The following is a 144,179-nucleotide window of genomic DNA, read 5'->3' as shown; positions in this document are numbered from 1 at the left end:
GTCCAAGAGTTGAAGAGGAATTGAAGGCTGGCTCTCCTGTTTAGGGCATAGTGATGGAACTCCTGGACCCTTCTCAGGGGTGGCAGGTTGAAGGGAAAGAGGTTTCCATTTAAATGGAAGCACTGAAAGAAGATCAATATTATGGCAAAACACCAAAGACAATCTCTACTTTCTCATGCCTAGAAGATACTAGAACAATTTAGTGCTTTCAGAGACTGATCTAGTCCACTACTTTTATGTTAAAAATGGGAAAAATAAGTTGTAGCAAAGGGAGGGGATTTTCCTAAGGTCATGCTGAAGTAGTGGAAGAGCTGGGAGTTCTGTGACTTCTGAGGAATACTGTATAAATCTTTGTTAACTCAGCAGCATCAGAAATAGATTATTAGAATTTCCAACCAAAATTCAAGAAGACCGTCCCTCATTGCAAGCAACAGTGGTGGTGGCAGTGGAATGAAGGGATGGGTGGTGGGGCTGTGACACTTTAGAGAGTCTTGGAAGCTTGAATGACTAGGGTAGGACCTTAGAGTTGAAAGAACCTTAGGGAATGGCTGGGCTCTATTTGTGTAAGTGAAGAATGTCACAGAACATTATAAAAAGAATCATGTAGAATGTTAGGGCTAGGATAAGCCTGGGAACTCACTAAGTCCAACTCCCTTCCATTTCAAGTGGGAAAACTGAGGCCCAGAGAGAGGATGGGACTTGACCTGAGTTATATAGTAAGTCAGGAGCAGGAGTAGAGCTGCAACCATGTCTATCACACAAGAAGAAATACTACCTTCCTATGTCTCACTCCTTGTATCTGGGTTGGATGGTCAAACCTTTTAACCAAAAATAAGAGAAGGGGGAGGAGAGTATAGTTTCATGACCTGCCTAGTATTTAATAATAGTATTTAATGATAAAACAATATAGAATGACAGTGATGAAATGGTTTAGTATGTCTTTTTTGGTAGCAAAGCCCTATATCTGAATCTGTCCTCAGCCTCCAGCACAGGATGCCCTGCACGAATGAGTCCACAGAGGGGTGCCTGGGTGGCTCAGTTGGTTAAGCATCCACTTCGGCTCAGGTCATGATCTTGCAGTCTGTGGGTTCGCGTCCAGCTCTGTGCTGACAGCTCAGAGCCTGGAGCCTGCTTCTGATTCTGTGTCTCCTCTTTCTTCCCCTCCCATTCATAGGCCCAGTCTCTCAAAAATAAATAAGTGTTTAAAAAATAATTTAGAAAAAGAATGAGTCCACGGACAGTCCCAAATTTAGTGATACCACAAGACTGAGCCTACAAATTCTCTAGACATTCAGGGTCTCTCCTGAATAGAGAGCACTCCCCAGTACTTATTATCCTTTTCTTGATTTGGGTTCTTCCACACTAAGGCCATACTGGGTCATCTACCCAGGCATGAATTTCTCTACTCTGAGGAGGGCAGGGGGTACACATGGACGCTGGAAAACACTTTAATTTGAGAAGTTCTTGCCATATTTAAGAACAATTCTTTTCCTCACATGTGAAAATTCTCAGCCATGGAACTAACTCATTCTCACACACACCCTCACAGCACAGCCATACTGTACTCTCAAAACTTCATCCACATCTCCCCAAGTATACCTACTTTACCCATGACAGATACCCCACTGACCATGCTCTCTGCAGACCTGGAAATCCTCTTGTTATTAGTGGCTGGTAAGGAAGGTGTACTCTCCCAGAACATACTCCTCTCTGTATCCCTCTTATTAAGAAGTGGCCAGGAGGTTTGTAGGCCAACCCTAGTTTTTGTATCTGACCATATCTCATGAAGCACCCAGTTGTCTTCTGCTTTCCACTCCTGCCTCAGCAAATCAAGCCTAGTTGGTCCTGCAGTTTCAGGTCAGATCTATAGAGGGCAGCCACTGCTAATTTATGAGAAATTCTGGACATGGCCTCCTACCCTCTTCACTTAATTTTCAGTGCTTGTAACATGTTAGAACTACAGGCTATTAGAATCAGAGGATGTGTGTAAATATTTGAACTCCCTCATGATACAAATGGGGAAATTGAAGCCCAGAGAATTTATAAGACCAGTCTAAACTGAGAAAATAATTCACTCTATGACAATTAGAGCTAGAACTCAGATTTCCTGAATCTCAGAATTCTTGAAATCCAAATACTTCATTTTATAGTTGCCAAAACTGAGGCCCAGTGAAGAACTTGTCTGAGGTCATGCAGTTATTGTGACAAAGCTAGTATTTGAATCCAGGTAGTCTAAATCCTAGTCCAGGACTCTTGAAAGATAATTTTACACATCTAAATCATTCTGTATATTACAAACAGGAAAGGCTCATAGAGGGAATGCAATTTGACTGAAATCACAGAGTAAATTAGTTACAGTCAAAGCTAGAGCCCATAGCTGGCTATAAAACTGAGACTGAACAGAAATTGGGGATTCTGACTTCTAGTCCCTCAGAAACCCCAGTGGCTTGAGGACTTGGTATCTCAGAATTAAATACGAGAGTAGGGAATGCTGCCCTTGCTTAAGCTGACTAGTGCCTAGGAAGCTAGAATCTGGACAGTGTATATTTGGGGTCTCTGTTCACCCCTGTTCTGGTGCCCCTTCACAGAAAAATCACATAACAAAAGGTTCAACTGATTTCTCCCCTTTCAAGGTCCCCAGTTTTGAGAGTAAGAAGATGACTCATAGTTGCTGCTGAGAACATAATTGCTAGCTGGGACATCACTATAACACCCAACCATCACATTTGCAGAGCACTGTTTTGTTTTTGTCAAAGCTCTTTCTTATCTTTTCTTTTTAAAAAATTACTACTGCTCCAAGCCCCAGGGGGCCAGATGAGAAAGATACTATTAATCCTTTTATAAAGAAGAAACTGATTTATGGGAGTTGGTAAAGGGGGAGTTTTGACTGGGCAATCAGTGTCTTGACCCATTGATTTTCAAGTTTCTAGAGTGTTCTATGTATATATCCAGAGCCCCAGAGGAGTCAGCAGTGTCCCTCAAGTGTCCTGATGTCAGCTCCCTCCCTCATTTATTTATCACTGACTTTGGGACAGACACTGTATTAGGCTTTCATTGGAGACAAAAGAGACCTGGACCCTCTCCTCAAATGTTCACAATCTGGATATCTATTGAGTCTCCACCAACCTATTACTATACTCAACATTCTTTCTCTTAGAAAAATACTCTGAAAAGTGTCTTTAAACTGATGGTGTTGAATCACTCTTATAATTTTGTTTTTCCAGAGCACTTGGTTAGGAATCAGGATACCAACATTCTGTTTCCAGGTCTTGTATTACTTCACTGTGGAGTAGTGGCCCATTCCTTTCATGTCTGTGGTCCTCAGTTTTCACCTTTGTAAAATTATGGGGCACAGGAGATGGAAGAGGGAGTATATGGTTGTTAAAAACCTCTGGCTCAGACCATCTAGGAGATGAAGATCCTTTGTGATCTGTGAGCAATGCTCTGTCTTTGGGTGAAAGGCTAGAGGGTAAAAGCCAGCTGGCCCTGCTATGAGATGTTTCATCCTGCTGCCTTCCTCCTTAGCTCTGTGAGCCCTTCCCTAGGGACTGCGTGGGGGATTTGATCTTCCTGAGGCCTTCATAGGGACCTCATTTTTTACTTCTACTCACCAGCAGCACTCATGAAGCATCAAAGCTATTTTGAGTTGGGAGCTATTCAGCCAGATTCACTTCCTGGGGATGGGGGTGGGGCAGAGAGAGTGAAAGAATCAGAGACAGAGAGATGCAGAAAAAAAGAGAAACAAAGAGGGAGGAAGAGAGAATGCCAGAGAGGGAGAAGATGGGGAGAAAACAGAAAGAGGGACAAAGAGAGAAACAAAAATATAAAACATATATATATATATATATATATATATAGAGAGAGAGAGAGAGAGAGAGAGAGAGAGAGAGAGAGAGAGACAAGAAGAGACAGAGAAGCCATAGAAAGAGGGTGAGACAGAAGAAAGAAGGAAATGGAAGAGATGAGAGAGAGAATGAGAATGATAGTGGACCTACCTAGTCTCTGAAGCCCTCATGAGAGAAGCTGCATAAAATCATGCATCTTGTAGTAATAGAACATAAATGGAAGGATACTTCAAAAGTTAAGAACAGAGAGGGATTGAGAATTTCTCATAGTCACACAGCAAGTTAGTGGCAGTGCCAGGATTCAAACCCTTGACTAAAGTAGGATAGCTCAAAAGAGAGTCCAGAGGCTTGGGCTTTGTCAGTCTGTCTTTACATAATTGTAGGCAATACAGTAGCACAAGTAGAGTGCCACCACATTGTCTGCCCCAAAAGAAGCACTAGAATCAGGGAATTCTATATTTTTCTTCCACCGGCTCTTCTCTGAGGACCTAGACACACATACCTGTGAACGATGAATGGGGTTGTTTCATTTTAAACTACAATGCTTTTGGGAGATTGCAAGAAGACTTCATGTAGGAGATAACTTTAGGGTGGGGACATGAAGGATGAAAATATTAAAAAAAATAATGGAAAAGATGTAGTCAATCTTCTAAAAATTTCAAAGAACCCAGAAAATTTTAATGTGGGTAAGACTTTTTTTAATGTTTATTTCTTTATTTTGAGAGAAAGAGAGAGAGAGAGCGAGAACAGGGGAGGGACAAAAAAGAGAGGGAGACAGAGAATCCTAAGCAGGTTCCACACAGTCAGCACAGAGCCCAATGTGGGGCTCAAAATCATAAACCATGAGCTCATGACCTGGGCCCAAACCAAGAGTTGGACGCTTAAGTGATTGAACCACCCAGGCGCCCTGGTAAGATTTTTTAAAAATAATTTTAGTTTAGTTCTCTGGACTCAGACCTAGTTTGCATCGACATGGTTAAGTGCACCAAGAAGGTCAGAATCATCAGTAAATACGGGACCTGTTATGATGCCTTCCTCAGAAAAATGGTGAAGATTGAAATAAGCCAGCATGCCAACTACACTTGCATCTTCTGGGGCAAAACCAAGATGAAACGATGAGCTGTGGGGACTAGCATTGTAGTTCCTGCATGAAAACCATAGCTGGTGGTACCTGGACCTACAACACCACTTCTGCTGTCATGGTCATTGGAAGAATGAAGAAGTTGAAAGACCAGTAGAAGCTTCACCATTTGAAACTTTGCCAGCCTATAATGAATGGGTTAAATAGTTTATTTTTTAATGTTTATTTTTTTCATTTTTTATATGAAATTTATTGTCAAATTGGTTTCCATACAACACCCAGTGCTCATCCCAAAAGCAGCCCTCCTCAATACCCATCAACCACCCTCCCCTCCCTCCCACACCCCATCAACCCTCAGTTTGTTCTCAGTTTTTAAGAGTCTCTTATGCTTTGGCTCTCTCCCTCTCTAACCCCTTTTTTTTTTCTTCCCCTCCCCCATGGACTTCTGTTAAGTTTCTCAGGATCCACATAGAGTGAAAACATATGGTAACTGTATTTGTATGACTTATTTCACTTAGCATAACACTCTTCAGTTCCATCCACGTTGCTTCTAAAGGCCATATTTCATTCTTTCTCATTGCCACGTAGTATTCCATTGTGTATATAAACCACAATTTCTTTATCCATTCGTCACTTGATGGACATTTAGGCTCTTTCCATAATTTGGCTATTGTTGAAAGTGCTGCTATAAACATTGGGGTACAAGTGCCCCTATGCATCAGCACTCCTGTATCCCTTGGGTAAGCTCCTAGCAGTGCTACTGCTGGGTCATAGGGTAGGTATATTTTTAATTTTTTGAGGAACCACCACACTGTTTTCCAGAGTGGCTGCACCAGTTTGCATTCCCACCAATAGTACAAGAGGGTTCCTGTTGCTCCACATCCTCTCCAGCATCTATAGTCTCCTGATTTGTTCATTTTAGCCATTCTGACCGGAGTGAGGTGGTATCTGAGTGTGGTTTTGATTTGTATTTCCCTGATGAGGAGGGATGTTGAGCATCTTTTCATGTGCCTGCTGGCCATCTGGATGTCTTCTGTAGAGAAGTGTCTATTCACGTCTTCTGCCCATGTCTTCACTGGATTATTTGTTTTTCGGGTGGGGAGATCGGTGAACTCTTTACAGATTTTGGATACTAGCTCTTTGTCCAATATGTCATTTGCAAATATCTTTTCCAATTCCGTTGATTGCCTTTTAGTTTTGTTGATTGTTTCCTTTGCAGTGCAGAAGCTTTTTATCTTTATGAGGTCCTAATACTTCATTTGCTTTGAATTCCCTTGCCTTTGGGGATGTTTCAAGTAAGAAATTGCAACGGCTGAGGTCAGAGAGGTCTTTTCCTGCTTTCTCCTCTAGGGTTTTGATGGTTTCCTGTCTCACATTCAGGTCCTTTATCCATTTTGAGTTTATTTTTGTGAATGGTGTGAGAAAGTGGTCTAGTTTCAATCTTCTGCATGTTGCTGTCCAGTTCTCCCAGCACCATTTGTTAAAGCGACTATCTTTTTTCCATTGGATATTCTTTCCTGCTTTGTCAAAGATGAGTTGGCCATACGTTTGTGGGTCTAGTTCTGGGGTTTCTAATCTATTCCATTGGTCTATGTGTCTGTTTGTGCCAATACCATGCTGTCTTGATGATTACAGGTTTGTAGTAGAGGCTAACCTCTGGGATTGTGATGCCTCCTGCTGTGGTCTTTCTCTTCAAAATTACTTTGGCTATTTGGGATCTTTTGTGGTTCCATACAAAATTTAGGATTGCTTCTTCTAGCTTTGAGAAGAATGCTGGTGCAATTTTGATTGGGATTGCATTGAATGTGTAGATAGCTATGGGTAATATTGACATTTGAACAATATTTATTCTTCCAATCCATGAGCACGGAATGTTTTTCCATTTCTTTATGTCTTCTTCAATTTCCTTCATAAGCTTTCTATAGTTTTTAGCATACAGATCTTTTACATCTTTGATTAGGTTTATTCCTAGGTATTTTATGCTTCTTGGTGCAATTGTGAATGGGATAAGTTTCTTTATTTGTCTTTCTGTTACTTCATTATTGGTGGGTAAGAATGCAACCGATTTCTGTACATTGACTTTCTGTTCTTTGCTGAATTCATGTATCAGTTCTAGTAAACATTTGGTGGAGTCTATTGGGTTTTTCATGTATAAATCATATCATCTGCAAAAAGTGAAAGCTTGACTTCATCTTTGGCAATTTTGATGCCTTGGATTTCCTTTTGTTGTCTGATTGCTGATGCTAGCACTTCCAACAGTATGTTAAAAAACAGCGGTGAGAATGGACATCCCTGTCGTGTTCTGGATCTCAGGGGGAAAGCTCTCAGTTTTTCCCCATTAAGGATGATGTTAGCTGTGGGCTTTTTGTAAATGGCTTTTATGATGTTTAAGTATGTTCCTTCTATCCCGACTTTCTCAAGGGTGTTTATTAAGAAAGGATGCTGAATTTTGTCAAATGTTTTTTCTGCATCGATTGGCAGGATCATATGGTTCTTATCTTTTCTTTTATTAATGTGATGTATCACATTGATTAATTTGTGAGTGTTGAACCAGCACTTCAGACCAGGAATGAATCCCACTTGGTCATAGTGAACAATTATTTTTATATGCTGTTGAATTAGATTTGCTAGTATCTTATTGAAAATTTTTGCATCCATATTCATCAGGGATATTGGCCTCTAGTTGTCTTTTTTTGCTGGGTCTCTGTCTGGTTTAGGAATCAAAGAATTTTTAGCAATCAGTATTCTATGCTCGCTTCATAGAATGGTCTGGAAGTTTTCCTTTCCTTTCTGTTTTTTGGAACAGCTTGAGAAGCATAGGTATTATCTCCGCTTTACATGTCTTGTAGAATTCCCCCAGGAAGCCATCTGGTCCTGGACTCTTACCTGTGGCAAGATTTTTGATAACTGATTCAATTTCTTTGCTGGTTATGGGTCTGTTCAAGCTATTTCTTCCTGTTTGAGTTTTGCAAGTGTGTGTGTGCTTAGGAATTTGTCCATTTCTTCCATGTTTTCCAGTTTCTTGGCATATAATTATTCATTCCCTGATAATTGCTTGTATTTCTGAGGGATTGGTTGTAATAATTCCATTTTCATTCATGACTTTATCTATTTGTATCCTTTCCCTTTTCTTTTTGGGAAGCATAGCTAGGGTTTTTCAATTTCGTTTATTTTTCCAAAAAAAAACAACTCTTGGTTTCATTGATATGCTCTACAGATTTTTTTTAGATTCTATACTGTTTATTTCTGCTCTGGTCTTTATTATTTCTCTTCTTCTGATGAGTTTGGGGTGTCTTTGCTGTTCTGCTTCTATTTCCTTTAGGTGTGCTGTTAGGTTTTGTATTTGGGATTGTTCATGTTTCTTGAGATAGGCCTGGATTGCAATTTATTTTCCTCTCAGGACTGCCTTTGCTGCATCCCAAAGCATTTGGATTGTTGTGTTTTCGTTTTCATTTGTTTGCTTATATTTTTTTAATTTCTTGTCTAATTGCCTGGTTGGCCCATTGATTCTTTAGTAGGGTGTTCTTTAACCTCCATGCTTTTGGAGGTTTTCCAGACTTTCCTGTGGTTGATTTCAAGATTCATACCATTGTGGTCTGGAAGTGTGCATTGTATGATCTCAATTCTTGTATACTTATGAAGGGCTGTTTTGTGACCCAGTATGTGATGTATCTTGGAGGATGTTCCATGTGCACTTGAGAAGAAAGTATAGTCTGTTGCTGTGGGATGCAGAGTTCTAAATATATCTGTCAAGTCCATCTGATCCAATGTATCATTCGGGGCCCTTGTTTCTTTACTTATCCTGTGTCTAGATGATCTATCCATTGTTGTAAGTGGGGTATTAAAGTCCCCTGCAAATACTGTATTCTTGTCAATAAGGTTGTTTATGTTTGTGATTGTTTCATGTATTTGGGGGCTCCTGTGTTTGGCACATAGACATATATAATTGTTAGCTCTTCCTGATGGATAGACCCTGTAATTATTATATAATGCCCTTCTTCATCTCTTGTTACAGCCTTTAATTTAAAATCTAGTTTCTCTGATATAAGTAAGGCTACTCCAGCTTTCTTTTGACTTCCATTACCAAGATAGATACTTCTCCATCCCCTCACTTTCAATCTGAAGGTGTCCTCAGGTGTAAAATGAGTCTCTTGTAGAGAGCAAATAGATGGGTCTTGTTTGTTTGTTTTTATCCATTCTGATACCCTATGTCTTTTTGTTGGAGCATTTCATTTATTTACATTCAGTGTTATTATTGAAAGATGGGTTTAGAGTCATTGTGATGTCTGTAGTTTTCATGCTTGTAGTGATGTCTCTGGTTCTTTGTGCTCCCTGCAACATTTCACTCACAGAGTCTCCCTTAGGGTCTCTTGTAGGGCTGGTTTAGTGGTGATAATTTCCTTCAGGTTTTGTTTGTTTGGTAAAACCTTTATCTCTCCTTCTATTCTGAATGACAGTCTTGCTGTATAAAGGATTCTCAGCTGCATATTTTTTCTATTCATCACATTGAAGATTTCCTGCCATTCCTTTCTGGCCTGCCAAGTTTCAGTAGATAGATCCATCACTAGTCTTATCGGTCTCCCTTTATATGTTAGAACATATTTATCTCTAGCTGCTTTCAGAATTTTCTCTTTATCCTTGCCTTTTGCCAGTCTCACTATGATATGTCGTGCAGAAGACTGATTTAAGTTACGTCCGAAGGGAGTTCTCTGTACCTCTTTCATTCCAATGCCTTTTTCCTTCCCCAGATCAGGGAATTTCTCAGCTATGATTTCTTCAAGTACACCTTCAGCCCCTTTCTCTCTTTCTCTTCCTCCTCTGGAATCCCAATTATGCATATATTACTATGTTTCATAGCATCACTTAGTTCTTTAATTCTCCCCTCACACTCCTGGATTTTTTTATCTGTCTTTTTCTCAGCTTCGTCTTTTTCCATAATTTTTTCTTCTAATTCACCTGTTCTCTCCTATGTGTTTTCAATCCATGCTATGGCCGTGTCCGTTTTATTTTGCACCTCATTTATAGCATTTTTGACCTCCTCCTGACTGTTTCTTAGTCCCTTGATCTTTGTAGCAATAGATTCTCTGCTGTCTTCTATGCTGTTTTCAAGCCCAGCGATTAATTTTATGACTATTATTGTAAATTCTTGTTCCGTTACATTGCTTAAATCGATTTTGATCAGTTTGTTAGCTGTTGCTACTTCCTGGAGTTTCTTTTGAGGAGAATTCTTCTGTTTCGTCATTTTGGGTAGTCCCTGCGGTGGCTCCTAACTGCAGGGCACTTCCCTTGTGCTGTCCAGAGTAACTTGTGTTGGTGGGCAGGGCCACAGTCAGACCAGATGTCTTCCCCAGCCCACCACTGGGGCCACAGTCAGAGTGGTGTGTACCTTATCTTCCCCTCTCCCAGGGGCAGGGCTCACTGTGGAGTGGTGTGGCCCTTATCTGGGATACTTGCACACTACCAGGCTTGTGGTGCTGCTTCATTGGGATCTGGCATATAAGGCAGGGTGGATCCACAAGGTGCACTGGGGAGGAAGGGGCAGGCTTAGCTTGCTTTGTCATTGGTGGTCCCCTGTGGGAGGGGCCCTGCAGCACTGGGAGGGAGGCCGACCTGTGGAGGGATGGATCCAAAGAAGCACAGCATTGGGTGTTTGCGGGGTGTAAGCAAGTTCGGTGACAGGAATTGGTTCTCTTTCAGATTTTTTCTGGGGGATGGGAGAGGGATATGGCGCTTGCCAGCACCTTTGTTCCCCACTGAGCTGAGCTCTGTGTTCTGGGGCTCAGCAACTCTCCCTCCTGGTGCCCTCTCACCCTCCCCACTCTCTGAGAACAGAGCTGTTGACTTTTAATTTTCTTTTTTTTTATTTTTTTAAAAAAATTTTTTTTTCCAATGTTTTTTATTTATTTTTGGGACAGAGAGAGACAGAGCATGAACGGGGGAGGGGCAGAGAGAGAGGGAGACACAGAATCGGAAACAGGCTCCAGGCTCTGAGCCATCAGCCCAGAGCCCGACGCGGGGCTCGAACTCACGGACCGCGAGATCGTGACCTGGCTGAAGTCGGAGGCTTAACCGACTGCGCCACCCAGGCGCCCCTGATTTTCTAGATGTTAAGTCCCCCTGGCTGTCAGAACTCATGCAGTCCGGCCCCTCTGCTTTTGAAAGCCAGACTCCGGGGCTCTGCTTCACCTGGAAGGCTGCCCCTCCACCACCCTGGCTCCCTCCTGAAAGTCCATGTAGCGTGCACCGCCTCTCTGCCCTTCCTACTTTCTTCTGTGGGCCTCTTGTCTACGCTTGGCTCTGAAGAGTCCATTCTGCTAGTCTTCTGGTGGTTTTCTGGGTTATTTAGACAGATGTGGGTGGAATCTAAGTTATCAGCAGGACAAGGTGAGCCCAGCATCCTCCTATGCTGCCATCTTTCTTAAAGTTCAAACTACAACAACTGTTCTCTTTTAGGTCTTCTAAGTACCACATCCTTCTCTCTCTCTCTCTTCCATAATCCCCAGGCTCCATGTCCACTCATTTCCTCTTCTCTAGACTCTAGTCAGTTCACCAATACATATAGTGCAAGCTTACCCACCATAAGAAAATCACCAAGGCACTCTTTTCCTGTGCTGGAGGAATCTGAGCACTGCCTGAGGTCATAGGTAGGGCGCCTCATCTTCTATATTTTGGAATAGTTTGAAAAGAATAGGTATTAACTGTTCTTTAAATGTTTGGTAGATTTCACCTGTGAAGCCATCTGGTCTTTTACTTCTGTTCTGTGGGAGTTTTCTGATTACTGCTTCAATTTTGTTGCTGGTAATTGGTCTGTTAAAATTTTCTATTTCTTCCTGATTCGATTTTGGGAGGTTATATGTTTCCAGGAATTTATTCACTTCTTTGAGTTTGTCCAATTTTTTGGCATGTAATTTTTTTATAACATTCTCTTACAATCCTCTGTTTTTCTGTGGTGTTGGTTGTTTTTTCTCTTTAAATTCTGATTTTGTTTACTTGAGTCCTCTCTGTTTTTTTTTTTTTTGATAAGCCTGGCTAAGGATTTATCAATTTGTTGATCATTTCAAAGAAACAGCTCTTGGTTTCAATGACGTGGTGTATTTTCTTTTATTTTCTATTTTATTTATTTCTTTTCTAATCTTTATTACTTACTTCCTTCTTCTGGTTTTGTGTTTTGTTTGTTCATCTTTTTCTAGCTCATTTAGGTGTAAGGTTAGGTTGTTTATTTGTTGTTTTTCTTGCAGAGTTAAGTCTCTGTTGTTATAAACCTCCTTCTTAGAACAGCTTTTGCTGCATCTGAAAGATCTTGGATTACTGTGTTTTCATTTTCATTTGTCTCCATGTATTTTTTTTGTTTCCTTTTTGATGTCTTTGTTTACCCATTCATTGTTTAGTAGCATGTTATTTAACCTCCATGCATTTGTGCTCTTTTCAGATTTTTTCTTGTGGTTGATTTCTAGTTTCAAAGCATTCTGGTCAGAAAAGCTTCATAGTATGACTTCAATATTTTTGAATTTGCTGAGACTTGTTTTGTGACCTAATATGTGATCTCTTCTGGAGAATGTTCCATGTGCACTTTAAAAAAAATGTGCTGTTTAGGGTGGAATGTTCTGAATATATCTGTCACATCCATCTGGCTAATGTGTGTAGGATTTTGATAGGTGAAGAAGGGGGCAGTTCTAGCTCAAAGTAATATCACAGAAGAGTTTAAAATAGGTGTAGATAGGGAGCTGGGAAGTTGCCTTGTGCTTTCTGAAGGGCAGAGGGTATGAACATGGGCAAGGAGCCCCAGGTTTTCATCACTCCATGAATGTCAGGCATCTGAGTTGGCTTGTACTGATGGTGGAAAGGAAAGGAATAATTTTTAGCAGAAATAAGGCAAAAACAGGGCTTCACTCTACAAAGATTCTCAGAGACAGACAGCCTCATGGAAAATGGGTTAGTGGAAATATGACATTAGGGAGCCATAATAGATCTTTGCTGTAGTCCAGGAGACAAACAGGTAGTAAAAGCCTGATGTGGTTGAGTGGGAGTGGGTATGGATGTGGTAGGGTAGGGATGATTTTCTAATGCTTTTCTAATGTAGAAAAAAGTACAATATTTTATTTGAGTTAGAATGGTTGTAGAGGGAGAAAAGAGAGAAAGATAAACAGTTGGTCACAAAATGGGCGCCCAGTACTCTCAGACAACTAGTTATCTTTTCCTAATTTCTGGTTGAATTGTGTGTGTCTTTGTGTGTGTGTCTTTGTGTGTGTGTGTGTGTGTGTGTGTGTGTGTGCTGCTCTGAGAGTGTGTGTATGTGCATTACCTTGTGTCTATGTGTGTTACTTTGTGTCTCCCAATGTGCCTCTGCAGCCTCCTACATCTGTGTAGGCTTTTGCATCCTCTAGGTTTCATCTAATCCATGCTGCAGTTAAATTGATTGACTAATGGAATGACTTGGCATTGCCTTGTTAATCTTTGGGTGAAGGAATAGGCATTCTTTTCCCTAAAGGTGTCTCTGAATTCCACTTGAAATCTAGGCTGTGATGAATTTGATTGGTTAAAACAGCTATTTCAATTGTCTGTGCTCCATGGCATAGCTAGGGATTGAAATCCAATTACTGCTGGATATAGGATTTACCATAAGTCATTTGGCTTCATTTTGGAGACAGTAATTTAGGACTTTGTCACATATCTATGCAAATCTATCCAGCTGAATTGGACTAGAACTGGTAAACTTTTTTGGAAACAATACTCTGGCCCAGTGAGAGTTCTCTGCTGCCTTATGAGGTGAGTGGGGAGGGAAATACAGCCCTAAAGGGCACTAAACCCCTGATTATGGTTTGATTCTGCCTAGAAACAGGGCTGTGGAGTCCACATAGGCTTTAGATCTCTTATGAAATTCAGACCATCTCTTTCATTCTCTTTTCATTCCAACCTTTGAAATGGCAAGTGTTTTCATCTTGTTTTTTTTTCTCATTTCCAGGAACTACCAGCTCTACCAAACACAGTAGGTTCTCAATAAATATTTGTTACCTTGAACTGAATTATAGTTAAGCCAAGGCCCAAAGAAAAAGAGGAATTTATCCAAGATCCCGAAGAGGAATTAGACCTTCTACCCTGGTTTCTGAATTTCTTGTCAAGAGCTCTTGCAGTTATATAGTCCTGTCTAAAGATAGCTTAGGTTCAGGCATCTGGCAGTGGATGGCTTATGCTGCACCAACAAACTTGTGACTGGGACCAGTTTTTTTTTTCCTTTCTTTGGGTCTCAGTGTTCTCATCTGCATTATGGGAAGATTAGACTACAAGGTTTGAAAGAGTCCATATAGTTTTGTTCCTAGGAATTTGTGACCAACATTGAGAGAATAAGCCTGTATGCCCTTGGGTAATATAGAAAGAGGAGGAAGCAGTTATGGCCTATTTTAGAGTCTGTGTGTCACAGCCTCCTCCCTCTCTTCTGAATCCAAATCTCCACTAAAAGAAGGAAAATAAGTTTTCTGGCTTGGGAAATCTTTCTCTGACCCATAAGCCACTGGGTCTCTGGGAAGTGGGAAGGCATGTCCAGCCCAGAGCCTCCAATGCCTTATAGGGCTAGAAAGGCCTATGTGACCAACTGGGAAGGTGGTGAATGGTTGGCCCAGAGAAGTTTTCTAGTTCCAGAGGATCTAACCCTAGTGAGAAAGGGGGGTGACTGCCACTCAGCCTTGGACAGGTAAGCGGGCTTAGCCAAGCCAGTGTATTCTGGAAAGGCCAGGAATGATGTCATGGGACACTTTGGGCTGCAACAACAGGAAACCACCAAGTGTTTACATTGGCTTACAGAGCACAAGCAGCCTGTTTTTTCTTCACTTCCTCAGTCTATCTGTTTCCTCTAATTCAAATACTATGAAGAAGGACTCACTGCCCAGGGCAGAGAAAGCGGAAGGGAGGCCCCCAAGAGAAATAACCCCCTCCTCAGCCCAAAGGGCTTTACTCTAGCTGGGGCCCTGCCAATAACTGACCTTAGGGTAGGGAAAGCAAGGTAGTTGGGACATACTCTGAGTGTTATACACCTCTATGGAAAGAAATTTCATAATTCTCCCTAAGATTCAATTCAGGTTCTAAACCATCTTGGACTTCTCCTAAGATCAAATCAGTCACCTAGTCTTGTAAACTTAATTTAATCAAATTCATATAATCAATAGTAATTTGTATGTGAAGTGTTGTATTATGCTGTATTTGTGTGTCTGTGTCAGTGTGCCTCACAGGCAGTGGTGGGATACAAAGATAAAACAACAACAACAACAACAACAACAGTTCATACCCTCAATGAATTGACAATAGACTTAATGGCAGTGGGATGTCTTTAATCTCTTCCATTCTCTTCATCTCCAAGTTTGTTGCCCCAGTTCAGGATCCCCATCATTTCCAACCTACATGTAACAGTTTCTTAATGGGTCTCCCCATTAAGTGGTTTAAGGTCTTGTGATTTAAGCAAAATGAGAGTCTACACCATGATAGTCACAGTCAAGAGGGACAGAAGTACATATTTGAGAGACCATTATCATCACCATTATCATAGATAGTTAACAGATATTAAATACTTACTATGTGCTAGGAAACTGATTTAAGTACTCTAGCTAGATTAATTCATTTGATCCTCACAATAATCTTATGAAATATTATCACACATTTTTCAGGTGAGGGCTCTGAGGCACAGAAAGTATAAGTAACTAGTAAGTTGCTGAGCTAGGATATAAGCCAGGGAAAGCTGACTTTAGAATCCAATCTTTTAACCACTACTATATACTTTACAGAAGGTAGCATTTCTGGGACTCAATGTTGGGTTAGATATGGGGACTCAGAGCAGTCAAAGATGACTTATGAGTTTCCTGGTCAGTGAACTCTGGTTATACATTAGGACATTCATGCAAGCAGGAAAAACTGGGGCAGAGGAACAGATGTACAGGGAGCAATATGAAGATTTCAGTTTGGTTCATGGCAGGGTTGTTGTTCCTGTGGGATATCCAGAAGATATCAGCTAGATGGTTGGCCATGTGGATTTGAAGTTCTCTTGCCACCTGATCCTTTTTTAGGCTCAGGCATCACTGGCTCTGGGAGACTCCCTTTTACCTCTGAGAATAGCAAATTATTTTTATGTTTCACTCTTATAGCACCCTCCTTTCTTCTTTCACAGAATTCACCCCAGGTTCAATTATTGGTGTAATTATTAGTTTAATGAATAGATTGTTAGCTACGTGAGGACAGGTGTTGTCTATATTAGAATTCTATCCCACATGTCTAACACCATTTCTGGAATATATTATTCACTTAGCTGCTCATTAATTCATTCATTCAAGAAATATTTATCAAGCACTTAATATTTTCCAGACACTGTTCTAGAAGCCTGTTTCAAAATTTACATAAAGCCCTTGCCCTTGTGGAGCTTACATTCCATTGAGGCACACAGTGAATGGCAGTGATTTTATTTGATATTTTTTGTGTCTGTGATCCTGAGTAGAGCTATATTAGTTTATTTATTGAATAAATCCCTATTAAGTATTTTATATGTACCAGTCACTTTTTAATCCTCCCATTTAATCCTCGAAACAATCCTGTAAAAGAGATACCATCATTAACCCCATTTATAGAATAGACCACCTGATGTCAGAGAGATTTAGCAACTCGCCTTAGATCACACTAGTAAGGAGTCAAGTGCAAGTAGTTTACTCACAATACCTTCCAGCTTACTCATTAGAGTACAACACACTGCTTTTGATATGTCCATTCTGTGCTTAAAATGATACATGGGAACCCCTGTAGGGCACCTGATCCAGAAGGAGACCTTGAGCAAATACAGTCATGCAGAAAACTCCCAGCTTAGACCAGGTCTCATAGGTATCTTCTTGCACTCTCCATTTCTCATAGTGATAGGATAGGCCTATCCTATGGTTAACTCCAGGAATTGGTAGAGCAGCAGTAGCTATAGAACAAATACTTAAAGCCTGGACTCCTGAGGAAGACCCCACCCCTATGCCATTATAGGAACCCTAACCCCCAACCCCTCCTTGGGCCAAGCATCTGGAAGACAAGAGGCAGTGGATATAGTTCCATGGTTCACCCTCTCCAACCATAAGGTAGATATATGGAAAAGGTTTGAAAACCAAAAGTGAGGCAAGGTTCAAGGACAGGTGGAAGGGGAAATAGACCCACCAGACTGTCCTATCCTGAGGTTCAGGGCAGAGCTCTGTCTGCATAACCACCTTCTGCTAAGTGACTCCAAATGCCACAGTGTGAGGAGAGCCAGGCAAAGAAAGGGTGGGGGAGGAGTTGGCGGTTCCTAGATGTGGCCTGGGCTGGGCCTGTATATTACTATGAAACTATGTATGGGGTCTATATGTGAGTGAAATGAGGATAGCATGGCATGAAGCCTGGGCAGGTCTAGGAGGGGAGGAGATACTGAAAAGAATGTCGCAGAGTGAGTAAAGAGTCTCTGTGCCTGGTTTTGTTGCCAAAACATAGTGTGACTGCATATTTCCGAAATAAGTATTTATACTTGCGTGGGAGACATGGCTTATCATATGCATGGCCTGTGCAGGCATATGTGTATGTGTGTAAAGTGTTGGGGAAGAATAGTTGTGACAGTGTCTTTGTAATGTCTGTATGTCTGGTTGTGCATGCCAGTTTCTGTGTGGTATTCAAGAACACTAGATATAGGAAGTATGTCTAAGGAAGATGTTGTATGTGAGGTGTGCAAGTGAAACATGGGCGAAGTGTGTGGTGTATGCTATGGATTGTGGGGAATACATTGAAGTGAGGTGTTGGCAGAGGGCATGGTGCTCTGGCTGTGTGGTGAATACATGAGCTGTGGAATGGTCAGGTGCATTGGACCCCCCCACTAACATTAGCCACATCTCTCTGAACCTCAGCTTTTCTGCTGAAAAAAATGTGGATAAGCTCTACCTCTACACAAGATTGTATGAAAATTCAGTGAGTTAATCCATGGGAAGTGTCCTACACACAATAGGTGCTCAAGGTATTATTTCTACCATTATTATGACTGTGAAGTAAAGTGGCTGACATCTGGGTCAGAGCAGCGGCTCATTAAAATGTTTGCCAAATTGAAGAATGAATGACTTGTTTGGTTTGTTTTTACCTGTTTGATACTCAGTTGATAACTAAGCTGGGTCTTGAATTGGCCCATTACTTTGTCTATGTTGAAAATCCTGGAGTGGGAGCCCTGAAATTTCATATTCCACAGGAAGTAAGGTGGGATGGGAGGGGATGGTGTAAAAGCCAACCAGCCAAGCGTGGACAAAAAGCAGGGGAAGGATAGTACCAGGAGCTCTCTAGGCACTCAAGGAACTGAGTTAAAGAGAGGTGAGGGCAGTGAGGTGCCAGAACCCAAGGAAATTTTGTGAAGGATAAGAAACATCTCAATTCTCCATGCCTGGACTGAGCTCTATTCCAAGGCAGCTCTACAACCTAGGTCTCCAGGGCCTGGCACAGGAAGGGACTCATCAAATGGTCATGAATAATATAAGTCACAGAGTTCCAGGGCCACAAAGTCTTGAGTATAAATTAGGTTTCCTGATTATTACTCATTTCTTTGTATATTGTCTGTCTACTCTGACTAGAGTGTTCTTTACAACCATTTCCCCAGTACCTAAAATAGTACCTGGCACAAAGTAGGTACTTCACAAATGGTTATACTAGAACACAGCAGTAAGAGTAGTATGTATAGCTGTTATTATCACGTTTTCTCTTTTTTATAGATTTTATTGCGATAAAATGTATATAACATAAAATTTGCCAATTTAACCATTTTTAAGTGTAAAACTCAGTGGCATTAATTACATTCAGTGTTGTGCAATCATCATCACCTATTTCTTAAACAATTCTGTCATCCCAAACAGAAAATATGCAGCCAGTAAGCAATAACTCTGCATTCTTCCACTCCCCCAACCACTGGTAACCCCTAATCTACTTTCTGTGTCAATGAATTTGCCTATTCTGGATATTTCATCTAAGTGGAAGCATACCATACTTGACCTTTAGTTTCTGGTTTATTTCACCGAGTATAATGTTTTCAGGTTCATCCATGTTATGCCACATATGAAAATGTCATTTCTTTATTTTTTTATGTATTTAAATTCATGTTAGTTAACATACAGTGTAGTCTTGGCAAGTAATTCATCTCTTACATATGACACCCAGTGATCATCCCAAAAAGTGTTCTCCTTAGTGCCCATCATCCATTTAACCCATTCCTCAACCACCCCCCTCCAGTAACCCTCAGTCTATTCTTTGTATTTAAGAATCTCTTATGATTTGCCTCCATCTCTGTTTTTATCTTATTTTTCCTTCCCTTAACATATGTTCATTGTTGAATTTCTCAAATTCCACATATGAGTGAAATAATGATATCTGTCATTCTCTGACTTATTTCGCTTAGCATAATACCCTCTAGTTCCATCCACATTGTTGCAAATGGCAAGATTTCATTCTTTTTCATCAATGAATAGTATTCCATTACATATATATACGACATCTACTTTATCCACTCATCAGTCAATGGATATTTGGGCTCTGTCCATAATTTGGCAATTGTGGATAGCACCACTATAAACATTAGTATGCACGTGCCCTTTTGAATCGGCATTTTTGTATCCTTTTGATAAATTCCTAGTAGTGCAATTGCTGGGTTGTAGGGTAGTTCAACTGTTCATTTTTAATGAATCTCCATAGTGTTTTCCAGAGTGACTACACTAGTTTGTATTCCCACCAACAGTGAAAAATGGTTCCCCTTTCTCTGCACCATTGCCAACATTTGTTGTTTCCTGAGTTGTTTATTTTAGTCATTCTGACAGATGTGAGGTGGTATCTCATTGTGGTTTTGATTTGTATTTCTCTGATGATGAGTAATGTTGAGCATCTTTTCATGTGTCAGCCATCTAGATGTCTTCTTTGCAAAAGTGTCTATTCATGTCTTCTTCCCATTTCTTCACTGAATTCTTTGTTTTTTGGGTGTTGAGTTTGATAAGTTCTTTATAGATTGTGGATACTAACCCTTTATCTGATGTCATTTGCAAATATCTTCTCCCATTCTGTCAGTTGCTCTTGAGTCTTATTGATGGTTTCCTTTGCTGTGCAGAAGCTTTTTTATCTTGTTGAGGTCCCAATAGTTCATTTTTGCTTATATTTACCTTGCCTCTGAAGACACGTCAAGAAAGAAGTTACTGTGAGCACAACAGGGATGTCCACTCTCACCACTGGTGTTCAATGGAGTACTGGATGCCCTAGCCTCAGCAATCAGAAAACAAAAAGAAATAAAAAGCATCCATATCAACGAGGAAGCATCCATATCAAGCATCCATTTACTCTTTGCAGATGACATGATACTCTACATGGAAAACCTGAAAGACTCCACCTAAATACTACTAGAGCTGATACAAGAATTCAACAATATCACAGGATATAAAATCAAAGTACAGAAATCAGTCGCATTTCTATACACCAATAATAAAGCAGCAGAAAGAGATATCAATAATCGATCCCATTTACAATTGCACCAAAACCCCTAAGACACCTGGGAATAAACCTAACCAAAGAGGTGAAAAATCTATACATGAAAACCATAGATAGCTTATGAAAGGAATTGAAGAATGCACAAAAAATTGAAAAATATTCCATTGCTCATGAAGTGGAAGAACAAATATTGTTAAAATGTCAATACTATCCAAAGCAATCTACAATTCAATGCAATCCCTATCAAAATAGCACCAGTATTCTTCACAGAGCTAGAAAAAAAATCCTAAAATTTGTATGGAACCACAAAAGACTTGAAATAGCCAAAGTAACATTAAAAAAGAAAACCAAAGCGGGAGGCATCACAATTCCAGGCTTCAAGGTGTATTACAAAGCTGTAATCATCAAGATGGATGGTACTGGCACAAAAACAGACACATGGATCAGTGGAATAGAATAGAACACCCAGAAATGGATTCACAAATATGTGACCAACTCATCTTTGGCAAAGCAGGGAAGAGTATCTAATGGACAAAAAGTCTCTTTAGCAAATGGTGCTGGGAGAAGTGGAGAGCGACATGCAGAAGAATGAAATTGGACCTCTTTCTTGCATCATACACATAAATAAATTCAAAATGGATCAAAGACCTAAATGTGAGACACAAAAATATCAAAATCCTACAGGAGAAAACAGGCAGCAACCTCTCTGAGAATGTCATTTCTTTTGGTGGCTGAATAATATTCCATTGTATGTATATATCCATTTTATTTATCCATTCATTTGTTTACAGACACCTGGGTTGCTTCCCCATTGTGGCCACTGTGCATAATGCTGCAATGAAATTGGGATATAAGTATCAGTTTGAGTCTGTATTTTCAATTATTTTGGGTATATATATATATGTGTGTGTGTGTGTGTGTGTGTGTGGAATTGCTTAGGTCATATATAATTCCATGTTTGGATTTTTGAGGAACTGTCAAATTGTTTTCCATAGTGACTGCACCATTCATTTAACATTTCCATCGGAAGTATATGAGGGTTTGAATTTCTCTATAACTTTGCCAACACTTTTCGTTTTTAAGCTTTTGATATTTATTTATTTATTATTTATTTAGAATTGTGATAAAATATATATAACATAAAATTTACCATCTTGGGGTGCCTGGGTTGCTCAGTTGGTTAAGCATCCGACTTCACCTCAGGTCATGATCTCACAGTTCATGAGTTCAAGCCACACATCAGGCTCTGTGCTGATAGCTCAGAGCCTGGGACCTGCTTCAGATTCTGTGTCTCCTTCTCTGCCCCTCTCCTGCTTGTTCTCTCTCTCAAAAATAAATAAACATTTAAAAAAATATTATATATATGTGTGTGTATATATATATATATATATATATATATATATATATATATATATAATTTATTGTCAAATTGGTTTCCATACAACACCCAGTGCTCATCCCAACAAGTGCCCTCCTCAGTGCCCATCACACACTTTTCCCTATCCCCCACCCCCCATCAACGCTCAGTTTGTTCTCATGGTTTGCCTCCTTCCCTCTCTGTAACTTTTTTTCCCCCTTCCCCTCCCCCCTGGTCCTCTATTAAGTTTCTCAAGATACACATAAGGGTGAAAACATATGGTATCTTTCTCTGCCTGACTTATTTCACTAAAAATTCATCATATTAATTATTTTAAAGTGCACAGTTCAGTAGTGTTAGCACATTCACATTGTAGTGCAAACAATATCCAGGACTCTTTTCATCTTATAAAACTGAAGCTCTATATCAATTACACAATTTCCTATTTGCCTTTTTCTTGGCAACTACCATTCTACCTTCTGTCTCAATTTTACTCTGGATGCCTCATATACATGGAGTCATACAGGATTTGCCTTTTTGTTACTGGTTTATTTCACTTAGCATAATGTCCTCAAGATTCACCCATGTTGTAGCCTGTGTCAGCATTTCCATTATTTAAAAGGTTAAATAATATTTCATCATGTGCACATACCACATTTTGCTTATCCATTCATCTGATGATGGGCCCTTGGGTTGCTTCCACATTTTGGCTATTGTTAACAATGCTGCTGTGAACATGGGTGTCAAGATTCTACTTCCTTTTTTTAAAACTATTTTTTTAATTCAAGTTAGATAACATATAGTGTAGTCTTGATTTCAGGAGTAGAACCCAGTTATTCATCTCTTACATATGACACCCAGTGCTAATCCCAAAAAGTCCCCTCCTTAATGTCCATCACCCATTTCACCCATAACCTCCCCAGCAACCCTCAGATTTTTCTATTTAAGAGTTTTATGGTTTGCCTACCTCTCTGCTTTTGTCTTATTTTTCCTTCTCTTCTCCTATCAAATTCTAAATATGAGTGAAATCATATGATATCTGTCTTTCTCTGACTGATATACCCAGAGGTGGAATTGCTGGATCATATAGTAATTTTATTTTCAATTTTTTGAGGAACTGTCATACTGTTTTCCATAGCAACTATACCTTTTTAAATTCCCATCAACAGGGCACAAGTGTTTTAATGTCCCCACATCCTCACCATACTCCATTCTTTTCGTATTATAGTTATCTTAATGGCTAAGTGATATCTTATTGTGGTTTTGGTGCACATTTCCCTAATGAATATGATGTTCAGCATATTTTCATGTGTTTATTTGACATTTTATATTTTCCTGGAGAAATGGCTATTCAAATATTTTGCCTATTTGTCCCAGTGCCTCAACATTTATTTATTTATTTAGGTATTTATGTATGCATGTATGTATTAATTTTAATTCCAGTGAATGAAAATACAGTGTTATATTAGATTCAGATGTACAATATAGTAATTCAACATTTCCATACATCACGCTTTGCTCATCACAAGTGCACTCCTTAATCTCCATCACCTATTTATCCCATCCCCCCAACCACATCCCCTTTGGTAACCATCAGTTTGATCTCTATACTTAAGAGTCTTTTTTCTTAATTTCAATCTCTCCTTCTTATTTTTTCCCTTTTCTTTTTTGTTTCTTAAATTCCACATAATGAGTGAAATCATGTCTTTCTCTGACTGACTTATTTTGCTTAGCATTATACTTTCTAGCTCCATACATGTCGTCACAAATTCTTTTGCCTATTTTTTTTTTAATTTTTTTGGTTTTTTGTTGGTGAGTTGTAAGAGTTCTTTATATATTCTGAATATTAAACTCTTATAACATATATGATTTGTAAATGTTTTCTGTCATTATGTAGGTTTTCTTTTCAGTTTCTTGATAATGTCCTTCAATACACAAAATATTTTAATTTTGATAAAGTCCAATTTATCTACTTTAAGTTTTGTTCCTTTGGTGTCATATCTAAGACTGCCAAATCCAAGACCATGAAGATTCACATCTATGTTTTTTATAAAGGTTTTATAGTTTTAGCTTTTTCTTAAATGTTTATTTATTTTTGAGAGAGAGAGAGCACAAGCGGGGTAGGGACAAAGAAAGAGTGGAACAGAGGATTTGAAGTGAGCTCTGAGCTGACAGCAGAGAGCATGATGTGGCGCCCAAACTCATGAACCATGAGATCATGACCTGAGCCTAAGTCGGACACTTAACTGAGTGAGCCACCAGGTGTCCCTATGGTTTTAGCTTTTATATTTAGGCCACTGATCCATTTTGACTTGATTTTTTAAAATATAATTTATTGTCAAATTGGTTTCCATACAACACCCAGTGCTCATCCAAACAAGTGCCCTCCTCAGTGCCAATCACCCACTTTCCCCTCTCTCTACCCCCCATCAACCCTCAGTTTGTTCTCAGTATTCAAGAGTCTCTTATAGTTTGCCTCCCTTCCTCTCTGTTTGTAACTTTTTTCCCCTTCCCTCCCCCATGGCCTTCTGTTAAGTTTCTCGAGATCCACATATGAGTGAAAACATATGGTATCAGTCTTTCTCTGACTGACATTTCACTTAGCATAATACCCTCCAGTTCCATCCACATTGCTGAAAATGGCCAGATTTCATTCTTTCTCATTGCTATTGACTTTATTTTTGTATATGGTATGAGGCCAGAGTCCAATTTCATTCTTTTTCATGTGGAAGTCCAATTGTCCCAGCATCATCCATTGAAAAAACTATTTTCTCCTCATTGAATAGTCTTGGTACCCTTGTCAAAAATCAATTGGAAATAGGTGTATGTATTTATTTCTGGACTTTCAATTCTATTCCATTGGTCTATATGTCTATACTTATGCCATCACCACACTTTTTTGATGACTGTATCTTTGCAGTAATTTTAAAATTGGGGAAAGATCCCTCCAGAATTCTGGCTTTCTACTTTTTTTCAAGAATGTTTTGGCTTACAACTCTATATGAATTTAAGGGTTGGCTTTTCCATTTTTCAAAAAAGACTTCTGGAATATGGTAGGGATTACATTGAATCTGTAGATTGCTGGGGTAGTAATATTGATACTTTAACAATAGTAAGTCTTCATACCACTAGCATAGGGTGTTTCATTTACTTAAATCTTATTAATTTTCTTCAGCATGTCTTATAGTTTCAGTGTACACTTATTTCACCTTGTTGGTTAAATTTATTCCTAGGTATTGAATTCTTTTACATGTGATTTTAAGTGTAATTGCTTTCTTAATTTCTTATTTCTTTTTGGATTGCTCATTTCTGGTGAATACAAATACAAATGATTTTGTATGCTGATATTACATTCTGAAACTTGGCTGAATTTGTTTATTAGCTCTACTACTAGATTTTTTTAGTGAATTCTTTGGGATTTTTCTACATATGGGATTATGTTATTTGTGAATAAAGATAATTTTACTTTTTTTCTTTACAATTGGGTGCTTTTTATTTCTTTCTTTGTGTGTCTTATTGCTCTAGCTAGAACTTCCAGTAAAATGTTTAATAGCAATGGTAAAAGTAGGCATTTTTGTCTTGATCCAGATTTTAAGAATAAAGCTTTCAAGTCTCTTACAACTGAGTATGATATTAGCTGGGTTTTTCATAAATGTAATTGTCCATGTTGAGGACATTCACTTTAATTCCTTGCTTTCTGACTTTTTTTTTTTATCATTAAAGGGTGTGCATTTTGTGAAATGCCTTTTCTGCCTGATTTGAAATGATTATGTGATTTTTACCTTCATTCTATTATTGTGATATGTTACATTGATAGATTTTCTTATTCTTTGATCAACTTAATTTTTAAGATTATGCTGTTTAGGGGAGCAGCTGCCACCAAGTCTGGACCCAACCTTGTGCACTGTCAATGCCTGTGCACCCACCCGACATGCACTCCCAATTCTTTTTGGTTCTAAGTCAAATACAGCAGCTCTCAAGGATCAGTTGATTCAGAATATTCTTAAGACTATACCCCCCAGAATAAGATTACAGTTGTTAGGGTTGCTGTTGTTAGCATCGCTTGTGGCCATCTGTATTTTAATGAAGGACTTGTCAAATGAACTTGCTCTTGTTGATGTCGTGGAAGACAAATTGAAATGAGAGATGACGAATCTCCAGCATAGAAGGCTTTTCCTTAGAACACCAAAATTTGTCTCTGGTAAAGACTATAATGTGACTACAAACTCCAAGCTGGTTATTTTCACAGAGAGAAAGCCTTCTTAATTTGGTCCAGCATAACGTGAACATTTTAAATTAATCATTCTTAATATCGTAAAATACAGCCTAAACTGCAAGTTGTTTGTTTCCAATCCAGTGGGTATCTTGACCTATGTGGCTTGGAAGATAAGTGGCTTTCCCAAAAACCGTGTTATTGGAAGTGGTTGTAATCTGGGTTCATCCTGGTTCCATTACTTAATTGGGGAAAGGCTGGGAGTTCACCCATTAAGCTGGCATAGGTGGGTCCCTGGGGAGCATGGAGATTCTAGTGTGCCTCTGTGCAGTGGAGTAAATGTTGCTGGCGTCTTCCTGAAGAATCTTCACTCTGACTTAGGCACTGATGCAGATAAGGAACAATGGAAAGAGGTTCACAAATAGGTGGTTGACAGTGCCTGTGACGTGATCAAACTGAAAAGGCTACACTTCCTGGGCCATTGGGCTATTTGTGGAATATTTGGAAGAAAGTATAATGAAGAATCATAGGCAGGTGCATCCAATTTCCATCATGACTAAGGGTCTCTATGGAATAAAAGATTCTGTTTACCTTAGTGTTCTTTGCATCTTGGGACAGAATGGAATCTCAGAAGTTGTGAAGGTGACTCTGACTCCTGAGGAAGAGGCCCATTTGAAGAATAGTGCAGATACACTTTGGGGGATCCAAAAAGAACTGTAGTTTTAAAGTTGTCTTATGCTGTTCCAGTTCACTGTCTAGACCATAACAGGATTTTAGCTGGAGGTTGTATATATCATCCTTATTATCTGATCTATTACTCAAGTAGTAATATTAAAATGGCCTAGGAAAAGCATCAGTTTCCTAAAGTTACAAATAAGAATGGTTCACAAAACCCTGCAGCTATATCCTGATGCTGGATGGTACTTGTGTAGTCCTAAATTGGTTAATGTAAAATAGTTCCACCACTTGAGAGGCACCACTGCCAATATTACATATGCTGAAGTTGCTCTCCAAACCAGATGTATATTTACCATGTGATATATAACATCTGGTTCCTTCACCCAACATGCCTAGTCCAACTTTTTTTCTCCAATCACATCCTGGAATTCAATGTATAAATGTAATATTGCATGTATTGTGCATAAAACTGTTCTAAAGGATCTTATTTTGTGTACTATATATGTTAGAATATAGTGTACATTGCCATATAATGCAAAAAGAAATATCTATATATAAACAAGGGTCATGCCAACCAATTAAAATACCAAATAAACTTTGAACAGTGAGGAAAAAAAAAAGATTATGCTGTTTCATTTCCACAAATTGTCAACATTTACATTTTTCTTTTGTTATTGATTTCTAGCTTCATTTCATTGTAGTTGGAAAAAACATTTTGTATGTTTCAATCTTTTTAATATTTATTGGGACTTGTTTTGTGACCTAACATATGGCCTCTTCTGGAGAAGAGTGCTCCATGTGCACTTGAGAAGAATGTGCATTCTGCTGTTGTTGGTTGGAGTAAATTATTAATTTATTAATTAATGTTTTTAATGTTTATTTTTGTCAGAGACAGAGAGAGACAGAGAGAGAGAAAGAGAGAGACAGCGCAAGTGGGGAAGGGCAGAGGGAGATGGGGACACAGAATCCAAAGCAGGCTCCAGGCTCTGGGCTGTCAGTGCAGAGTCTGATGCAGGCTTCAAAGCCGCAGACTCTGGGATCATGATCTGAGCTGAAGTCTGATGCTTAACTGACTGAACCACCCAGACACCCCATTGGGAGGAGTAATTTATATTTGTTAATTTTAGTTAGTTGCAGTGCTGTGAAAGTCTTCTATTATTTTTTTAATTTATCCTCTGTCTAAATGTTCTATTTATGATTGAAAGTGGGATATTAAGTTTCTCACTATTGTACAATTGTTTATTTCTCACTTTAATTTTGTCAATGTTTGCTTCATATTTAGGTGGCTCAATTGTTTGGTGCATATATGTTTATAATTATTATGTTTCTGATAAATTGACTATCAGAATATCATTCCCTTCAGTGTCCCTTGTAAAAGGTTTTAGCTTGAAGTCTATTTTATCTGATACTCATATCCAGCTGTCTTTTGGTTGCTATTTTCAAGAAAAATATTTTACCATCTTTTCAATTTCAACTTATCTGTGTCTTTGGATATAAAGTTAATCTTTTGGGGGAACCTGGGTGGCTCAGTTGGTTAAGATTCTGACTTTGGTTGGGGTCATGATCTCACAGTTCGTGTATAGAGTCCCATGTTGGGCTCTGTGCTGACAGCTCAGAGCCTGGAGCTTGTTTTGGACTCTGTGTCTCCCTCTCTCTGCCCCTCCCCTGCTCAAGCTCTGTTTCTTTCTCTGTCTCTGTCTCTATCTCTGTCTCTCTCTCTCTCTAAAATAAACATTAAAAATTAAAAAAAAATAAAGTGAATCTTTTGTGAACAGCATATAGTTGGGTCATGTTCAGAAACAATTTCATTAATCTCACCTTTTGATTGGGTAGTTTGATACATTTACGTTTAATATAATTATTGTATTTTTATTTGTCCCTCATTTTCTCTACTACTTGCTACTTGTATGTTCGGTGGTTTTTGAGAAGAATTGTCTTCAGTCTCTTCTTTTTTGCTTCTGTGTATATGCATTAGATGTTATTTTATGGTTGCCATGGGGATTAGATTTCACAACCCAACTTAAATTGTTACCAACTTAACTTCAATATTATTCAAAGACTCTGCTAAGATACAGCTCTGTCTCTTTATGTTACGGTTTTCACAAATCACAGCTTTATATGTTTTATGCTCAATAATATAGTTATAATTATTTTTATACGTTTGTCTTTAAATAATGTAAGAAATAAAAACTAGTTAAAAACTAAAAGCACAATAATATTGGCTTTTATGTTTGCCCATTTATGGACCTTTATCATAGAAGTTTATTTCTACACATGATTTATAGTTACTGCATATATCTTTTTATTTCAACCTAAAAGACTCCCTTTAACATTTCTTGTAGACCAGGTCTAGTGTTAACATATTCCCTAAGCTATTGTTTATCTGGAAATGTCCCAATTTTCCCATTTTTGAAGAAGAGTTTTGCCATATACAAAATTCTTCACTGGCAGTTATTTTTCCAGTACTCTAAATATAATGTTCCTTTTTTTTTTATCTTACTTTTTTTGTTGTTGGAAACTGGACATTTGAATATTATAATGTGGTAACTCTGGAAATAAGATTCTTTTACTCCCCCAAGATTTGCTGTTCTATTGATTGCTGAAGGTTATAGTATGTATGTTTAATGAGTATTCCAAACTATTTTTGGAAAAACTGAATTCCTTGTCATGTATGGTCTCTGAAGTATCCATTTCTTAAGCTCATGTTTGGCTAGTGTTTTGATGAATTTCTTTGAATGCCAGGAGCTGGAAACAAAAACAAACAATAACAAACAACAATAACAAAAGAAAAACATCCTCCATCAAGAAAAAATACAAAATACGAAGCATGTCTCCCAGTCTTTGCAGATAGGCTCTGTGATGGGCCAATCCAACACTTATCCAGGATTGCACTGAGCCTGAGGTGAAAATTTAGAGTGGTCTGAGTTGTAAGTGAGGTAAAATAGAGAGAAGTTATGCATTTGTCCTTCACGGAGCCCTCAGAGAACTTACAGCAGACATATACAAGGTGTGGACACTTGCAGGGGATGAGCTCTGCAGCTTCTTCCTCCTGGTGATCCACTGTAGTTCTTGAAAGAAGTTTGGTTATTGAGAGAAGATGGCAGTGGAGTATGAGGACCTTAGGCTTGCCTGGTCCCCCATGAACACAACTGGATAATGAAAAATTATCCTAAATACACCAGAAATCAATCTGAAGACTGACAGAACAAACTCCACAATTAAAGGGAGAGAAGAAGCTCCATCAAAGAAAGTAGGAAGTGTGTAGTTGGGGTTTAGGGGAGAAACAGATCATGGGTACTGTGGAGAGGAGGGAGCCATTGTCATGGAGAAGAGAGAGAGAAGTCATGGTGCGAGAGAGAGAAACACACAGATAAATGTACAAGGAGAATGTTTCCACAAAAGTATTGGCTTGGAAAATGAGAGGGGCAGAATTTTGTGAGTTCTTGCAACCAGTGGGGCTTAAAGCCTGGAGTTGTAAAGGTCAGTGGGTTCGGCTGGGTTAGAGTCTGGAAGACACTGTGCTGCTTGTGGAGAGAAGGCAGGAAAACAAGCCAGGAACAGACAGTATGGAAACAGCAATTTTAAGTTCCTGGATCACAGAGTGGAGAGATTATTTGCTCTCCTCAGAGCATGTCACTGAGAGGCAGCATTCATGGAGACACCTCTCTGGGAACAAAGGAGCTGGCTGGAAACATTTCCCTCCCATGACCTTCAGCATAAACACAGAACAACTTGTGGGAAGGATTGCAGCACTGACACTGCCTAACTTACACAATACCACATTCCCCAGTGCTCTGGCAGAACTGCTTCTCAGTTAAGCTTGCCTCAGTCCCAGTGCAGAAAGCCTACCCCCTAGGAGATCAACACAAACCCCTGGACACATCACATCTTTGAAACAGAGAGTTTTGCAGGTCCTCAGTTATGCTGGAGTTGGTGTCAGGTCTCATTTCACAAGCCTACCAGAGCACACCTAGTTAAAACTCACCACATTCAGGGGGGTCCTAGGTGGCTCAGTCAGTTAAGCATCTGACTTCAGCTTGGGTCATGATCTCACTGTTCATGAGATCGAGCCCCGCATTGGGCTCTGTGCTGACATCTCAGAGCCTGGATCCTGCTTTGGATTCTGTGTCTCCCTCTCTCACTGCTCCTCCCCCACTCGTGCTCTGTCTCTGTATCTCTCTCAAAAATAAATAAGCATTAAAAATTTAAAAAAAAACACCACATTCAGGCCTGGGACCAAACACTGCCCACAAAAGCCAAGGAGAGCCTCTGCGGGTGAGTGGTATGAAGGATAGAGCATCCAAAACACAATAGCAGATCATACACAGCACATACCAGAGACACACCATGAAATGTCAGGCCCTGGATACCACATGATCTCTTCTTTATAATGCCATTGATATATTTTTTTTTAATTTAAATTCAAGTTAGTTGACATAAAGTGTAGTCTTGGCTTCTGGAGTAGAAACCAGTGATCATTTCTTACATATGACACCCAGTGCTCGTCCCAAAAAATGCCCTCCTTAAATCCCTTCAAATATTTAAACCATCCCACACCCACACCTCCTCCAGCAACCCTTAGTTTATTCTTTGTATTCAAGAGTCTGATATGGTTTGCCTCTCTCTCTTTTATCTTATTTTTTCTTCCCTTCCCCTATGTTCATCTGTTTTGTTTCTTAAATTCTACATGTGAAAACATGATATTTACCTTTCTCTGACTTATTTCACTTAGGATAATACCCTCTAGTTCCATCCACATTGCTGCAAATGGCAAGATTATATTCCTTTATATGGCTGAGTGATATTCCACTGTATATATGTACCACATCTTCTTTACCCATTTCTCAGTCAATGGACATTTGGGCTCTTTCCATTATTTGGCAATTGTTGATGGCACTACTATAAACATTGAAGTGCATGTGCTCCTTTGAATCAGCACTTTTGTATCCTTTGGATAAATACCTAGCAGTGCAATTCCTGGATTGTAGGGTAGTTCTATTTTTTTTACTTTTTGAGGAATCTCCATATTGTTTTCAAGAGTGTTCGCACTAGTTTGCATTCTGACCGACAGTGCAAAAGGGTTCCCCTTTCTCTGTATCCTCACTAACGTCTGTTTTTTTCTGAGTTGTTAATTATAGCTATTCTGACAGGTGTGTGGTGATTTCTCATTGTGGTTTTGATCTGTATTTTCCTGATGAAGAGTGATATTGAGCATCTTTTCATGTGTCTCTTAGCATAAGGCCATTACTTTTAGAAGCAAGAGACATAACTGGCTTTTCCAATACAGAGAAAAAAGGTTGAGACTTAGACAAAATGTGAAGACGGAGGAATTTATCTGAAATGAAAGAACAAGATAAAGTCCAGGCCAAAGATCTAAGTGAAACAAATATAAGTAACACACTTGATGGAGAATATAAAGGAACAATCCTAACGATACTCAATGGGATTGAGAAAAGAATAGAAGACATCAGTGAGACCCTTACCACATAGATTAAAATATTAAAAAAAAAGAGAGAATCAATTACATATGAAGAGTGCAATAATCAAGATTAGAAACAGGCTGGAAGAAGGTAAGATGGTGGCTTAGGAGGACACTGGGCTCACCGCGCATCCTGCTGATCACTTAGATTCCACCTACACCTGCCTAACTAACCCAGAAAACCACCAGAAGACTAGCAGAATGGAGTCTCCGGAGCCAAGCACAGACGAGAGGCCCACAGAAGAGGGTAGGAAGGGCGGAGAGGGGGTGCGCGCTCAACAGAATGGCGGGAGGGAGCAGGGGCGGAGGGGCAGCCCGCTGGCCAAGCAGAGCCCCCGAGTCTGGCTTGCAAAAGCGGAAGGGCCTGACGGAGCGTGTTCCCACAGCAAGCGCGACTTAGGATCTGGGAGGTCATAAGTTAACAGCTCTGCTCAGAAAGCGGGAAGGCTCGAGGACAAAGGGAGGGAGAGTTGCTGAGCCCCGGGACAACAGAGCTCAGCTTGGCGGGGAACAAAGACCCTTGCAGCACCATCTCCATCGCCCATCCCCCAGCCAAAATCCCAAAGGGAACCAGTCCCTGCCAGGGAACTTGCTTGCTCCGCGCAAACACCCAATGCTGTGCTTCTGCGGAGCCAACCCTCCAGCAGCGGGTCTGACTCCCTCCCGCTGGCACAGGGCCCCTCCTGAAGTGGATCACCTAAGGAGAAATGAGCTAAGCCTGCCCCTCCTGCCCCCGTGCACCTTGCCTACCCACCCCAGCTAATACTCCAGATCCCCAGCACCACAAGCCTGGCAGTGTGCAAGTAGAGGGGAAGAGAAGGCACACACGAGTCTGACTGTGGCCCCAGCGGTGGGCTGGGGGCAGACGCCAGGTCTGACTGTGACTCCGCCCACCACCCAGTTATACGACACAGCACAGGGGAAGTGCCCTGCAGGGCTGCACCACTCCAGGGACTATCCAAAATGAACAAACAGAAGAATTCCCCTCAAAAGAATCTCCAGGAAATAACAACAGCCAATGAACTGATCAAAAAGGATTTAAATAATATAACAGAAAGTGAATTTAGAATAATAGTTATAAAATTAATTGCTGGGCTTGAAAACAGTATAGAGGACAGCAGAGAATCTCTTGCTACAGAGATCAAGGGACTAAGGAACAGTCAGGAGGAGCTGAAAAGCGCTTTAAACAAAATGCAAAATAAAATGGAAATGACGATGGCTCAGATTGAAGAGGCAGAGGAGAGAATAGGTGAACTAGAAGATAAAGTTATGGAAAAAGAGGAAGCTGAGAAAAAGAGAGATAAGAAAATCCAGGAGTATGAGGGGAAAATTAGAGAACTAAGTGATACACTAAAAAGAAATAATATACGCATAATTGGTATCCCAGAGGAGGAAGAGAGAGGGAAAGGTGCTGAAGGGGTACTTGAAGAAATCATAGCTAAGAACTTCCCTGAACTGGGGAAGGAAAAAGGCATTGAAATCCAAGAGGCACAGAGAACTCCCTTCAGACATAACTTGAATCGATCTTCTGCACGACATATCATAGTCAAACTGGCAAAATACAAGGATAAAGAGAAAATTCTGAAAGCAGCAAGGGACAAACGTGCCCTCACATATAAAGGGAGACCTATAAGACTCGTGACTGATCTCTCTTCTGAAACTTGGCAGGCCAGAAAGGATTGGCACGAGATCTTCAATGTATTGAACAGAAAAAAAATATGCAGCTGAGAATCCTATATCCAGCAAGTCTGTCATTTAGAATAGAAGGGGAGATAAAGGTCTTCCCAAACAAACAAAAACTGAAGGAATTTGTCACCACTAAACCAGCCCTACAAGAGATCCTAAGGGGGATCCTGTGAGACAAAGTACCAGAGACATCGCTACAAGCGTAAAACATACAGACATCACAATGACTCTAAACCCGTATCTTTCTATAATAACACTGAATGTAAATGGACTAAATGCGTCAACCAAAAGACATAGGGTATCAGAATGATAAAAAAACAAGACCCATCTATTTGCTGTCTACAAAAGACTCATTTTAGATTTGAGGACACCTTTAGATTGAGAGTGAGGGGATGGAGAACTATTTATCATGCTACTGGAAGCCAAAAGAAAGCTGGAGTAGCCATACTTATATCAGACAAACTAGACTTTAAATTAAAGGCTGTAACAAGAGATGAAGAAAGGAATTATATAATAATTACAGGGTCTATCCATCAGGAAGAGCTAACAATTATAAATGTCTATGCGCCGAATACCGGAGCCCCCAAATATATAAAACAATTACTCATAAACATAAGCAACCTTATTGACAAGAATGTGGTCATTGCAGGGGACTTTAACACTCCACTTACAGAAATGGATAGATCATCTAGACACACAGTCAATAAAGAAACAAGGGCCCTGCATGATACATTGGATCAGATGGACTTGACAGATCTACTTAGAACTCTGCATCCCAAAGCAACAGAATATACTTTCTTCTCGAGTGCACATGGAACATTCTCCAAGATAGATCACATACTGGGTCACAAAACAGCCCTTCATAAGTTTACAAGAATTGAAATTATACCATGCATACTTTCAGACCACAATGCTATGAAGCTTGAAATCAACCACAGGAAAAAGTCTGGAAAACCTCCAAAAGCATGGAGGTTAAAGAACACCCTACTAAATAATGAGTGGGTCAACCAGGTAATTAGAGAAGAAATTAAAAAATATATGGAAACAAACGAAAATGAAAATACAACAATCCAAACGCTTTGGGACGCAGCAAAGGCAGTCCTGAGAGGAAAATACATGCAATCCAGGCCTATCTCAAGAAACAAGAAAAATCCCAAATACAAAATCTAACAGCACACCTAAAGGAAATAGAAGCAGAACAGCAAAGGCAGCCTATACCCAGCAGAAGAAGAGAAATAATAAAGATCAGAGCAGAAATAAACAATATAGAATCTAAAAAAAAACGGTAGAGCATATCAACGAAACTAAGAGTTGGTTTTTTGAAAAAATAAACAAAATTGATAAACCTTTAGCCAGGCTTCTCAAAAAGAAAAGGGAGATGACCCAAATAGATAAAATCATGAATGAAAATGGAATTATTACGACCAATCCCTCAGAGATACAAACAATTTTCAGGGAATAGTATGAAAAATTATATGCCAACAAACTGGACGACCTGGAAGAAATGGACAAATTCCTAAACACCCACACTCTTCCAAAACTCAATCAGGGGGAAATAGAAAGCTTGAACAGACCCATAACCAGCGAAGAAATTGAATCAGTTATCAAAAATCTCCCAACAAGTAAGAGTCCAGGACCAGATGGTTTCCCAGGGGAGTTCTACCAGACGTTTAAAGCAGAGATAATACCTATCCTTCTCAAGCTATTCCAAGAAATAGAAAGGGAAGGAAAACTTCCAGACTCATTCTATGAAGCCAGTATTACTTTGATTCCTAAACCAGACAGAGACCCAGTAAAAAAAGAGAACTACAGGTCAATATCCCTGATGAAAATGGATGCAAAAATTCTCAATAAGATACTAGCAACTCGAATTAAACAGCATATAAAAAGAATGATTCACCATGATCAAGTGGGATTCATTCCTGGGATGTAGGGCTGGTTCAACATTCGCAAATCAATCAACGTGATATATCACATTAACAAAAAAAAAAAAGAGAAGAACCATATGATCCTGTCAATCGATGCAGAAAAGGCCTTTGACAAAATCCAGCACCCTTTCTTAATAAAAACCCTTGGGAAAGTCGGGATAGAAGGAACATACTTAAAGGTCATAAACGCCATTTATGAAAAGCCCACAGCTAACATCATCCTCAATGGGGACAAACTGAGAGCTTTTTCCCTGAGATCAGGAACACGACAGGGATGCCCACTCTCACCGCTGTTAGTTTAACATAGTGTTGTAAGTTCTAGCATCAGCAATCAGACAACAAAAGGAAATCAAAGGCATCAAAATTGGCAAAGATGAAGTCAAACTGTCGCTTTTTGCAGATGACATGATATTATACATGGAAAATCCGATAGACTCCACCAGAAGTCTGCTAGAACTGATACATGAATTCAGCAAAGTTGCAGGATACAAAATCAATGTACAGAAATCAGTTGCATTCCTATACACTAACAATGAAGCAACAGAAAGACAAATAAAGAAACTGATCCCATTCACAATTGCACGAAAAAGCATAAAATACCTCGGAATAAATCTAACCAAAGATGTAAAAGATCTGTATGCTGAAAACTATAGAAAGCTTATGAAGGTAATTGAAGAAGATATAAAGAAATGGAAAGACATTCCCTGCTCATGGATTGGAAGAATTAATATTGTCAAAATGTCAATACTACCCAAAGCTATCTACACATTCAATGCAATCCCGATCAAAATTGCACCAGCATTCTTCTCGAAACTAGAACAAGCAATCCTAAAATTCATATGGAACCACAAAAGGCCCCGGATAGCCAAAGTAATTTTGAAGAAGAAGACCAAAGCAGGAGGCATCACAATCCCAGACTTTAGCCTCTACTACAAAGCTGTCATCATCAAGACAGCATGGGATTGGCACAAAAACAGACACATAGACCAATGGAATAGGATAGAAACCCCAGAACTAGACCCACCAACGTATGGCCAACTCATCTTTGACAAAGCAGGAAAGAACATCCAATGGAAAAAAGAGAGTCTCTTTAACAAATGGTGCTGGGAGAACTGGACAGCAACATGCAGAAGGTTGAAACTAGACCACTTTCTCACACCATTCACAAAAATAAACTCAAAATGGATAAAGGACCTGAATGTGAGACAGGAAACCATCAAAACCCTAGAGGAGAAAGCAGGAAAAGACCTCTCTGACCTCAGCCGTAGCAATCTCTTACTCGACACATCCCCAAAGGCAAGGGAATTAAAAGCAAAAATGAATTACTGGGACCTTATGAAGATTAAAAGCTTCTGCACAGCAAAGGAACAACCAACAAAACTAAAAGGCAACGAACAGAATGGGAAAAGATATTTGCAAATGACATGTCAGACAAAGGGTTAGTCTCCAAAATCTTTAAAGAGCTCACCAAACTCCACACACGAAAAACAAATAACCCAGTGAAGAAATGGACAGAAAACATGAATAGACGCTTCTCTAAAGAAGATGTCCGGATGGCCAATAGGCACATGAAAAGATGTTCAACGTCGCTCCTCATCAGGGAAATACAAATCAAAACCACACTCAGATATCACCTCACACCAGTCAGAGTGGCCAAAATGAACAAATCAGGAGACTATAGATGCTGGCGAGGATGTGGAGAAACGGGAACCCTCTTGCACTGTTGGTGGGAATGCAAATTGGTGCAGCCATTCTGGAAAACAGTGTGTAGGTTCCTCAGAAAATTAAAAATAAGCCTACCCTATGACCCAGCAATAGCACTGCTAGGAATTTACCCAAGGGATACAGGAGTACTGATGCATAGGGGCACTTGTACCCCAATGTTTATAGCAGCACTCTCAACAATAGCCAAATTATGGAAAGAGCCTAAATGTCCATCCACTGATGAATGGATAAAGAAATTGTGGTTTTTATACACAATGGAGTACTACATGGCAATGAGAAAGAATGAAATATGGCCCTTTGTAGCAACGTGGATGGAACTGGAGAGTGTGATGCTAAGTGAAATAAGCCATACAGAGAAAGACAGATACCATATGTTTTAACTCTTATGTGGATCCTGAGAAACTGAACAGAAACCCATGGGGGAGGGGAAGGAAGAAAAAAAAAAGAGGTTAGAGTGGGAGAGAGCCAAAGCATAAGAGACTCTTAAAAACTGAGAACAAACTGAGGGTTGATGGGGGGTGGGAGGGAGGGGAGGGTGGGTTATGGGTATTGAGGAGGGCACCTTTTGGGATGAGCACTGTGTGTTGTATGGAAACCAATTTGACAATAAATTTCATGTATTGGAAAAAAAAGATTAGAAACAGGCTTAATGCAATGAACATCAAGTTGGAAGAAGCTAAGGGACAAATTAGTGGCTCAGAAGACAAAGTAATCGGAAAAAATGCAGCTGAATAAAAGAGAGAAAAAATAATTATGCACAGGAGAATATACTTAGGGAACTCAGTGGCCATCAATTGTAGTAACATTTGGATTATAGGAGTCTCAAGAAGAACAGAGAAAAGTGGGAAGAAAATTTGCTTGAGGAAATAGTAGCTGGAAACTTCCCAAATCTGGGGAAGGAGACAGACATCCAGATCCAGGAGGCACAGAGAACTCCCATCAAAATCAGCAAAGTCAGGCTAAGTCATATTCTAATTAAATTTCCAAGATATAGTGATAAAGAGAAAACCTTAAAGGCAGCAAGAAAAAGAGGTCCATAACTTATGAGGGAAGACTCAAAGGAGAAACTTGGCAAACCAGAAGGGAGTATCATAATATATACAAAGTGCTGAATGAGAAAAATCTGCAGCCAAGAATATTCTATACAGCATGGCTATCATTCAGAATAGAAGGAGAGATAAAGAGTTTCCCAGACAAACAAAAAGTAAAGAATCTTGTGACCACCAAACCAGCCCATCAAGACAAAATATGTCCCCCTTTAATATACAGGGGACTCTTTGAATGCAAAGGAGACACCCAAAGTGACAAAAACAAGAAAAGATCAGAGAAAATATCCAGAAACAATGGCAAAACAGGTAATAAAATTGCAATAAATACATATCTATCAATAATTACTTTGAATGTAAATGGACAAAATGCTCCAATCAAAAGACATAGGGTGTCAGAATGGATTAAAAAAAAAAAAAAAACAAGACCCATGTATATGCTGTCTATAAGAGACTCATTTGAGACCTAAATCCTAAAGTGATGGGATCGTGTAACATTCATCATGCAAATGGATGTCATAAGAAAGCCAGAGTAGCAATACTTATATCTGACAAAATAGACTTTAAAACGAAGACTAACAGAAGACAAAGAAGGACACTATATAATCATAAAAAGAACAATCCAACAAAAGATTAACAATTGTAACTATTTAATCACTCAACATGGTAGCACCCAAATACATAAAGCAATTAATAATAAATATAAAAGAACTAATTAATAATGTTAGAACTTTAAATCCCCACTTACATCAATAGATCATCTAAACAGAAATAATCAAGGAAATAATAGCTTTGAATGACACACTGGACCAAATTGACTTAACAAATACATTAAGAACATTCCATCCTTAAACAGCAAAATAAGCATTATTTTCAAGTGTACATGGCACAAAACGGGACTCAACAAATACAAGATTGAAATCATACCAGGCACCTTTTCTGACTAAAACACTATGAAGCTAGAAGTCAACCACAAGAAAAACTCTGGAAAGACCACAAATATATGAAGGGAAAACAACATGCTACTGAACAATAGGTCAATCAGGAAATCAAATAAGAAATGTGGGGCTCCTGGGTGGCTTAGTCAGTTGAGCCTCTGACTTCAGCTCAGGTTGTGATCTCACGGTCTGTGAGTTTGAGCCCCGCATCAGGCTCTATGCTGACAGCTCAGAACCTGGAGCCTGCTTTGGATTCTTCCTCTCTCTCTGCCCCTCCCCCACTCATGCTCTGTCTCTCTCTGTCTCAAAAATAAATAAAAATTAAAAAAATATATTAAAAAAAGAAATAAAAATATATGGAAACAAATGAAAATTAAAACCGAACGGTCTGAAACATTTGGAATGCAGTGAATGCAGTCCTACGAGGGAAGTATATAGCAATATAGGCCTATACCAAAAAGCAAGAAAAATCTCAAACAAACTGATGTTATACCTAAGGGAGCTAGAAAAAGAACAAAAAACAAAACCTAAAGCCAGCAGAAGGAAGGAAATAATAAAAATCACAACAGAAATAAGTTATATAGAAACAAACAGAAACCCCAAATATAACAGATCAGTGAAAGCAGGAGCTGTTTCTTTGAAAAAAAAATTAATAAAATTGGTAAACCTCTAGCCAAACTTATCAAAAAGAAAAGAGAAAAGACCCAAATAAGGAGAATCACAAATGACAGAGAAGAAATAACAACCAACACTCAGAAATACAAACAGTTTTAAGAGGATATTATAAAAAACTGTATGTCAATAAATTGGACAACCTAGAAGAAATGGATGAATTACTAGAAACATATTAACTACCAAAAGGAAACAGGAAGAAATAGAAAAATTGAACATACCAATAACCAGCAAATAAATTGAATCTTTAGTAAAAAATCTACCAACAGAATGAGAGAAGAATATTTGCAAATGGTATATCTGATAAAGGGTTAGTATTCAAAAAATATAGGTAATTTATAAAACACAACACTCAAAAAACAAATAATCCAGTTAAAAAATGGGCAGAAGACATGAATAGCCTTTTTTTCCAAAGATGGCATACAGATGGCCAACAGACACATGAAAAGATGCTCAATATCACTCATCAATAAGGAAATACAAATCAAAACTACAATGAGACAGTATCTCACACTAGTCAGAATGGCTAAAATTAACAACACAAGAAACAACAGGTGTTGGTGACGAGGTGGAGAAAGGGGAACCTTCTTGCACTGTTGGTGGGAATGCAAACTGGTGAAGCCACTCTGGAAAACAATATGGATATTCCTCAAATAGTTAAAAATAAAGCTACCTTACAATCCAGCAATTGTACTAGTAGGTATTTACGGAAAGAATTCAAAAGTACTTATTCAAAAGGATATATGCATCCCGATGTTTATGACATTATTATAGCCAAATAATGTAACAGCCCATGTGTCTATTGACCGATTAGTGGATAAAGAAGATATGGTATATATACCAAATCGAATAATACTCATCCATAAAAAAGAATCAAATTTTCCCATTTGCAACAACATGGATGGAGCTGGAGAGTATTATGTGAAATGAAATGAGTCAGTCAGAGAAAGACAAGTACCTTATAGTTTCACTCATATGTGGGATTTAAGAAACTAAACAGACAAAAGAGGAAAAAAGAGAGAGAGAGAAGCAAACCAAGAAACAAACTCATAACTTTAGAGAACAAAATGATGGTTATCAGAGGGGAGGCGAGTGGGGTGATAGGTTAAATAGGTGATGGGGATTAAGGAGGGCACTTGTGATGAGCACTGTGTGATAGATGGAAGTGTTGAATCACTAAATTGTTCCCCTGAACCTAATATTGCACTAATTATATACCTGAAACTAACCTGTATGTTAACTTGAATTTAATAAAAACTTAAAAAATAAACTTAAAACATTTTCATCACCATAAAAATAAACCCTGTGTATCTTATCAGACACTTCCCATTATTATTACAAAGATGGGGATGATATTGTCCCCACACTCAAAATATTAATTATCCTATGGGGAACATAATCATGAAAACAAATAATTAATGTCAATCTCGGTTGCTGAGTGGAGAACGCATGAACCATATCCCAGACTGGGGATAGAAGATGGTCAGGAAGATTTCCCAGTAAAGGTGTTCTTTAACAAAACCCTTAGCTTAGCTAATCAAAGCAAAGAGAGGGGTGACATGGATGTATTTCAGGCAGAGAGTAAATACAGATTATGGTGGCCAGAATTTTAATATGGCTGTAGGCCAGGGATATAGAGGTGGAGAGAAGCGAGAGTCTGGGGAGAATGTGATAAGGGATGAAACAAGGACTTATATACTACAAAAAGGAGTTTAGAATTAACTTCATAGGCACTGAGAGCCATGTAAGCACCAAGAGTAACATTTGGCCAGGTTGGAGAATTTCATGGTGCTCCACCTCTCAGCGATTCCTGCTCAGGCTTCTAGCAAAGACTGGCTACTTCCTGGGTCCCTGGTAGGCTGGCCATGCTCCCTTTTTAAGGGTTTCTTTTATAAAGAGCTTTTTACATATTAGATATATTTATAATTCCTCTCTAACCCATCACCAAATAAAGCCCAATAAGGCCATAAAAATTAATTACATCTCAGTTCTCATTAAGACAATAAAGTCATATTTCCATTTTTTAACTCTCTGCTTCAGTTTCCCCTGTTTTTCCCCAGGCTTCTCTGAAGCTTTCTTGCTCTCTCCTCTTATTCCTGCCCTAGTGAAATTCATTCATAGAGCCTCATTTATACCAGGAGTCGTGTTCCCCTTAATGGTCCAACATTTCTTAAAGCGATTTGTAGTAATAGGAAATATTCTCACATTTGTAGTTTCTAATAGCTTATTCTTCTGCAAACCTCATGAGAACTCCAGTACAATGGGTAATAGTTCCATTTTATTAAGAAGGAAGCTGAGTTTCAGAAAGTTGAAGTCAGAACCCAAGGTCACACGGCATTTCAGGGGCAGAACTGGGCCTTAAATCTATGTGGTCCAATGCATTACCACCAGACCAGACACCCTTTATTCACCTTCTTGGACTAATCTATTTGCTTTCTTCCCAGCTGGCCCTCACAACCCCCAAAAGAAGTTTGGCTAAAAAAAGTTTCTACTTCTTGTCCAGGACCCTGACAAAGAAGACTGAGAAGCGGCAGAAAGGCATTCAAACAGGCCCAGAAGGGCAGCATATCCCACCTTACCCTAATACCCAGAACCATGGTAGCAGGTTAGGTGAAGACCTTCAAGGCTGTAAATGATGAACATGTTCTAGTGTCCCTGCTCCTATGAAATTAAAAATAAAAATAATAAGCCATTGAAATCAGTGTAAAGAAGTTCATTAATATTCTGATATCTCTTAATATAACTTTTTATTTTAAGTTATTTATTTATTTTTATGTTTATTTATTTTTAAGAGAGAGAGCATGAGTGGGGGAGGGCAGAGAGAAAGGGAGAGAGAGAATTCCAAGGAGGCCTTGTGCTGCCAGCACAGAGCCCCATGGGGGGGCTCGAACCCACAAACTGAACCGTGGGATCACAACCTGAGTGGAAATCAAGAGTCGGATGTTTAACTGACTGAACCATCCAGGAGCCCCTGAAGTCTTTTTAAATATCAAATATAAGGGCGCCCAGATGGCTCACTCAGTTAAGCATCCAACTCTTGATTTTTCAGTTGGAGCCCTGCACTGGGCTCTGTGCTGAACCTGCTTGGGATTCTTTATCTCTCTCCCTCTCTCTGCCCCTCCCCTGCTCTCTCTCTCTCTCTCTCTCTCTCTCTCTCTGTTTAAAAATAAATAAACATTGGGGCGCCTGGGTGGCGCAGTCGGTTAAGCGTCCGACTTCAGCCAGGCCACGATCTCGCGGTCTGTGAGTTCGAGCCCGGCGTCAGGCTCTGGGCTGATGGCTCGGAGCCTGGAGCCTGTTTCCGATTCTGTGTCTCCCTCTCTCTCTGACCCTCCCCCGTTCATGCTCTGTCTCTCTCTGTCCCAAAAATAAAATAAAAAACGTTGAAAAAAAAAATTAAAAAAATAAATAAATAAATAAATAAACATTAAGCACTTGCTTGGAGGGTGACTATTTGTTGGCCTATCTTCAGTACATTGTGGGTGTGTGTCTGGTGACAGCACCATGCAAATATGAGGGTTGCTTGGGCTCAATGCCATACTTACCTTGGTCCTTGGTCAGTCAGACCTCCAGGGGGCCCTGCCAGCTCCCACCCCTGAGGAATTGGATTCAATAGGGGCTACCTCCAGGGCTCAATTCAGGCCTCATTCACAGGCTGTTGGCTTGATACAAAGGTTTAGGACAAAACAAGGAACTGAGGATCCCTCTCTTTTGTCAGGGTCCTCCTGTCCCATTTTCTCTGCCTGTTTCTGATTCTATATATGTTTTACTTTTTCTTTTTGCTTTTTTCTTGCCCTCTGTATTTATTTCTATCTCTGAGTCTTTCTCCTTCTCTACCCCAATCTCAGACTCTGTTTCTCTTTTAATCTTATCCTTTCTGTTTCTCTCCTTATTCTCGTTCCTTCTCTATTTTTTCATATCCCAGTGTCTCTTCCTTTGTTTCCTGACCTCTGTGAGCACGTGTCTTGGTTTCGTCTTTTCCCTGTCTTATTTTCTTTCCTATCCCAGAACCCACAGGGACTTCTAGAGAGTATAAACTGCTGTATTTTGAGCTTTCTTTCCAGGACAGTTAGGGATGGAGACTTAGGGCTAAATTTGAACTTTTTAGGCTTGGGTGGAGCCTCCAAAGAGACAGCTAAGGAATGAGGGAAAGCTGACTTATTTAGTAAGAGGATGGAGCCTAGGGTGGGAACTTGGCAAAGACTGTGAGTTCCAATGTTCAGTTAGTGTCCTAGCCCTGCCTTCTCTGACTAAGGCCTTGAGGCTATTTTTAGATGCTTTCAAAATATCCCAGAAGGCTCCTACCCCTCCATTCAGCCTGAGATGCCAAAGGATTCATTCATGATAAAAGAACTGAGGCCTACTTTCTATTCTTCCTCAGCTCCTACCAGCCTTGATAAAACAATAGTAATACTGCCCCAGAGTGGGACATGGAGGGAGAGGGGAGAAGTGGCAACCGATGATGAGCCAGCCAGAAAGCAGGAAGGAGGTGAATAAAGCACCTCACATTCCAAGTGTCCCAGCTGGGGGGGATCCTAGAGGTCAGTTGGTCTTTCTCCCTCAATATGTGTATGTGGGGAATGTTGAAGAGGGTGCTATTAATATCTCTCAAAAGGAAGGGAGAAAGAAAGAATATCTTAGATCCATCTGCTTCACCTCTACCTTAGTTTTGTATTTCTGGCATGGATTCTGGACTCTCCCTGGGAAATCTAGTCTCTACTAGTTTCTCTACTGGCCAGAGAAAACTTTCATATTTGGGGGTGGGGGTAGGAGTGGAAATCCAGCTCTGACTGTGTCACTTCTGCTTAAAGAGTTCACTAGCTCTCCAGTACATATTGGATAAAATCCCAAACTCCTTAGCTTGACACAAAAGTCTAAACCTCATTGTGATTTAGTTCCCACTTATCTTTCTAAATTCTTCCCTTACTTGCAATGTTTCCCTTTGCAACCTTCAAAACTGACATTCTCCATATTCTCCTGACCTGACATTCTCTCTCTTTCTCTCTCAAACAAAAAACAAACAAGCAAAAAACAATCCACGATAGTTAACACATGCCTACATGTAGAAATTCAAACAGCATAGTAAAATGAAAAGTAAAACCCCTCACTTTCCATGCCCTAATGCCATCCAAAGGCAACCATCTCTCCAACCTAATCCTTGTTATTCTATCCTTCTCTGATCCAGCGATAAGGGCCTCCTTGTTCTAAGAACACATGAGCTACCACCTCAGGACCTTTGCCCTTGCTAATCCCTCTGCCTGGAATGCTCTTTCCCCAGATATTTTGCTTGTCCCTTCAGTTCCTTCACGTTGCTACTTAACTGTGGCCGTCTCAGTGAGGCCTTCTCTGACCTCTTTATCTAAATTTAGTACTGCCCTCACATCCTTTGTTTCCTCCCCTGCTTTATTATTTAGTACTTATTGCCATCTAATTTACTATCTATTAGACTGATTTATTTATTTGTCTGTCTCTCCCACTAGAATGTAATGGCATGATGGCAATGATTTTTCTACACAGCTGTATCCTCAGTACCTAATAGAGCACGTATCAAATCATAGGTCTTCAATAAATATTCATTGAATGAAATTCAACAGGTGATAAACATAAATTCTCTTATGCATTTGAGACTATGAATAAATTCTATGCTGACCAGCTGAATTTTTGTTCTTTCTTTGGTACCAAAGTGTTTTAATTACTGCAGTTTTTATGGTTGATATATGCTTTCACACTTCTCACTGGTGTACTTGCTGTTCCTTCTGCCTGGCATGAGCTTCCCTCTCCCTGGTCTATGTGGAGAACTGCTGCTTATTCTTCAAGTCTCAGTTGAAGCTCCACATTTTTGTGAAACTTTTCTGCTTCTGCAAGGCTGGATTAGATGCCCTTCCTCCATTCTCCCATAATCTCTCTGTCATTTTATTTGTCACCCTGTACCTTGGTCATCTATTTACATATCTGCCTCACCTACTAAACTATAAGCTCCCTGAGGAACTACGGCTTGATGATGATATCCTTAGTGCCTAGCACAGTGCCTGGCATTCAGTAGGAACAGCTGTAATCAGATCTGAATTTAAATCCAACTGTGCCAATTTATTGCTGTGTGATCTTGGGGAACTTACTTAACCCTGCTGAGTCCCAGTTTCATGTCCTGTAATACAGGCATCTTGATACTCACCACATGGGGTCATGGTGAGGATGCAATGAAATAACTCTGCATGTTTAAAGTGCTGTAACATATATGTGTACCTCTCATTAACTCGCTTGCTGTTTATGAGGGAAGTAGGGAAAGTATTATGAGTTTCATTTTCCAGAGACCCTGAGAAGTGGAAGTGAATTTTCCAAGGTTGCAGAATAAATAAGTGGCAGAGCCAAGACCCCCATATGAATCTCCCAGGTTGGAAGCTTGCTGTCTGTCTGGGAAGAAGGTTATGGGCTCCAGGGTTCCTGGATCCTAAGGAAGCATGTGAATATGGTGTGCTGCCCTCAGAAAAGACTGGCACATCCTTGGCAGCATGCTTTGCCCCACTGAGGGGCAGGTTTGTCTTAGCTTAGATGTTCTTGGCTATCTTCTTAATCAGGGAAAAGGAGGCCATTTTTTACTGTCTGAAATAGGAGGGGGTAGAAATATGAGTTTTTTCCCATGAGGGGCAGCTAAAGCCTGGGCCTGCTCTGGGAGGATTCTGAGAGGGAAGGAAACCACAGGAACCTACACAGTACCTACACAGAAACCTACACATTACCTACTCTTTGCCAGCCACTTTTCCATGGATCCATTCATTCAAGTAATAAACATTTGCTGTGCACCTATTATTTGTCAGGTGCTGCACTGGATGCCGGGAGTTTAGTGGTAATGAGACTGGAAGGGGAGGATACAGATGACAAACAGGTAATAACTAAAAAGAATACATAGTAGCCTTATCATTTTATGGGTGAAGAAATTCGGTCTCAGAGAGGGAATATAAATTGGCCACAACACACAGCTAGTGCTGGGATCCAAAATGCATAATTTTCTAACTTTAAACCTGGTACTATTTCCACTATACCACCTACATCCCTGAACCTGCTGCCTCCAAATCATTTCCTTCACCCATCTGTCTTAGTACTTAGAATGACACCATTAGAGAGGTATTCCTATGGGGTAACAGTTACTTCCAAGAATTTCTATCAACCTGTCTGGATAACATACCTGCAAGCCTGAGAACATATATGCACCTATTAGCATATCTCAGTTTATGAGTTTTAACCTAGCAGTCACCTAGCAGAAAGCAGAGGAGAGTAGATTCCAGGTGGTGAGTTCTGATGGGAAGGCAGAGGTGGGAGGAGGAAAAGTATAGTAGCTGGAATGAGGGTCTGAATGTATTAAAAGTAAATATGGATAGTTATTTTTATAACCTTGGTAGTATAATACATAAATAACAAAATGAATATTGATAAAGGCTGGTGACCTAAAAATTAAGAAAATTGTGTTGCAAAAATTAAAATCAAAACACAAAGGACAAACTAGGGACATATCGGCAAGATATTTGACATAAAAGGGGTTGACATCCTTAAAATATAAAGAAATTTATAAATCAATAACTAAAAGATAAAACCTCAGGAAAAGTTGAACAAATAATATGAATAAATAATTTATAAAAAAGAAATATAAATCACTAACTTAACATGAAAAGATGTTCAACTTCATTAGTAATTAAATAAATGAAAATCAAGATGAAAGAGATTGTTTTTCTTCTAGCATATTGGCAAATATTAAAATGACTAATACCCAATATTGTTGGCATGTCAAGGTAAAAGTACTTGCATGCATTGTTTGTGGAAATGAGAGTCAGAACAATTTCTCTAAGGATTGTTTGGTGACATGTATTGAAATTTAAAATTTGCTTACCCTTTGACCAACTGAGGAATAAATGTGGACCAGTGTGAAGAAATATATGCATAATGTTGTTTGATTGTACACAATAGGAAACAGTCCAAGTGTCCTTTGATAGCAGAATGGTTAAATAGGCCATGGTATATCCATTCAATGACACCACTTAAAATGTTAAAATAGACTTATTTTAGTTGACACACACAGATGCCCATGAAATACTGTTGAGTGTAAAAAGCAGATTATATATCAATATGTAGAGTGTAACTTATGGTGTGTGTGTGTGTGTGTGTGTGTGTGTGTGTGATACCCTGGACTATATTAATAGAAATATCATTTCTAGAAGAAGTTCATCTCTTTATTAGGCAGAGTCCAGGTCCAGCTTTGGACATGGCATGTTAACAGGCACACAGACAGATGACAAACTGGATCCTGTCCAAGAAGGAAGTAAGTGGGCTAAGAAAGAGTGGACCTAACTCAGAGAAATAGTTGAAGGAATTGGAGCCAGAGGTTAAAAATTCCAGGGATACCAATTTTGGCTTAAATAAAAGAAGCTCTTTGAATGCCCTAACTCTCTTGTGATCAAGTAGACTGTCCAACTAAGGATTGGAGTGAGTTTATCACCAATGAAGGTATGTAAAGAGAGGGTCACAGAGTCAGTTAGGTGGCTTCCAAGTCACTTTTCTTCTAGTTTTTGTGTCTCAGACTTGACAAATGCTGTGGGTCTACACTGCTGCCTGGGGCTGATGGGGAAGACAAGGGCAGGGGCCTAGCAGTGGGACCTGCAGTGAGTTAGAACAAAAAACACAGTCACCCTGGCTTTCCAGCCAGACCCTTGCAGAGATCCTTTTTTTTCCTTGCCTGGCTTCCCTGCCCCACCAGCCCCTTCCTTTTCCTACAACATCTGACCTGTGAGAACTGCAGAGCTTCTGGTAAGGAGACTGGAACTTCCACAGCTCTTTCTCCTACTGGGTCCTAATTTAAATTAGCTCCATTATTAGGCTGATAGGCAAGAGGTAACCTAGGTAGTGTGATTCCAAGGCCTGTTTTAAGAGACCTCCCCAGTGTCTAATTTTTCACCATTAGTGCTTTGTTCTTTGAGTCTTGAATGCTTTCCAAAATTCTTTTGCAAAAATGCCAATAATTTCAGGAAGGAGACCACCGTAAGCTGCCAGGAAAGGGAGAGGGATGGGGAAGGGCTTCTGTATTCTGCAGAAGGCCTCTTGTGAGTGTCTAGAGGAAATTTTGTATGTTGGAAGGCTAGGAAAGGAGAAGAGGGGATAAGGCCTTTGGGGGAGAAATTTTTCCATCCAAAGACCTAATCTATTTTGTGGTTAAAACTTAGAACAGCTAGACACAGTAGTTCCTAGGCTTGACTGCACATTAGAATCACCCAGAGAGTTTATAAAAATACCGGTGAACAGACTTTATTCAAGCCAGAGGATTCTATCTAATTGATCTGGCTTGGGGTCCAGGCATAGTAATTTTTGCAAATCTCCCCAAGTTTTTCTAACATTCAGCCAATGCTGTGAACCACTAAGCTGTGAGAAGCCCAGTCAGATGTAATCCAGATTAGGGGAGAACAAACAGGGCTAGATTAGCCTCCTGGTCCTCAGTAGGGCAGGATCATAGGGGAGAAATGATACTACTCCACTGCTCCCCAACTACATCTGCTTACTTCAAGAGTGATTAGGAGCAGGAGGGCTAGTTAATTGTATAGATAACCAAACTTTCTGGTTTGCCTGGACTTTTCTCATTTTAAAACTGAAAGTCTCACATCCCTAGCAAACTGGAAAGGTTGGTGACTCTACAAAGGGTGACTGCAAGTATTTAAACCTTAAGTCATTTGAGCACTGATTGGGACAACCGCTTCTTTCTCTCTCTTAGTTTTCTCTTCTAAGGAACACCAACAGCTTTTAAATGCTTGTTATGCCTCTCTCACTGGCTGCTATAAAATGAAACAATGCAAGTGAAAGAACTCAGTGATCTGTAAAACAATGCATACAATACTGGAAAGAATGTTATAAATAATAAGCAGTACCTGCCAGGCTGGAAAGGTCACAGGATTATTGACAGTTAAATCTGTAATGTGCCTTGTGATGATGGAATGGCTCTCATTTATCCTTTTCTTCTCTTCCATGAGTTAATTTATCTCTTCCTCTACATTTAAAAATTCTAGGATATCAGAGCTGAAATTGACCACTGACATCTTTCAGTCCTATACCACAATCAAATGGAGAGATGGAGGCCTAGAGAGGTAAAATAACTGATAATACAGATAACAAGATAATGCAGCTCACTAGTGGCAGAGCTAAAACTCAAACTCAGCACACCTTGGTGTCCAGTTCCTTCATTCCAGAGTCACAAAACATTGTCAAACAATATTCTTGACTCCCATAAGCCCATATGTCCTTTTGGAAGGCATCATATTTAATTTCTCCTACAAACACTGTCTGAGTTCAAAGAGAAAAAGAAGCTCAAGGAGCTGTGGGAGCTTAGGACAGGGGAACAAAATCCATTCTGGAGAAGTGGCTATAGTCAGGGAGGACATCTCAGATAAGGTGAACTGAGACTAAAAGAAAATTACTAGTTTTTTGGGTAAACAGGGGCAGTGGGGGAAGGAGGAAGCAGAAGGGGAAAGGTATTTTAGATAATGGGAACAGCATGCCCAATAGCTGAAAGGAGTCAGAAAATATGGCTTTTCAGTTCAGTCTCAGTTTTTTATGACTGGAGAGCAGGATGAAGGTTAAGTGGACAGATTAGGCTAGTCATATATGTCTTGTTAAGGAGTTTGGACTTTAGCTTGTAGGTGTCAGAATACCACTGAAAGTTTTTTTTTTTTTTTAACTTGAGTCAGATATTTAACTCTCTTGAACCCAGTTTTAACTCCAGGGCAAATAGAGAAGGATTAACAAAAATAATGCAAACGTTAGTTATCCTGAATCTCAGAACAGCACTAACACTTTCCTGGCCCAAGCTACCACTAATGGAGCTGAAACTAAGCCATGACTGACTCATTTCTGCGATACTGGGCTAGGAGGAACCCAGCTCCTGTGTGAAGGTTTAGCCCCATCCTTCCCAATGTGGACAGAACCAGGAAGAGTCTGAGCCCAGGCTGGCTGACCTTCAGGTTGTCTCTCCCAGAGTATGTTTCCCAGGCTGCTCTGGGGGCAAGGCCCCAGAGCACCTGGCCCCTCTACCCTTGGCAGATACTGCTCCCTGGCAATGTGTCCCCATGGATCTCTTCTCTGGTCCTGGTCTCATCTGCACTGGGGGAATTTTCTCCATCTGTCTTCTGGGCTTTATGTAATGACCCCTCCTACTCTCAGGTCACCATAGCATGAAGTTCTCTTTTTTTCTTCTATGTGGAGTTTCCCTAAAGCATGTTCATTTAGTTGACAGTCTAATGGGGAATGACAGTCCAACGGGGAAGTCTAATGTACAATTACAGACAATTGTAATTAGAGGACAGTGGGCAAGTTTGGTGTCCAAAGCATAATGGGAGCACAGAAGCAGGAAGGGAGTTTCTGTGGGTCGTGGGGCAGCTTCCCAGTGAAAATGTCTTTTGCCTTGGGTTAGCAATGGCGAGTAGGAGTTGGCCAGGGAGAGAAGGATTATAAACCTGAGGGAACAATAGGCTCAAAGGAACAGAGCTGAGACCTACTCAGGGATGATTAGGTGCAGTTCCAACAGAGAGGAAACGAATGGTGGAGCAAGGGAGGGTAGGGAATGGGGGAGGAAATGTTGAGATGAGACAACTCAACTACTGTTGGGCCTCTTCACCTGGATGTTCATGGATACCTCAAGCTCACCATACCCAAAACCTTTATCATCTTTTCCTTACCCCACAAACTGGTTCTCTTCTAGGGTTTCTAATTACCTAGTCCTACCAGTTCTACCTCTTTAATCTCTCTCTAATTTATCCTCTTCTCTCCATTCTTAATACTACCTCCCTAGTCAGAACTGAAGAATAATGCCTTTCTTTTTCTATAAGGAAAAGTATGTGGCTGATCACATCTCCTTTCCACATGGATTCCAGAAAGCTCAGGGCTAAATTCATAGCTCAACTGTGTGAGCTCTAGTGGCTTCCATATCTTCCATATCTTATTAATTTCTTATTCTCTTTTACCTTCATCAATAGGGTTCCTCAATTTTGACTTCCTGATTCTTAGATTTTTCATTTTTATTTAAAATTGTTATTTATTTTTATTATTATTATTTTAATGTTTATTTATTTTTGACAGAGAGAGACAGAGCATGAGCGGGGGAAGGGCAGAGAGAGAGGGAGACACAGAATCCGAAGCAGGCTCCGGGCTCTGAGCTGTCAGCGCAGAGCCTGACGCGGGGCTCAAACTTACAGACCGTGAGATCACGACCTGAGCCAAAGTTGGACGTTCAACTGACTGAGCCACCCAGGCGCCCCAAATTGTTATTTATTTTTATAAATGTGTTGCTTTTCTGAGGTAAGTTGCCTCAGATCATTTGTGGAATGAGTGCAGAGATGGATAAATTGAGAGATGGTTGGCCTACAGGAGATAAAATAGCTCAGATCCTCATAATTTTTGTCTAAATTATTAAAGTGGCTTCCAAACTGAGTTCTATACCCCACACTCTATCTCATCCCCTCTTATCTGTCTTCCTGTCTTGGAAGGAAGACAAAGTTAGTATTGCTTTCTAACATAGTATTACTTTCATAAGCAAAGTTAGTATTGCTTTCTAACATTGCTTTAAAAAGCAATGTTATCCTTTCTAAAAGCAAAACATTATTGCCACTCATGTGTTTTGAAAACATTAGCAGTTTCTCATCCTGAGAATAGCATTAAAAACCCTTATCATGAGGTTCAAGGCCCTTCGCAACCTTACCACCTCTCATTTATTTATAGTTACCAAGTACCAACTATACCATGTGCCAAACACTGTGCTAGGCACTGGTATTCAATAGTGATTAAAAAATAGACACTGTTCCTGTTCTCATAGAATTTATACATTTCTTGGGGGAGGCAGATATTACTCAACACTCAAATAAATGTATACTTAAAAACTGTGGTTAAGTTATCTGGAGGAAGACTGGCTAGTTCTCTGAGAACATATGGCAGGGACCCTTACTAAGTTTTAGAAAGTTCCACAAGAAGTAATATTTTATCTAAAGGAAGGGTTGGGTTGGTGCTAACTAGGTAAGTTGTGAGAGTGGAGAAGCATGTGCCCCCTGCAGAATAAATAGCATGAAAAGATTTTTGTAGGGAATGGATTAGAGGAAGAATGATACATTTTAGAAACAGAAAGTAGGCCAGTGTGGCTGGGAGCCAAATAGCAACAGGGAGAATTTTTTTCTCAATATATGAAGTTTATTGTCAAATTGGTTTCCATACAACACCCAGTGCTCATCCCAAAAGGTGACCTCTTCAATACCCATCACCCACTCTTCCCTCCCTCCCACCCCCCATCAACCCTCAGGTTGTTCTCAGTTTTTAACAGTCTCTTATGCTTTGGCTCTCTCCCACTCTAAACTCTTTTTTTTCCTTCCCCTCCCCCATGGGTTTCTGTTAAGTTTCTCAGGATCCACATAAGAGTGAAACCATACGGTATCTGTCTTTCTCTGTGTGGCTTATTTCACTTAGCATAACACTCTCCAGTTCCATCCATGTGGCTACAAAAGGCCATATTTCATTCTTTCTCATTGCCATGTAGTACTCCATTGTGTATATAAACCACAATTCCTTTATCCTTTCATCAGTTGATGGACATTTAGGCTCTTTGCATCATTTGGCTATTGTTGAGAGTGCTGCTATAAACATTGGGGTACAAGTGCCCCTATACATCAGTACTCCTGTATCCCTTGGATAAATTCCTAGCAGTGCTATTGCTGGGTCATAGGGTAGGTCTATTTTTAATTTTTTGAGGAACCTCCACACTGCTTTCCAGAGTGGCTGCACCAATTTGCATTCCCACCAACAGTGCAAGAGGGTTCCTGTTTCTCCACATCCTCGCCAGCATCTATAGTCTCCTGATTTGTTCATTTTGGCCACTCTGACTGGCGTGAGGTGATATCTGAGTGTGGATTTGATTTGTATTTCCCTGATGAGGAACGACGTTGAGCATCTTTTCATGTGCCTGCTGGTCATCCGGATGTCTTCTTTAGAGAAGTGTCTATTCATGTTTTCTGCCCATTTCTTCACTGGGTTATTTGTTTTTCAGGTGTGGAGTTTGGTGAGCTCTTTATAGATTTTGGATACTAGTCCTTTTTCAGATATGTCATTTGCAAATACCTTTTCCCATTCCGTTGGTTGCCTTTTAGTTTTGTTGGTTGTTTCCTTTGTTGTGCAGAAGCATTTTATCTTCATAAGGTCCCGGTAGTTCATTTTTCCTTTTAATTCCCTTGCCTTTGGGGATGTGTCAAGTAACAAATTGCTACAGCTGAGGTCAGAGAGGTCTTTTCCTTCTTTCTCCTCTAGGGTTTTGATGGTTTCCTGTCTCACATTCAGGTCCTTTATCCATTTTGAGTTTATTTTTGTGAATGGTGTGAGAAAGTGGTCTAGTTTCAATCTTCTGCATGTTGCTGTCCAGTTCTCCCAGCACCATTTGTTAAAGAGACTCTCTTTTTTCCATTGGATGTTCTTTCCTGCTTTGTCAAAGATTAGTTGGCCATACGTTTGTGGGTCTAGTTCTGGGGTTTCTATTCTATTCCACTGGTCTATGTGTCTGTTTTTGTGCCAATCCCATGCTGTCTTGATGATGACAGCTTTGTAGTAGAGGCTAAAGTTTGGGATTGTGATGCCTCCTGCTTTGGTCTTCTTTTCCAAAATTACCTTGCCTATTCGGGGCCTTTTGTAGTTCCATATGAATTTTAGTGTTGCTTGTTCTAGCTTCGAGAAGAATGCTGGTGCAATTTTGATTGGGATTGCATTGAATGTGTAGATAGCTTTGGGTAGTATTGACATTTTGACAATATTTATTCTTCCAATCCATGAGCATGGAATGTTTTTCCGTTTCTTTATGTCTTCTTCAATTTCTTTCATAAGCTTTCTATAGTTTTCAGCATACAGATCTTTTACATCTTTGGTTAGATTTATTCCTAGGTATTTTATGTTTCTTGCTGCAACAACAGGGAGAATTGATTGAGAGGTTAAAGAGGTAGGCAGGAACCAGACCACAAAGAGCTTTTAAAGACTATAACAAAGATTCTGTTCTTTGTCATAAGAGCAAAGAGAAGAAACCATTGAAGTCTTTTAAGCTGGAGAGTGACATGATAAGATTTTAATATTGAAAAGATTACTCTGACTGATTTGTGGAGAATAGATTAAAGGAAAGCCAGAAAGGATGTGGGGAGATCAGTTAGGAACCTGCTACAGCTATCCATTCAACTTGGGTGGGACCAAAGTAGCAACAGTGGAGATGGAAAGAAGTGGACAGATTTGAAAACTAGTTAGGAGGCCCTTTGATAGGACTTGGAAGTAGACTTAACTGGCATGGGGTAAGGAAGAAGGAGGTGTTAAGGATGACTCTTAGGTTTCTGAAGGAGAACGGGTTTGATAGGGAAGATAGGAAGGGTTTTTGGAAATGTTGAATTGGAGGCATCTACGAGGTGGAACCTGTTTGCCATATGACCTAATGCTCCAGCCTCATCCAGATCCAACTTGTAGATTTCTAAATTTCTGTGATCTCTTTTGTTCCTTGACTTTGTTGATTCTGTTCCTTCTATTTGGTGCAACACTTTCCTTACTCCTCCCCTCCATTCCCACTTTCCAGGAGGAGGAGGAGCTACAGGAAAGTCTTTAAGGTGTGACTGTGCAGGGTGTGTGCGTGTGTGTGTGTGTGTGTGTGTGTGTAGAATGAGTATAGTAGCTAAAAGTGTGGGTCCTGCATAGAGCATCTGGGCTGATATCCTGTCATCTTCAGGTGCCAATGGCCTTGAGCAAGCTACTTAATCTCTCTCAGCTTCAACATCCTCATCTATAACATGCTGATAATAATACCTATGATTTGAGGTTGTGAGGATTAAATGAGATAATAATGCATGTCAAGTCCTTAGCAAAGGGCTTGACACATAATAAGAACTCAATAAATATTGACTGTTGTTGAGTGTTTGTGTGGGTGTGTGGTGGGGAACAGATCTGAACAATGAAGACATAAGCCTGACTAGAGAAATTCAGCTGCACTTAAAAAGAAATGCCGTTGTAAGTGAAAGGCGGGTCTTGGCTGTGGATGAGGAGAGAGTGCCAAATATCACTGTCATCAAGTGAGCACCAAACCTAGGCTGGGAGGCCAAACCCTGTGATCTTTCTACTCAGTGATATCTTTCATCGGGAGAAAATGGAGAAAAAGTAGTTGCTAAAATGCAGGGTGTATTACTTCTGCAAGGAGAAGGTTGGAATGCTCAGAATGTGGTCTAAGGGAAGAGATAAGATAGGTTCAGTATATGAGTTGTGTTTAAGGGAGTGGTGGCAGTAGGTTGTAGTTAAAAATATAAAATTATTATTGGATTTAGTGTCTGGAGAACTGGATTCTAATCTGGCTTTTATACTCACTGGATTTGTGGCCTTCAGGAGGGCTCATACCTTTGAGACTTTTTATGAAAAGCCCTACTATGGTAGGGCTAGTAATCTACCTTGCCACAGCAAGGAGTAAATGAGACAATAATATATAACACGTGACAAACATACCACCACCACCACTGCAAATAACATATGAGTAAGCTTCCACCCTTGTACATGGCACATAGAAGGTGCTCTAGAAAATGTTCTTGGTTGAAAATCATCATCTGTATATATGAAAGTATGAAAAAGAATATCTGTCATTATAGTCTAATGGGAAGTGTAATAGTTTTCTATGACTATTGTAATAAATCACTATGAACTTAGTAGCTTAAAGCAACACTAATTTATTCTCTTACAGTTCTTGAGGTCAGATGTCTAAAACGGGTTAGCAAGGCTGCATTGCTTCTGTGGACTAGAGGAGAATCCATTTCCTTGTCTTTTCCAGTTTCTTGGTTGTGAATAATCTCTCCATATCAAGGTCAGCTAATTAGTAACCTTAATTCCATCTGCAATCTTAATTCCTCTTTATTATATAATATAACACATCTCCAGGTCCTGGGGATTAGGATGTGGACATCTTTGTTGGGACCATTATTCTGTTATTCTGCCTACTGTAGGAAGGCAGATATTAAGTAAACACATAGATAAAATACATTATTGCAAATGATAGTAACTGCTGTGAAGGAGACAAACATCTGGGATTGAGAATGAAGTGTTTTTTTTTTTTTTTCTTGAAGGGGGGTAGAGGGCATTCTATTTTATAAAGAATGGTTAAAGAAAGGAGTTATATTTAAGCTGAGATCTAAATGAAGAGAAAGAGCCAGTCATGAAAATAGCCAGAGGAAGAGTGTCCCAGAAAAAGTGTACCAGTCAGAAGGAACAGTATCTGCAGATACCCTAAAGTGGGAAAAGTATGATACTGAACAAGAAGTGGAAGTATCTCTAGTCCAGCCTTGCCTAGGGAGTGGGAGAACTCAGATAGGATCAGAATACCTTCAAGAGGTAAATGAGATGATAAATGGGTAAATATGATGAGGTAGAGTGATTTCATTACTTCCATCTCCATTTTCCATATAATCTATGAGACCAGAGCCTTTAGGAATGAGAAGCAACCCCCCTAGACCATCAGGCAACCCTATGATCTCTAGGGTATACTGTGATGATCCAGCTCCCTAGAAAATGGAAACAACCAGAGTGTGGAGCACCAGAGAACTGGTACACTTACAGCTCTGGGACATAGCCAGTCAGTGGGTGGATCCAGACAGAGGTCCCTTTGCTAAGGAAGCCAGGATTATTTCATTTCTATGACAAACATCATCAATCAGGAAAGCCTGGAGCTGTGCAAGTTTCTGGGAGATGAGAAGAGAATTAAAGCCACAACCTTTGATTTTAGGAGATTTTGTTGGAGATCTGTAACTCATTTTGCAAGGGGAACAAGACCTCCCCAGTTTTCGGATCAGTTGCTAGAAGTATTTTTCCTGGGTCTCAGATCCTGCCCTGAGTCATTGTAGATACTCTGTCCAGGTTTGCTCTCAGCAGAGACACTTAACAGTCAGTCTCTATTTTTATTTTCCTCCCTTCGAATTATTCAGCTTCTGTTTTTAAGAGATGTCTCCACAGCAACAGAAGTATAGGAACTTTTGTTTTTTAACTAACTGGATTAATCCTTACTGCTCTTGAATCTGGAGACCCAGCAGAAGAACATTCGCATGGGAATCATGAGAGCTAGGTTTTCCCTGAACAAGTTCATTGGCTCCTCTTGGACTTAGTGTTCTTTATAAAATGGGGCATGTAGCATAGCTAAAGGTGTGATATTCTAGGATTCTGATTTCTGTTTTCATCATTTCACAAGGATATGGAAGAGGTGGGTTTAGGCAATGATGAAAGATGAGGCTAGCTCTAAGATTCAGTGTTTCTATGAGTTAAACACAGAGTGCTCTCTCCAGGCTCTCTTTCTTCTCCTAAAAATTCTGACACAGAAAAATTGGCTGGATATCTTTGAGCCCAGTAATCTGGCAGCACATTTGAGGTTTTGTTGATCTGAGTAAAGTAGAGCCAGACCTCTCAGCCTCTAATCCCAAAGCTTTGGAGAAGAGGAGGCTGAGGGGGTTAGGTAGGGATATGTGTGTGAGAGGAAGTAGAGAACAGTTCTTCCTCTCCCCCTGAGGCATTACACCTGCCAGCAACACATGCTCTGGAGCCACTGAGGAGGTCCAGGGACACATGATGTGGCTGGTTCTGAGGGGCATGTCAAACTTGGTGGAGAGCTCTGCATTTTCCTCACTGAGACACATCTGGATATGACCTCTCATCTGCATGTATACACATGGCTGAGTTGATCATAAGCAAAGTGCCTTTGGGGGGATGGGAAGATGAAGAAGGGCTCTAAAAAAATAGTTTGAAACCTGTGTTTCTCACAAACTGAGGGTTGATGGGGGGTGGGAGGGAGGGGAGGGTGGGTGATTGTTATTGAGGAGGGCACCTTTTGGGATGAGCACTGGGTGTTGTATGGAAACCAATTTGACAATAAACGTCATATATTGAAAAAAAAACCTGTGTTTCTCAGATAAAAGATATTAGAATGTTTTTTGGTCTGAGACTGGAGGTTAAGGAATGAGAAAATGTGTTTCTGAGGTGAATTTACATATCAGCAACTGGAAAATACAATTTAGGCCCATCAACACACATACACTCAAAAGGACACATAAACAAGTATGGGAGCTATAGACAACACCCATATGGACAAACAGAGGCACATTTAAACCCCTGAAGACCTTGGAATTTACATTTCCATCCACATAGCTATGATCATCCATTTACCATATGTAAGCACTTCATGTTTTGCAAAAACGCTTCTCATGTTCAACTTTATATCTCCTTTGACAACAATCCTGGGAAGTATCAATTATTATTACCTCAGTTTTTACAGATGAGAAAACTGGGGGTTGGGGTTAATCAATTGATTTGCCTAAATTTTTTGAACCAGTAAATGACATAACAGAGGCTAAAAATAGGTCTTCTGGTTCCAAATGCAGTGTTCTTTATGGTGTCTTGTCCAAGTGGCACTTTCTTTCCCTCTTACGCACATACAAAAAAAAATCATGCAGATATCTTGCTGCATATACATATATGCATATGAATAAACCGTCTACAATTCTAGCCATCAGCAGAGGGTATTGGGAAGTATTATTAAGGAGGCCTTCAGTAATGGGGGCAGGAGTCTGCCCAAACCCTTGAGTCATTCTTCCTCTGTTCCTTGTCCATTTACCTACACTTTTTCAGAGCATTGGAAATGGTTTCAATTGGCTTTGCTGAAATGAAGACTTTGATCCCCATATCTCAACACTTAGGATGTGAGGAATGGTAGAAAGAACACAATATTTCCATAATGTTTCTTGCCTGTCTCTTCCACCAGGCAGGGAGCTCTGTGAGAGTAGGGACTTCTGTCTTTTCATGTCTATATCGCTAGAGCCTAGTAGAGTGCATTGTGCATAGTAAGAATATACATACACATTTTCTGAATGAATAAAATGAGTGGCTGGATAATTAATAAAGTCATATGGTTTAATTTCAGGTTCTTACTTATAGTATGATCATGACCAAGTGACATCACTTTTTTGAACCTCAGTTACCTTATCTGTCAAATAAAGATTAATACCTAATGTTCTTAGGAGTAAATGAGATAGTAATTTGAAAGTGACTCTGTTACGCCACCATCTTCTCCATTTTTTCAAGTGGGTAAGAAAAAGAAAACACAAGAAAAATGGGAAATAACAAAAAAAAAGAAAGAGACTGTTTTCACTTGAGGGTTTTTAGCATATTGTTTTTATAGACTCTCAAAGTATAAGAATCTCTTCTTCAACATCCCAGAATGTGAGCTCCTCCAACCTTTGCTCACATATCTCCTATTGTGACTTCAGTACTTATTCAGCGACAGTCTTCAGTTTTAGACAGATATGATAAGAACATTCTTCCTTGAATCTCTTTATATCTTTTTGCCAGCTCTTCTCTTTGGGGCCATATAGAGATCATCTATTCCCTTTTCTTAGGGTGACCACTTTGAAGTCCAAATACATAGACAACATCCCCCTGAATCTTTTCAGAGTCAAACAACCTCAGGTCCTCCAACTGTTTCTCATGAATCCTGGGTCCCAGGCCCTTGAGAGCTAGCTCACTCTCCTATGGATATATCCCAATGTATGTGTCTCCCCTTAGAGTGGGGGGACCACAGCAGTATACACTTCTTCAAATGGGATCTGACCAGGGAAGAAAAAGGCAGAACTCTCTTTCCTTCTGGACCTTAGTCTTTTAGGTTTGAATTAACTCTCCTGGAAACCACAGCTCACTGCTAACATTTATGAAGTTTATTATCAAGTAAAACCTCAGAGGTCTTTTTTTCCAATATTTTATTTTATTTTATTTTATTTTATTTTATTTTATTTTATTTTATATACAGTGTTATATTAGTTTCAGGTGTGCAATATAGTGATTCAACAATTCCATACATTGCTTCACAGGTCTTTTTAGCCATGCTTCTGCTACGTCACATTTCCTCATCTTTTCCTCCTGAGGTTGACTATTTGAACTCTACCACAAACCTTACATTTGTTCTACTTTTAAGCTTTACCATTATTTGTTCTCATCATAAACCTTTGGATTCTAATTCTATTACTTACATTCTCTCCCAGATTCTTCTTTTCATTTTTTTTTGTTCTCTTCTTCCCCTTTTCTTTTTCCTTCTAGTCATGTTTCTCTTTTTTTAAACAATTTTATATGATTAGAAAGTAATTCAGGCTCACTAAAAAAAATAAATAATATAGAAATATATATACATTCTTAAAGAATTCTCTCTTTCTTCTCTAATCTCAGTTCTCTTTCTGGAGATAACAACTGATATGAGTTTTCTATGCATATTTCTCCTTTTCTGGGGACTTACAAACATATGTGTAAACACATGGATATTTTAATTCATGAATAGTATCATATTATTCATATTGTTCTTTAACCTCACAGTATAGTCATAGTAGTTCTTTTCATGCTGGTTTATGGTTTTAAAATGCTGAACAGCATCCTGTTAAATGAATATACCATTATATATATATATATATATATATATATATATATATATATATGATTAGCCCCCTAGTGAGGGATATTAAGGTTGTTTCCTTTAATTATCATAGTATCACAGTTCTTGTTAATTCCTCCTCATGCACAGTAGAGTGTTTACCTAAGGTAGACTGGTGGCAGAGCTGGCACACACACACACACACACACACACACACACATCTCACACACAAAAGGAAAAGAAAGTGTGTTGTAAGTGGGGGAAGGAGTAATGGGGTAGGAATAGGAGACTGTGTTCCATTAGTTTTGTCTCCTAACAGAAGAATTTGAGACAGTGTAAGTGGAAACTTGGGACCTTCCAAATCTGGACATAATACAACTTGATAGGCCAACAGTGCTGGACATGAGAATGGTAGATCCCTCTCTTCCTCTGGCTTAGCTGAGCAATTTGTCCTGAGCTCCAAAGATATGCCTGGAAGTGTGCTGAGCTCCTTCTGCATGGATCACAAAATTTTATCACTTTTCAGGAACAACTACAGCCAGCCTGGAACGGAGGAAAAGAAAAAAAAAAGCAGCAGTTGACAAGACAAAGCAAGATGTGTGTGTGGTGGGGGGATACATGAGCACTGCAGACCTTGGGCACTGCAGGAGCTGGGGATAAGCAGAGAGCACAAGGAGGGCAGGAGAGATCAAGGGAGGGATTTGTACAGAGATAAGAATGAGCATGCTCTACTGTGTACATGTAGTGGGAATAGCCTGGCTCCAGGGGAAGGGCTGTGCTGGGGAGCTGTGGGAGAAAGAGAAGGCTACAAAGGTTAAGTGTGCATGTTGGGCACAGGAGGTCACCTGACGACTCTATGCACAGGTGATGGCTTCACTTCTAAAGATCACCATGATGCCTGTGATCCACAGATCCTAGATGGCCATGTGGAAGATAGCGTAGGTGGGGCATCTTGAGGGCAGGGAGACCAGGGAGCCCCTGAAGGTTGACCTAGGGCACTGAATGTGAAGATGACAGGGAGAGAAGCCATGAAAGACAGACAAAAATCAGGGTCTGGTGGCTGGATGGTAGGAGTTGGGCAAAGGGGAGATAAAGATGATGACAGTGTGCACATAAAGGACGGTGCAAACAGCAAAACCACCAACAGACACAGAGCCAACAGGAAGGAGAGCTTCTGGAGAGAAAGAGGATCAATATCCCTTGTAGAGCCTCATATAGAACCAGGCACCTGGTCACTGCTGAAGGCATAGATGGAGTGGACAAATAGTTTCCTTCTAGGGGTATTTAGTTTGTGAACTGTGGGTCATTCATGGAGGTTGCCATATGTTCAGCAGGCTATTTGACCACATATGGTCTCTGGTCACTGGGGGTAGGACTGGGAGCTAGTGACTCTACTGGGAGACCCTTTCTGCAGGGCTAATTTCGTATTCCAAGAGGACACTGGCTCAAACTGAACTGATATTAGCTGGCTGTGAGAAGCTCTTAAAAAGTTTCCAGGCTTTTGGGGGGAAAGGCCAGAGAAAAACTTGCTGTGGTCCTTTGATATGGTTAATAATAAATATTCCCAGGCACTTGATCTTGGCAAGATGCTGTATCATCACTGTTTATTATTGCCCACCTGCTATCTCAAGCTGTCTAGTCTGTCCACTGAAGTGCAGGGGTGAGATGAATCTTAAAATACATCTCCCTCCTCAAGTTTGCCTGGTCACAGGTCAGCTTGTGGAAAGGTTGTGGGAAGAATGTGGACTTTGGACTCACAAAACATGTGCCCAGATCCTTGTCCCATGATCAACAAACTGTGTGACTTTTGGATAAGTTGCTTCACTTCTCAAAGCTTCAAACTCTTCATTTGAACTTCTAAAGTTCCTTACTAGATATTGAAGTGCCCTCCCCACTGCTCAGCACTTGATAGGTACCTCATTAATGTTATCATGTCCCCTTTCACCTAGGTGCCTCATTAATGTTATTGTGTCCCCTTTCACCCAAATCCTAGCTTTTGCTTCCAAGAAGTGGGTAGAAGTTTAAGGATGATTAAAAGCAGTATTTCTCGACTGTGGAAGTTTGTATTCTCAGCCATATTGTACCAGAAGGACCTATTTTCTTTGGGGAGACAGGAGTATATTCTTTTGCTTATTCTGTATTTGTTTAAAGGGTACAGCTAGCCTAGTGCTTAGGCTACTGACTCAGCAGAAGGAAGAGAGAGAGAGAGAAGGCTCCAGAGTTTGTGGCCTCAAGCTAATGTTTGCTGTTGTCTCTGTCATATTTCTCTTCTATGAATAGGGGAGAAGATCAGCTTCAGAGGCTTGGTTAATTCCTTCCCTAACAATCAGCCAAGAGCAATTGTGCTGAGTGAAACAGAAAAGATCTAATTTAGATGTAAAGAAGGACTTTCCAACAGTGATGAAAATGAAAAGCAGCCCTCAGAATGTTCTAAGTGATGGGGATCTTTCAACTATCCAATAAATGGGGGGGGGGGTTGCTTCTTTATTCAAAATATCACTGGATTCAGGACTCTTCCCTACCCAGTTCCTCTCTGGTATTGTCTCTCCTGCACTATTGTGTCCTCTGAAGGAGAAATACCATTTAGAGTGTAGGCTTCTTTATTGAAGTGAGTTTAAGTCTTGGGTAGGAGGTGATTGAAAGTCCAATCTCATTTTTCTCTTTAGCTTGGCATAGGCTTTCACACAAATCTGCATTATGCAATTCCTGCTTTCAGTTTCCTTGACTTTAGTATCCAGACTTGCCGCTACTCCAGAATGGTCTCGGCCTCTCAGGAATGCTGAGCCTTTCCATCTGGACCCCTTTCTGGCCCTAAGCCTCAGTTAAATTTTTCCCTTTGAATCTTTTATCCCTTGATTCAGATGCTCCCAGTTTCCTTGGACTCCAGCTCCAGAAATTTTCTGTGCCACCTTCTGTTCATACTAGCCCTTACCTACCTTTACTGTTTGAAAAATACTTCCCTATTCCTCACTGAACCTTTTGAATTCAGCTTTTCTGAAAATTCAAGTGTCTTTATACCTTTTACTTTCCTCACCCAGGGTAACCAATATGTTAGCCCTTATTCACATGTCTTCTCTCTGCAAACAGTGGCATATGTCTCATCATATCTAAACCTAAGTGTGGAGATTACTCTGATCCCAGGAAGATTGAACTAACTCTCAATTCACATGGGATCATTACAGGGAATGGGGTGGGGGAGATCAGAAGTTCTGACCATATAGGTAAAAAGTGTTTTACAAAGAGGTAAGAAACAAAGGTGTGTTTCTCTGACCATCTTGAAGAACAAGAGAGCACCTCAGCTGCCTCTACTTTGCTTTGGAGATGGGGGGATAGCTGAGATGGGTCCCTTCTAGACATAGGGTTTTGAATGTAACCTTCAAGTATGTCCAGATGCTTGACCATAATCGCCATACCCAGCTTCTGTCTGGTGAAGGTGGAGGGGTGTGGTTGGGACTACTTCCCTTGTTCTAGCTTTCAAAATTTCTTGCTTGTATTATCACAACAGCTTAACTGAGCTCTTTGTCCTCCCTATTATCCCTGAATCTGTCCTCTATGCTTGTTGCCCAATCTTGGGTAAGTTCTTTCCTCTTTTTGATCCTCAGTTTCCTCAACATGCATTGGGGCTGAACTAAACAGTTTCTGATCATCTATGCTTTCCTCCCTTTCCCATCCTTCTCCTCCTTAGTTTCTCCACTCTCTGACCTCCCTTTTTCCATTTAGACTCCTGTGCCCCTTTTCCCTTTTAATAGTGTGTTCAGCTGCTTGACGTTCCCCAACCAGATTTCTCTTGTGTATTACAGGGAGTGTTGACATGGGACATGGGGAATGACACACAGGGGGTTTCCACTCTCCAGAATGGATAATGAAAGTTGAAGTCTCCAATCAACTTCCCCTCCTTTTGGCACTTAGCCTAGTTCAAGGCCCTAGTGGGCTTTAGGAGAACATAAATGAGTGAGTCAGTGAGTTCCTTGAACTTCTGGGGGAAAAGAGGCATGGTAATGTCAAGGAATGTGATTGACCATTATTGCTATCCTTGCTACTAAGGCTTTCTGGGAAGTGCTGCTCTTCCTTGGAGGGTCAACTGCTCAGCTCAAGGAAATAGTTTGGGTAGATAACTTTTTTTTTTTCAATTCTTTAATACATCTAAAATACTTTTATTTTTTAAATTTTATTTTAAATTCCAGTATAGTTAATGCACAGTGTTCTATTACTTTCAGGTATACAATATAGTGATTCAACAATTCCATACATCACCCAGTGCTTCTCACAAGTGCACTCTTTAATCCTCATCACTTGTTTAACCCATTTCCTCCATCCCCCTTCTCTCTGGTAACTATCAGTGTGTTCTCTATAGTTATGAGTCTGTTTCATGGTATGACTCTTTTTTTCACATATGATCATTTGTTTGTTTCTTAAATTCCACATATGCATGAAATTATATGGTATTTGACTTTCTCTGACTGACTTATTTCACTTAGCATTATACTTTCTAACTCCATCCATGTCATTGCAAATGGCAAGATTTAATTCCCTCTTATGAATGAATAATGTTCCATTGTGTATATATATATCACATCCTTTTTAACCATTCATCTATTGATGGACATGGGCTGCTTCCATAATTTGGCTATTGTAAATAATGCTGCTATAAATATAAGGGTGCATGTATCCCTTTGAATTAGTGTTTTTGTATTTTTTTTTTTTTTTTGGTAAACATACAGTAGTGCAATTACTGGATCATAGGGTAGTTGTATTTTTAACTTTTTGAGGAAGCTTCATACTGTTTTCAAGAGTAGCTGCACGTTTGCATTCCCACCCCCAGTGCAAGAAGTTTCCTTTTTCTCCACATCTTCACCAACACTTGTTGTTTATTGTGCTTTTCATTTAGCCAATTTCTGACAGGTGTGAGGTGATATCTCCTTGTAGTTTTGATTTGCACTTCCCTGATGATGAGTTGGGCAGGGAACTTTGTATACCCTAGCACACATCAATGAATCTTGACAGCAGTGAGAGAAACTGAGGCACACTGATTCATTAACATTGGTGAGTTGGGAAAGCAGAGGAGCAGGGAATAGGACTGCTGATTCCTGAATGAAAATGCAAGGCCAGTCTTTATACAACCCTGCTAGATTCATCTATTGTCCTAGGGAATCTACTTCTTTTCTCATCCTTTTATAATGTCAGAGTGGGAAAGGAACTTGGAAGCCCAGAACCCAGTCATTTCTTGTTCCAGAAGAGAAAACTCAAGCTCAGATGGGGAAGGGAGTTACACAAGCCCATATAGTGGTCACAGAGTGAATTAATGGCAAAGCTACAACTAGAGGTCAAGTGTCCTGACTACCCCTCTCAAATATCCATTCCACTGTTCCAAGTTGGCTCATCATCCTTGAGGTATGTGATGCCCTCCTTTGTAAAAGATACTCAGACTATACTTTCACATGGTTGCCTGTGGATAGGAGAAAAAATAATTATGATCAGTCACTTTCAAAGTAAAACTCAGACTTATCCAGATAACAGCTGTAGTCTTGAACTCTGTTGTCCTGGGATTTTGTGGCCTTAAGAAGTAGAATGAGTGCTGGCAGACAGACACATCTCAAAGGAGTGGACTGGGGGTGCATCCAACTTGAGAAATGATAGCCTTATTAGAAAGTAAACACATAAATCATGAATATGTTGGGGGAGAGGATGAAGCATCAAGGCATTGATCTGAAGAAGGTGAAGGCTGTGATTTGAAGGAAGGAAAATGAGTAGGGGACAGATATAGAAAAGAAGCCCAATTCTGTTGAAAATGAGGATTGAACAAGAATGGGGAGGAAATATGATGGGAAAAGGGATATAGAAACCTACAGAAGAGAATGAATGAAGTGTAGGAGGAGCTGAGGTAGTGTAGCCAAGAGAAGAGAAGTTTGGGGGGGGGTGGCATGTAATCTTCAGACCTCTAAGGAATTATTAAGGACAGTAGATGATTTGTGTGGCCACAGGGAGCAAAGCTGAGATCCACAGGAGAAAAGGAGTTTGGCTACACACAAGGACTTTCTGAGAATCAGAGCTGTCCTCAGAGGGCACAGACAGTTTTGGTAGGTAGTAAGCTCCCCATTAGTGGACACTTACTGTCAAGGGCTCTAATCCTCTGCCAAGATTCAGCCCAGGGCCAGTCTCTGCTTGGGGGTGGGGCCAGATGGCCTGGATTCAAAGAGGTAGGGGCTGTGAAAGGGACGGGAGAAAGAGTGGGGCTGGGTCAGGGGTAGGAATCCCCTTTGGAGCTCCCAGGCCCAGCCTGAGCCCCACGTGGCTGCTGTGACCAGGCTGGGTTGGGCTGGGCTGGGCGGGGCCAGCGGCCGGCAAGAAGGCGGGCGCGAGGGCGGGGAGCAGCACGGAAGCCCGGCCACAGAAAGAAGCGGGCGACGCGACAGGGGCGGCTCTTTCCTGGGTGGGGTTTCTGAAGTCGTGGCCCGTTAGCAGGAAGCCGAGCAGTTGCCCTGACGCTAGCGAGGGACCCAATCCGAAACCCCAGTCCCGAGTCCGTGCTGTGTGTACTGTGTGCTCAGCGCTGCCCGACAGCAACTAGCCGAACTTCCATCAACTCTGCCACTTTTGCAGCCACCATGCCTAAGACGGTGAGTCCTGAGGATGTACGCTGCCACCTTGGGGGCTCTAGCTGACTCTAGTAGCCCCTTGCTGGTGGCTAGGAGCTTGGCCAGCCAACCGCCCACTCAGAACGCCGAGCCCTCCGCCAAGACCTGGGTTAGGGAGGGGCGAGAATGGAGTCCTGGTCTGGTGCGTCCTCGGGTGTGAGTGGGTGCTGGGCAAGAAGTGTGGACTAGGTGGGACCTGCCTCTTTCTCAGATTACAGTTTCCTCCGTGTGGGATGAGGCAGTAAGGAGGGTTCCTTGGGAGCCCGAGGTCTCTTCTTGCCCCTGATGTGCTATGGGGGCAGGGGAAAGGAACACTTTTCTCCAGTTCATGAATTGGTGCCTTTCTGAGGGGCAAAGCTGCCATGGTCCAGGAGGGGTCAGGGGAACTGAGAAAGAAGGAGGGGGTAGGGAGCTGCAATGGGCTGATCCCCCACCCCCACTCACCTTTCTCATAGCTTCCCCTGGCAGCTCCAGCTGTTTCTCACTAATAGGGGAAGAAAGAGTTGGTGGAAGAGAGAGTTGTGGAGGGACATATCAGAAGCTGTTTGCTTTTACCCAGGATCACTAATACTTAACTGGGCACCAGTCTGAGGAGAGGTCTGCTTTACTTCTAGGGTAGAAGACTGGTTTCTTCCTCCTCTCCACCGACAGATCCTTGCCCTTCCCATTGCTTAATGGGTCTCTATCTCCCCCTATCCCCTCCAGACTTTTCTGTGAGGTGTGGATTCTCCCTTGTGGGGCTGCACCTTTCTAAAATGGTGGTAGCTTCTAGGATTTGGTCTCCACCCTGCTGGCTGTTATGAGAAGAGCAGAAGCGTCCTGGGAGTGGGGCCTAGGGAGGCCGGATGCCCAGAAGGGAGGGGTAGGGGAGGGGTGTGCCTGAATAATGAGTCCTGCTTGCTTTTGTGCAAGTCATGCCAAAAAGCTACTAGGGCCCTTTTCTTGTTCGGGAAGGCCTGGTGACCACACTGACAAGCAGCTTGTTGTGCTTACAGACCCCTCTCCTTAGAGGACTGTCTGAGCCTTGTAGAGCTGAGATAGTGACTAGTAGCCTTGAGAAGGGCCAAGGGTCCCTGGAGGAGAGGAGTGGAGTGCCTGATTCTTTGGGTGTATGCTGAATTTGGTTGCCACGTTGCTGTATTCCAGCCTTTCTGTCAAGTCATTCTTGACTTTCCAGAACGCTGTCCATCAAAACCACCAAGTTTTCAACAAGTATGTCCTTTTACCTTCTCTCCTTTAAATTGCTGTGGTGGTTTTATGACACGGGGTTTTCCCACACTTGGCTTCCCTTCCCCAACACACATAAAGTGAGAGAGAATGGTTTTGAAAAGAAAAACATGGAAAAAAAGCCCACTGTCTCTGCCAACACAGAGGATTATAAAGATCCTTTCAGGAGCCTCTTCTTGAGTTTAGCTCTCTGTGGGTGTTTTTACCTAAATAGATGGGTGGATCTCTGGGAACAGACTTTACCCTATGACCTCTCTTCACTAGTGGCATATTTCATAGTCAGTTCTAAGGTAGCTCACCTTTAAATGTAACTCGATGGGCCTAGAAATTGCCTCAGAGTTGCCTTAACCATCCCATCTCAGTCAGAAATGGCAAAGAAGATAGCGTGGTGATCCTTTTCCTGGGCATGGAGAGAGACTGGAGAATGAGCTGTTTGAGGTTCAGGCTAGGGTACTGAAGTTACCTAATACTGAAGGTATTTTTATGCAGATTGACAGAAACTTAAATCAGATTGGAAGAAGAGGGCCGAATTTTGATAGCCTGAAAACTGGAGAATTTTCCATGTTGTTCTGTTCAAGTAATGGTCAAATTTAGGAGAAACAACTATATCATGCTTATTAAGACCATAGAATCTTGACCTGAAAGGGACCTCTGAGACTGTCTAGTACAACTTTCTCCCCCTCCCCACCCAAATATTTCTTTTTTTAACTAATGAGGATATTAGGCTAACAGAAAGGAACCTACCTAAGGGCACATGGTGACAAAACCAAGATTGGGGTCCAAGGTTTTTGATGCTTATCCCATTGACCCTCTGTTCTGACTCAGTGATTGGGTTCTTGAAATTGAATCCCCTCTCCTGCCCAAAGCAAACTGCCCTCTGTTCTTAGGACTTCCTGGTCCTCAGATAAAAGAAAGTGGATAATTTAGGCAAAGTAACACTGGAATTTGTGTGTTCTCCTGGTGAGAGTTGAGGGTTTCACAAGGTGCCTCCTGTTACTTTTCTCATTCCTCATCACAATTCTGAGGCATCCAGGGACTTACACTAGTTCACTGCATGCCAGCTAGTAACTTTAGTGAAGGGAGAAAATTCCCTGTTTTCTGCTCCTTCTTTACTAGTTAGGCTATTAGGCTATTTCTGGAGTATGACAGATAGGGAAGGGTAATGGAAAAATCAAATCTGTTCATTCATATGAACCATGTCTGCAGTCTGTCAAGGCTGGGTTTCATTTTTACAGCCAATTGTCTCCCTTAGCCCAACTTCCGTTAAATCTGTTAAAACATGCTCCTCTGTATCCTCTTTCTTCCAATTCTTGGATTATGCTTCTAGTTGCCAGTTTCCTAAGTCTGCTTTAGCAGCCAGAATGAAGAAGCTTATTAACTTGCTATCTACACTTTCTGCTGATAAGACAGTTGTAAAAACAAAGTATTTCTCCTTCCCTGCCCTCTTTAATTTTTTTTTGGTCACAAAGTCTTTAGGACTCCCTAAAAAGAGATTGTTTTTAATTTTCAAGGTTTTCTTGAGTTTTTGGTTTGTTAGAGTTGAAAAGGCTCTTCACAACTATCAAGTCTAACCCTTCTCATTGTATATATGGGAAAACTGAGACCACAGATAGGGAGGGGCTGACCTAGAATGATGTAGCATGTCAGTAGTAAAGCCAGGACTTGAATCTAGGTCTTGAACCAGTCTTGGTAAAACCTTTTTATTTTGCTGGATTTTTAGCCCTAGCTCAATAGGTCAGGGGAAAGGTGATCAAGTGGTCATTAATGTGACCATCCATGTGAGCAGATATAGAGTCCAGCTTCTTGAAGTATTTGAAGGCTTCTGGATCTGCATTCAGCTAAACTTTAACAGGGACTGTGTGGACTATTTATTCTTCTGCCATTCCTAGCATTGCTTGAGCCACTCGAGTGGCACTAAAATGGTACTTCATGAATAGGAGGCAGAATATCAATTTTTCAACCATTGAACCAGCCCTGCATACAGACTTTAGGGAAAGGAAAGGGATCAGGAATGGAAGTTATACATGAGAGAAGGTGATTCTTTGGATCCTGCATCTCTCCACTTTTTATTTCCCCAGTTTACTCTACCATTTGTGAAAGCGTAGATGATAGAGCAAGAACTATCTTGGGGATTTCCTTTAGACTTCTCCTTGAATAGCTTTCTGGACGGAGAGGGGCTGGTTAGGCAAGAGGATCCTTGAAGGCAACAAATAATCTATACTTAGGCTTGGAGCGGGGAAGGTTGTTCTCTGAGGGTGGTATTGACCACTAGTCTGCTAACTCTCCATTATTCTCTAGCTTCCCATAATAGTAGCTTGTTTTAAGGGTGTTATTTTTACTTTTCCTTCTTTCTGCTCTCAAGAGAATGCTTTACTGGATGCTGAAGGGATATTTAGAGGTCATCTGGTCTATCTCTCTAGCTCCACATCCAATTCTATGGATGAGATAAGATGACAGCTACATTTATTCTGAACTCTGTTCTAATAGTGTTGCTTGGCAACTGTCTGTCTAGGTTCCTTTGTGTCTTCCTGGGAGTCCCCCTTACTTGAATTTTCAGAGTCAAGATCCCCAGAGGGGAGAATATCTGGTTACCAACATGACCATGGTTGGGCCTTTATGGCTAGAAGTTGCTGGAAATTGGCATTATTACAGGTTGGGAACAGTGTGTTTCTGATTTTTCAGAGATACAATTGAATTTATCATGTACATCTTTCCTAATTCACAATCTTTTCTTGCTGCTACCATACCCACTCTTCTGCCCCAAAAGAAAAAAAACAAAAAACAAAAAACAAAAACAGAGTACAAAGATGGTCTCCTTTGGGACAGTTTAGTGGTCAAGTAGAGAGGTGGTCTTATCATGATTGGCTGGCTTTGCCGTTCATCCTTCCCATTTCATGCTTGATAGAGCTGAAAAACTTTTCAATTCCAGGTTCTGATTTGTGTCATAGGAGCAGTCACTTGAAGGGTAGCTCAGGACTCCATTGGTTTGGAAAGTGGCAAGTAACACTAACTGGAGAATTTTTCTTCTCTTTTCATGTAAGAAAAACATCTTCCCTGCACTGGGTGTTGTATGGAAACCAATTTGATAGTAAATTTCATATATTAAAAAATAAAAAAAAAAAAAATAAAAAAAAGAAAGTAAAAAAAAAAAAAAAAGAAAAGAAAAACATCTTCCCTGTCCTTAATTAAGTGGTCCAAATGAAATGAATAGTTAGGCAAGTCCTTTATTCAGTCTCTCAGTCTCTCCAATTTGTCATGAGGGTACTGCATTAGTAATAAATACACTCTAGGGATCTTGATGTCCTTGAGAGCCTTGATGATACAGCTTAAAGCCTCCCATTTATATGTTTTTTTTTTTCCTTAAGACATTTTTTCCCTCAAAATTTGAGTGCCTTCTTTGTACCAGGCAGTGTGCTAGAATTTTCTGGATGTAAAAAGTTCAGCAGCACTTGCTAAAATGTACTTTTTTGTCCCCTTACACCTCTGGGGGGAATGTGTTTTCCTGGGTACTGAGTTCAGAATGGAGAATTTTTAGCTTGGGAGTTGGTTTGTTTCATTAGTAGCTCTGACAAGAACACTGGTATGAGTGTTCTTGGCTGCTTCTTCTTAAGTCTATGGAGGGAAAAGGACTATGTCCTTCCTTACGGAGGAACAAGAAACCAAATGACACTATATTGTGAAGGCTATGAGTTGACTGAAGAGCCTCAGACAAACACTGAAAATTGCATGGGTTTCCTTCTCACTCTCCAGTAGCATATACTCCCTGTAGTTCTGCTGAAATGCCAGGAAGCTGTTAGGTTATGTTTCAAATGTACTTTTAACCTTATGAGTGTGGTAGTTAGATATTGGTAAACTTTGAGGAACTGGTGGGCATAAACTAACCTCTCAAGATAACTACCACCAGTGAGCTGAGAGCTAGCTGTTGTGGGGTACAACATTTCAAATGCATCTCTATTTAGGATGACCCAGAGCTTCCTCATCCTTAACCTTCACTTCAGCTGATTGTTCTGGATTGTCTGGGTATCTCACAGGAGTGTTTTAAACCACAGAGCAAATGACCTCATCTTAAACTTTTTAGTTCTACCTTTATGTTTTGGATGAGGATAGCAAAGTCCAGAAAAGGGAAGTGATATGAGTGAACTGATAATAAGGCTGGGACTAAACCAAAATTGCCTAGCCCCAGTGTAGAGGAGGAACTTTTGTCTGCCTTCTAAATGGCACTTGGTGCAGGGTACTCAGTGTTTTCTCCCTCTGTGCTGGGGTGACTTGACCATAGTGTTATTATGTTCATGGGAAGAGCAAGTCCTTCTGAATGTGTAGAACTGACCTCAGAGGTTACTTTATTTGGAGATGATTAAGGCTCTGACAGTGCCTTTGGGACTCTGTAGCACTTCCCAGGAAGGTAAATGTTTTTTGCTTTGTCTGCAAAGGGTGGTAGAAAACAGATGCATGTGTGTTGAAGGGAGGTAAAGAAAGGAAACTAGCCACATTTTCCTGCTTGAGATTGGGCCTCAACTGCACTAAGAGTTTTTATGGACCAGAATTCTTTTCTGTGCTCATAACTAGAGGAGTTATCCAGCTTGCTCAGGATCACATAAAGTTGGTAATAGTATTGAATGGAGAACTTGGCTTTCTTGATTACCAAGTTAGTGGTCTCTCACTGGACTTGCCTATCTTGGAAGAATGACTCTTTTCACCAAGGGGACACAGACTTCCAGAGAATTGGCTCTGTGGTGATTACATTAACAAGATGGCTGCAGTGGAGTTCCCCTAAATAGCTTCTGCTGTAGCAGATTTCAGTCAGTGGGCGACTCAGTTCTTCTGGGGCACCAGAATGACGTTTCTCTTTTCCTGCCCCCCTTCACCCAAATCCCTGCTTTCACTTTGCCTTTTTAAATTTATGACCTAGCAATAGTACTGCTAGGAATTTACCCAAGGGATACAGGAGTGCTGATGCACAGGAGCACTTGTACCCCAATGTTTATAGCAGCACTTTCAACAATAGTCAGATTATGGAAAGAGACTAAATGTCCATCAACTGACGAAGGGATAAAGAAGATGTGGTTTATATACACAATGGAATACTACTTGGCAATGAGAAAGAATGAAATCTGGCCATTTGCAGCAACATGGATAGAACTGGAGGGTATCATGCTAAGTGAAATAAGTCAGGCAGAGAAAGATACCATATGTTTTCACTCATATGAGGATCCTGAGAATCTTAACAGAAGGTCATGGGGGAGGGGAAGGGGGAAAAAAGTTACAGAGAGGGAGGGAGACAAGCCATAAGAGACTCTTAAATACTGAGAACAAACTGAGGGTTGATGGGGGTGGGGGAGAGGGGAAAGTGGGTGATGGGCATTGAAAGGCACCTGTTGGGATGAGCACCGGGTGTTATATGGAAACCAGTTTAACAATAAATTATATTTAATATAAAAAAACTAGAGTGTACTAAATTTAAAAAAAATAATAAATTTTGAGTTCTTCTCTTTCTGTATCTGACTCAGTCCTCAAGCTTGACCCGTTTCTTGAGATAGGGGAACGTTATGGTATTTTCATTAGTATTTTGGTGGAAGTATTTGCTGTTGTCACAACCATTTGAATTCAGAATAGTCTCTTGGCCTCAACCCTCACTACTCACTTCTAATTGTTGCAGGCCAAACCTGGGGCAGGTGGATAACCGAAACCAAACCAAACCAAACCAAAAGACTTTTAAGGCCTTCATAGAAAGCTAACATAGAGCAGTGGGGAAAAGCACAGACTCTGGAACCAGACTGCTTGGGCTCAAATCCTAGCTCTGTGACCAATTATTTGTATACCCTTGGGCAAGTTACTTAACTTCTGTGTCTCATTTTCTTCAACTGTAAAGTGAAGACAATAATAGTACCCATCTCATAGGGTTGTTTGAGGACTGAATGGGCCAATTTGTGTAAAGTGCTTAGAACTGTGCCTAGCATCTAATAAGTTAGATGCAAATGTCAGTTATTATAACTACTTATGGAACTGAACTACTATATGCCCAACCCTGTGCTAGGTAAAATGGTAAGAAAGAAGGCAGGCAGTTACATTCTCACCATTTATTGAGTGGTTACTAAGTACTCTTTACTATAAGGGATAGAAATAAATGAACTGAGTATATAGTTCCTGCATTTATAGATGTCCCATTTAATTGGAGATTTAGAGCTAACTCACTTAAAAACATTTTAAGAAAAAGAAATACTTCACATGACATTCTCTATAGATTTTGAGAAGAAGGGGGTTTAATGAACAGAACTTTGAAGGAAGTGTACACTTGGGAGCAGTAGCTGTTCTCGGTGGGTGGGTGACATGCTTTTGGTACATGGGCATAAACCCTAGGCCAGTGCTCTCTTGAAAGTGAGTTTGTCTAAAATGAAGGAAGCCTTGAGGTGCTAATTGTTTCAGGGGGAGCCACAAAGTACATGTGAGCATAGACCAAGTTACTCTTTCTAGGGTCAGTGACAGCCAATAATCCTGTCTCAAATGCCAAATGTTCTGAAGGGGTTTGTTGGGGAAGAACTGAACCTTGGGTTTTATATAATTGGGTTAGTTAACTGAAATAAATTTTACTGTCTTTGTTGCCCATGTAGGTATGTAAGAGACTTCTTCCTTCACATTTCCATATAAACTAAATCAAGGAATGGAGCTTAGTAATTACTTTTTAGGCCAGCAGCCTACAAACAGCTTTCAGTTTTCCCAATGGCTTTACTATGAGATAGGTATTTGGGAAAGATGGAAATGAGGGGATAATTTTTTAGTGTGTGATTGGAATAGGTTAAGGAGCATGTTATTTTCTGGCTAGGTCCCAGCTGCAGCATTTGGGCCTTAAACTTCAAGGAAAGACTTTTTGGGTGACTTTTAAAGCACAGTTCTTTGTGCCTGATGACAAAACCAGATCTGATGTTCCTTTCAGTGGACTTTTTGTGGCATAAGGTAAGTGTTAACATAACTCCTAGGCCACAGGTATGGTCATTTACCACTGAGCATGCTTAGTAGTAATGTTTTGTCAGGTAGGTCCTATAATTGGTGACTTTAATTTTTTTAACATTTATTCATTTTTGAGGGACATAGAGAGACAGAGCATGAGTGGGGGGAGGGGAGGAGAGTGAGGGAGACACAGAATCAGAAGTAGGCTTCAGCCTCTGAGCTGTCAGCACAGAGCCTGACTTGGGGTTCGAAACCATGAACTGTGAGATCATGACCTGAGCTGAAGCCGGATGCTCAACTGACTGAACCACCCAGGCGCCCCTATAACTGGTGACTTTAAAGGCCAAATATTCTTTCTGTGTTTGGTGACCCTTCTACTTTGTGAGAATTTGGTATTTTGTGTGGCAGAGTATCAAGCAGGTCCTAGTGATAGAGAAAAATTGAGGTGTGGGCATTTGGTCTCACAAAACAAGGAATAATCCAAAGAAATCCATTCTTGGATATGTATTTGGGAGGTGACAGGGGTCAGGGCCTAGTAGGGGGAACAATGCATACCTATCAGGCTTGGTCAGCATTTCCTTCCCTCTCTTTTAGTCTGGGACTCTCTTAAATAACTGGGAAGGATCAGGCTTTATTTTTCTCCAGTGTAGTGTGTTTAAATAAGATTCCTGATTTTGCTGTCTTGGTCTAATCTGCCCCCTACCATTCCCTGCCACACTCCCCAACTCCTTGTCCTTTTTCAGACATCTCAGCCTGCAAGTTGGATGAAGTACACCAAGATGTTCTTACCTGTTGTAATCTTTGACTGTGGTTGACTATTCTGTGGAATGAAGGTGTAGGGTAGGGGTCAAGGTAATAGCCAATTTGAGTGTCATCAGTTAAGTTGTACAAATCTTTGCTGTCTTCAAGGGTTTTAAATGAGCAAAACTCCTCTCCAAACATCCTTGCTGATCTCTTGGGACATTAATAACTCAGAAATTCCCTTGCTGAGAACAAAAGCCACTTAGCCTGTTTGCCTTTGAAATTTTCTTTCTTCTAACATGAAACTATCAGCAATATCAGAAATATGTAACCAGAGTAGATCAAATCTGTCTTCCCCAGGTTTCTTACTCCTTCTGGAACCTGGGCAATGGTATGTCTAGCATATGCTTAGTGAGAACATCTGACATTTTTCTTCAGAATTACGCTATACCTCTCTGCTGGTACTTGGAGAGCTGTTCCAGCAGAGCCTGCGTTGGGCCTGGGGAAAATGTCTTTTGGTTGTCTTTCTGTCTGCCATAGCCTGGGCATTTTCCTAAGGTTGGGAGTTTGTCTCCTGGCCTTAGGCCAGTTGCCAGAGGAAACCAATGACTAAAAGCTTCCTCCCTCTGACGTCAGCTTTGGGAACCTTTCCTGATCATTCCCTACCAGTCAAGTATGCCTTATTTGGCTATTTTCTCCCCCCTCAAATGCCCTTTACCACCTCAACTAGTTCCCTGTTCTTCTTTTGGTACAGGGAACACATTTTTCAAGTTTATATAGTGCTACCTGAAAATTTTTCTTTTTTCCTAGTAGAGGGCTTGCTTAGAACAGGTGGTGAGGCTCTTTGATAGAGGTAGGGGAGAAGTGGGAGAGGAGAGAGAAAGATGCAAATGCTCTGGAATTACCATAATTTCTCCATCCTTCTTTCATTTCTCCCCCTTCTTTCTTTTTTTTTAAAGTTTTTAAATGTTTATTTATTTATTTTTGAGAGATACAGAGACAGAATGCGAGTGGGTTAGGGACAGAGAGAGAGGGAGACCAGAATCTGAAGCAGGCTCCAGGCTCCAAGCTGTCAGCACAGAGCCCGATGCGGGGCTTGAACTCACGAGTTATGAGATCATAACCTGAGCCGAAGTTGGATGCTCAGCCAACTGAGCCACCCAGGCGCCCCACTCTCCCCCTTCTCTCTTATCTCTCCTTGTCCTCTTGACTCAGCCTGGCCACCCGCCCCCCCTAGCTTCTTACTTAGATCTCTGATAACCTAGGGGTACTCTTGCTTGACCTAAAAAGGCTCAGAGTGTGGGGGTGGGCAAGGTGGTGCTGGGGCTTTCAACATCTTAAACTATTCCTTTGGAGTAAGTAAAACACTCCAGTTGGTAAATTCTTTGTGTGTGCCTTTTGTACGCCTAAACTTCTCACTTGGCTTTCCTGAATGGAATTGGTCCAATGTCTGTCTGCTTCCAATCCTCAGTCCTGAGCTGTCTAGCCCTAGGTTAGAAGAGCTGAGCTTTTTGACATTTAAAGCTTGAAGCACCTGTCTGGATGTTTTTTTTTTTTTTCCTAATGCATTTTAATAGAAATGATGCAATGAAAAGAATAATGTACTTAATCAGGATATCTGGTTATTTAGTCTCTGCCTGTGTGACCTTGGGCAAGTAATTTCTATGGGCCTTAACTTTGATATCTATAAAATGAGAACATTGGCTTTTTTCTGTTATTATGATTTTTTTATTCCTATTCTTTAAGAAGATAGTAAGGGCTTCTTAGAAAGAGTGTAACAGAACAGAGAGTAGCAACTATTTGGAGAAGTTACCCTTTCTTTGCAACGGCATTGGGAACATTGTTTCTCCCCCCAGCTATCCATGTATAATTAGCCCTCTTTATTTCAGTGAGTTCTTCTTAGAGATATTGGATCCACCTAACACAGAGATCACTGTGGGCATCCTGGCTTGGAGAGACAACTGTTGACTGAGTGCCTTGGGTGGGGCCTTGGAGTCCAGCCTGCAAACCGCAATTGCTGGTTATTTTGGGTCATTGGTGACTACAGGAAGAATAGAAGACCCTGAATTGGTCATTGTTCAAGCAGGGAAGGGGAAGACTAAGAAATAAACCAAAACTGAATGCGAATGAGATTTGACTTCCTTTACCACCTTCCTCTACAACTTAGCTACCTTAAGCCTGTGAAGTTGCTTTTGGCCAAGTCTTAAATTGCTAATGTCCCCTTCCTCTTCCTCTGTTTGAGTCACTGATGTCTATGTTGCTCTTGGATGGGGAGAGCTAGGTGATGTGGGCTTGGAATAAAGGGGAGGAATTTCCAGTGAGAAAGATTGCCACATGCCTAGTGTTAAGCCTTCAACTGATTTTGCATTTTGTGAATATGGCTTCCTTTGGTGTTAGACCTGCAGATCAAAGGAGAGTGATTTCTGAATTTCCTGTCAAGGCCTAATAGGGTGATGGGGGCACAAGCACGTTTCTAGAAATGATGTACTCTTGGCTGGATCTGTTTTCACGCATCTTCTTCTTCCTCTTTACTGACATTGTGTAGTTCTACTTGTGAATCAAGGATCCCAGGCTGTATTTCAGCCACCTAGGAGTTGGCCATGAGTTTGATCTTCAACTGCCCTGAGCCCTCTTGAGGGAGGGCATGATATAAGTATTCTTAGTATCTGTCTTCCTTCCTTTGGGAACAAGTTCTTATGGCAGTTTAACCAGAGAAGGCTTAGTTGGGTAGAGCTGGGCAGTGCTTTTGGGTAGAAGATTCTTCCCCAACATTGGGCTAGAATAGCCTCCGGGCCATGTAAGAACTTGCTGCTGGGTGCAGACACCTTGCTGGCAGTCTTTCCCTCCTATGGGCCTCGCATGTGTTATTAAGGATTCCAGCTGAAGGTGGTATATTAGAATGACTGTTGGTGAGGGAGGGTAAGTAAGCAAGTGGATGAGTGAAAAGGGGAGAAGGAAAGAAGAGTAGTAGTTATTTTTGTATTTCCCCTTTTTATAAAACCCAACATGGCATCATATGGCAAAGTTTAGTAAATAGAGGGAGAAATCTTTCATAAATCCACCATTTTAATAGAGCAATTATTATTTATGTATATTTCTTGTCATAGCTCATATGTGTATTATAATTTTCCATTGTGCACAGTGTACATAGTGTACTACATAGTAATAGTGTACTACTTCTTTTTTTAAAAAATAATGTGTATTTATTTATTTTTGAGAGAGTGAGAGAGAGAGAGTAAGTGGGAGGGGCAAGGAGAGAGAGGGAGAGAGAGAATCTCAAGCAGGCTCTGCACTGTCAGCACGGAGCCTGATGTGGGGCTCGAACTCACAAACCGTGAGATCATGACCTGAGCCAAAACCAAGAGTCAGACACTTAACTGACTGAGCCACCCAGGTGCCCCCAAAAAAGTCCTAGTTCTTTATCCTTACTTAATATATCACTAAATCTTAGGTAGATGCTTTTTAGTTTTTAAAATGAATACTTTAATGGCTTTATAAAATTCCATCCAATGGCTGTGCCATAATTTACCATTAACCTTTTGAGAGTCATTTAGATTACTCCCAGCATTTGCCAGTATTTATAACACTGCAGTAAATATGAAGAGGAGAAAATCTAAACTCCTTAGCATGGTATATAGAGAGAGCCCTTTGATACCTGGCTTCTAGCTCACTTTCCAGACATAGCTCCCCACATGTATGCTATACTGTGGCTTTGTGGGATCAAAGTTTTCCAAGTAAACCATACCTTTTATATCTTTGAGCTCTAGCATGTCTTTTCTTTCAGTTTGAAATGTCAAGGGTGTCTTTTTCACCTCTCCCCACTCCATGTTACCTCCACTGGAAACTTTCTTTAATACTCCTAGGTAGTATTAGTTGCACCATCTTCTATGTGCTGACTGTACTTCTCTCATAGGAATTTCTGTTATGATACTTACCACGTGATGTTGCAACTGTCTGGGCTCCAAGACTTTCTCCTTCATTAGACTTGTTGTCTTGAAAGTTTATAATCCCCTTTGCTTCAAGAAGGGTCTCTTGTTCAGGCAGACGTGGTTAGGGATGGGTAGGTCTTTGAAGAATGCATAGTCAGTGACAGACATGGAGGGGGAAAAGCAGCAGTAATGTATGCAAGGGATTCAACAGTGTTGGATTAGCACCTGGTGGGATATACTAGGTGCTAGTAATAGAGAAAATATACTTTGGAGTAGGAAAAGGGGCATTAGCACCTGTAGGGATAAGAGGCCCCTGAGAGAGAGTCTTGTTGGTCTTGGCCCACCAGTGTAAGCTTCTTAAATCATTTCAGGTATCAGTTTCCTATCTGTAGTATGGAAAGAATGATAACACCCTACTTCTTAGGGTTATGGTAAACATTCAGGCGCTAATGCATCTGGAAGTCCTCTGAGAGGTATGGAGCACAAAAGAGGGAGGGTAGGCCCAGGACTCTCCAGAATTTTCTAGTTGTTCTATTAAAGTTCTTTCCTATGTGTGTTTCCTATTAAGCCTGTAAGCCCAGAATGCCAGATGCTATAGTTTCCCTGAGCAAGTCCCACAGCTTGGTGTTTTAGTGGAAGGTATGCAGGTAAGTCCCATCTCCCTACTCACCTGAGCAGCATTGCTCCAGGTAGCCTTCTTACAGCCTTCCTCAAGAATGGCCCCAAATGGCTAGAAAGGGAGGTGGCACCTTCCCCTCCCAGCTATTTAGCATCAAATGAATGGTACTACAGTAGAGGGTTTCCTAACAACCCTTCAGCTAGAAGCAGAAGTATTTATTTATTTATTTATTTATTTAAAAGTTTATGCATTTATTTTTGAGAGAGAGAAAGCACAAGTAGGGGAGAGGTGGAGAGAGAAAATCCCAAACAGGCTCTGTGCTGTTAGTGAGGAAGTCCATCACAGGGCTCAAACTCATGAACCATAAGATCATGACCTGAGGGAGATCATAACCTGAGCTGAAATCAAGAGTAGGACATTTGGCCGACTCAGCCACCCAGGCACCTTGGGAGGTGGAAGTATTTATATAAACTGCAGTGAAACTGGGTATCTTTCAGGCCTTGTGGTTAGAAGGACAAGCCTGCCATGGTTAGAAGGACAGGTCTCTGTGTCTGTCACTGACTATATGTTCTTTAGAGACTTGCCCATCCCACCTGTCTTGGGCAATTAGCTCATGGGGAACCATGAACCATGGCCAGATTTAAAGTCTTTGGATGGATATTTTCCTTCATCTAGTGTGCTTTTTGTTTTCTCCCCATACCACAATGGCTTCTTGATGCTGTCCTGGCCATTTGAAAACCCCTAAGCCACCCCAGGATTTTATGTTTTATAAGGGAAGCAAATGGTATGAATCTATGGAATATCCATTAACTATAAAACACAACAAGGAGAATGGACTTGCTCAAGATCCCATAATGAGTCAGGGACAGAATCAAGTCTTAAAGCCATGACTCTCAGGAATATGTTCTCTCCATCCTATCAGCCTATCCCACTAGGAATGTAAACTTCATGAGGACAGGGAAAGTTTCCCACTACTCATTATATACCCAGTACCTAGCACAGTATCTAACATAGAGGAGGTACTCAACAAATATATGTTGAATAGATACAGTAATAGCTACTGTTTTCAAGTTGTATTGTCTTTCATAGACTTCTTTAGCTAAGTCTACTGGAAAGCCAAACAAAATTCCAGTGGCCCACTGTAAATTAGCTAATGTAGACCCAGCTGGACCCTGGCAGAATGGAGCTGTGTAGTACCAAGGAATGGGGAGGAGTTGTCCCTCTTGTGTACCTTGGAGAGTTTGTTTACCTGTGAGTGGCCAGCTTGTTCACAGCCAATTTCCACTCCCTTTTTCCATGTCTTCACACAATGTAGTAGCATTCACACAAAGGGAGAATATTTGAATCAAAATTTTTAGTGAATTATAACAGGCATTTCTATCTGCCTTTGTGAAGCAACTCACACTTTGGCCATAGAGTACATATTTGAAGCATTACCCAGTTTTTAAATTTATTTTTTTATGTGTGCTGGTAACACAGGTAGGGCTACATGGTGCAATCTAATCCTGAGAGGTATGTGCTCCTGAGGTTTAGGAATTGAGTTGACTCCTATGCTCAGGGATGGGCATGGCCAGGCACAGATCAGGGAGGACAGCAGGGAATCATGTTTGGGAACTCAGCAGCTGTGTTCTTCTACTGTTGCCACTGTTGCCACCACCACTGCCACCACCATCATCCAAGCTGCTTTAGGGCCCAGAGATGCATATCTTTGCAGATTTGGGCAAGTGTTAATCAAGGTAGGCTATGTTGGGAAACAAGAGAAGGTCTTTTTTCTACACATTCCCAAGAATGATGTGTGACCAGTATTTTGGAAGTATAGATTGAAGCCTACTAGATAGAGTTGGGTGCTCCAAAATAGTTAAGCACCTCTGAAGGTCATCATGTTTTTAAATGCCTTCTCTATCTGTTTCTATACTGCTGAGTTAGACAACATATAGGGTATATTAACAGTCTGTGCTGTTTGGTAGGGCAGGCTTAAAGAAAGATTAATTTATTTTACAATTTGTGATTTGTTTTCTTCATTATGAAACTAAGACATATTTGCTGTAAGAAATGAAACAGTACTGAAAAATATAAAATTTTATGTCTTCTGCCCCTGACTATTCTTCAGAGAGAACCACCATTTACCAGTTATATTAACTTAGACTCCGTTATAAGTACATTTATACACATATATTTTCTTTTATTTCTCTAAAAAACATTTAATGTTTATTTTTGAGACAGAGAGAGGGAGACAGAGTGTGGGTGGGGGAGGGGCAGAGAGAGAGGGAGACAGAATCCAAAGCAGGCTCCAGGTTCCCAGCTGTCAGCACAGAGCCTGATGTGGGGCTGGAACTCATGAACTGTGAGGTCATGACCTAAGCTGAAGTCGGACGCTTAACTGTCTGAGCCACCCAGGTGCCCCTACACATATAATTTTAAACACACACATAAAACAAATCCATACTGTTCTGCACCTTTTTTTTAACTTATTTTGTGATGACCATCTTCTCATGTCAAATCAGATTTTAATGTCTGTATGGGCTCATTAATAAGCAAGTTATCAAATGGGTGGAACACTTAAAATCTATACAAATGAAAAGGGCCCATATTCTTTTTTGAGTGGAAAATAAAGAAGACATTGTAAGTATTTGCCTTCCTGAGAGAGAAAGGCTTTATGCAGAAGGTGGGAATTGTGGACCCTTTTGTTAGCATGAAGGAAAACTATTTCCTTCATGAAGCATGAAGGGAAAACTATTTCCCTTTTCAAGTCCCACATCTAGAGATTGCTATTATTTCACCAGTGTCTAAATGATGTCAGTGGGATGATTGGCAGTAGGTAAACCACTTTCCTTTGCTTAATATGGACACTTCTCTCTCCTGTGGTTTTGCCAGTTTGGGATAGCTTGATTCCAAACTGAGAGCCCTGTTCACCAGAAGACCTCTGCTACCATAGATGTTTGAGGTTAAGGAAAGAAGCTGGTGTGTGCGTGCATGTGTGTGTGTGTGTGTGTGTGTGTGTGTGTGTGTGTGTATGTGTGTTTGTGTTGGTGGTAGTGATGGGCATAGGCTTTTCCAGGCTTCTCCAGAGACGAGCAGTGAAGCTGGATTAGAATCCTCATCCACTATCCATACATATCAGGGATCTTGTCCAGGTGACAGGAAAGTAGATTTTTTTAGACTACTCAGCTGTAATTAAGCCATCCAGTTAAAGAGTTGAGGAGGATAGTGATTTGTGAAATACAAACAAATATACAATATATTTTGAAAAAAAATATCTAGCTTCTCCTGGTCTTAGAAACTTGCTAGCTTGAAGATATTGATCATGTTGAAAGGAACCAGGTCCAATGAAGACAAGTAGAATTACCAGAAATGGAGGATTTCTTCTGCCCACTCATGGCATGCCCCTCTCTTCTTGTGTCTCTTAGTTCCCAGATTTTCACAGTGGATGGGACAGAGCTTCTGCTTACTCAGTCTTTAATCCTGGAGCCTCTGCCACCAGAGATTGACCTTGATTGGGCCAGGCCTATAGGCCACTGCAGGCATTATTGCCTTCCTCTTTAGACAAACAGGAAACTGCCTGCAGATTATAAGTAATTGGCGCTTTTTGAATCTTGTAGGGCAAGGAGAGCAAGGCTCTGAGATCAGACTCCAAAAAAGGAAGGGGAATTACATTTTGGGATACTTTAGTCTTTGGGCTGCTTGAATCCAAAGTATCTCCAGGCACTTATTTAGGCCAAGTTTTCCGGAAGAACTGTGTTTTAGCATATTGGCTGTGTGACCTTATGGGAAGTCCTTTAACCTCCCTGAGCCTCCTGTTCTTCACTGGTAAAGTGAAGATGATAACGCTAGCCTGAGTTGGTGGGAAACTTGGATAAGATAACACTGAAAAATCCTCAAATGTGAGTTCTGTGGAAAATGAACATACAGGCTTCAGGTGCTCAGAGAGGCTTAAGTCATGTTTTAACAGCCTCTGTCAATAAAGGCAGTAGAATGTGCCAGTGGATAAAAGACTTTCACTTCATCATTAAGAATGGTTATGATCCTGGGCACCTGGGTGGCTCAGTCTGTTGAGTGTCTGACTCGTGGTTTCAGCTTGGGTCATGATTTCACAGTTTGTGAATTCTAGCCCCACATCGGGCTCCACAATGCTGGTGTGGAGCCTGCTTGGGATTCTCTCTCTCTCCCTCTCTCTCTGCCCCTCGTGTGTGCTTTCTCTCTCTTTCTCTTAAGAATAAACAAATAAACTTAAAAAAAAAAAGAATGGTTATGTTCCTTAAAAGGATAAGCCTCAGGGGTGCCTGAGTGGCTCAGTTGGTTAGGTGTCCGACTTCAGCTCAGGTCATGATCTCATGGTTTGTGGGTTTGAGCCCCGCATTGGGCTCTGTGCTGACAGCTCAGAGCCTGGAGCCTGCTTCGGGTTCTGTGTCTTCCTCTCTCTCTGCCCCTCCCCCACTCCCACTTTGTCTCACTCTGTCTCTCAAAAATAAATAAATGTAATAATTTTTTTTTAAATGATAAGCCTCAGTTATTAGGAAAAGTTCACTTCTGTGGAATAGCTCATTTATAGACCATTTGGGATCAGTGATGCATTGCCATATAGTTAGCTCTCAACTATCCATAACAACAGTTTCTTCTTCCAGTTACCTGTGTACTGCCTTTCCTAAGCCATCTGAGCCCAGGGAATGCAAATTATCTTGGCTCTTCTGACAGCCCAAACAAGAATAATTAGGGACATATTTTCTAAAAAAAAATTCCCAGACATAAAGTGGTTAGAGTGCTACTGCTGAGTTATCCATAAGGTATTACTCTTATGTTGATGTGGATAACTGACCTTAACTATAAGGAAAACTGAACTTTGGCTTTTGGAGCAAGGAAATAAATAGGCTTCTACTTCCCTGGTCAGAAAAGATGGTCAGTACCATCTTTTCAAGCTGTGAACTCAGGTAGTGGTGACAAATTTATGAGACTGGGATTGAAAGGGAGTCAAGCCTTCAAAGAGTGGAGGGAGGAGAGACCACGTATGAGATCATCCTACATAGACTGTTATTCTAACGGAGGGTTTGACAAGTTATCCCTCCCCCAATGTACTGGGATTTAGCCTTTGTTAGGAAGAGCCAAGACTAAAGAAATATTAAAAGAGCTCTTAGAGACCCCTCTAGGCAATTTCCCCTGGAGCTTCTAAGCTGTTGAGAAGCCCAGAAAATGGAATACTAGGGTTGGGAAGCTGGGAGGGAGTTATAAATTTAGGGGATAGCTGCCTGCTTTCCAAGTATTTCCCTGTTTAAAACAACCTTGAGATATGTGAATTTAAGGAATCCCTTTACAGGTTGGCTGGCATTGTCTTGCAGTCATTTTCCATTGTTCCTAGCTTTCCTTATCCCTTGGCTGGACAAAAAAACAAACCAAACAAAAAAGTCTCCAACACAAATACTAATAATTCGATATGTTTGTGATATGCATCCTAGCTGTCAGAGCCCTTTCAAACACTATTATGATGTCATTTAATATTCATTAGCTCTCTCCAGTTGGCAGGTTAGGAATTATTATCCCCATATTTGCATATGGGGAAACTGAGGCCCAAAGAGGTTAAGAGACTCTACAAAAATTACTCAGTGAATGAATAAGGAAGACAGGAGTTGAATGGAAAACAGATGTGACTTCAGTTTTAGACTCTGGAGTATTGGAAGGGGAGATGAATGTTGTTTCACAAAGGCTTAGACTTAAGCTCTAGTCATGGTTAAGCCACATTGGAAGTGGTCAACTATCTGGTTTTTGGATGGCAGGACTTCATAGAAAGTCCTAGGAATGTTCAGGAGCATAACTGGGTGGAGAGAAGGGCAGGAAGGGTGGCAAGAGTCAGTCTAGGCCTGATATGGGTGAAGAGGGAAGAGGTGCTTTGAAAGGGTAATTCATAGGGAGCCCACCAGAAACAGGTTATAGAATGACATCATGAGGTAGATGGTTTAGTATAATCCCTGGCCAGATAGTCCCTGGTCACAAATAGTTGGTAAGCCCTCAGGAATGTGACACTATCACATGGGAATGTGTCACTAGAGCAGCCAAAGCCTGTGGAAGCAAGAAGAGCAGATCTCCCTTGTCACCATCCCCTCTATGTAGGGTGTGAGCTCCTTAAAGATGGGCCATAGAGACCAGATGTGGCAAATGGAAAAACCTAGTTGATAATGGCAGATAGGCCTGGTCCTTTAGAAGGAAAAGTCATGTTTGCTTGATTTCGAAGCATGTGACATTGAATTTATCAGTTCTAATACATTTGTATGTATGTATGTATGTATTTATTTATTTTTATTTTGTTTTTTTCTTTACAGATCTGAAGCAGAGTTGGGAAAAGGGGAAAATTTGAACTCCTGACTCTAGTAGCTCTAGGGGCCAGAATGAAGGTGGAGTTCAACTGTTAGAGCCGCTGTTCTTATAGTTGGTGACTGAGTTTTACATGGGGCCAGCTAGGTTCCTTACCTTCTGATCCACTGGGAAAGTCTAGCTTGCCTGTGCAGTTGGTCTTGGCCAGCCTGGGGAAGCACATGTAGACTGATTTATTGTTCTGGCTTAGGACTTTGGGTGTCAGTATTTTTTTGTAATTTTTAAATATTTATTTATTTTCGACAGAGAGAGACAGAGCATGAGCAGGGGAAGGGCAGAGAGAGAGGGAGACATAGAACCCAAAGCAGGCTCCAGGATCTGAGCTGTCAGCACAGAACCTGACATGGGACTCAAACCCATGAACAGTGAGATAATGAATGGAGCTGAAGTTGGACACTTAACCGACTGGGCCACCTAGATGCCCCAGGCATCAGTATTTTTTAAGAGTTCTTCTAGTTTAATGTTGGGCTAGGGTTGATAACTCATACCTAATCAAAGCCTCTTCATGTTATATCCATAAAAAAGGATTCTGACAAAGGGGAGGCCTATGTCCATGCCCACACAGCGTGAATAGAGCTGAACTGAGTTGTGATTTGTCCAGGGCTCTTTTCACTTCACTCGTGTAGCTGGAGGTAAAAGGTGGCCCTGATAGCTCAATTAGGCTGTCCTTAAACTTGGTCCCTGGGCCTGGATGAGATGGAAATTATGTGACCCCCAAGTGCTGGAGGAAAGAGTGGGATTCAAAGTAACTAAGAGGGGGTATCTTGGTGATGCAGTCAGTTAAGTGTCAGACTCTTGATTTTGTCTCAGGTCATAATCCCAGGGTCATGGGATTGAGCCCAGCATTGGGCTCCATGCTGAGCATGGAGCCTGCTTGGGATTCTCTCTCTCTCTCTCTCTCTCTCTCTCTCTCTGCCCCTCTCTCCCACTCTCTCTCTAAACAAAAACAAAAACAAAAAACAAAACAAACAAAACCCCACAAAGCAACTAACTGGGCCCAAGGGAAGTAAACAACTCTCTTTAGAGCAGGAATGTGCAGACCAGTTGTGGTAGGGGAGAAAGGACAGGACAGGATGGGAAGTGAATAATGCTGTGGGCTCTAAGGCATTCAGTTAGTGGGAACATCATAGGGAGTTGGTGTGTAAGAGCCCAAGGGCCCTGTGAATTCATTTTTCAGTGCCATTATAGAAGTGCTGGGCTGGGACCCTGCCCTGTGTCCACAGCAAGGTGCTTGGGAACTGGAGACTGCTTGTTGTCTGTTTCCTGCTTCGGCTACATGGCCTTTAGACCTGACTAGGCCCCAGCCTCTGCTGCTTCTATACTTTTAGAGTACATGAAGTTCTCCCGCAAGGCCTGGTACCGTATCACAGTGTGCTCTTTAATTATGTTTTAACAGTTTTATATGGGACATCCCAATTTGAATTGAGCTTTAGCATAAGCTTCTTCTATGGTAGGAAAGGGGTTTTTATTCTAAGACTTCCCTGGGGCACAAGAGAGTGTTTGATGTGGAGAACCAGGCAATTCCAGGAGGATATCTTGATTTCTTTTCAGCCATCAGCCTCCAAAGAAACTTTTTATTTGGAGAGAAAGGTGACTGGGAGCTTTAGGGTAGATGTAGCACATACTGCATTCTGTGGGACCCGATAATTACATCTTTTCACTACTAGATGGGAAACCCTTTGAAGTAAGGGCTTATGATAATCTTTGTATTTTTAGTGCCCAATACCCTGTCCCACACGTTTCAGGTACTCAATAGGTGCTGAATTTTCTTCTCTTGCTTCCTCCTTTGAGTCAGACTAGATTCTTCCCTTCCTGAGGGAAGAATCTGGAAGCTAACTGGGAGAAAAGGGCCACATCTGAGCATTGGCCATCAGTGGTATCCCTGTTTCTAGAAGTCCACAGTTCTTAACAGTAGTTGAATTTTAGGGTACACATGCTTTCACACATACATAGCTTTATTTTCTTTCTTTCTTTTCTTTTTTCTTTTTTTTCTACAAGAGAGGTAAATGTGAGGAGTCAGGGCATGGAGTGGGAGGTTAGAAGGTGGGCACTCCTGAATGGTTGTTTTTTTTTTTGTTTTTTTTTTTCTCACCACTTCTTTATGAGAGAAGTGCTAACTGGACTCTGAAGATCCTAGACCTAGTCCAGAGGAGTGTTGACCACTAATGGAGATCTTTAGTGTTGGAGCTTTGTGGTTGGCACTAATTTCATTCTTAACTCTCCTTCCCACTGAGTTTGGCATCTCTGACTTTATTTCTTTTTATTATCCACACCTTTTCTAAATACATAAGGAGAGAAGTAAGCTATAGATGCCCCTTTGTTTCTTGAGCCCTTCATAGGCCAGCTGGGAAGGTCCTGTTCTTTTTTCTTCTTCATACATACCTCTTGTTCTTCAAGGCCTGGGGTTTGAGCCAGAAGCCTAGGCGCTAGGCACTCCATGGCTTAGCTCCTGGACTGGAGCATACTACTGAGGAGGGTCAGCATGACCCAGGGCCTTTCTGGTATGTGAATGAGCCTGTGGGAAGATGGCAAGTGCTCTAAACTTATTGCTTATTTTTTCCCAGTGCTTTTACTCAGGAAAGGAGTAGCCTACTGTTTAGGCCAGTTATCTTTAGCTAACTTTTGGATCAGACCTTGCTGTCCATCTTCAATGGAAATTAGAATGTGAAGAGAGGTGTTAGACCAGATTTGAGGCCTTGTTGATAGTGGAGTGACTAACTTGACAATATTTGGCTTAGTCTGGCAGTTGACAAACTTGCTTTTGAGTCCTATGTTAGTAAAAATAGACTTCACATTAATTTTTTTAAGTTTATTTATTTTGAGAGAGACAGAGAGAGCACAAGCAGGGGAGGGGCAGAGAGAGAGGGGGACACAGAATCCGAAGCAGGCTCTGTGCTGACAGCAGAAAGCCTGATATGGGGTCGAACCCATGAACCATGAGATCACGACCTGAACTGAAGTAAGACACTCAACTGACTGAGCCACTCAGGTGCACCTGATTTCACATTTCAAAAAACATTGTTAAAAAGAAAAATGGGAGAATATGCAACAGAGACCTTATGGGCCTCACAGAAACAGATTCCCAATCTTTAATAGTCTATTCTCTATACTACCAATTTATTATATACCAATTTCTTATAAACTCATGACACCTCTTTCCTGAGCTATGCACATGGTAGACCTCTGAATTCTGATTTGTGATAAGGCTGTTTGTAGCCAGCCCTTTCCATGTTAGTTACTAACTAACCAAACCTCTCTGTCTCCTTCTGGGGTACACTTGGGGTCTCAGTCACTGGGGTTAAAATTAAAATTGTATCCTTCTTGGAGTAAAAAGAGCCTGGTAGATGATGATTTTCTTCCAGCTCACTGTTCCTATATAAGACTTAACTTTTCATCTCAGATGGCCCCAAATCTTGTAAGTACACAGTTGCTGTTGATCATAATTAAGGAGATTTGAAAATGAAAACACAAAAGTCCAAAGCTACATTCAATAGGGGATTCCAGAGCTGGGGTTCTTCCTTCTTCCTCTTCCTTCCCCCACACTTTATCCTTGGCTTTGCTAAGTCTCCTAAAATCAAGCCTGACTTTTTGAGAAGGTAACTCCTTTGTGTTCTTGCGAGACCATGCCTAAACAGAGGGGATCTTGGTACTTTTGGAGTATGACACCGTAACTGGAGTTATGGGATGGTACTACAATGTAGCTCTAGTGATAGGCTTACACAGACAGGGAAACATTCCAGCTCTATCTGTAGCCCTTACATCCAGTGTTCTGAGGGTTTCTACTATGTTAGCTGTTGTGTGTTTTTCTGGGTACGTGCCTATTCAGGCACCTATGCCCATTCATGATAAGTCTTTGGGAATCCTGGAATGGAGAGAGTGTGGTGTCAAGACTGAGTCACTCTTCTGGAAAGGTCAGAGTTCTAAGAGGAGTTGTATCAGATTTTCTAAGGACTTCTCCCTTCTGCTGTGACTACCCTTCCCCAAACACACCTAGGCTTGCAGATACACACCCAATTCCAGACTACTTGGGAGACTCAGTCACTGACCTTCCTGACCAGAGGTGACCAGGATACAAGGAGGTAAAGAGCACTCACCAGAGCTGCTCCTATTATCCCCTTCCCTAATGTCCTTAATGCCTTGCCTCTAACCCAACAATGTAGAAGACTTTGTGGAATATGCAAAGATGTTTCTGCCTTTAATGGCTGAACCATATTTGTGAATAGTCAGCGAGTAAGATTAGCTTAAATGGTTTTAATGTGACGATTAATAGTGAACATTCCAAGTAGAGTTGCCTCAGGTTTTTCCATGACTTTTTTGGGTGGGGGTCTCATCAGCATTGTTCAAGGTAACATGAGAGAAAGGATGGGTCTCAGCCAGAAGGTAAATAAAGTAGGTCAATTATGTGGCATCATTATCAGCTACTATTTATAGTTGTATGACCTTAGGTAAGGCATTTAACCTTTCTGAACCTTAGTTTTCAATTTTTGAAATGTGGATAATGATACCCACTTCCTTCAGATTTATGAGAGAGAAAATAGCTCACACGTGTAAAAGTACATCTAGAAGGGGACCTGACACATTGAAAGTGCTTGATAAATGCCTGTTTCTCTTAATTTCTTTCATGGTATTTTACTCTCTTTAAATAGTAATTTTAGGACCCTAGTTAGGCTTTGCTTGTAATTTGTAAGTGTGCTCCCTATGATAGTGTAATAGCACTATATCTGTATGATTTTTTTTAAATAAGGAAACTGATATTTGAAACAATGATGCCTAATTTGAAACAATTACTGGCCTACTTTGTGGTGAACCACGCTGTGCCTTCCACTGCAGCATGTTGAGGGCGTGGTGAGAATCTGTGTGGGTGTATCTTACTTTGTAAAGAGGAATCCCAGCTCTGGGGAGCCTTGAAAATCCCAGAATGAGGGAGTGGGGTAAAAGAGACCCAGGTTATACTTGATGGGTATGGGGTGGGAAGAAGATAGGATGTGCAGAGAAGAAAATGATGAGAGGAACCCTTACTCAAGAGGGCACAACAGTTTGTGAAACCAGTGGGTCCCCACCTCTTTGCAGAAGCCAGGCAGCTGTGGCTGAGGCCCATCCCAAGCCCTTGCTGTGCTGGTAGCTTTCACTTCCTCTTTGTGAGTGTGTGTGTGTGTGTGTGTGTGTGGTGGGGTGTGAGTGCAGTGGAAATCTCATTCTAGTTGCCTTTCCAGGTCTATTTGTAGGTAGACAAGTTTTCCATATGGACTGAAAGTGGGTTGTGGTAGGCTCCCTTGAGGTCTGCGGAGTGGTTCCTCCCAGGTTTGTGGGAGCTAGGGTAGAGACTATTCATTAGGCTAAGCTGGTGCCTCAGGGGGCTCTGTGGAACAGAGCCAGCTTCCTATCTATATCTTGTATATTAAGCCATCTTGTCTGGCTTTGTCTTCAGGAATTTCTCTCTCTGCCAGTGGAACACCTCTCCCCCAGATCTGGTGATCTGGTGCCTAATTCTGTGGTGGTGAAATGGTCTGTAATTTATTCTCTTCTGATGGATTCTGGGAGAAGAGTCTTGGAACTGGGATAGGAGGGCTTGATCCTTTGTATCTTAGGGATAGTTTTCACATGTTGGATATTTCACTGCAGCATTTGGAGGACATACATTGTGATTCTTGCCTCTGTGTCCTCATACATGCTATTTCTCTATCCAGAACACCATGAGCTTTCCTTTCCATTTAACATCTTTTTCCTGTGACAGTCTTCTATATCTCAGGACATGTCAGCCCTTCCTCTAAAAACCTTCTGCTTTCCTACTTCCTCCATTATGGCCTGAGTGTCCCTTTATGTTTCCACAGTTCCCTTTGATTACCTCTATTACTGTTCTTGCTGTGTACAGAATGGTAATTACCCACTCACTTGTCTGCAGATCACTGCCTACCTTCACCCCAAATCTCTTACATGCTCATTCACTCACTTTCACACACACATGTGCAAACATTAAAATCATCTCAAGACCTGGTCCATATTGGGCATCTAATAAGTTGGTATATGGAACCAGCATGTATGTCTATGTGCCTGTATCAGGAGTGCAGATCCTTTCTAAAACACCTAAGGTAGGTAAGAGGTGGCCTTATTTGCTTTTCTAACACTTACTAGCATTGTAGGTACAATTTTAAGGTTTACTTTGGATTATGGAATAAGGTCTATTGCCTGGGCCATTAGGGAGGCTGCTGGGTAATTACTGTATAAGTTCTGGTAGGCCTCTTTCCTGCTGCTGCTATCTGAACAAACTAGACCAAAATTAGGGTAGTGGGGAAGGAGACTTCTTACTCTACCCAAAGAACTCGTGTGTGTGTGTGTGTGTGTGTGTGTGTGTGTGTGTGTGTGTAAGGTGAGTGGTTTCGTGCACGCTCACTTCAGCATTAGGGGCTACAAAGGTTGTATGTTTGTGGTGGAAGGGGTGCTAAAAACCCTAGTGTTGGCCAAATAGGTTAAACAGTTTTTACCAGTCTCAGTAATTTGATAGCTGAGCTTGTAGTTTGAAAGGCAAGATGTGGCTTTATTAACTGAAAAAAAAAAAATACAAAGCCAGCTTTTAGAGAAGTTATATCAATCTACATAGGGACCAAAACTAATAAGATGGATGTCATGTCCCTGTTTTCTTACTGACCACCCCTGCTCTGCAACTTCTCCAAAACAATCAGATCCACAGAGCTTGAGGGCATTATTTGGGCTCTTTATACCTCTGCTTCCAGGAAGATGACCATGACAAAAATGAAGACTATAAGCTATGGCAACAGAGATACCTAGCACATGTATGACACTACTCTTCAGCCTTCAGCACATCCACTGGAGGCAGGTTCTGAGAAGTCAGTATTTTCTTAAGGTCTGTGTGATAAACCTTGTTCCTTGATAGGGACAAGAGTCAGATTGGGCTGTAAGATTAGGTGTGGGTAAGTCACAGGCTGGGTGGGACTGAGGACATCCTGCTTAGGGGCGGTCAGCCAAGGTCCCTCATACAAGCCTGGACAAGGATCATGTTGCACTGAAGGTCTGCACTTAGTAAGGCAGTTCTGTTAATGGTGAAGCCTCCTGACTTCATGCTGATGAATGAGGAGGTTCTCCCTGAATATTCAGATGGAATGTTCAGCCACATTCTTTGCTACTTATAGTTTGGGAAGTGAAGACCAGGGCGAGCCAGGGAGTCAGCTGATCAGAGAGGAGTGAAGGAAAATTGAACAATTAGTGGGTTCAGGCTCTGGTACCCTCTTTCCATCCCTTCCTTTGAGTGTGTTTGGGGAGCTCTTTCTTATGGGTCTGCAGTCATTTTCTTTTTCCTAGTGGCCAAAGCCACTCTAGGCCCATTAAGACTGCCAGCAGATCAAGCTGCTTTAGCAGAAATGTTGATACATCTAAAACTCAGGTATAGTGACTTGAGTAATGTTTGGGATACTTTTTGAAAAATAAGTTTATTGTATTTTTGCAGCTCCTAGTTCATTAATCAAGGAATAGCATTAGTATGTTGTATTCTAGTTTCCAAATGTAGGAAAAGTTGCCAATTTGTGTTTTTCCAGAAAATTCATTTTTCCAGACGTACTTTGGATCATCACCATCTGTCTCTAGCATGGATCCTGTAATGTGGAAGGTGCTTTCAGTGTTAGCTTGTCACCCTTCCAGTCCCTGTCGGTAAAACTGGGAGATTTACTGCAGATTACTCAGCCTGATCAGGCAAAGAACTCCAGTTCCCTCCCCAGTCAACCAAAGCCTCCTCCAGGGAGGGGAAGTGTGGTAATGACATTATCTTTCCCCCAGGCAGCCACGTGTTCTCTGAGAACAGGATGTGGGGAAGGCTGGGCCCCAGTTACAGGGTTTGGGGAGGGCACAGGAAAGTGGGCTGGTGGTGTGGCCATGCGGGTTGGTACCTGCCTCCTTGGCTCTGAGAGGCAGGAAGAGCCCCTGTATTCTTAAGGGTTCACTTATGTGTACTTATGTGTATAGTTATGCATGCACATCTGTGTTTTTACTATAAGAAAGAACTGTAATAGCCTATGAATGAGGCCCAACTCTTCAGGTTGGAGAAACTCAGTTGGTAAGGAGTGGGTGGGCCTATGCTTGCCTTGTAACTCCTGCAGCCATATACCATTTTGGCATGGTTTTGTTGGGGAAGCTGGGCCCCAGTAGAGAATGGGGCTGCTTTGTTGCTCTTTCCTGGGGCCCTAGTCACACCTCTCCCCCCAGATGGCTCCCTAGCACACTGTGGCAATTTGCATGTTCAGTTTCCTTTCAAACCTCATCCTCTTCTTCTCCCTGCCCCCACTACTTCTTTTGGGGACCTTTGGAGATGTGCTGCCTGGGGTGGGGAAAAGAGGATGTAGCTAGCTTCCTGTGCAAGGGAGGGTGGGGTGCATGCCTTCCTGCCTGTCTGTCCACCCGCCCTGTTGCCATTTACCCAGTGCTTGAGGAACTAGTTGAAGAGTTCACAGTCACCAGAGGCTGAGGGGCTTTCCAGGGCAAAGGGATGGGGCTTTGCTTTTGTTGGTCTCTCTTCACAGTTCATCACCATGGGGGTTGATGGTCTTTCTTTTCCTGAATCCCAATGCTGAAAGGGCCTTTAGAGGCCAATTGGTCCGGCTACCTTAGATGGGGAAACTGAGGCCAAGAGAGTCTTTTAAGTCCTATAAAGAATAGTGGCAGAGTTGAGTAAAATTCTAGAAAGTTATACCTGGAGCTCTCTCACTTTCCCTAAGGTGGTAGTCCAGTGGTTTGTATTTGGTTGAACTGCCTGGGAAGCTGCAGTCCCCCTTTAGCTAGAAAAATTCTACTTTTATGTACTTCAAATTTTGAAGTTTCATGTGGTTTTCTATCTGGAAGTGTGAAGAGGCAAGAAGCTGCTAAAAATAAAATAAAATTGAAAACCACTGAGCAAGACTTATGCAGTACAGTTTGGGACACTCTACCTAGAGGGGTAAGGGATTATCCCAAGGTTACTGGGACAGACCCAGAACCAATTTCTGGCCCACTGTTCTTGGCTGGTTTCTCCTAGATAATGGTGTAGTATCCTCTACCACAAGAAGACTGTTCCTACTCCATTGCTGCCTTGATTTTCTCCCATCTCATGGACAGTTCCTCTCATAGCAATCTGAGACAGAGCCAGAGACCAGAGGCCAGAGGCCACTAGATTTCTTGGATGAATTAAATGGCAATAAGTAAGCCATTGGACTCTCTTGTAACCTTGAATAGGATAAACTTGTAAGGGTAAAGAACAGTGTACTAGTAGCTAGGGACACCTGGGTTTTAGTCCTCTCTCCTTCACACTTGAGCAAATTGCTGTTTACTTCACTGAGCTTCCATTTCTCCCTGCTGTAAAATGGGGCTTGTCTATGCCCTGCCTTTCATATAGAGTTGAATTCAGTGAAAGAATGCATATGAACAAGTGTCTTTTAAGCTGTAAGGCACTGTGTATGTGGGATGGGATTATTATTGTTAAGGTGAACCAGGCACCCTGGAAGAATCTGGATTGAATAATGAGGCTGCAGGAGAAAAAGAATTAAAATTTATCAAATTTAATTTAATACATACATTTAATACATGCTAAATGTCAAGCCAGGTTCTTTCCTATAAGTAAAGGATATGATGGTTGTCCTCACAACAATCCTGTGAAGTAGGCATTATTATTCCCATTTTACTTGTAGGGAAACTGAGGATTCAAGAGGTCTAGAAAGTTGCAGTGTCCCAGGCCCCCCTGCCAGAGACCACACTGTTGGATATTTGTGAAGAGACTCTTAGAAAGCCTTAGAAGCACTAGGGCTTTCTAACCCATTTCCTGCCTTATTCCAGTCTCTCTCCTTTGGTAGTGATGGGACTGTTTCTTGTTGCTTTCATATCTCAGTCTTGGGTCTTTACCCACAACTTTCCTTGGCACCAGGCATATTTAGGTGTCCTTGTTTGGCCTTTAGATGATGGAGGAGCCTTTTGGGTCAGCCACCTTTTTGCTGACAAGAAGGCTTTCCTGCTCCCTTAGGGTGCTGGTAGGTAGAGCCAGGAATTTGTTGCTAGTCAGACAGACTAGTTCTTGGCTATGGTGATGCAGCTTGAAGACAGCAGTTGTTTCCCTTCATTGGGACTTTGTTTCCTCATTTGTAAAATGGGGCTAAACATGCTTACCTAACGTGTATAATGTACTGGTAAATATTTAAAAACAAATTTCCTGGTGAAGTCAAGCTTTATACTGTTTAGTGATCCCTGTGGTGTAAATACTCTCACCATGGCTGATTCCAAGGTACCAATATGAGGTCCTTGAGGGAGGAATTGTAAAGAGATGCACATGATCAGGTCTAGTGTAAGCTGGTTCCAGTGCACCATTATTAATGACATCTATCTTAGACTCTCATTCTCATGTCCCCCACCTTCTCACATCTCTATGCAAATGTAGGACCCCCTCACCATATCTCTTCTGTTCTTCCAAGTTCTCAGAACATCTAAGAACAGGAAAATATTATTTAAGGTCTGCTCCTTGCCTGAAAGCTCTCCTGGGGAAGAGTGAATATAGAGTGTTTAAGGGACAGAGAACTCAAGAAGGCTTTGATTAGGACTCTAGTTAGAACATTTTGATCCGCGTGTTTTGGCTGGTGAGGTATCTGCATTGACTATTTCCTCCCACTGTCTGATTCTTAAGTAGATGGTAGGATGGTGGAAAGCTCTGGACAATGACCTGAATATTTGTTCATTCCAGAAAGCATTTAGCTTTCTGTTTGGAATTCCAAAGTCTCCTCCCTCTACTGCCTGCAGAGCCTGCTCTGCTGGGTCCTAACCTCAAGGTCCCTGTCATGAGGATATCTGAGCCAGACAGCAGTTTGGAAGACCAGACCTCTCTGAGCTAATCCTCAATTTCCTCTCAACAGTGTCTGTGCCAGGTGATGGTTCTTTAAATTTCCTAGGGAAAAGAATCAGCTGGGGCCAAAATGACTAATTCCCAAGATCCTCCTCTGGAGAGTCTATTTCAGTAAGTTTGGAGTGGGGTCTAGAAATCTGAGTTTTTAAATTAGTGCCTCAAATGATTCTTATGATCAATTAAGTTTGGGAAACACCACATTAGTACTGCATAACATTCTGCCAGGTTGGCATAATTATGCCCATTTTACAGGTGGAAAGATCAAGAGCTCATAGATTATTATTGGTAGAGTTGGATCTTGCACTTAGGTTTTCAGAATACAAAGTTATGTTCTTTCTACAACAGAGACATTGTTTTAGTGCACAATAATGTTTGTGGTGGTGGGGAGTGATGATACTAGGTAGCGAGGGCCAAGGATAATCCCTGCTCTATTTTACAAATAGGGAGACCAGGTTGCAGAGGGGTTTGGAGGCAGTGGCAGGACTGATTGCATCTCTCATCTTTAGTGGAGGTGGGCTGCATTCAACTCTGGAGAGCCGTTCACCAGGCCCAGCCTAAATGTCTCCACAGTTTTTTTTTTTTTTTTTACTTGTTGTGTTTCCCTTCCTTCAAGCATCATTCTAGCCATAATAACACCAGCACATGAGAGGCTGGCTGGTTCAGGGAACCGTATTCCATGCCAGAAGTTCCCAAATCTGGCTGGTCCTTAGAATTATCTAAAGCTCCTAACTTCAGATGTCCAGGTTCTTCTTCTTATATAGTAAATCTGTGAGTGGGTTTAGGGAATCTGTATTTAAAAAAAAAAAATTTCCCCAGGTGATTCTGATGAGCCAGTTTTCAGCCGAGTTTGTGATTTGGAGGTCCCAGTGAGTTTTGTTTATGGGGTGGAGGTTTGTGTATTATGGTGAAATATGATTGGAGAAAATGGCAAGGCAGAGCCAAGAATTGGAAAGATCAGGCAGTCTCTGAAAAGGACAAAGTAGCATACGTGCTCTGTTGTGTTCTACCTCCCTTCAGAGCACTGCTTCTTGGGGAAAATCCCCATCCTTCCAAGAAAGAAAGCATTTATAATAATGCATGTAAGGATATCTGTATGTCTACCTGATGTGCATGGCTTCATATTGTATAACCAACTAGAAATCTAATCACATTTTAGAGTTTGTTCCCAAAGTGATAGTCCTTTATGCTAGAAGGGATCTCTGGAGATCTTCTTGGGTAGCCCCAAGATCTCTACAGTTGAACACATTTTCATTTTAAATCATTCCTGAGAGGTAAGATATTTGTAATACTATGACTAAAAAAGGGGGGGGGTTAGGAGTCCTCACATTCTACTTATGATGTGCCATGTATTTCCATGTCTATTATTTTAACTTAAAGCTCCCAATAACCCTGTTGTGAAGTTGATATTATTAGACCTATTTTTTTAGATTAGGAAACTGAGTTTCACAAAAAGGAAGGTCAAAGAAGCTCCAAAGCTTTTTTCTAATATACCATGCTCCACTCCTCTAAAGCTGAGATAATTATTTCTGGGATGAGGACTCCAATTTTGTGGGTTACCTAGATATGGGTTTAGCTGTTGACTTACCAGTAAGGTTGGCAGGCAGGAAGCTGACCCTAGCCTAGCTCTGGGGTTAAAAACAACTTTTTGACTTGGCATGGAAGCCCCCTCCTGCAGCTGCAGAGTTAACTGATCCTAGCTTCAGCAATTTTTAACACCCAGAAGTGCAAGACAGGACAGAAATCCCATGAGCATTGGATAGAACTCAAGCTGAGGCTTGGATCATCTCCAGTGTGCTTCAGAGCTGTGATGCTGGAGGTTGCTGGGGTGTGTTTCTGAGCAGAGAAAGTAAAGCCCTTATCTGGTGCTCTGGTGCCTGGCATCTCCAGGCAACTGCAAATGGTCTGTGTTTCCAGTCTACATTCTTGTGAAACTTGTAGGCAGGAAACTGGGTCAAGCAGGAAACTGATGTGAGAGAATGAAGTCCAGCTGGGTGTAGCCCCAGAGAGGGGCTTTGCCCATTTATAAGACTTACTTTATTAATGATGGATCCTGTCCCCTTTTGTTTCAGAAGCATCAAAGTTTTATGAGAATTAAAGAATCTGTTCTTCTTGGCTACTTAGATATAAATCTGTTCCTCAAATTCCCTGCCTCTTTCCCTACTGCATCTCACCCTCTCCCCACCAACCTCCAGCTTGGTTCTTGCCTGTGTCTTTTATCATGGAACTTCCCAATGAATTGCTATCCAAGTTTGTGCAAAAGAAGCTATCTTAGAAACAAGGGATCTTTGAATTTTCTTGTATGATGTGTTATGAAAGGTTTAGTCTCCCTAGAATGAGTGTTGATGAATGTCTCAGAGCCTGAAAGTTAGGCCTGCCCTCTGTTGAAACCTAGACTTCCAAGTCATGCCAGCTTGGAGTTTTTCACGGAGGCAAGGTGGTCCAGCCTCCTCCACATAGTCTTTTCAGCAGTGGTTCACTTGAGGTGTCTTCTGTTTCTAAGAGTCAGGGTGGTTCTATAGTTTATTAAATAGCCAGTGGATCAAGAGCCAGGTTTTCAATCCCTGATCTCATTCTGCCTAACAGCTGCATGACTCTGGGACAGTGTCTCTCCTTTCCCAGACCTCAGCTTCCCCAGCTGTATGTTGCAGAATTTAAATCAAGTTGTCTCTAAGGTTCCTTTCATCTCTGACAGTTTAGGATTCTGAACTGTTTATTCTCTTGAAGAAGAGGGATGAGAAGTTCCTAAGGATGTTATTCAGGAGGAGCCAGATGAGATTCTAGGTTTGAAATCTTGAGGAATTGTAAAGAGGCTATGGTAAGGAGCTAGTGGGCAGCCCCTGTAGCTAAGGAGAGATGAACTGGGGTGGGGGTAGAGAAGTATGTGTTGTTTTATTCTGGAATATGGTTTGGCTGAGCTGAATTTGAGAGTAACTCCTGGAGATAAGTGCAAATAGGGAGGAGCTAGTTTCCTTCCTGACTTTCATGTGTTGGGCGGGAGGTGGGGGGGGGGGACTCTGCCTCAGCCTGAGGTTGATGTAATTAAGTCTGGGTTAATGGGGAAGCTGCAGCTTGGTAAGGTAGCCTTACTGTTCCGACCTTTTCAGCTTTAGCCTCTGCTCTGAATTCTCATTCCCATAGTGGCAAGTTAGCTATGTTCTCATTGCTAAGAGAGATTAGTTACATGTGGAGGTTACTTTTCCAAATATATGGTGACTGGGGGAATAACACCCCATTTCCAACATGCCCTTGTCTCCCAGTGCTTCTTGGGGAACTTTTGGAGGGCAGGACTGGGCCAAAGAAAGTAAAAGGGGAGCCTTGTCTCCCATGGCATTTGAAGCAATTGGAATGATTGAAGAACTACTGCTAACCCATTAAGATATGGGTGTCCGTGGGGTTGGATGTGGCTCTCCCTTCTAGAAACTACTGGAAAAAAAGACACAGGCATAGGAAGGGTTAACCCCAGGCAGGTCTTTCTGGATGTGTTAAGGGTATGGAGATGGGGAGGAAGAGGTCAGAACAGATAACTAACTGTTCCAGGTACAATGTCCAAGTCAATAGGGAAATGGCTGAGTTGCTGGGAAGTGAGTGAGTCAGTGGAGGAGGAAGAGGGGGAGATGGAGAATGCCTCCTAGGCTGGAGATTCAAAGCAACCCTTGTTTTTCCCCTTATGGAAAACAGCTGCTTGAGGCAGTGCTGTCATCCCAAGAGGCAAGACAGACCAGGCTTTGCCCTGCCCTGCCCTGCCCTTGCCTCAGTTCTGGCAGCAGGAAATGGTGGGTGCTGGAGCCTAAATAATGGAGATTAGGTAGTTCAAGTAACACTCTGGTGACTGTTCTTTGTCCAGGGGAGAGACTAAAGTTTTGGAGTTGCCCTGGTAAGGCTTGTCCTGCCTTTGTCCCCCTCTCTGACTTGCCTTTGTCTTCTTCATACCAGCAGTTCCACTGGAAGGATGGAGCATGTGGACTTTTGAGGAGAATGGGGAGGTGGCAGGTGGGGGTGAGGTCACTGAGCTCAGACCCAACTGGGCTGACTTGCAAGCTCTGCCCCTGCGAGGGGGCCTTCCCAAGAACTGCTTCCCAGATGTGCTCAGGCTTTCAATGCCAGAGTGTTTGGGCCTTGGCCAAAATAGTTGTCAAGGCAGTGTCTGAAGACAACAGTGAAATCAGCATGACCAGAGAGGTAGGTGGAGTCATGATAGGAGCTCCGGGAATGTCTAGAAGACCAGTCTCCCCCCACTTGGAGATGACTAAATTTGGTTTCAGTGATGTTAAGTGAGACTATGGGTGAAAGGGCTTGGCACATATTTGGTATTCAGTAAGCATTCATTTCCATCTGTTTGTCACGTGCTTCTATGTACTTCAGTTTCGTCATCCATGAAGTGGGACCAGTAATTTTAATTCTTTCTGGCTTACATGTCCATGCTTCAGGGAAATTATTTGTTGTTATTTGACTCTTTCTCTGCTTTCTCCCCTGTCTCCTCCAAACTCCTCTCCAGGAAGGGCCATCTTGTAGTTCAGTGATATGGGGCAAGTGATGGGAAACATTGTCCTGATCTCCTTGCTGTGGTCTGGCTATTGCTCACCTGTATGTTCTTAGCTCTAGGAAAAGAGAGGGCCAGTCCCTTCTTTGAAGCTGACCAGTCCCAGAGTCCAAAGTACCCCAGCTGCTACAGCCAAGGTAGCATCTGGCCTCGTTATTTTTGTTTTCTAGGCCAGCCAACTGGAGATCCCAGTTTGTTGAGGACTTTGGTTGGCAGACCACTGAGATAAGTTTGTTAGTGTCCAATGAAGAGCATTGGTGTGGGAAGTGTCTTGTGTTCAATTGTTCAATAAATAACAGTGTATTTGTTGTTCTTGGGCTAGAGGTGGGAGGGCTAGTGTATATGAGAGGGTGATACCATCCCCACCACACCCAGACTTTTTTTGTTCCCTAAAGCCTTAGTGGTCTCCAGAGACCCAATCTTTGACCTCAGCCTGTGCCTAGATCTGCAGGGACAGGGTTTGGAAAGGATTTAATTCTCTAAGTATGAAATGCTATCCTACATAGGCCAGTTCCTCCACTCTTGCCAAGCTGAGGGGCTTCCTGGGAACTTTCTGCTGACTTTGGAGGTTTTATTTTCAGGTTCTTGCCTCCCAAACTAGACCACCCTCTTCTCATTGAAATTGCAGGAGTCATGCCTAAAAGGAAGCCAGTGGGTGAGCCTTCAGTGAAGCTAGGGTGAGCATCCAGTGGGCCCTGTGAGCATCCACTGTGTGGAAGTGGGTCTGATCCTGCAGTTCATCTTACACACTAGGGTTCCAGAGAACAAGGGATCTTCTTTGATCAAGAATCCTACTCTACCTATAACCTTAAGGCCCCAACTATATTTTTATCCTTATTTGCCCCTAACTCCAACATGCAGAAAACAGGAGAATACCAGACCTATGACCCTTGTCATCATGACTCACATTTTCTTCTGAGTTAAGTGGTGGCAAGAATAGAAGTTCCCTTTTGTTTGCTTTCCTTTCTAATTATTTTAAACCTAAGAGTATTTGTCTTCACAGTGAAGTTCAAGAGATATCAGGCTATATTCCCTGAAGAAACAGCCACTGTGGAAATGGCAGAAACTCTGAGCAGGGTTTCTGGAGAAGTAGGTTCCAGTTTGGTTTCAGCTGGACATCTTTGGATTTTAGGAGAGCCCTTGTTCTGGGGTGATGGTCTATTTAGGAGGAAGGAAGCATGGACAACATTATTCTTAACCCAGCCTTTTCTACTAGTTGATTTTTTTTAGCTTGCCTTACTTCTTTTTTTTTAATTTTAATTTTAATTTTTTAAAATTTACATCCAAATTAGTTAGCATATAGTGCAACAATGATTTCAGGGGTAGATTCCTTAATGCCCCTTACCCATTTAGCCCCGCCCCCCTTCCACAACCCTTCCAGTAACCCTCAGTTTGTTCTCCATATGTATGAGTCTCAAAACAGAAGTTTTGTCCCCCTCCTTGTTTTTATGTTATTTTTGTTTCCCTTCCCTTATGTTCATCTGTTTTGTCTCTTAAAGTCCTCATATGAGTGAAGTCATATGATTTTTGTCTTTCTCTGACTAATTTCACTTAGCATAATACCTTCCAGTTCCATCCACATAATTGCAAATGGCAAGATTTCATTCTTTTTGATTGCCGACTAATACCTCATTGTGTGTGTATATATATATACATATATATATATATATATGTATATATATATATATACATATATATGTATATATATATATATATATATACATATATATACATATATATATGTATATATATATATACATATATATATGTATATATATATGTATATATATATATATACATATATATATGTATATATATATATATATACATATATATATGTATATATATATATATATATATACACCACTTCTTCTTTATCCATTCATCCATCGATGGACATTTGGGCTTTTTCCATACTTTGGCTATTGTTGATAGTGCTGCTATAAACATGGGGGTGCATGTGTCCCTTTGAAACAGCACACCTGTATCCCATGGATAAATGCCTAGTAGTGCAATTGCTGGGTCGTAGGGTAGTTCTATTTTTACTTTTTTGAGGAACCTCCATACTGTTTTCCAGAGTGGCTGCACCAGCTTGCATTACCATCTACTAGTTGATTTTATTCAAGAAACATTTATTTAACAAATATTTGACTTAAATATTTGGGCCTATGAGCTAGGCCCTGAAGATACTACATTGACATGATCTGTGATTGCCACTGGCTTATTTATTCTGAAGTTCTTCCCAATAGTGGAAATTAAAGGGAAATCTTAGGCTGTGGAATGTTTCCCTGGAGTCCCACCTCTTTTGTCAGTTTCCTCCCTGGGCACTTTCTTCCAAAAAGCCCTATTCTGATTCTGCCCCACTCTGCTCAGAATTTCAAGGCTATCTGGCTACTGCTAACAGGATAAGGCCCAGCTTTCTAGCATAGCCTTCAAGGCCCTCCTCCTACCTTTTAGGCCTCCCTGCCTGTTTTTCACTATGCAGGCCTCATTCACACTGGAGTAGACCTGCATGTTTGCAGGTCTTAATGAACCATCTCCATCCCTGTCTCATTCTGGGCCATTGCACATATTGATTTCTCTACCTGAGACATTTGGGTGTTCTTACCTCCAACTCCTGCAGTATCCCTTCTTTTAAAATGAAGTTTATCCTCAGGGACCAGTGCAAATATCACTTTGAACTGTGGTTCCTTATTTCCACAAAAGGTTTCTTTTGTTCTGCTATGGCATTTCTCATGGTCTTCTTTGTATTCCTTGTATATTATAGTTTTCTTATTATTCAATAAGTGCCTTGGGATCAGGGACTGGTCCGATAGCTCTACTCTAACTATAGTTCCTTAAATATTGTGTTCCATTGATATTGGGTGAATTGAAATAAATTATAGGAAGCTCTTTAACCCGGAATCCTTAGGCCTCCATGAGGGTCCTTGGATATAATCTGAAGTGAGAATGATCCATGAACTTGGATTGGGAAAAATTACATATTTGTTTTTACTGATCTCTCATTGAGATTTAGCTCCTCCTTCAATTATGAATATAGGCCAAAAAAAACAAAAAAACAAAAGAAGTGGTAATAATGGCAGTACCTGTGACTTTGTCACTAGTAGAAATCTACAAAAGTTTTATATCACAATTTTTTGGTGATGTTTACTTTTTATTTTATTTATTTAAAAAATTTATTATTGAAGTATAGTTGATATACAATGTTATGTTTCAGGTGTACAACATAATAATTTGACAGCTCTATATATTACTCAATTCTCTAGTTATTGTAGATTTCTCAAAGTATCACTATGCTCAACACAATGTTGAAATTACAGTAGAAATAACTAATAAGATACGGTGCTAGACATTTACTTAAAATCATAAAAAGCACATATTTTTATAACTATTTCAATATAATTGGTTTACTTATATCACTTTATTTCATGTATTTATAAAAATTCCGAAAAGGGGTCCATAGACTTTACCAGACTGCCAGAAGGGTCCATGGCACAGTAAAAAGGTGACCTTATATCCCCATGCTTAGAAGTGCTCATTTAACCAACATCCTTTGAGTACCTACTGAGTCTTTGGTATTGGGAAGTAAATCTAAGTAAGGCAGAAACCTTGAGGTGATAATGAAGTCCAGTGTACTAAAAGGCCCACTGTCTCTTTTTCACCCTGTCCTATCTCCTCAAGTCATTGGTGATTTGAAGTCTCCCTTGACCCACTTCAAGGGTGATTTGAGGCTAGATGTTGAAGCCATATTCTAGCCCATTGGGCTTTATTACCCCTATCTTATGAGGGCCCATTCTACAGAGGTCACTGGATTGGCAGGAAGCCTAGGATAACACCAAGTCAAGGTGGCTAATCTTGCCTGTTGTCTCCCACTGGGGTAACTTGCCTTACTTGTTCCTGCCTTCAGGGCCTTTCCTGTCCCATTGTCAATCTTGAAATAGATTTCCTCCCTGACTCCCTGACTTCCCCAGGCCTGGTCCTCATCAGAATTGTTTAGCTGGCAAAATGGCTGTTTGACCCCCTCTTCCCCGCTAACTGACCCCTATGGTCAGGAAAGACCCAGAGGTGTCAAAGACTGATAAGACTTAATGTCTTACCCACTCCATGGGGATTTGCATTTTTGATAATTCTGTTTTTAGTCTCCCACTCAATAGTACAAGTAGTATGTCAGCATCTTAGAAAATGTGGATTAGTGGGTCTTTTTTTTTAATTTAAAGAAGAGGGAACACACTCATCACCACCCTAAAACCAAGCCTGACTAACACTTAGGCATGATTCCAATTACTATCTCTCTGTGCATACTTTTTATGGAATTGAGCTCATGCACTCTTGTTGCTTTCCCTTCCTTACTTAATATTACTGAACTATTTTACTTGGGAATGAAATAGTTTTCAGAATATTTTATATGACCTTATAACAAACCATCTTGTGGCTGTACCATATAGATTACTTAAGCAAAATGTCCTATAATTTAAAGAATTAATCCATCATTTATTTTCATGGGAGATATTTTGTACTTTGATGTATGAAGGGCTTAATGTATCAGTTTAAATTATGAGGTTTGGATTTAGATCAGAATTCAAACCCTATCTTCCCTACATCCTAGTGATATGACTTTAGATAACATTTATTTCTTTATCTTCATTATTTATTCAATATGGAGATAACATTATCTACTTCACAAAGTGATTGTTTATATTAAATGGGCTAGTGCACACGAATCGCCTTGTGAGTACCAAGTTTCCATACATGAAAACTACTGCATATTGCTACTAATATTACCATCAGTACCAAATTTTCAGCCAAAGTAAAAAATCTGTACTGATGAAACTTCAGCTATCATTGACCTGAGATGGGGGATCTACTCATAAAAGTGGAAGGTATTTTATTCCAGTGCCTATAAAATCATATATGTAACTACCTGTTGTTTTCATCAGTGCCTGTTTCTGTCCCTTATCCCTCTGCTGACTTGGCTTTGGTAACACTTCTGTGCAATGGACAACTACCTTTGCTGAGGCCCCTTTCCACTTTTGTTCTTAGGGAGACCAATAATTCAGGAGGTACTAACAATGCAAGTCAGTATATAGAACCATAGACAGTGGAACTGAAATGGTCATCACCTAGTGTAATTGACTTCTTTCCTTGCATTACTACTGTTGTACAGATGAGGTGAACTAAGGCCCAGGAAGGAGATAAGCCAGTATATTGAGCCAGGTACAGTGCTAGGCTTGGAACCCAGTGTTCTTTATCTTGCCCTTAACTTGCGTCTGCAAAGACCAGTGCTGTAGATAATTCAGGCTGTGGATCAGAGGTGGGAGGAGAATGGTGTGGGTTTACAGCTGGCTGATATAGGTGGGGAAGGCTTCCTGGAAGAAGTACAATCAACAGTTGCTTCCTCTTGATAGTAGGCTGATTTGCATTTATCTGTTTGCCCCTTGGTAAGCATTGCTCTGTGGCTATGTTTTTTTCTCTTCAGTAAGCTGCTTGGGAGCCAAGGCTGCGTTATTGTTTGTTTGTCTAAATATTCTCCTTTCCTTCCCACCAATATCTAAGTTGCTCAGGTTCTTAGCATACTACTAGTTCCCTCTTCTTGGTTGAACAGATACACTTGTCCCAGGCTCTGCTAAGCACAGACCCAGACAACTAACTTGCCTCCTTTGGTCTCATTCTAGATCAATGTGCGTGTGACCACCATGGATGCAGAGCTGGAGTTTGCTATCCAGCCCAACACCACTGGGAAACAGCTGTTTGATCAAGTAAGAGAGGGACTATTTGTTTCTTACCCTTTTCCACTTCTCCTAATAATTCCCACCACAATGCCCACTTCTTGGGAATCTCTTCTCCTACATGCTCCTCTAAGATAGGTCAAAAGAAAGGCTGACCCATGCCTTAATAATAAAGGCAAAGTTTAACTTTGGCAGCCTGCTCCTTGGATGTCCCCGATTAATACTATCCTTGGTCCTGAACATGGAAGAAAAGAGAAGCAAGCAGGGTCTGACTCTGCTAGATGCTCTAAAAATGTTAACACATGGAGCCTTACTCTCAAGTTGGAAAGATGTAAGTGATCTCTTCCCCCATTTTAATGACGAGACTCAGAAATTAAGTAGCTTTTTGTATCTAGCTGGTATTTGGCTGGGATTTGAATGCTACATTCTAGTCACTGCACCCCATGGCCCCTGTCACATATTTTTGTTTTTGTTTTGCTTCCTAGTAGAAGGAAACCAAGTTATTCTCCTTGAGGTAGTATGCCCTCAAAAGAATATTGGAACTTAGGATACCACTGGGAGTGATGAATACATTATGAGGGTACTTCATAACCTGCAGTCATGCCATGGAGTTAATGTTGAAGTCTCATTCCCATCTCTAACTCAAGGGGTGTCCCTTCACTATTATCATAAGGGATGTGCTATATAATGTAAAAGCCAGGTGGGGGCCATAGAATCTTTCAGCATTCAAAGACTCTCCAAGGGCCAAGGGAATGTGCCATCTGTGACCAGACTTCCAGGAGTGAAATTGTATTCCCATTTCCAGAGGCTGAGATCCCTTTAGATGGACCATTACCCCATTTCTCCTCCACTTTCTGGTGAGGTGGGGTCTGATATTGTCTAGGATGTTGGCACCACATCCTTGATGGATTTTCTAGGCCCTCTTGCTTTGCTTTCTCTTTTTCCCTCTGAGTTCCTCTATTGTCTAAGAACTTCCCCAGAGCTGGGGAGGGAAAGGAAGAAAGTCTCCTTTGGACTTTTCTCAGACTTCTTCCCAGATCCCTGGATCTACACATCACCCTTTTCAAGCCAAATGATGCCATCTCCTGATGTCAACATTGGGGGCTTTGTTCATTTGCTTTGGAGGGGTATAACTGTAGAGGGAGGGTGAAGAAGGCATAATTTAGACCCTAGGGCAGAAAAAATTCTTGAACAAAGAATTAACTTATTAACTTATTAACTTCAGAAAGCCAAAAGGCATGGTAATTCTTTGTTAGTGTTGGTTTGATTTGTGTACCGTGGGTGTTGTTCTGTAGGAAGCCCAGATGGTGGGGAACCCTAGCCAGATGGTATGATAGTTGTGAAAGCTACTACTTCCCAAACAAAACCTTTGACAGACTTGAATCTTTCATGCTGGCTGGGGAGAGGAAAGGGAGAAAACCAGGAAGTTCATGACTTCTCATTGGGAAAATCAGTGTTGTTTTGAGAAATATCATTTATTGAGCACTTACTATGGACTAGCCTTGGCTAAGTGCTTTAATCCTTACAATGATCCTGCCTATGAGAGATATAATATACTCTAGATTATGCAGTTTAGTAAGTTATAACATGGAGTTTTAAATACAAATCTGACTAAAAAACTGTAGTTTTCCCACTGCAATATTCTGCAGGGTGAATGAGGCTGTTTGGGTTGAGAAGACTCAAGAGAAGATGTGTTTTCTGCTTTGAGATCTCTGAAGGACTGTCATAGGAAGGAGGAAACAGTAATGTTCTGTGAGGTCAGATGGGGAAGAGCTGGGATCCCATGGGTGAAAAGGGGAAAAATATTTGAACTCAGACAAGAAGTTGAACATCTGGAACTCTTGGGGTTAGTGCAGGTCTGGATGGGGATCCACAGAGGTATGTTTCCACACGCTACTGGGGGATATGATCTTTTCCTTCTAACTTGATGAGTCATAAGGGAAGGTGTCCATTCCATGTGGGCTTTGAAACCCATTATTCAAGGAGGCCCTCCTGGTGGAATTGGGGCCTCAGAGGAAGGAGCTGGGAGGAATTTCTTGGGAGGAATTTACCAAAGCTCTGGAGCCATCTTGGAACCCAGAAGTTGTCTGGCCAGTGACTAGAGAGGAAGCTAATTAGAGAGGAAGCACCCTCTTTGGCACCAGTAATACATAACATGCAACAATGGGAAGTCATAGCTTGAGGAGACAGAAGACCTGATTGGAAAGGGAAGTGTAGCCCCTAGTTCCTCCGTTTACTTTTGTTTCTTCTTGTGAGTGTGCACAAGAGTGTGGGCAATTCTGTCACCTACCACCACTTCTAAAGCCTGAGATTCTTCCAAGGGCTCTTTTTTAAAGTTTGTTTGTTTGTTTGTTTGTTTGTTTATTTAGAGAGACAGAGAAAGGCAGAGAGAGGGAGCATGAGCAGGGGAGAGGCAGAGAGAGAAGGAGAGAGAATCTCAAGCAGGCTTCGCACTGTCAGCACAGATGTGGGGCTCAAAACCATGAACTATGAGATCATGACCTGAGCTAAGATCAAGAGATGGATACTCAACTGACTGATCCATCCTGGTGCACATCCAGAAAGGCTCTTGATTATGTAGGTGCCACTAAGGGGCAATGTTGTGACCATGAGTTCCACTTTGAGAACCCATTGCTGGCTCCACCCCAGCCAGGGCCTCTAGCTTAACCAGCCCCTTCTCTTTAAGATTTTGACCTCTACAATAAAGGTGAAATCTCAGAGCATTAATTTTTAATTGACTGATTTACTATTGACTGAAAGTCTACTGTGTCTCAAGAAAAATCTCTAAACCTATCAAACACCATCTCTGTCTTTAAGGAACTTGGAGTTCTTTGCCTATAGAAACAGAGAAAAGTAAATGAAACTTTCTTCCCAGATAGAACAAAACACCCTTGAGGTTAAGGTTGTGTATAGAGGTGGTACACAGTGTATAAAGCATGGGATTTGGTGTCAGCCTTGGGTTCAAATTCTGTCCTGCTTGAATGGCTCATTTAGCCTCTTAGGACTTTACTTTTTTCAGTAAAGTTGTAATCAAACTAATTTCACAAATTTTGTGGTCTTATTTAATCCTCAAATAAGTAAAGTGTCTGGCATACAGCAGACATTTGAGTGTTGGTTGTTCTTATTAAGGGCTAAGTAAGTAGTAGAAATTACCCTGGGAGTTCAGATAAAGAGCCATTAAATCAGGAAGATTTTCTGGCTCAGTAAATTCCTTAGGGTTTGTGGACTCTGCATTGAAGGCAACAACATTTTCTTCTCTTCCTTCCATTTTTAGTTTATAAAATAACTAACATTTATTATTATAATACTAATATCTCCATCTTATAGATGAGGGGCAGAGGCTTAGAGCAGGGGGGAAGACCTATTTAAGGTCAGATAGCTAGGAAGTGATATAGTGGCTTGAATCAAGGCATATATCTTTTCCAGTTTTCCCAGTGCTTTTTGTCAGCTATATCCTCTGAGACCTCCCCTTTCTTTACCTGTTCCTATTCTAAGTGGAGGAAATTTGTCCCTAAACTTAGAATCCTAGCTGAGTGTGGTCTATCCACTTGAACTGCCACTTGAACACAGGCAGTGTAGGGCAGCAGAAACAGCATTGGTAGCAACCCCTACTAGAACTTTTCAGTTTGTGTGTTGATTTGCTTTCAGATGGGTGGTTGATAGAGCTTCTGCCAAGCCTATAATGGGATCTCAGTGGGCCTCAGGTGTTTGGGCATTGACAGAATTTTGCACATAATTTTTCATGCAGTTTTCCTTTTGAAGCTCCAGTCTTGCTTCCCAATCCTGATCTGGGATTCTGAAGTGACTGATTACATACTTGTTGGTTTTCTCAGATAGATGCATGGGGGTTATTGAAAGGAGGGTTCTGGGCTCCAGAATTTACCTCATCTCCCCTCCCATCCATAGACCTCAGATGTAAGCAGCATTCACATGCAGAGGAGTGACAAAAGAGGGTTCTTTCTTACATTCAGATGCTCCTAGAAATTAGTGAGGATTTTCTGAGGCAAATCTCTTCTCCTCACTGGACCTCAGTTTTCTAGTTTATGAGGCTTGGACTCTATAATGCTGCACAGTCTGTTGTGGGAGTTTGTGTTGTGTGGCTCAATAGAATTCACAGTCAGTGTATATAACTGGTTTTAGGAGGTACACAGAGCTGTGGGATGAATTTGATTTAGTATCTTGGACCATCAATTTTACTTGTAGATGTTATCTATATCATTATTAAAACATTTAAGGAGTAGATGTAAAATGTGCACATGTGATTAAGATTAAACCTGAGGCTACAGAGAAATTCTGGCTTGAAGCCATCTACTTACATCCCCTGGGATATACTACCCTTTTGTGTCCTCTGAGTATATGTATTTATTATTTTCTGCTGTTTATATATTTATTCCATGGAAGATTTGAGAAATGTTAGCTCAGGCCAGGTAAGTTGGCAGTCTGGGGTCAAAGGGAACCAAGAAAGATTTTTTTTTTCTTTTTTTTATAAGAAATGGAACCATTTCTCAGAGTGGAATGGTAAGGACTCTAGTCACTGCAGCAGCAGATGTTGTTCCTGGAACCATAACCTAGATACTCTTTCCCACTAGAAGATGGGGTTTCCATTTTGTCTGGAGTGGAAGTCTCAGCTGGAAGCAAAGCTGGAAGCAAGGGAAGCTTGGCCTCATTTGGAGACAAGAGTTGCCTGAACAAATGATTCCCAGCACCCTGTGGACCTTAATTGGAGACTTCCTTATAGCCTGTAGTCTAGGGGTCATCTGTTTTATCCTTTGTTCTTTTTGAGTCTCAATTCTGACCTTAGATCACATTTCCTTCCCTCCACACCCTCATTTCCTCACTTTGGGACTTCATTGGAAGCCAAGAGATATTGCTCATTTCTCCAAAGCCTTGGAGCCTAAGGAAATGGAAAATTTATATGCATCTGATTTCTCTGTGTTTGAAAAGGAAAAAGCAGAGCTCAGAGAGATTAAAATTCCTTACTGATCCTGAAATCTTTTTTTGTTTTTGTTTTTGTTTTTTGACATCACCTTAGCTGTTATTTGTCCAACTTCTCCTCAGAGATATCCCAGATCCTAGAACTATTTTGAGTCCTGTGGTCTTCCTCTTATTACACTCCTACCCATCCTTCTAGTAAAACGAACAATGTGGTACAAAACAAGGCTAAGGAGTTCACTCCTGGGACCTCTACAACTGGCTATGTTGTCTGTACCTGCCTTACTCCCTTTTAATTCTGGTGTCTCTGAACCTCTACAGTTGGTAGACCCAACTTGCTGCCCTACCAGTTCTGTCCCAGTCTGCCACTCCATGACCTAGCATCCTGGCCCTAATCTTCTGCATCTTCAGTGTGTCTCTCTCTCTCCTGGGGCTGACCTACTTCTTCCCACCAATTGCATCTGGACCCACTATCATTCTGCAACCCTGTGAAAATCATCAGAACTGTTAATTGGGCTCTATCTTAGATGTAGGATTAGATAATAGTGCTTTAAATAATCTTTTCTGTCCATGCCCTGCCTCTATCCTCCACAAAAGATGCCAATATCACATTTCAACATGAGCATTTTGTATTCTACATCTAAAACCTATAGGGAATTCCTTTTCACTGTTAACTTAGACTCAGGGACTCACCTTGCCTTTGAATCCTGGAAGTCTTTTTATCTTTTCTCATCCCATGTCCCCCACAACTTATCTTTTCTAAACATGTTCATAGTTACCCAAGTCAGCAAGAGGTAGGTGGGAAATGGGACAGTATTTCTTAGTCATTTAAAAATAAACCTAATTAGTAGACTGAACTTGAGGTAAGAAAGAGACTAGTCAAGCCATATGAGTTGTAGTAGATGGAAAAGCTTGATAGATGAAGAAGCTAAGTCCCAGAGAGGGAAATGTGCTGCATAAAGATCACACACCAAATCAGAGACAGGTGAGACTTTCACTCAGGTTTATTCATGCCTTATTCAAGCTGTGAAAGGGAAGGTTGATCACCATGCATGCCCCAGTGAGCAATGAAATTTGATGACTGGGGGATATATATGGTTTCTCTCCAAAGTGGTTGCTGACTGAACCTAGTGGGAAAGCCAGGAACCATATCTAGCTGCAGAGATGGTCAAAGCTCATTACCTTGCTTGGATATGTGGACAAAAGAGAGACAAGGCAGTTAGTCATTTGGGAACCCCAGGGATCCTAAGCCCCTATGATTTCTTGTAATTAAAAGAGAGCATGCTAGAAAAGAAAGGGTTTTAGAGTCATGCATATCAGGATTCTAGTCTAGGCTTTATGGTTGTAGGCAGGTTGCCCCCTAAGCTTTTGTTTCTTCATTTATAAAATGGAGATAATAGCTATCTCAGGGTTTTTCAGTGTTCACTACCTGGTACATAATAGTTACTTAATAGATATGAGATCCTTTTTCCTTTGGGCCTCTGAAGTTCTAGATTGTAAGCTTTGGGAGTGAATATGGGGCCTGGCTTTGGGTGCCTAGTAGAAACTTTGTGGATATAGTGGAGGTGTGTACGTGTTTGTGTGTGTGTGTGTGTGTGTGTGTGTGTGTGTGTGTGTGTGTTTTGAGGGAATATATGATTTGTTCACAAGGAAGGGTATTATAAATATTGGGTTTTTCTTTCCTGTTTCTATCTCCAGGTACATTTCTTCACCTCACTCTCCTATCTCCCCTGCCCATGCCTCAAGGTAGTCAGCATAACCAATTAGGGTGTGGCTCAACTTTATTGCCTCCATCTCCAGTGATGGGCATTCTGGGTTCAGCTGCCAGCTAGAACCATTAACATGCTAATGTCAGGGACTGGAAAACAAACCCCATCTCCTGGCTGCTCTCCCTTTCCTACCCATTTCTCAGCCACAAGGCCCACAACACAAGGGGCCCCTTAGCCACTATACATACTGAGGTACTCACCATGTTTCTACCCTCTTTCCCACTCTCAACCTGTGTGAGTGGTAAGGGGAGTCATGAATAGCCTCAAATCAGGGCTGGAAAGAAGCATCTCAGCACCCAGACACAGCACATCTTTGGAGTATATAGATACCACAATGCCTGTTATGTCTCCCCAAACATTATTTCTTGGGCATTGTAAATGGGACTCAGTTAAAAGAGTGTGGGCATATTCGTACTTGCTAAAGATAAAGGAACAATCCAGCAGAACAAGATATAGGAGTTAAACCAACAATTTCTACTTCCAGCCTTTAATTCATCCTGGGAGTGGAAAGGCACATGACATCATAGAGGGAAGAAGTGGCAGAAAGCACTGGATTTGAATGTGTTTGGAGTCAAACAGACCTGATTCTGCTACTCACTAACTGAACTTTCACTTCTTGCAACCTTATTTTCACTATAAATTTGGGCTAATTGTAAATATATCACAGGGCTTGTGAAAATTAAAGAAGATAATGGATATAACGTTTTTGATGTGTGGTAGTGGTTATAAGTAATAGGCCTGTTCCCTACCTCAGCGGAAGTATCTTGTGCAAAAGAGATGCTGACATCATTTCTTGACTGCTGCCCAAGTGTATTTCCTTGCCAGACCCTGGACACCTTATGTACTTTAAAATCAGGGACCAGGGGCGCCTGGGTGGCTCAGTTGGTTAAGTGTCTGACACTTTGTTTTTGCTCAGGACATGATCTCATGGATTCATGAGTTCGAGCCCCATGTCGGGCTCTGTGCTGACAGTGCAGAGCCTGCTTGTGATTCTCTGTCTCCCTCTCTTTCTGCCCCTCCCCCACTTGTACTGTCTCTCTCAAATAAATAAACATTTTTTTTTAATTAAAAAAAAATAAAGTCAGGGACCAATCAACTGATGAATGGATAAAGAAGATATGATATATATGTATGTATGTATATATATATATATATATATATATATATGTATATAATATATAGTGGAACATACATATACATATATATATACACATATATACATATATGCATATATATATATATATATATATATATATATAGTGGAATATTACTCAGCCATGAAAAATGAAATATTGCCATTTGCAGTGATGTGGATGGAACTAGAATGTATTATGCTAAGCAAAATAAGTCAGTCACAAAAAGACAAATACCATATGATTTCACTCATATGTGGAATTTAAGAAACAAACAGATGAACATGGGGGAAGAGAAGGAAAAATAAAATAAGAGAAAAACAGAGAGGGAGGCAAACGATAAGAGACTCTTAACTATAGAGAACAAACTGAGGGTTGCTAGGGGGGAGGTGGGAGGGGGATGGGTTAAATGGGTGATGGGCATTAGGAGGCACTTGTGATGAGCCCTGGGTGTTACTGTGTAAGTGATAAATCACTAAACTCTACTCCTGAAACCAATATCACATGGTATGTTAACTAACTTGAATTTAAATAAAAACTTGGAAAAAAAATAAATTCAGGGACCATGTTGGACTTTTTTCTCCTCTGTCCCTGGCACAAAGTATGTATTCAATCAGTTGTTGCTTTTTATTTTCTTTTCTAGGTGGTAAAAACTATTGGCCTGAGGGAAGTTTGGTTCTTTGGTCTGCAGTACCAGGACACTAAAAGTTTCTCTACTTGGCTGAAACTCAATAAAAAGGTAACTGTTTACCCCATTGTTGGGTTTGGAATTCATTTCTCCATTACATCTTATTCATGGGGTAATATGTGCTAGCTGGAAAATTCTGGGCTGTGTTTTTCACTGGGTGGTCCATTGACCACTAGATCAGAATAAAGGCAGAGGACCTCAGCCAAGGCAGAGCTCTTGCTCTGTCTCCACTTCGACTTCTAACAGTGAGAATGGCCAACGTCCAAGGATGGAGAGACCCTTTCTTTTTTCCTGGGAGCTCTGTCTTAAACTTTGACTTGTTTTAGACCACAGCCATTAATGCCTTTTCAAGAGGGGATTAGCATCCTATTTTTTCTTGCCAAACTCAAGGGCTTTAGGAGGATTGTTCAAAAGAGAATCACTGACTCTTGAACTAGAAAGAATCTTGAGGGTCTCCTAATCTTATTTTGTCTCTGCTCCACCTGTCGACTCATACCTAACTTCCATACAGATGCTTCCCTCTTTCTTGATTTTCTATTTTTCCTCTATAGGCGTCTACACATAAGTTTATTAGCACATATTTTTTCCTCCAAGTTCTTAAATTGCAGCTAGTTAACATACAGTGTAATATTATTTTCAGGTGAAGAATTTAGTGATTCATTATTTACATACAACATCTGGTGCTCATCACAAGTACCCTCCATAATACCCATCATCTATTTAACCCATTCTTTCTTCATTTTCTATCTCAGTCGAACTCCAAATGAGATGATTTGAGTATATGTCCATTCAAGCTCATCACCTCCATGCAGTATCTCTGCAGGAACACGGTAGTCCTCCATCTCAGTATCCTCAAACTTCCCAACTTTGTCTTTGGGGATTTCCAATGTCCTGTGGCTTGTGTTTCTGATTGTGTCTAGGGGATAGGTGCCCCACCCTCTGCTGGCAAAGTCTTCTTTTCCAGAGGAGTGGAGACATTTGCTGGGCAAATGTGGAGCTCTCAAGAGCCAACTTCAGGTTTTAAAAAGCATTCTAGGGGCGCCTGGGTGGCGCAGTCGGTTAAGCGTCCGACTTCAGCCAGGTCACGATCTCGCGGTCCGTGAGTTCGAGCCCCGCGTCAGGCTCTGGGCTGATGGCTCGGAGCCTGGAGCCTGTTTCCGATTCTGTGTCTCCCTCTCTCTCTGACCCTCCCCCGTTCATGCTCTGTCTCTCTCTGTCCCAAAAATAAATAAAAAAAAAAATGTTGAAAAAAAAAATTTAAAAAAAAAAAATAATAAAAAATAAAAAGCATTCTAGTTTGTTATCTTGCCTAGCCAATTCCCAGGGCTCAATGATACATACTGGTTTTTACTTTGCTAACTTACAGTGTTGGGGGAGACTTAAAAGAGGAGCTTTCTTAAGCCTAACCTCAAAATTTGGGGGCAGTTGGATATATTGTCAGATGGTGGGATCTTAAAGGCTCATGATCATTAGTGGGTCTTAGGTCATTTCAGGAAGGAATCTCTGAAGGGAAGCAATTAGGGACATGAGATTGGGTCCCCAAGTGAAAGCAATGTGTCTCCTTTCTGAATTACCAAAACAATTGTCCCCTGGCTCTTTGGGATTACCCAAATTGATGATCGTTCAGTGTTTCTCCCCATCCTACAGCCAAAATATTTTTTTGAGAGCCCATAACCTCTTATTACTCCCAGGTGACTGCCCAGGATGTGAGGAAGGAAAGCCCCCTACTCTTCAAGTTCCGAGCTAAGTTCTACCCTGAGGATGTATCTGAGGAATTGATCCAGGACATCACCCAGCGCCTGTTCTTCCTGCAAGTGAAGGAGGGCATTCTCAATGATGATATTTACTGCCCACCTGAGACTGCTGTGCTGCTGGCCTCCTATGCTGTCCAGTCTAAATATGGTGACTTCAATAAGGAAGTCCACAAGTCTGGCTACTTGGCTGGGGACAAGTTGCTGCCACAGAGGTAAGGTGGTGCCTTTGGCGGGAGGGGGCTGCAGTCCATGGCTGACCAATCTCTATTACACAGGGACTGCCAGATCTGTTCCTTTCCACTAGGGTCTGTCTGAGGACCATCTTATGTTGCTCAGAGAGACATATGTGCATATGGCGCCATACCCTATTGTCTCTCTGACTCTCAAAATAAAAAGTTTTTTTTTTTTTCCCTCTCTGCCTGATTACAGAACTTCTTTACTCTGGAAACAGGTGCTTGTATGGATTACCAGAGACGGCTTGACATATCCTATCCTGGTTCCATTTTCTCAATCCTTTTCACTGATTTAGACCTCTTGTATCAGAGGTTCATAGAGGAGAGAGAGAAATACCCAAGCCAGGATGTGGGGGAGTTCCAACAGTCTTTTAATATTGACAGCCAGTGTATAGAGATTTCTGCTTTTATAAACGTCAAAGCTGAATGCTCTCAAACATTCATTATTTTTGTTTTAGCATCGCGACAACACATAAAATGAATAAGGCAGGCATTATACTTATTTCCTGGCTAAGGAAATAGAGCAGGGGCACTCACTATGAAATGCCAGATCTCTCACAGCTCATTTGAAACAGAATCAGACCTGGAGCCCCAGTCTTTTGAATTTTTAACCCTGTTTTTTTCCCTACTGCATCCAATGGCCATTTTCATAAGCTTTTGGATAGAAGGGAAAGTTCTTGATTCTGGGATCCTCAGTCCCATTGGAGCTGTGGCATATGCACAACTTACCTGAAAGTGTTAGGGATAGTGGTTGTTCCCTGGAACTCTACCTGATCACTGCTTTGATGTCTGAGATGGCATATTTAAAACAAGTCTTGGGGGACCGGGGTGGCTCAGTCAGTTTAAGCATCTGACTTCAGCTCAGGTTATGATCTTGCAGTTTGTTGGTTTGTTGTTGCATCAGGCTCTGTGCTGACAGCTCAGAACCTGGAGCCTGCTTCTGATTCTGTGTGTCTCCCTCTCTCTCTGCCTCTCTCTCTCTCTCTCTCTCTCTCTCTCAAATAAACATCAAAAAAGTTAATACAAGTCTTGTTTATGATGTAGTAGATCTGGGAGGTTGAGCCTGTTAGTTTCTTCCAAAGCTATTTGAGCTCAGTTCTCTGATCACACGGGCTGTGATCTCATCCCTGAGCAATTTTCTCATAAACACAAACTATTGGTCCCACAGGGATCTAGGAGAGAGTGTCCTGACTCTTAGCCTCTCAATTCAGCACAGACTCTTGATACATTACTGCCCTACTTGGAGACCACAACATATTATTGTGTGTGTGTGTGTGTGTGTGTGTGTGTGTGTGTGTGTTTGAGAGAGAGAGAGAGAGAGAGAGAGAGAAGCAGGCAGAGGGGGATGGAGAGAGAGGATCTTAAGCAGGCTCCACTCCCAGCATGGAGCCTGACACAGGGCTCAATCTCACAATGTGAGTTTATGACCTGAGCCGAAATCAAGAGTTGGACACTTAACCAACTGAGCCACCCAGGTACCCCCTTAGTATTGGATTTTTTGGTTAAAACTACAAAGGAAGGTGTTTCCATTGTCTTTCTTTTCCACCCATTATTGTAACCCTCCTACATCTCAGGCAGTTCCCTATGTCTAATTAATACCTCCTGCTGTAATTTCCATCTACTTCTAATATGACTTCAGTGGGCTGACTTCCATATTTTCTTTGCATCAACCCTTCAGAGAGCTAAGTGAGCTCCCTTTTACTCCTTCATTTGGGTTTTGTGTTTGAAACTACTATCTGTTGTGTTTCCAGGGTCCTGGAGCAGCATAAACTCAACAAGGACCAGTGGGAGGAGCGGATCCAGGTGTGGCATGAGGAGCACCGGGGCATGCTTAGGTAAGCCTGCCCTGGAAACTATGGGTTCTACTGCTTTTTTTTTAAAGGGAGAATGAGAGTATGTTCTGGGGGAAAAGAGGCAAAAGACTAAAGACACTGGAGATGTTGGAGATAAAAGGACAGGAATGCAATTTATAGGGGAAAGTAGAGATAGAAGGCAAATCAGGATTATTTTTGTGAATGATGGCAACTGTTAGCCCAAACAGTTTTGACTGTAAAGAAATGAAAGGGACCTCAGTATCTCTAGAGAACTTCTGGGGTACCAAGAGCTTCTTCCCAACAAAGAAATGGGGAAGGAGCTCTCTAAACATGGTAAATCATTTAGGTGTTGTCTAGTTCAGGAATAAATCTTCTCATTTTGCCATCACCACACTATCTGGGCTCTGCTAAGAATATTCTTTTCAGAAGTGCAGAACAGGGATGCTGTCTTCCTGGGTCTAATTCATAGGCTCCCCTCTGTAACACCTCCATATCTGTCATTTAGGGAAGATGCTGTCCTAGAGTATCTGAAGATTGCCCAGGACCTGGAGATGTATGGTGTGAACTACTTCAGCATCAAGAACAAGAAAGGCTCAGAGCTGTGGCTGGGGGTGGATGCTCTAGGTCTCAACATCTATGAGCAGAATGACAGGTATAGCTCAGAGGTCTCTTAGTTTATTTGGGCCACTCTGACACCTAGGGCTCATCATGAAGTAGGACTGTACCTCCTGGGTCCCACATGGGTCCCACCTTTTTCTACCTAGTTTAGATCAGCCCAAATGTTTGCACAACCTCCCAGGCCTCTAGATCTTGCATTGACTAGATTTGCAGTGTCCACTACAGTAGTCACTGGCCACATGTGGCTGTTATGCACTTTGAAATGTGGCTACTCTTGAATTAAGATATGTTGTAAGTATAAACTATACACCAGACTTTAGAGACTTAGTGTGAAATACAGAATGTAGAATGTCTCATTAATATTTTTTAATATTAATCTACATGTTCAAATGATAGTATTTTGGATATACTGGGTTAAATGAACTGTTATTATATTTAATTCCACCCTACTTCTTTTTACTTATTTTCATATAGCTATTAGAAAATTTAAAATTACATGTGTGGTTCTCATTATATTTCCATTGGACAGCACTAGCCTAGAACCTACCTTGTGAGGGTTTATAATTAATCCCATTCCCATATGACGATTAAATACCTTTTGGCCTATAATCCCTCTTGCTACAGACATATCTCACTTGCTTATTTTTTCCCTTTTGTCTGCCCTTGGTGAGGATGGATATAATAAATTATTGTTCATGTAATTTCTGAATCTTAGAGCTCATTGTTTACATTCTCCCAGCTGTTACAACCTCGAGAGGAAGAGTCCCAATAAAATAGGGCTGGAGATTCTTGTGAGAGATTTTTATAAGGTCTATGCCTCAATAAAAAATACACAAAAAAAAAACAAACCTCAAAGATTGGGACAAGGAATAATATGTTGGTTGTAGTATCAGGAGGTCTTTTGTGCACCCTCAATACTGGCATCTGACCTCATGGCATAGGGTAACACTGGATCTACCTCCTTAAGGAAGAAGTTGGGCGCGTGGAGGGCAAACCACCAACCCTATATGTCCTTCTTGTCTTTCCCTTGTCCTGATGTTCTTGTTCTCTACAGACTGACTCCCAAGATAGGCTTTCCCTGGAGTGAAATCAGAAACATTTCTTTCAATGACAAGAAATTTGTCATCAAGCCCATTGACAAAAAAGCCCCGGTAAGTGATTCCTCCTACTGGCCAAGACAGGTACTTACCAAGACCTGGATAATGCTAGGAGCAATCATACCATCTTGCTCTCATTTTTCTGGCTTTTTTTTTTTTTTTTTTTTTTGTAGGGGGGAGGAGGCACAAAAGGAGATTGGCACCGGAAAGGGATTTTGATGCCAAGACATGGCTAAGAGGCATCCTGTAGCTGGTGCCGCCCTGCTACTTGTGTCTCAGGAGAAGCATGGATGAGGGAGAGCCATAGGCAATCTAAATGCTGCCTCTTAGCCACTGTCTTCTGCTGCCCTGATGCTCTAGGGGTGGAAACAGAGAGTGTATCTGTTTTTTAAAGCATCTAGGCTCCAGAAAGTTAAACTGTTCATGTACTTTGGCCTATTTTTAATTGTAAAGAAAGAATAGAGTCAGAAGTTCAGATCCAAAGATGATCCTCCAAACTTGTTTTTTGGTGTTACTTTGCTGCTGTCCTCTCAAGACTTATCGCCACAACAACCCAAGAACAAGAAAGGGCTTTGGGTCTATTCATTCCTTTAATATCCTCACTATACTTTTCACCCTTTCAGTTGCCTGTGGCTAATAAGACTGGAAAGCTGGTGATTGGGAGTAGGATAGAAAACAAAAAAACAAAAAAGAGTCTCCTCTTTTGGTGTACCTCATGTGCAACAAGGGTCAATGGCCATGCCCAGCCAGACCATTCTCATGAGGCCTCAACCATTCTTCTCCAGCCCTGAGGTCTCTGAACTTCTGCTGCTAGGCACTTTATATGTATATATATATATGTATATATATAATCTCATTTAACCCTCAACAGCATTGTCAGGTAGTAGCATACCAATTTTATAACTGATTAAACTGAGTTTCAGAGAGATGGAGTGATTTGCCCAAGATCACACAACTAAAATGGTAAATCTGGGATTTATACCTAAGTTATTTGACTTCTAAGGCCTGTGCTCCTTCCACTGCACACTAAGCTATATAGTAGCTTATACAGTAGTAGTTTGGGTTCAGTGGCAGAGGAGCTAGTAGTTAATCCATTATCTGATAATCTTGGTCCAGTGGTATCTGTAATAACAAACTCAGACTCACACAATTTGTGTGTGTGTGTGTGTGTGTGTGTGTGTGTTTATTGAAACTGCTGCTGTGTTCAACTTTCATAAGATAAAGGTAAGTAATAAAGCCAGCTGAGATCAAGGGCTTCTTTTAAAAAAAAAGGACAGCTAAGACAGTCAATGTTAAGGAGATTTAGGTATTCACGTATGTATTTACAACTTGCCTTATTCCAAAAATAATTTAAGGGGCTGTGTCTGGGATGTGCTTTTAGGAGATTACAGAAACAGTCCAGCCACCCATACTGCACTCACCAGTGTGTTATGTAGGGGTTATTGGGTCTCTAAAAGAGGCCCCTGAGATTCAGCAGGATCCCTGATTAGCAAATGTAGTCAGTTCCTATCTTTCAATTAGATTGAGGGTATTTTAGGATGCTTTCATAAGCACAAGTTGCAAGAAATTGTAGTTTGGTAGTTTTCAGAGACAAAAAACCTGGGTTCTAGTCCTGGGTCTGTTGCTAGCTTGCTATGTCACTTCAACACTCTGATAATTAATTTTCCTATTTCTAACATGAGAAAATCGGGCTAAAAAACCTTTCCTATGCTTTTGGACTTAGCTTTTCAAAAAGCAAAAGCTTACCTTCATCTGTCCCTTAAAATTCATTTTTATTATTGGTTTCCCATCAGGACTTTGTCTTTTATGCTCCCCGGCTGCGGATTAACAAGCGTATCTTGGCCCTGTGCATGGGGAACCATGAACTATACATGCGCCGCCGCAAGCCTGACACCATTGAGGTGCAGCAGATGAAGGCACAGGCCCGGGAGGAGAAGCACCAGAAACAGATGGAACGGTAGGTTCTGTGGAACTGGAGTGGAGTGGAGGCTGGAGCTGGGGAAAAGAAACTTCTCAAAGGTGTCAAATTATAAAAAACAAAAACAAAAACAAAAAACAAAGATATGAAGCCATCCTTGGATAGGTAGAGAGAGGGAGCTGTACAGGGCTGACACTTTCTCAAGTCTCAGGCATCCCTTTACCCAGGAAGCAGGCATTAGAAACCTAGGATTTCAGAGGCTCATGAAGGATTTCATAGTTCCACATTGTCTTTAACCTTAATGTCGCTGCTCTTCTTTGCAGATTCTGGGTTGCTCCAGATTATCTGACCAGTGTGGTGGCATTAGCAGAAACTTTCATGCACATTTAAACATGGATTCTGTAGGGATTTTTGAGTGGAATTAGGAAGAGCCACCAGAATTTTCCTTATGAAGCCCCTGTACTCTCTCTGTAACCCCTTTGTTATTGAAAGTGTAGCAAGGCTCAGCCACATCAACATCTACTTGGGAACTTATTAGAAAGTCAGAATCTGAGACCCTACCCCAGATCTACTGACTCAGAGTCTGCATCTTAAGATGCTAGGTGATCAGTTCTCCAAAGAAGCCACCAGGCACATGAAAACATCCTTAGTCTATTAGGGAAATGCAAATCAAAACTACAATGAGGTAGCACTTGATAACTCACTAATATAGAATAAGTAAATAAATCAATACAGAAAATAATAGCATTGTCAAGCATGTGGAGAAATTGAAACTCATGTAAATTACTGGTAGAAATGTAAAATGTTTCAGCTACCGTGGAAAATAGTTTGGTGGTTTCTCAAAAGATGTAACATAGAATTACCACATGAGGGGCACCTGGGTCACTCAGTCGGTTGACTCTCTGACCTCTGCTCAGGTCATGATCTTGCGGTTCATGGGTTCAAGCCCTGCATTGGATTCTGTGCTGACAGTTCAGAGCCTGGATCCTGCCACAGATTCTGTATCTCCTTCTCTCTCTCTACCCCTCCCGTGCTAACAATATGTCTCTCTCCCTCTCAAAAATAAATATTTAAAAAAATTAAAAAATAAACAGAATTATCATATGATCCCACAACTCCACTACTAGGTATATACTCAAAAGCGTTGAAAAGAGTACATGTGGGTCGCCAGGGTGGCTCAGTCAGGTAAGCATCTGACTCTACACTAAGAGCGTGGAGCCTCCTTGGGATTCTCCCTCTCTCCCTCTCTCCCTCTCTCTCTGCCCCTCCCCTACTCACACTTTCTCTCTCTCTCCCTCAAAAGTAAATAAACTTAAAGAGTACATGTACACAAGTGTTCATATCCAAAAGGTAGAAACAGTCCAAATGCCCAACCAATGAATGGATACACAAATCGTACAACCATACAATGGAATATTATTCAGCTCTAAAAAGGAATGAAGTACTGATACATATTGCAATGTTTATGAACCTCTGTAACATTATGCTAAGTGAAAGAAACCAGACACAAAGTTCACATACTGTATGATCCCATTTATATGAAATATCTAGAATAGATAAATCTGTAGAGGCAGAATGCAAGTTGGTAGTTATTAGGGGCTATGGGGAGGAGAGATAGGAAGAGACTTGGTTAATGGGTATAGGCTTTTGTTTTGGAGTGATGAAAATGTTTTTGAACTAGATAGAAGTGGCAAATATACAACATTGTGAATGTACTAAATGCCACCAAATTGTTTGGTTTATAATGGTTACTATTATATGAATTTCACCTCAATAGGTTTATTTAAAAAATGAGATCCCAGGTGATTGCTATACATTTCAAGGTTTGAGAGCACTGCTCTAGTAGGTACTCTGTCATAAAGAGTTTGGAACCTCAAGAAGCTTCTAATATAAATCAGTTCATGTCTGAGACGTTAGACACCATGGTTCTTATTCAAAAAAATTTTACTGAGATTGGGGGCAGTTCACAGAGCTGGATCTGACAGTAACCTTCCCTCAAGGACCTTATATATAGTCTTGTAGGATAAAGAGAAAAAAAAAAACAGTATGTACATAACTGTTGAAGGTACAAAGGCTGGGTCATCTTTTCACTCAATAATTATTGAGCAGTGAAAAAAAAAACAAAAATCTCTGCTCTCAGGAAGCTGATATTCTAGTGGGAAGAGGCAGAACAAATAAGCAAATTAAACAGTATGTGAGATGGTAAGAAGTGATGTGGAGAAAAATAATAAAGAGGAAAGATGGGGAGAAGGATAGGACAAGTATTCTGAGGGCCCAGAAAAAGAAAAGACATCTAGGCTAGAGTGAGAAGGCAACCTCTTTAAAAAGGTATTGGGACAAGAAAAAGTGAATACTTGTTCTAGATTCGCAACACATTCTGGGGAAAAAAAGAGCCTACAGCTGGGCTTCAGAGGGCAAGCAGAGTTAGGCCTAAGGACTGATACCCTAGCCATAGAGATTATTGGACTTGAAGCACAGTATCCTAGCAGAGTCAAAACTTGCCTCCCTATGAGGTAGACAAGGCAGGACAAATAGGCCATTTTACAGATGGGATACTGAGAACAAGAACAAAGAAGTGACATAGCTAAGGTTACCCACTGGTTACCCATTGGTTACTAGTAGAGCTGAGAGTCCAGGTTGGATCTCCTGACTCAGGGACGAACTGACAGGGTCCTGAGTATACTGGCCCACATGGGGCTATGATGTGAAGACAAAAATGTGGAGATAAGGCAATGTGTTCCCAACTCACAAGCCCTAGGTGTGGTAGGGGCTGAGGGTCAAGAGCAAGGGAGACTTGGGGCCTTTCCATGTAACCTTGATATACTATTCCATCCTTTCTCTGTTCTTAGTGCTTTGCTGGAAAATGAGAAGAAGAAGCGTGAGATGGCAGAAAAGGAGAAGGAGAAGATCGAACGGGAAAAGGAGGAACTGATGGAGAAACTGAAACAGATTGAGGAACAGACTAAGAAGGCTCAGCATGGTAAGGCTTAGAGTCATTTTTGAGACTGGGTTTTCCTAGAGCCTGACTTTATGAGCTGGAGACCATTCTGCCTGAGCTGCAGACTCAGGCTGTATAATCCATATATGGCTACAGATAGATGAAAGATTGGGCAAGAGGAAGAGTGCCTAGAACTTTCTGCCAGCTGTGCTCTAGGGTGAAGCATCTCCAGAAAGGAAACTAGGTATTTCTTCTTCATATCTGCACTCTTCACCACTTTTCCCCCTTCTTTTCTTTCCAGAACTGGAAGAACAGACCCGCAGGGCTCTGGAGCTTGAGCAGGAGCGGAAGCGTGCCCAGAGTGAGGCTGAAAAACTAGCCAAAGAGCGTCAAGAAGCTGAAGAGGCCAAGGAAGCCCTGTTGCAGGCCTCTCAGGATCAGAAGAAGACCCAGGAACAGCTGGTAAAGCTACCAAATGGGCCAGGATTGTGGTACCTGAATTTTCTTCTCTGTCTGCCTACCTATTCACAGTTACCCTTGCCTGCAGGGCTGGCTTCTTCCAGCAGGGTGCCAGTGTATGGACCCCCAGCAGATGGCTTATTCAGAAGCAAGATGCAAAGTCATTGGTGTGGCCCAGAAATCTTTGCAAACTGTCTTCCATAACTCTTACTTTTATTCTACTTTCTTCTTAGCCCTTGGGTATCTGAGCTGATGACCTGACAAAGGAAAGGGAGGGAGGAAGGAAGCAAAGGGATTTACACTTAATTGACTGCCTGTGTGTTACAAGCTATGCTCATGACTTTTCCTTTCCCCTTATTTTCTTATTTCCTCTCCAATAACCCTATGAGGTTAACCCATATGGATACTATGCCCAGATAAGAAAATTAGGGCTCAGGGAGGTTTAAGAGACTTGTCAAAGGTCACACAATGTCACTGAATAAGGATGAGAACCCATTTTTGCCTCTCTTTGAAGGGTTTGCTCTCTAAATCATATGTAAGACTATATGTCTATGCATTTATCAGGGAGGAGGGTTAGCATCCTTACTTTTATCATGTTTCCAAGGGTTCTGTGACTCAGAAATTAAGAACCTGTGGCCCAAATTCCTTGATATATGTTCTTCCCTTGTACTGTTTGGAATGAGAGTGCAGGAACTAAGACCTAGTTAGCAGAGGGAAGTTTCCTCTAGGATATCTGTCCAAGGTATGAGGGTGTGCATAAGCTTTTTCCCTTGTTCAGATCGTCTTGTGACACTACAGTGTCTTTCCTATACTTGTCCTGGGAGGAGTCTTAGTGGAAACCCTGAGCATTCTAGGAAAACAGGAAAGGTTCTGGTACTTTAGGTAGTGACACAGTGATCTCCAAAGCTTTATGGAGGCCCTAACTATGCAGTGGGCAGTAGGTGTATGTAAGAGAGATTGAGAGGGAGAGGGATAGAGGGTAGGAGGGAGAGGGGGAGAGAGGAAAGAGAGAGAGAGAGAAAAAGAGATAGATGAGGAAGAGAGAAATGACATGTTTGTCTTTAGGAGGTCTATAGTCTAGATGGGGATCTCTGACTTATATGGAAATTATTTGGAGTTAAAGAATAGTAGATCTGAGAATAGGAGTGGTCTTCCAGGCTTCCTGGAGGAGGTGTGGTAAAAAGAGTCTCCAGAACACAAGCAAGTGGAACAGCAGGTTCCCTATTTGTTCCCCAGGAGAACTGGTGTTGAAGATACCTGGGGCCTGAGGACCAGAAGGCTCAGCTCTCACAACCTTCCAATTTATCCATAGGCCTTAGAAATGGCAGAGTTGACAGCTCGAATCTCCCAGCTGGAGATGGCCCGACAGAAGAAGGAAAGTGAAGCTGTGGAATGGCAGCAGAAGGTGAGACACAGTGCCCAGAGCAAAGCATTATGGCAAAGAGTACTATATGAATAAGTTTCAGTTCCTTAGATTCCTCAGATTTGGGCTCCTTACCCCTTCCATCCCTCCTTGACAGCAGGCATCATGGGAGAAAGAGCTCGAGGCTTTCTCAAATACTTCCCAGAATTCTCTAATACACCAGGACGTTAGTAAATTGCTCCTTATTATACAGCTGCTGAAACTAAAGACAGACAAATTGACTTGGGCTACCTGGTGCCTGCCTCCTTCTGGGCCATTCTATGCACATGTAGGATGCCACAAGTTAGCCTGGTCTGACTGCTGGTCTTTCTTTCCCTCTGTTACTGGACAGGCTCAGATGGTACAAGAAGATTTGGAGAAGACCCGTGCTGAGTTGAAGACTGCTATGAGTACACCTCATGTAGCCGAGCCTGCTGAGAATGAGCAGGATGAGCAGGATGAGAATGGGGCAGAGGCCAGTGCTGACCTGCGGGCTGATGCCATGGCCAAGGACCGCAGTGAGGAGGAACGTACCACTGAGGCAGAAAAGAATGAGCGTGTGCAGAAGCATCTGAAGGTATCTAGGCAGGGCCAAAGGGTCAAAGATACCATGTGCATTCTCTAGATCATCATGGAAGTTAGGTAGAGGAGCCTGTCTCAGTGGAGTGTGGGAGGCTGAGCCTTTCTCTAACAAGAGCTTTAAGGGTAGGCACTCATCACTTAGTCATCAGACCTGGCCCCCTATTCCTTGTTTTTTTCTTTTTGCCCCATACTCCATTTAACTTTTGTATTCAGAAAATACCCTGACCCGATTTCTACCATTATTCTACTCTTAGAGAATACCTGCCATCAATCAGTTGGTCCCCTAAGTTTGTGGGGGGTTTGTTTTATTTTTGCTCCACTGCAGTCCCAACAGGGCTGAAAATGGTCCTCAACAAATGTGTGTGTGTGTGTGTGTGTGTGTGTGTGTGTTAGTGTATATAGAAAGAGAGGGGTGAATGTGTGTGGAGGGGGGTTAGAGAGAGAGAATCTGCTTAAGGGAAGGTAAAGTTAGATCAAGCCATTAACCCCTCATCCCCTTACACCTGCACAGGCCCTCACTTCAGAACTGGCCAATGCCCGCGATGAGTCCAAGAAGACTGCCAATGACATGATACATGCTGAAAACATGCGACTTGGCCGAGACAAATACAAGACCTTGCGTCAGATCCGGCAGGGCAATACCAAGCAGCGCATCGATGAATTTGAGTCGATGTAATGGTCACCCCAACTGTAGGGACCCCTCCTCCCTTCTTCCTTGCCCCCACACTCTTTTACTCTTGCCTAACTCACACTGTGCTGAAGCCACTAACTAGAACAGCCCTGGAGTCATGCCAAGCATTCAGTGTAGCCATGGGACCAAACCTAGCCCCTCAGCTCCCGCTCACTTCCTTGGACAAGTAAATGGCCCACAATGGTGCCAATTGGACCCTCTTTCCCTCTGTCCCATTTAATATAGCTTACAGGAAAAGACCACTTCCCTAGCCCAGAGGCACTTCGCACTTGATTTGAGAAATACCCCCTCATTTACTGTTGTTCTGTAGGGGTGAAGTGTGGTATTGGTTGAAAAATAACCCCCACATCCCTGCCACAGACTGCCTTCCTTTTCAGGGTCCTGTGATTTGCAGAAAATCACATGGTTTAGGAAAGGAGGCACGGCCCTGAGTATATTCTCTAGGATGTCAAATGACCTAGGGTCAGCCCTTCCAATTCCCATTTCTTCTAGAGTTATTTAGGCTTTATAATGATTGGAAGCTAAAAAGATGTTCATTCTTCTCTATGCCTTCCAGATGGGGCCTGTTACAAACTCAGTTCTAGTAAGTTTTATCCCTGAGTTTAGGAATTCAGTTTCTCCCCATGGTGAGATGGCAGGAGACAGTACCTTCAAGAGACTTCACCAATGTTTTAGAAGGCTGTTGGCCATTCACTTCAGGCAAGGCTGGATAGGAGAGCCTACCCTAATGTTTTATAGGAGCCTAGGCTTGTTTCAAGTGAGCTTTATGGGCGGAAAATGTATTATTCTGAGTTCCTTCCTTCATGAGATCTGCCCCTCCCCACTCCAACCCTCAAATTCCCTCCAGCTAGAATGGTAGGGATGGTTACCCAAAAACCTAGCCAGTCCCATCCAGCACTCTTGCCAAAGGGAGGAAATGTTCACACTGGGCTTCAGTATTTTTTCTTCCAGGGTTCTAAGGTCACTTCTTTCATCAGAGCTTCCATCAGAGCTATGTGGGCCACCATTCCTGCTTCAGGGCCATCCATGCCTTAGTATGGTGAGCTCTGGAGCTTGATGCCAGTTGGTTCAATTGGTGAGTGGGTAGAAGATGCTGAGTGTGGTGAGAAAAGCCTTCAGCCTGGATCCCACTGTTTACTTGACCCCCTGAGATCCCTAATAGCTCCTTTCCCTCACCCCCTCCAAGGTGATGAATAGGCCCTGCTTCTGTTTAACAAACCTCTACCCAAGTCTTGCCCCAGCTGTGCTGCCCCTTGAAGTTGTAAACCAGAGAGCTGTTGGGGTCTCTGGTCTGGTCCCTTCTACACTCCAACCTCTTTCTTTCAACCCAGGATTAACCTCCCCTTCCTCTATGTTTCATGTGTGCTCTTTTTTTTTTTTTTACAAGTATTATATATTCTAGTGGCATCTAATTCAATATTGATTTCTGTGTTTCTTGCTAATGCACTCTTAGAAGATATTAGTCTTGAGGCAGGATCATTTTGGCCTCATTCCCTTACCATCCCCACACCTGGGAAGCATCTATTATATTATTAAAGAATATTTTGCCAGAAACATTATTGCAAGAAGCTTTCAGTATTAGTGATGTCACCTGTCACTATAGGTCCTAAAGTCCCTTCTTAAAATACTTGGTATTTGTTTCATTGTTTTTATTTTGCCTTCTCCCAAGAGTTCAGTTCCCAAGGGGTTATACTGTCCTTCCATGCAATGCCCCTAGCCCAGAGCCCTTGGCTTTGATCCCTCCCTGACTTCATTCTGACTGACCTTGGGGAGTCATGTGCATTTCTGTGAATTATATTGACACTCTCTTGGTGATATGCCCTATACTAGCTAAATTCAAACCTGAAATTGTAGGGCAGTTTAGCTGCCTTAAGGGCAATAACCCATTCACAGGGAGGCTGGGAAGAAAGGTTAGATTTTGTATTTAGGTTTTTGTGTGTATGTGTATTTTGGGGGGTTTTAAAAAAAATTGGAGGGGTTTATGCTCAACTCATGTTCTGTTTCAGTGCCAATAAAAGTTAGGAAGACTTCTCTGTGACTTGATATTTTGTTGTAGTATGTATGAGTGGGTGGTTGTAAGATACTTCACTGTAATTTACATTCTGTAGACCACCTTCCAATCCTGGTCTCATTTCATACTCATTTCACTCCTATGGAGAGTGGATATTACCATCCTCATTTTAGGAAGGAAGCAATGGACTTGAAAAAACACTACCCAAGTGACAAGACTGTCTGACTTAATTGCCTACACAGTTTCCAGGACTACAGGTCTTTTCCAGTGTAGGTGGGCCCTGAATTGATAATGGGATGCTCCTGGGCTCACTTGGACTTGGGGCTTTGGAATTTCTTGTGAAGGGTCACTAGACTCCTCCTGGGATAGTCAGGCCCTGTCCTGCTTCCTTACTGGGAAGTACTCCAGGCTTGCCAATTTCCTACTACTTATTGCAGTTCCAATAAAGGTCAGAGAAATTACCTTGAACTCTGTTGCAAAAGGCAGTGAGGAGTGGAGTGTGAAGTGAAGATGGAGTGTATATATGTACAAAAGCTGTTGGGAAGTACTTTGTTGCTTATGAAACATGTCAATTTTATAACCTAAATGTAGTTATGCTAGTTTTACAGATGAGGAAACAGACCCAGGTAAGACTTCCAGGCTGTCTTGAACCTAGCACACTGTCTCATTTACCAGTCTCCTTCTTGGCGAACCACACTTGCACAGAAAAGTAAACCATGGGGGCGCCTGAGTGGCTCAGTTGGTTAAGCATCCGACTTCAGCTCAGGTCATGATCTCACGGTCCGTGATTTCGAGGCCCGCGTCAGGCTCTGTGCTGACAGCTCAGAGCCTGGAGCCTGTTTCAGATTCTGTGTCTCCCTCTCTCTCTGACCCTCCCCCGTTCATGCTGTCTCTCCCTGTCTCAAACATAAGTGTTAAAAAAATTTAAAAAAAGAAAAGTAAACCATGTATTATGTGGGCTTTAAATCCTTCACAAGAAAACTTTCAGCCAGTGGTGCCTAAATTGGTCTGCACATTGGAATTGTAAAAGTTGTTTTAAAAGACCAGACCTCATCCTCAGATAAAATTGCAATCTCTAGTAGTGGGATACAGCCATCAGTATATTTGATGATTCCAATGAGTAGCCAGACTTGGGAACCACTGCTCTGAGGACATACTATTTTTTAACTTTTTTTTTTATTTTTAAATTTTATTTTAATTCCAGTATAGTTAACATACAGTTATATTAGTTTCAGGTGTACCATACAGTGATTCAACAATTCCATACATAACCCAGTAGTCATCACAGCAAGTGCACTCTTTATCAATGTCACCAATTTCACCCATCTTCCCTTTGCAATGTTATTGCAAATGGAAAAATTTCATTCCTTTTTATTGCTGAATAATAGTCCATTATATGGTAGGAAACACAAAAGCAGCAAAAATGAATATTTATCTAAAAAATCGATCTCACAAAATAAAAGGATATAAAATATGACAGTATATACCCAAAATTTAGGGAGGAGAGGAATAAAGAATGAGTTCAAACTTAACCATCAACTTAATATAGACTGCTATATGCAGAAGAATTTACACACAAACCTAATGGTAACCATATATCAAAAATGGAAAGAATAAAGAGAATGAAATCCAAATATATTACCAAAGAAAACCAGGAAACTGAAGAGAAAGACAAGAAATAGAGAAAATCTTCAACCACAAAAGAAATAATATAATAATAAATACATATGTATCAATAATGTTGAAAGCAAGTGAACTAAATGCTCCAATAAAAAGACATAGGATGACAGAATATATATATATATATATATATATATATATATATATATAACAAGCTCTATATGCCACCTACAAAAGACTCATTTTACATCAAAAAACACCTGAAGATTCAAAGTGAGGGGGTTGAGAAACATCTTGCTAATGGAGGTCGAATAAAAGCTGTAGTAACAATACTTATATTGAACTTAGATTAAAAAAAATTAATGTTTATTTGTTTTTGAGACTGTGAACAAGAGAGGGGCAGACAGAGAGGGAAACACAGAATCTGAAACAGGCTCCAGGCTCTGAGCTATCAGCACAGAGCCTGATGCAGGGCTCAAACCCACAAACTGTGAGATCATGACCTGAGCTGAAGTCAGACGCTTAACCGACTGAGCCACCCAGGCGCCCCTGAACATAGTAGATTTTAAAACAAAGTAACAAGAGATAAAGAAGGGCACTATCGTAACTATTAGGACAATTCATCAAGCAGATATAACAAATGTAAATACTTATGCACCCAACATGGAGGCACCCAAATACATAAAACAGTTAATAACAAACATAAAAGAATGAATTGATAATGACACCATAATAGTAGGGGACTTTAACATCCTAATTACATCAATAGAGCCTCTAAGAATATAAACAAGAAAACAGTGGATTTGAATGACTCACTGGACCAGGTGGACTTAACATATATCTGAAACAGTTCATCTGAAAACAGCAGAATACACATTCTTTTCAAGTACACAGAACATTCTCCAGACTAGATCACATATTAGAACACAAAACAAGCTTCAACAAACTCAAGAAGATTGTAGTCATACCGTACACTTTTTCTGATCAAAACACTACGAAACTAAAAGTCAACCACAAGAAAACATCAGGAAATCCCACAAATACATGGAGGTTAAATAACACGCTACTAAACAATGAATGGGTCAACCAGGAAATGATATAAAAATTACATAGAAACAAATGAAAATGAAAACACAATGGTCCAAAACTATTGGAATGCAGCAAGTGTGGTCTAATATGGAAGTTTATAGTAATACAAGCAAAAATCAAGAAGAAAGAAAAATCTCAAATAACTTACCTAAGCTTACACCTAAAGGAGCTAGAGAAAGAACAACAAACAAAAGGTAAAAACAGTAGAATTAAGGAAATAATAAATTTTGGAACATAAATAAATGATATAGAAAGTAAAAATACAGAGGGAAGATGGCGGCATAGGAGGACGCTGGGCTCACCACGCGTCCTGCTGATCACTTAGATTCCACCTACACCTGCCTAAATAACCTAGAAAACTTCCAGAGGATTAGCAGAAAGGAGTCTCCAGAGCCAAGCGCAGATGAGAGGCCCACGGAAGAGGGTAGGAAGGGCAGAGAGGCGGTGCACGCTACACGGACTGGCAGGAGGGAGCCGGGGCAGAGGGGCAGCCTGCCGGCCAAGCAGAGCCCCCTAGTCTGGCTTGCAAAAGCATAGGGGCCGGAAGGAGTGTGTTCCGACAGCAAGCGGGACTTGACATCTGGAAGGTTATAAGCTAACAGCTCTGCTCAGAAAGCGGGAGGCTGGAGGACAAAGGGAGGGAGAGGTGTTGAGCCCCGGGACGACAGAGGTCAGCTTGGCAGGGAACAAAGGCGCCATCTCCTTCGCCCATCCCCCAGCCAAAATCCCAAAGGGAACCAGTTCCTGCCAGGGAACTTGCTCACTCCGCGCAAACACCCAACACTGTGCTTCTGCGGAGCCAACCCTCTGGCAGCGGGTCTGACTCCCTCCCGCTGCCACACAGCCCCTCCTGAAGTGGATCACCTAAGGAGAAGAGAGCTAAGCCGGCCCTTCCTGCCCCCGAGCACCTTGCCTACCGACCCCAGCTAATACGCCAGATCCCCAGCACCACAAGCCTGGCAGTGTGCAAGTAGCCCAGACGGGCCACGCCACCCCACAGTGAATCCCGCCCCTAGGAGAGGGGAAGAGAAGGCACACACCAGTCTGACTGTGGCCCCAGCGGTGGGCTGGGGGCAGACATCAGGTCTGACTGCGGCCCTGCCCACCAACTCCAGTTATACACCACAGCACGGGGGAAGTGCCCTGCAGGTCCCCCGCACCACTCCAGGGACTATCCAAAATGACCAAACGGAAGAATTCCCCTCAGAAGAATCTCCAGGATAACAGCCAATGAACTGATCAAAAAGGATTTAAATAATATAACAGAAAGTGAATTTAGAATAATAGTCATAAAATTAATCGCTGGGCTTGAAAACAGTATAGAGGACAGCAGAGAATCTCTTGCTACAGAGATCAAGGGACTAAGGCACAGTCAGGAGGAGCTGAAAAACGCTTTAAACGAAATGCAAAACAAAATGGAAATGACAGCTCGGATTGAAGAGGCAGAGGAGAGAATAGGTGAACTAGAAGATAAAGTTATGGAAAAAGAGGAAGCTGAGAAAAAGAGAGATAAAAAACTCCAGGAGTATGAGGGGAAAATTAGAGAACTAAGTGATGCACTAAAGAGAAATAATCGACGCATAATAGGTATTCCAGAGGAGGAAGAGAGAGGGAAAGGTGCTGAAGGGGTACTTGAAGAAATAACAGCTGAGACTTCCCTGAACTGGGGAAGGAAAAAGGCATTGAAATCCAAGAGGCACAGAGAACTCCCTTCAGACGTAACTTGAATCGATCTTCTGCACGACATATCACAGTGAAACTGGCAAAATACAAGGATAAAGAGAAAATTCTGAAAGCACCAAGGGGTAAACGTGCCCTAACATATAAATGGAGACCTATAAGACTCCTGACTGATCTCTCTTTTGAAACTTGGCAGGCCAGAAAGGATTGGCACAAGATCTTTAATGTGCTGAACAGGAAAAATGTGCAGCCGAGAATCCTTTATCCAGCAAGTCTGTCATTTAGAATAGAAGGGGAGATAAAGGTCTTCCCAAACAAACAAAAACTGAAGGAATTTGTCACCACTAAACCAGCCCTACAAGAAATCCTAAGGGGGATCCTGTGAGACAAAGTACCAGAGACATCACTACAAGCATAAATCATACAGACATCACAATGACTCTAAACCCATATCTTTCTAAAATACTGAATGTAAATGGATTAAATGCGCCAACCAAAAGACATAGTGTATCAGAATGGATAAAAAAAACAAGACCCATCTATTTGCTGTCTACAAGAGACTCATTCTAGATCTGAGGACACCTTTAGGTTGAGAGTGAGGGGATGGAGAGCTATTTATCATGCTACTGGAAGCCAAAAGAAACTGGAGTAGCCATACTTATATCAGACAAACTAGACTTTAAATTAAAGGCTGTAACAAGAGATGAAGAAGGGAATTATATAATAATTACAGGGTCTATCCACCAGGAAGAGCTAACAATTATAAATGTCTATGTGCCGAATACCAGAGCTCCCAAATATATAAAACAATTACTCATAAACATAAGCAACCTTATTGATAAGAATGTGGTCATTGCAGGGGACTTTAATACCCCACTTACAGAAATGGATAGATCATCTAGACACACAGTCAATAAAGAAACAAGGGCCCTGAATGATACATTGGATCAGATGGACTTGACAGATATATTTAGAACTCTGCATCCCAAAGCAACAGAATATACTTTCTTCTCGAGTGCACATGGAACATTCTCCAAGATAGATCATATACTGGGTGGCAAAACAGCCCTTCATAAGTATACAAGAATTGAAATTATACCATGCATACTTTCAGACCACAATGCTATGAAGCTTGAAATCAACCACAGGAAAAAGTCTTGAAAACCTCCAAAAGCATGGAGGTTAAAGAACGCCCTACTAAAGAATGAGTGGGTCAAACAGGCAATTAGAGAAGAAATTAAAAAATATATGGAAACAAACGAAAATGAAAATACAACAATCCCAACGCTTTGGGACGCAGCGAAGGCAGTCCTGAGAGGAAAATACATCGCAATCCAGGCCTAGCTCAAGAAACAAGAAAAATCCCAAATACACAATCTAATAGCACACCTAAAGTAACTAGAAGCAGAACAGCAAAGGCATCCTAAACCCAGCAGAAGAAGAGAAATAATAAAGATCAGAGCAGAAATAAACAATATAGAATCTAAAAAACCGTTAGAGCAGATCAACGAAACCAAGAGTTGGTGTTTTGAAAAAATAAACAAAATTGACAAACCTCTAGCCAGGCTTCTCAAAAAGAAAAGGGAGATGACCCAAATAGATAAAATCATGAATGAAAATGGAATTATTACAACCAATCCCTCAGAGATACAAACAATTATCAGGGAATACTACGAAAAATTATATGCCAACAAATTGGACAACCTGGAAGAAATGGACAAATTCCTAAACACCCACACTCTTCCAAAACTCAATCAGGGGGAAATAGAAAGCTTGAACAGACCCATAACCAGCGAAGAAATTGAATCTGTTACCAAAAATCTCCCAACAAATAAGAGTCCAGGACCAGATGGCTTCCCAGGGGAGTTCTACCAGACATTTAAAGCAGAGATAATACCTATCCTTCTCAAGCTATTCCAAGAAATAGAAAGGGAAGGAAAACTTCCAGACTCATTCTATGAAGCCAGTATTACTTTGATTCCTAAACCAGACAGAGACCCAGTAAAAAAAAGAACTACAGGCCAATATCCCTGAAGAATATGGATGCAAAAATTCTCAATAAGATACTAGCAAATCGAATTCAACGGCATATAAAAAGAATGATTCACCATGATCAAGTGGGATTCATTCCTGGGATGCAGGGCTGGTTCAACATTCGCAAATCAATCAACGTGATACATCACATTAACAAAAAAAAAGAGAAGAACCATATGATCCTGTTAATCGATGCAGAAAAGGCCTTTGACAAAATCCAGCACCCTTTCTTAATAAAAACTCTTGAGAAAGTCGGGATAGAAGGAACATACTTAAAGATCATAAAAGCCATTTATGAAAAGCCCACAGCTAATATCATCCTCAACGGGGAAAAACTGAGAGCTTTTTCCCTGAGATCAGGAACACGACAGGGATGCCCACTCTCACCGCTGTTAGTTTAACATAGTGCTGGAAGTTCTAGCTTCAGCAATCAGACAACAAAAGGAAATCAAAGGCATCCAAATTGGCAAAGATGAAGTCAAGCTTTCGCTTTTTGCAGATGACATGATATTATACATGGAAAATTCGATAGACTCCACCAAAAGTCTGCTAGAACTGATACATGAATTTAGCAAAGTTGCAGGATACAAAATCAATGTACAGAAATCAGTTGCATTCTTATACACTAACAATGAAGCAACAGAAAGACAAATAAAGAAACTGATCCCATTCACAATTGCACCAAGAAGCATAAAATACCTAGGAATAAATCTAACCAAAGATGTAAAAGATCTGTATGCTGAAAACTATAGAAAGCTTATGAAGGTAATTGAAGAAGATATAAAGAAATGGAAAAACATTCCCTGCTCATGGATTGGAAGAATAAATATTGTCAAAATGTCAATACTACCCAAAGCTATCTACACATTCAATGCAATCCCAATCAAAATTGCACCAGCATTCTTCTCGAAACTAGAACGAGCAATCCTAAAATTCATATGGAACCACAAAAGGCCCCGAATAGCCAAAGTAATTTTGAAGAAGAAGACCAAAGCAGGAGGCATCACAATCCCAGACTTTAGCCTCTACTACAAAGCTGTCATCATCAAGACAGCATGGTATTGGCACAAAAACAGACACATACACCAATGGAATGGAATAGAAAACCCAGAACTAGACCCACAAACGTATGGCCAACTCATCTTTGACAAATCAGGAAAGAACATCCAATGGAAAAAAGACAGTCTCTTTAACAAATGGTGCTGGGAGAACTGGACAGCAACATGCAGAAGGTTGAAACTAGACCACTTTCTCACACCATTCACAAAAATAAACTCAAAATGGATAAAGGACCTGAATGTGAGACAGGAAACCATCAAAACCTTAGAGGAGAAAGCAGGAAAAGACCTCTCTGACCTCAGCCGTAGCAATCTCTTACTCGACACATCCCCAAAGGCAAGGGAATTAAAAGCAAAAGTGAATTACTGGGACCTTATGAAGATAAAAAGCTTCTGCACAGCAAAGGAAACAACCAACAAAACTAAAAGGCAACCAACGGAATGGGAAAAGATATTTGCAAATGACATATCGGACAAAGGGCTAGTATCCAAAATCTATAAAGAGCTCACCAAACTCCACACCCGAAAAACAAATAACCCAGTGAAGAAATGGGCAGAAAACATGAATAGACACTTCTCTAAAGAAGACATCCGGATGGCCAACAGGCACATGAAAAGATGTTCAACGTCGCTCCTTATCAGGGAAATACAAATCAAAACCACACTCAGATATCACCTCACGCCAGTCAGAGTGGCCAAAATGAACAATCAGTAATGAGCATCAGGAGACTATAGATGCTGGCGAGGATGTGGAGAAACGGGAACCCTCTTGCACTGTTGGTGGGAATGCAAATTGGTGCAGCCGCTCTGGAAAGCAGTGTGGAGGTTCCTCAGAAAATTAAAAATAGACCTACCGTATGACCCAGCAATAGCACTGCTAGGAATTTATCCAAGGGATACAGGAGTACTGATGTATAGGGGCACTTGTACCCCAATGTTTATAGCAGCACTCTCAACAATAGCCAAATTATGGAAAGAGCCTAAATGTCCATCAACTGATGAATGGATAAAGAAATTGTGGTTTATATACACAATGGAATACTACGTGGCAATGAGAAAAAATGAAATATGGCCTTTTGTAGCCACATGGATGGAACTGGAGAGTGTGATGCTAAGTGAAATAAGCCATACAGAGAAAGACAGATACCATATGGTTTCACTCTTATGTGGATCCTGAGAAACGTAACAGAAACCCATGGGGTAGGGGAAGGAAATAAAAAAAAAGAGTTTAGAGTGGGAGAGAGCCAAAGCATAAGAGACTGTTAAAAACTGAGAACAACCTGAGGGTTGATGGGGGGTGGGAGGGAGGGGAGGGTGGGTGATGGATATTGAGGAGGGCACTTTTTGGGATGAGCACTGGGTGTTGTATGGAAACCAATTTGACAATAAATTTCATATATTAAAAAAAAAAGGAATAATTCACCATGATCAAGTAGAAGATTTATTCCTGGGCTGCAAGTGGTTCAATATTCACAGATCAATTAATGTGATACATATTAATAAAATAACATATAAGAACTACATGATCCTCTCAATGGGATGCAGAAAAAGCCTTTGACAAAATACAACATCTATTCATTATAAAAACCCTCCACAAAGTAGAGATAGAGGGAACATACTTCAACATAATAAAACTAATATACAAAAAAAAAAACCAGCTAATATCATCCTCAGGAATAAGATAGGGATGACCACCCCTGCCATTTTTTATTTAACATAGTACTGGAAGGCCTACCCTCAGCAATCAGACAACAAAAATAAACAAAAGCATTCAAATCAACAAAGAAGTCAAACTTCACTATTTGCAGTTGACATGATACTCTATATAGAAATCCTGAAAGGCTCCACCAAAAACATGGTAGACCTGATACACAAATTCAGTAAAGTTGCAGGATACAAAATTAACATACAGAAACCTGTTGCGTTTCTGTACACCAACAATGAAGCAGCACAAAGGGAAATATAGGATTCAGTCTCATTACAATTACATTAAGAACAATAATATACTTAGGTAAAAACCTACCCAAAGAGGTGAAAGACCTGTACTCTGAAAACTATAAAACACTGATTACAGAAATTGAAGACGATGCAATGAAATGGAAAAACATTCCATGCTCATGAATTGGAAGAACAGATATAACAAATATTGTTAATACGTGTATACTAACCAATCTTCACATCTCATGCAATCCTTATCAAAATACCAACAGCATTTTTCACAGAACTAGAACAATCCTTAAATTTGTATGGAACCATAAATGACCACATATAGCCAATGCATCCTTGAAAAAGAAAAGAAAACCTGCAGGCATCACAGTTCCAGACTTCATGTTATAGTACAAATCTGTAGTCATCAAAACATTATGGTACTGGCACAAACATAGACACATAAGTAAATTGAACAGAATAGAAAACCCAGAAGTTAACCAACTACCGTATGGTCAATTAATCTTTGACAAAGAAGGAAACAATATCCGATAGAAAAATAACAGTGTCTTCAACAAATGCTATTGGGAAAACTGGAAAGCAACATGCAAAAGACTGAAACTGGGCCACTTGCTTACACCATACTCAAAAATAAATTCAAAATAGGTTAAATACCTAAATGTGAGACAGGAAACCATAAAATCCTAGCAGAGAACAAAGGCCGTAACCTCTTTGACATTAGTCATAGAATTTTTCCTACATATGTCTCTTGAGGCAAGGGAAATAAAAGCAAATGCAAAGTATTGGGACTTCATCAAAATCAAAATCTTTTGCACAGCAAAGGAAATAATCAACAAAACTAAAAGGCAACTTTTGAAATGTAAGAAGATATTTGCAATGACATATCTGATAAAGGGTTAGTATCTAAAGTATATAAAGAACTTAAAAAACTCAACACCCCAATATTTAATAATCCAATTAATAAATGGACAGTAGACATGAATAGAAATTTTTCAAGAAGACATAAACATGGGCAACAGGTATACAAAAGATTATCAACATCATTGATCATCAAGGATATACACATCAAAACTACAATGAGCTACCACCTCACAATCGTCAGAATGGCTAAAATAAACCACATAAGAAAGAACAGATCTTGTCGAGAATGTGGAGAAGGGGAACCCTTTTACATTGTTGGTGGGAATGCAGACTGGTGCAGCCACTCTGGAAAACAGTATGGAGAGTTCTCTAAAGTTTAAAAATAAAACTGTCCTACAATTCAGCAACTGTATTACTAGGTATTTACCAAAGAATAAAAATGCTGATTTGAAGGGATACATGCACCTCAGTGTTTATAGCAGCATTATCAATAATAGTCAAATTATGGAAGCAGTCCAAGTGTCCATCAACTTATGAATGGATAAAGAAGAGTTGGTACACACACACACACACACACACACACAGTATTCCTCAGCCACAAAATAAGAATTAAATCTTGTCATTTGCAATGATGTGGATGGAGCTAGAGAATATTATGCTAAGTG

General features: G+C 41.1%; 1 protein-coding gene and 2 pseudogenes across 1 annotated transcript; all 3 read left to right on the top strand.

The window, feature by feature from the left end:
* The first annotated feature begins 4,817 nt into the window (after positions 1-4,817).
* LOC145713517 (large ribosomal subunit protein eL43 pseudogene) lies at positions 4,818-5,083 on the top strand (annotated as a pseudogene).
* A 20,814-nt stretch (positions 5,084-25,897) lies between these two features.
* On the top strand, positions 25,898-26,699 carry LOC145714489 (L-lactate dehydrogenase A chain pseudogene; annotated as a pseudogene).
* A 41,294-nt stretch (positions 26,700-67,993) lies between these two features.
* Positions 67,994-133,257, top strand: MSN (moesin). Its single transcript, XM_081792355.1, has 13 exons — positions 67,994-68,214; positions 109,133-109,216; positions 117,664-117,759; positions 119,400-119,674; positions 121,447-121,530; positions 122,015-122,161; positions 123,182-123,278; positions 125,018-125,181; positions 127,992-128,122; positions 128,382-128,542; positions 129,852-129,944; positions 130,294-130,518; positions 131,035-133,257. Exons 1-13 carry the CDS (start codon positions 68,203-68,205, stop codon positions 131,197-131,199), a joined length of 1,734 nt encoding a protein of 577 aa, XP_081648481.1. The 5' UTR covers positions 67,994-68,202; the 3' UTR covers positions 131,200-133,257.
* The last annotated feature ends 10,922 nt before the right edge of the window (positions 133,258-144,179 follow it).

The sequence above is a fragment of the Panthera onca genome, chromosome X (genome assembly GCF_046562875.1).
Source record: "Panthera onca isolate mPanOnc1 chromosome X, mPanOnc1 haplotype 2, whole genome shotgun sequence".
In the NCBI taxonomy this organism is placed as follows: Eukaryota; Metazoa; Chordata; class Mammalia; order Carnivora; family Felidae; genus Panthera; species Panthera onca.
The sequence above is the reverse complement of the archived record's forward strand: the minus strand, read 5'-3'. Positions and strand labels throughout refer to the sequence as shown.

Excerpts from the sequence above, each read along its gene's own strand:
- MSN (XM_081792355.1), top strand. Across the intron at positions 109,217-117,663 it reads GGAAACAGCTGTTTGATCAA|GTGGTAAAAACTATTGGCCT; the intron begins GTAAGAGAGGGA and ends TTTCTTTTCTAG. Across the intron at positions 122,162-123,181 it reads ATCTATGAGCAGAATGACAG|ACTGACTCCCAAGATAGGCT; the intron begins GTATAGCTCAGA and ends TGTTCTCTACAG.